This window comes from Rana temporaria, chromosome 8 (genome assembly GCF_905171775.1).
Source record: "Rana temporaria chromosome 8, aRanTem1.1, whole genome shotgun sequence".
Taxonomy (NCBI): domain Eukaryota; kingdom Metazoa; phylum Chordata; class Amphibia; order Anura; family Ranidae; genus Rana; species Rana temporaria.
In genome coordinates, this window is record NC_053496.1 from 70,618,068 (window position 1) to 70,762,246 (window position 144,179).

General features: G+C 42.7%; 1 protein-coding gene and 1 pseudogene across 1 annotated transcript; one reads left to right on the forward strand and one right to left on the reverse strand.

The window, feature by feature from the left end:
- Window positions 1-69,929: 69,929 nt before the first annotated feature.
- Window positions 69,930-120,744, reverse strand: ZNF365 (zinc finger protein 365). Its single transcript, XM_040361994.1, has 5 exons — window positions 120,613-120,744; window positions 109,609-110,352; window positions 89,387-89,567; window positions 77,334-77,371; window positions 69,930-72,357 (listed from the first exon to the last, which is right to left on the reverse strand). The coding sequence occupies exons 1-5, from the start codon at window positions 120,687-120,689 to the stop codon at window positions 72,105-72,107; spliced, it is 1,293 nt and encodes a 430-aa protein (XP_040217928.1). The 5' UTR covers window positions 120,690-120,744; the 3' UTR covers window positions 69,930-72,104.
- On the forward strand, window positions 78,860-79,443 carry LOC120946597 (annotated as a pseudogene).
- Window positions 120,745-144,179: the final 23,435 nt, after the last annotated feature.

Genomic DNA, 144,179 nt, shown 5'->3' on the forward strand with positions numbered 1-144,179 from the left:
ACAATTGGCACAGCGGCGACCATTAAAGGGCACAGTGGCTGCGTTTAATGGCATGGCACAGTGGTGACAATGGATGGCACAGTGGCTGCATTTAATGGCATGGCACAGTGGTGACAATGGATGGCACAGTGGTGACAATGGATGGCACAGTGGCTGCGTTTAATGGTATGGCACAGTGGTGACAATGTATGGCACAGTGGCTGCGTTTAATGGCATGGCACAGTGGTGACAATGTATGGCACAGGGGCTGCGTTTAATGGCATGGCACAGTGGTGACAATGTATGGCACAGTGGCTGCGTTTAATGGCATGGCACAGTGGTGACAATGGATGGCACAGTGGCTGCGTTTAATGGCATGGCACAGTGGTGACAATGTATGGCACAGTGGTGACAATGGATGGCACAGTGGTGACAATGGATGGCACAGTGGCTGCGTTTAATGGCATGGCACAGTGGTGACAATGGATGGCACAGTGACTGCGTTTAATGGCATGGCACAGTGGTGCGAATTGATGGCACAGTGGCTGCATTTGATGGCATGTAACAGTGGCTGCGTTTGGGCACAGTGAGACTGCAATTTTTTTTTCCTTTGCGCCCCCCCAAAAATTTTGAGCACCAGCCGCCACTGGTTGTGCCACTATTATATACAATACCTAGGGAAAGTATATAGCATATTAAAATAACACAGACATTTAATGTTTTGCATTAAAGCATTCTATAGATTGCCTAGGCATTCTATAGAATGAATCATCTCACACATTGCCTGTAACATACATGAGATGATTAACACTTGACTAAGTTTTAAAGAAATGTTCTGTTACATCCATCGTATGCTTTTCAGGCTTTTTCTGGGAAAGAGGGAAAAAAATAGAACAGCAATGGCATGCACATATAATAGTCTGAAGTCATTTTGCTTTTTGGGTGGAACATTTCAGCATCAGTTTTCCAAGCAAAGCTTGATAAGTTTTCTTCGTACTGGAATGTCACCGGGTTTTTTGTATGAATAACTGCAATACTGTAAACAATAAATACAGCTCTTAAAGGAGAACACCAGGCCAACAAATTCTTCCTTTCGTTCACATACAGAATCATAAAAAAAACAAGCTTTGCCCATGCAAATTCAAATGTTGCTGCTGATCCATAACATACATGCACCTGCACAGCTTTTGATTCTGACCAGCAGCCTCACAGCAGCCAATTGGGTGTTTCAGCTGATTTACCCAGCCCTGAGATCAGACAGGGGGTAGATTTACTAAAACTGGTGCACACAGAATCTGGTACAGCTGTGCATGGTAACCAATCAGCTTCTAGGTTTTATTGTCAAAGCTTAAAGTGGTTGTAAAGTCAGAAGTTTTTTTTGTCTTAATGCATATGCATTAGGATAAAAAAACTTCAGTGTGCAGCAGTCACCCTCAGCCCCCTAATACTTATCTGAGGTCCATCTAGATCCAGCGATGTTGCAGGACAGTCTTGGCTGCCCGGGACTCTCCCCCCTCATTGGCTGAGATAGCAGCGTGGCGCCATTGGCTCCCACTGCTGTCAATCAAAGTCAGTGAGCCAATGAGTGGAGAGAGAGGGTGGGGCCGAACAGCAGCCCCACATCTGAATAGACAGACAGAGCAGCAGCTCAGCTCTGATGCCCCACGGCAAGCTGCTTCAGCAAAAAGGAGGGGCCAGGAGCGCCAGTGGGGGACCCCAGAAGTGGAGGATCGGGGCTGTTTTGTCCAAAACTACTGCACTGGCAAGTATGACAAGTTTGGTTTTATAAACAAAAAAAATAGAGACTTTAGTATCAATTTCAATTTTCCCCTACGTTTGTTGGGGAAAAAACATTCCCCTCTGGGTGATCTATGTACATTGCATAGATTTTAATAAAGTTTGTTGCAGAGTCCTACCTTTTGTTATTCTGAAGAAATTGCTGTTTTTTAGACCCCTTTCACAATGAGCTGCCCATAGCGTCGGTGGTAAAACGCCGCTATTTTTACCGCCGACGCTATGGGCGGATTTGCGGCGCATTTCGGCCGCTAGTTGGGCGCTTTTAACCCCTGCTAGCGATCGAGAAAGGGTTAAAACCGCCCGCAATGCGCTGCTAAAGCAGCACATTGCGGGCGGTATACCTGCGGTGTCCCAATGATTTCAATGGGCAGCAGCGGTGGAGGAACGATAAAAACACAGCTCCTTCATCGCTCCAAAGATGCGGCTAGCAGGACTTTTTTACAGTCCTGCTAGCGCACCGCTCGGGCTTTCACACTGGAGACAATGGAGCAACTGTTTGAGGGTGGATTGCAGGCGCTATTTTTAACGCTATAGCTGAATACTCCCTCAGTGTGAAAGGGTTCTTAATGACTCGGTATGGGAGTGGTTTTATAATTATCAGTCAGCTGTTGCACCTTTAGATGTAATTTCCTTTGGGGAGTATCTTACCAAAAATTGCATTTTTGTTGCAGGGGATGCCAAAAATCTGACTTGTATTTTAGTGCAGACTTCTTGGAAAATCAGTAAGCAAATTACACAAGCAGTAAAGCATGGCTACCTAAAAGCATTCTGTACACAGATGGTGTACAAAATGCCACCTAGGGGCATTTTAGGTAGCCACGTTGCATTGCAGTTAGAAGAAAATTACAGCCTGCATAGTAAAAAGGAAAGGAAAATCTTAATAAAATGTAATTACAATATAATTGTATACACTATATTATTTTTTATTTTTTTTGCTCATTTCTTTCCCATGAAAGTGGAGTTACCCTTTAATTGATCAAGCTGAAGTTAAAAGCTGATTGGTTATTATGCACAGCTGAACCAGATTGGGTGTGCGCACCAGATTTAGTAAATCTCCCCCATATTGTCTGTGTGTTGAGAGAGGCTGTGGTAGTGAGAGGATAAGATGAAAATATTAATTTGTGTAGCTAGATCAGTTAACAAACTGTGCTGTCCTCGCACTATGGATCACTCTGTAACTAAAACCAACATTTCTTCCTACATCTCTTAGACATAAAAAATATGTTACTGCCATTATTTGACTAAATCTTAATTTTGACTTTTTATTGCTATTATTATAATCATCCAGTTTTACTACCTTTTGAAATAAACATCCTTTTCTTCTGCCATGGAAGGACTCATTAGATGGATGTCAATTCATCAGGGAAATACACTTTAATGAATGCATTTTGTATCAATGGCTGAAGATGAACATGCATTGTAGGTAGAGTACTTTGGTCTTTTATAACATTGGTGTCTAGTGGCAGATCAGCCCAGATGAACAATTGATCAACAACATGACGTCAATATGTTTAAATAACGGCCTCATTTCTTGAATAATGGAGGTAATAGTGTCCATCTGTGTAACTGAATTCTATTATGCTAAGAAGATAAAAATAGCCAGTTGTACAAAAAGGTAATAGTGTAAAAACAAGCAATTCTAAAACTCTTTTTTTGGAACCTTAAATAAATGTTTTAGGATTTTTAAGCAGAGATTGCAATTAGCAAAACAGCTGTAGGCAAAAAAAAAACATAAAATCAGTCAGTCAACGGCTAATTCAATCCAGCAAATATTGCAACTGGGCTAAAATCATGAAGTCCACTTGGTTGGGTTGATTTACTAAAGGCAAATAGTCTGTTCACCTTGCAAGCGACGTTGCACTATGCAAGGGAATTTCCCCAGAACTCCTGTTTTTTTTTTTCCTGCATGTAAATAGGTATTCTTCTCAAAGTGTAACTTCACACATTTATTGCACTCTTGGGAAAATTCCCATGCAATGGGAACAGTTTACAAGCATCATTTTATGCTTCCAAATATACATTCCAAAACTACCATGCAGCAGCATGTTTCTCTTTATCATATCCTTCACATGCTCTCATAAACTACTTTCCCCTTACATATAAACAGAGGAGCTCAGCGTACACCGTACAGTTCTTGTAGGATCCCCTCAGAGTGCCAATGATGAGATACAGTCTTGATCAAAAGTTTAAGACCACTTGAAAAATGGCAAAAAAATCATATTTTACATTGTTGGATCTTTAAAAGGTTCCAAGTAGAGCTTCAACATGCAACAAGAAGAAATGAGAGTGAGACAAAACAGTTTTTGAGCATTCAATTAATTGAAAATAACGATTGAACTGAAACAGGCTGTTTTTCAGCTGATCCAAATTTTGGGACCACATGCCTTTAACAGGCCAAATCTGTGCAAAGATTGTCATTTTCTGTCAGGTAGTCACACGTTGTGATGGCAAAGGCAAAAAAAACTCTCCCTTTTTGAACATGGTCCGATCGCTGAACTGCATAAGCAGGGTCTCTCACAGCCCGCCATCGCTGCTGAGGTGGGACGCAGTAAGACAGTCATTTGGAATTTCTTAAATGATCCTGAGGGTTATGAAACAAAAAAGTCAAATGGAAAACCCAACAAAAATGTCACCAGCACTGTGCCGGAGGATCCAATTGACTGTCCGTCAAGACACTGGACGATCCTTGACCCAAATTAAGGCCCTTACTGGTGCTGACTGCAGCCCCATAACCATCAGACGGCATCTGAGACTGAAGGGCTTCCAAAACAAAAAACGTCTTTAAAAACCTCGTCTCCATGAATGCCACAGAACTGCTCGTTTGGACTTTGCAAGAGAGCACCAAACATGGGACATTTAAAGGTGGAAGAAAGTTTTATTCTCTGATGAGAAAAAATGTAAGCTTGATGGTCCTGATGGTTTCCAACGTTACTGGCATGACAAGCAGATCCCACCTGAGATGTTTTCTTTTTTTTGTATTTATATCAAGGGAACTGGTCCATAAGGATTACAAACAAAGAAAAAATAACAATAAGAACAGATAATCAGCAATATTGCTCGTGCACCTACATGGATATCATAAACTTAAATTATATTTATTTTCCATTTTCTTAGGGAAGTGAAAATCAAATAAGAAATAGAGGGGCGGCCAAGGCCCCAGAAAGAAACTCAGAAGGTTAAGAAATAAAAAGGCAAAATGGAGGGAGGTGAAGAGTCGAAGGGAAAGGGAGGGGGAAGGGGGCTTGCAGGCATGGAGGTTTAGGTGTTAATCCTTTAATGCGGTATTGTCCTAGTTCACTTCCCAGATGTTCTTATGAAATATGGTTCATATGAACCTGATAATGATGTATATGAAACTATCAGTTATGCGTGTCGGTCTCTCTGAGGCGTTGGCCCTCTATTGAGTACCTGAATATATTCCAGGGTTGCCAAATATCTTTGTAGGTCTCTTGTCGCTTTTGGCCGGTGAGGACCAAATCCTACAAACGACCGATTTCGTCAACCTTCCGGAGCCAGGAGGCTATAGACGGGGGATGAGGTGACTTCCAGTTAAGTGGTATACAATGTTTGGCTGCATCAAGAAGGTGATGGATAATTGACTTTTCATAAACTCGCATCAGAATATCAGTTGCATGCAGAAGGAAAAAAGCTGGGTCTTCCGGAATCGTACAGTCCGTGAATTGTTGTGCAATTTTACGAACCCCCTTCCAGAACCCCCTAATACAAGGGCACGACCAGAATATATGTAAAAGGGTACCCCTACTATTCTGGCACCTCCAACAAAGGTCTGAAGACGTCGGGAATAATTTGTGTAGAAGGGCAGGGGTCCTGTACCAACGTGTAAGAAGTTTCTAGTTGGTTTCCTGGCATTTAGAGCACCTGGAAGACTTATGAGTAAACTGAATTATCCGTTTTTTCTCATTCAAAGTAAAATGACGGTCTAGGTCTCTCTCCCATTTAAATAGAGTCGGAAGTTCGTGGTCTCCCTGAGGTGTTATCAATGCAGCATACATCAAAGATAATGTATGGGCAATCGCCCCAGTCTCTGAGCAGAGCTCTTCTATAGTCGTAAGTGGGTGTTGCAGAGCATCGGGGGGGGGGGGGGGGGAAATGGTCTTAAGAAAGTGACTTAATTGAAAAGCTCTCATGAAGTCTAATCTAAACTGTCCGTTAGGGTCCACCAGCTCAGAACACGTCCTCCATCTACCCAGGGTGCTAAAATGTGATGCTTGGTGAACTCCCGCTTCCCGCAATTTGCGAAAGATCCTATCGTGTAAACCTGGTCCAAATTGGGGGTGACCTATCACGGGTCTCAAAGGGGATTCGCACGTCGAGAAAGGGGGTCCCGATAGCAGGCGTGCACACTCTCTGGCCGTGTTACCTATTAGTGGATGTTGCTTAACTTTGGGTGTCAGTGCTGTGTAACACCATGGGACCCTAATAAGGGGGATTTCACTCTGATCTTGCTCCAGCTGCGTCCACAATTTGCCCTATGCCCATTGCCTCAGATTTGGTAAAATTGATCTTAAAATTGGAAAGCTGGCCATATAATTCGAACTCGCGTAGCAGATTTGGCAGGGAGACCATGGGATTTGTAAGGGTGAACATCAGGTCGTCAGCATAGGCAGAGATTTTATATTGCCTTCCGTTCACTCCTATGCCTGTGATGTTTGAGTTCAATGGAATGTGGCACAAGAAGGGTTCCAGGGAGAGTGCAAACAGGAAGGGCGATAGGGAGCAAACCTGTCTAGTGCCGTTGGTAACTGTGAAGGTCTCTGAAAGCACCCCATTAGCTCTAACACTGGGCGTAGGTTCAGTGTAGGCTGCAGTTATCCAACGAAGCATCTTACTCCCCAGGCCTATATATCCCAGCGTCTCGAACATGAACGCCCAGTTGACCCAGTTGAACGCCTTTTCGGCATCCGTCCCAAGAAAAAGACATGGTGTTTTACTATCTACTGCAACGTGTAACAGGTTTAATACTTTAGTGATATTGTCCCTGGCTTCCCTAGTCTGGACAAACCCCACATGATCTAAATGGATGAGGGATGGTAGGTGCTGTTGGAGTCTATGCGCCACAGTTTCTATGCGCCACAGTGGAGGGGGCGCCATAATGGTCTGGGGTGCTTTTTCCTTCAGTGGAACAATGGAGCTTCAGGAAGTGCAGGGGCGTCAAACGGCCGCTGGCTATGTCAAGATGTTGCAGAGAGCATTCCTCATGACTGGGGGCTCTTGTCTGTGTGGTAACGACTGGGTTTTTCAACAGGACAACACTACAGTACACAATGCCCGCAGGACAAGATACTTCTTCCAGGAGAATAACATCACTCTTTTGGCCCATCCTGCGTGTTCCCCTGATCTAAATCCAATTGAGAACCTTTGGGGATGGATGGATATTAATGTGCATAACGAAGCCAAGGAAAGATGGAAAAATCTCGAAAAGGCATCAAATTACAGATTAGACATTTCTTATAATATGTCAAAACAAGTTAGATTTTATTTCCATCATTTACACTTTCAAAATTACAGAAAACAAAAAAATGGTGTCTGCAAAAGTTTGGGCACAATGCAGAGTTAATATCTTGTACTGCCCCCTTTGGCAGGTATCACAGCTTGTAAATGCTTTTTGTAGCCAGCCAAGAGTCTTTCAATTCTTGTTTGAGGTATCTTTGCCCATTCTTCCTTACAAAAGTCTTCCAGTTCTTTGAGATTTCTGGGCTGTCTGTCACGCACTGCTCTTTTAAGGTCTATCCATAGATTTTCAATTATGTTGAGGTCAGGAGATTGTGAAGGCCATGGCAAAACCTTAAGTTTACGCCTCTTGATGAAATCCCCCGTGGATTTTGAGGTGTGTTTAGGGTCATTATCCATTTGTAGAAGCCATCCTCTCTTTAACTTCAGCTTTTTCACAGATGGCATCAAGTTACCATCCAAATTTTGCTGAAATTCTATTGAATCCATGTTTCCTTCTTCTCGTGAAATGTTCCCTGTGCCACTGGCTGCAATACAACCCCAAAGCATACTTAACAGTTGGACAGAGGTTCTTTTCATTAAATTCTGTGCCCTTTCTTCTCCAAACGTACCTTTGTTCATTCCGGACAACAAGTTCTATTTTAACCTCATAGGCCCACAGAACTTGTTTTCAAAATGCATCAGGCTTGTCTATATGTTCATTTGCAAAGTTCAAACGCTGATTTTTGCGGTGAGGACGTAGAAGAGGTTTTCTTCTGATGACTCTTCCATGAAGACCATATTTGTACAAGTATCTCTTTACAGTGGAATAGTGTACCACAACTCCAGTGTCTGCCAGATCTTTCTGGAGGGATCGTGCAGTCAAACGTGGTTTTTGAATTGCTTTTCTCACAATCCTGCGAGCTGTTCTGTCTGATATTTTTCTTGGTCTTCCAGATCTTGCTTTAACTTCCACTGTTCCTGATGACTGCCATTTCTTAATTACATTCTGAACAGAGGATATTGACATCTGAAAACGCTTTGCTATCTTCTTATAGCCTTCTCCAGCTTTGTGAGCGTCAACTATTTTCAGTTTCAGTTTTCTAGACAACTGCTTAGAAGAACCCATGGTGCTGATTGTTGGGGCAAGGTCAGATGAGTCTGGGCATTTAAAACCTTTGAGATTGACATCACCTGGTCTTCCCAGAAGATGATTGAGAACAATCCATGACACTGGAAGGTATCAGCTTTGCAAAGGGGGCAGTGCATGCTATAAATTTTGCAGGGTGCCCAAACTTTTGCAGACGCCATTTATTTGTTTTCTGTAATTTTGAAAGTTTGAATGATGGAAATAAAATCTAACTTTTTTTGACATATTATAAGAACGTCTATAATTTTTAATTTGATGCCTTTTGGAGATTTTTCCATCTTTCCTTGGCTTCGTTATGCACATTAATACAAATTTTTACCTGGGGTGCCCAAACTTTCGATCCCCACTGTATGTACAGTATATGGCTCACTTGTATCTTCACCATAGCGTGTGCACGGGATGTGCCAGGGTGTTTCACAATGGAAAGCGGGAGAAGGGCTGGTAACTATGTAAATTACCAGTGCCCTTCTTTTCTGAATGAACACAGTGAGTGATCGTTACCAATCGCTCATGTGTTCATTTATAACTTAAGTGCTTCAGTTTGTGCCAAGTCGAAGTCCTGTGTAATAAATGCAGCAAGGCAATTGCTTGGCACAAGACCAAGAACCCAATTGCTTGGCACAAGACCAAGAAGATCACTGGAGTAGCGGTGTCTACTACAGTAATTTCCAGCTTATAGAAAAATCCCACAGGTATGGTCTGAGCTGGACCAATGCAACTATGTAACGAATGTCATACCTGGTGATCTAACTTTTTTTTAAGTATTTTTTTTTGTGTTTATTATTTCTCAATTTTTGTGTGTTTATTGTGTGTTTATTACGGTATTTCTCATTTTTTGTGTGTATTCAATAATTATTTGTATGCTGTCATTTACATTTTTTTTTCCTTTTTTCTATTTTGGCAAAAGAAGTGGTCAAAAACAGTTGAAAGGATCTTTTGTGGCCCACAGGGTCCTAAAAAGTCAGATTTTTAAATACTTTTTTGCCAAGATTTCTGGAAAATTAAAATTCTTAATTTCACTCATTTAGTTATCTCATGAATGGTTTCCTTTAAGGCTGTTTTTGGCAAAACTGAAATAGAACAGAAGGTTTCTTGGCAGTTTTCCGAAACACAAAACATACACAGGTTAATAACTATTAACACTGCATAAATAATTCTGTATGTTGTGTTTGCTTGAAGTTCTCTATCAAGCAACATGAAATAAGTTGACAATTTATCTGCGCATATATTTTAACTCTGCATGCTCTGCGTTAATAGAAATTATTTAGAATTGCATTTTCTGAATGTGCTTCTCCTATTTGCCTTGTTCAGAAAACAATGTAAAATGTTAGGTGAATGCATAATTGTTTGTTTCCAGTCCAAAAATCTGTTCTCTGTTTGTCTGCCAGAAAGTTTGCCCAGCCAGCAAACACCACACTGATCGAGCTACATACTAGTCAACAGATTTGTTCTTGCATATATTTAAATACTTCCAAGCTAATTTTCTTGGCCAGCAAAAACATGTTACATGTCAGCTCTATAATTTCATATATTTATTGTTTTCTCCATGCTCATCAAGAAATGAAATCCTTTTTTAAGATGAATGAACATTTTATTTTCAGATGTGATCCACTTTTTTAGAAATGAGTGGCAATTGAAAGAGCACATTACTATCTACAGCTAAAGAAGTGAAAGTGAAATGATTGTGAACCTTTAATTTTTTTTTTTGTCAATAACAAACATGATGGTTTTGCACAGCGCAGCCCCGATCCTCCTCTTCTTGGGTCCCATGGCAGCGCTCCTGGCTCCTTTCTCCCACTGAGTGACCACAATAACAAGCCACTTGCTATGGCGACACTCGTGTGTGCTCAATCCCGGGCTGGCACTGCTTATCCATGGACACACAGAGCACAGCTCAGCCCTGTCCTTGCTTCTTCCTCACTGGCTGCCAATGGCTACCGCTGCTGTCTCTGAGCCCATGAGGAGGGAGAGAGCCGAGAGAGACGCTACTCTCATACACATCACTGTTTCGGGCTCAGGCAAGTATAAGGGGGGCTGGGGAACCTGAATTCAAATGTTGTTGTTTTTTACCATAATGCAGAGAGTGCAATAAGGTAAACAAACTTCAGCCTTCAGAACCACTTTAATAATTTGTCAGCACAAATAAACTAGAATGAAATATGGTTGAGAAAAGCCATCTAAATGATAAAAAGGCCCATTTCATTTCTTGTCTCTGTTCATCCTTCTAATGCCATGGATAGGCAATTAAAGTTAAGTTGTATCAAAACCCTGCCCGCAGGGAGTGTCAGGTCACAGATGCACACTGCTGGGGTTAGGAACGCACCGCTAAGGCTGTGGACCCTTCAGCTAACTGCTGTGGATGGAACTCTGGGTGGTCCAGGATAGCAGCTCCCCTTGAACACTGACACGGACCAAACAGGAGGCTAGAGCGTAAGATTCCCCAGGGCGTGGAATCTTAAAGCCAGCAGATTTTCACCAGAGCCTCTAGAGGTGAGGATGGATATGGCTGCAGCTGACTCCAGGTCGTGGCCCCGGGGGGGCTCTCAGCTCTGGCTCATGGACTGGCTCTGGTGGACAGAGCAGAAGCATCAGTACAGGGTTAAACACATGGATACTCAGGAGAACAAGCCAAGGTCGGGGCAAATAACAGACATGGATGGTCAGGAAGGTACGCCAAGATCAGGTAATTAGTGGCCTGATGCGCAAATCACTCAATTGAATATATAAAGGACGGTAGCCAACATAAAATAAAGGGTGTCCCCACAGTACTGAATTGGAGTAAATGTATAAGCGGTGCACACTCAATAAAAAAACTACAAGTCCAAATAACATATATAAAGTGCAAATTACATGTGCAATAAGAACGAGTCCAAAAGTGTAACTTCAATAGTCCATAATCCACAGAAATGTGCAGACTGTGCAAAATAGCTTCAAAGTCCAATGACGGACATTCCAAAAAAAGTGCAATATTTCAGAGGCAATAAATGTGAACTTTAATTAATATGTGGTAAACATCTCCTCCAAGCTGATAAGCAAACCAGAGTGTTTAATGGAGGAGATTGGAGGAGTCTAAGGAGATTATATCTACTCAGAAGGAATACCAGTTTATCTTGATCCATTGCCATTTCCGTATACCGCAACTCTATGGGATATTACAAAGAGAGGATTCCTTAATGGTCTGCTGTGACCAGAAGCGTCCTAAGACCCATTGGGGTCTTTCTTTGAGGTGAGAGGCTGGGGCACACCTGTTTGGATCAAGGATGTTGGTGGAGGAGATGTTGAAGTTCACCTTTATTGCCTTTGAAAAATATAACTTTATTTTGGAAAGTCCTGAGGACTGGTGCCCAGAACTGGACAGCATGCTCCAGGTGCAGCCAGACCAGAGTCTTGTAGAGTGGGAGAATGATTGTTTTATCCCTGAAGTTGAGACCCTTTTTAATGCATGACAATATTCTGTTTGCTTTGTTAGCAGCAGCTTGGCATTGCAAACCATTGCTGAGCCTGTCATCTATTAGGACCCCCAGGTCCTTTTCCATCCTAGATTTCCCCAGAGGTTCTCCTCCAGTGAGTAGATTGCATTTATATTTTTTCCACCCAAATGCATTATTTTTTTTTTACATTAAACCTCATTTGCCATGTAGCTGCCCACCACCACATTAATTTGTTCAGATCTTCTTGCAAGGTTTCCACATCCTGCAGATAAGTTATTGCCCTGCTTAGCTTATCCCATCCTCCAGGTCATTTATGAAGAAATTAAATATGATTGGTCCCAGGACAGAACCCTGGGGGACCCCACTTTGCACCCGAACCATTTCCATTGGAATTTCTGACAGGCTTAGATAGAGAAATGGAAAAAATTCCTATCGGAAAATCCATTCGTCTGTATGAATTCCGACAGGAAAAAAAACATGCATGCTCAGAAACAATTCAAAACATACTCAGAAGCATTGAACTTTTCTCGGCTCGTCGTAGTGTTGTACGTCACCACATTCCTAACGGTCGGAATTTGGTGTGACCGTGTTTATGCAACCCAAGCTTGAGCAGAATTCCGTCGGAAAACCCATCCTACTTTTTTTCCGACGGAAATTCTGCTCATGTGTACAGGGCATTACTTTGTACAGTAAAAGTTTATGGGGAACTGTATTAAATGCTTTTGCAAAATCCAGATACACCACGTCTACAGGCCTTCCTTTATCTAGATGGCAGCTCACCTCCTCATAGAAGGTTAATAGATTGGTTTGGCAGGAACGATTCTTCATGAATCCATGCTGATTACTGCTAATGATACCGTTGTCATTACTAAACTCTTGTGTATAGTCCCTTATCATCTTTTCCAAGAGCTTGCATACAATTGATGTTAGGCTAACTTGTCTGTAATTCCCAGGGATGTATCTTGGCCCTTTTTAAAATATTGGTGCTACATTGGCTTTTCTCCAGTCAGCTGGTATCATTTCAGTCTGTAGACTGTTCGTAAAAATTAAGAACAATGATCTGGCAATTACTTGACTGAGTTCCTTAAGGACCCTTGGATGCAAGCCAAGTGACTTATTAATGTTAATTTTTTCAAGTCTATTTCTAATTCTGTCTTCTGTTAGCCATAAAGGTGCTTCCTGTGACGTGTCATGAGAATAAACATTGCAGTATGCTTCTGCTTTATCCCTATGTGCTATGTTTTTTACTGAACCCCAGCTTTCTCACCTCCTGGTGGGGCGATCCTGAGGACCGCAACCTTGTACTAACAAACAGAAAAACCCATCTCAACCATCAGGAGCTTTGGTGAGTACCAGTAAATGCTTAGACCCCCAACCTCAGGTGAGCCTGCATCATCTGCCAGGATGAACTGCTTGTTTACTTATCCTGCTGGTCAGTGGGAGTCTCTCTACTGCTATAGCAACTGGTTTCAAAGTCTAACCCCTGACCATGAGGAGAAATCTACAGAGGTGAAACAGAGCCACACTTGCACAGCAGCATTGTCAACCGGTGGAGAGTGTAGTGTGAGATGCACTGGTAAATGTTCAGTAGATAAACTTCACTAACAAATTAAAGCAAAACTATCACTAATATGCTTTAAACTGTTACAGCAATATGGCCCGGATTCAGAAAGGACTTACGGCGACGTATCTTCTGATACGCCGCGTAAGTCCACGGATGCGCCGTCGTATCTATGCGCCTTATTCAGCAAACAAGATACGCCTGAATTTATGTAAGTCTCCTACGCCGTTGTATCTTGGGCGCATATTTACGCTGGCCGCAAGGGGCGCTTCCATTGATTTACGCGTCAAATATGTAAATAACCTAGATACGCCGATTCACGAACGTACTTACGCCCATCGCTGTAATCTACGCCGTTTACTTAAGGCGTACATCCGACGTAAAGTTATTCCACCTAAAGCAGGGGTAAGTCATGTTAGGGTATGGACGACGGAACAGCCGTCGTATTTTGCGCCGTTTACGTAAGTCGTACGGGGCTGGGCGTAGGTTACGTTCACGTCGTAGGCATTGAGCCGTCGTATCTTAGGAAGTATATGCGACGTGATTCTGAGCATGCGCGCTCATGCGCCGTTCGTTCGGCCCTTCATTTACATGGGGTCACGCTTTATTATAATAGATCACGCCCTCCTTCAACCTACTTTGAATTAGGCGGGCTTCGCCGGCCAATTTACGTTACGCCGGCGCAAGTTTGGGAGCGAGTGCTTTGTGAATACTGCTCTTGCCTCTCAGAGTTACGTCGGCGTAGCGCATATGAGATGCGCTACGCCGGCACAAAGATGCGTTGATCTACGTGAATCTGGGCCTATGTGTTTTTTTTCCTTTTGGGGTTAAAGGTTTTAGATAACTAAACAAATACAATCTAACCATTGTAAGCCCCCCATCAGTGCTAAAGTGTTTCTAACGGAAACATAAAAAAAACTAGGATGTTATACTTACCTGTTCTGTGGTTTTGCACAGAGCAGCTCTGATCCTCTTCTTTTTGGGTCCCTCGCCAACGGTCCTGGCTCCTCCCCCCTGCCGAGTGCCTCCAATAGCAAGCCTCTTTCTATGGGGCACTTAAGCAAGCTCAGTCCCGAGCCACGCTTTGTGCATCCATTCACACAAGGAGTGTGGCTCGACCCCACCTGCTCTGTCCTCATTGGCTCACTGGCTGCTATGACAATTGCTCCTGCTGCTATATTAGCCAATGAGGAGAGAGAGATTCCAGAGAGCTGCTACTTTCATGCACATCACTGGATTGAGATGGGGCTCAGGTAATTATAAGGAGGGGCTGGGGGGAGCTGCAACCAGAAGGTTTTTTACATCCATGCATAGAATGTATGAAGGTAAAAAAAACTTGAGCCTTTAGGACCACTTTAAATGGTTTGTCTCAACCCTCAGGAGAAAGAAGAAAAAGCACCCCTCTAAGGTTACAGTTTTTTTAGGTGCCATAAAATACAAGGGGTAACTCACATAGAGTGATGTATGACAAGCTCATCAGAAAGGGGAGTCTGGGATGTCAGTGCTGGATATTCACTATGTGGACCGTCAGGGTCTGCTGCTGTGTGAAGGAGGCCAGGAGGAAGTTCTCAGGTGGAATTCTGATACATTCGAATTTCCAAAAACAGAAAATTCAACCAAATTTCAATTCAGAACAAAATCAACTGCACATGTCTAGAAAGGAATTACCCACTGTCGGTTTGGAATTGTTTTGGGCATAAATGATATGGTTTTCATGACACAGCTCTAGGTCTAGGAAGGCTAGATTCTGCAGATTTTGGACCAAAGTAAATGAGAGGCCAAAGGTGTTGTTTTTACAGTAGATGACAAAGTAATTTATCAGGGAGCTAGGGCCATCCCAAATGATGAGTATGTCATCTATCTAGCGGCCATACAAAAATTAGATGGGCTAGAAAGGGGTTATTGTTTCAGATGTTAGTAAACTCCCAGTGGCCCATAGTAAGGTTGGCATAGGATGGTGCAAAGTTGGCACCCATCGCCGTGCCTTAAATTTGAAGGTAGCAGTCACCATTGAATTTAAAGAAATGATGGGTTAAACTTAAGGAGGTGGCTTCTAGAATGAAGTGTGTCTGTCGGGGGTTGAGCAATAGATCAGCGAAGAGAAAGTGTTGAAGGGCAGATAGGTCAATGTGATGGGGAATGGATGCATAAAGAGAGTTCACATCCAAGGATACCAAACAATAATTGTCTTCCCAGGTATATAGAGATTTTGAGCAAGTGGTTGTAGAAACTGGCCAGGGAGAAACCACTGGTAAAGCTGTCCATGGCAGCCACTATGGGGCGTCTCGGGGGGTTGTGCAAGTTCTTGTGTCTCAACCCTCTAAATGCCACTTTTACAAAACAGTTTGGTTTAGAAAAAAAAGCCTAAAATAAGTAAACTAATGCAGCCACCTCATCTATGTACTGGTAAGCTGAAATATATTAAACGTTTGCTTTTGTGATTAGATATGCTTTAAAGGTCCACTATAGTATAACATATTGCATTTTGGTAACTGTACTGTATATAGGTAAAATGGAACTTAGCCCACTAAAAGAAGATTTTCTTATTTTGTCCCTCTTACACAAATGCTAAAAATGTTTATTATAGGCAGCACTTCCTTGTTTCCTGTCTGGGCAAGGCCCAGCTGCCTTCTGCTCTTGCTACAAAAGTGGAAATTAAAGCAGCACACCTCTGCTAAGAGGTCCAGGTACAAAATCAGGGGGGAAAAAACAAAAAGCATCAAATGTGTTTGTATCTCAATGTGAAAGAGGCCTAGAACAACAAAAACATTTGAACGTGTGCAATGCCTTTAACTTTCACCAACTGCCACAGATTCACAGTTGAAGGGCTATGATGATCAACTGTTCCTGCAATTCTGTGAAAAATATCTAAAGATGGCTTTCACGAATAAAGGCTTAGGATTATTAAAAATATATATATTGAAACCAACAAGCAAAAAAACATTCATTTAGTTTCTGATGGGAAAAGGCCATTGTTCTTTGTCAACTTTAACTGTGCCCTGTAATGTCAAAAGGCAATAGTTAACATTCATGGTAGAAACACGCAGCAATTCATTTTCCAGGCAGTGAATAATTCATATATCATGTTTTTACCCTGGGCAAAAAACACTGACATCAGGAGTCATTAAAATGCAGTCACACTGAACAAAATGCCCATTCATTCCTTCACTGCGAACATTTAACTGTGGCCAATGGAAGCTAAGAATGAACTGATTTGATTCATTGGACTTTGTGTCAGTTCATGAAAACATTGTTACATAACACTTTTACAGTTTTACACTTATTAATCCATTTCTACAACACCTGCAAACAAATGTGCTAATTGTTTAGAGCAAACAAAGTTTTTACAGAATGGAGAAGGATTTTTACATTGGCAAATATGTAAATCTAAGAATAATAGTAATGGATAGTGAAAGACACCATTGTATAAAATATCAGGAGGGAATTTTTGTTCATATTACTGGGTTTAGTAACACTTTAAAGCATATATAAATTAACATTCTTCATTTATTAATACAGATTGGTGAGTGTATTTTAAACAATTGCAGCAGTTATCGAGCTGCAATTGGGAGATTATGATTGATAGGGTTCATATGTAGGGGTGGGCAAACTTTGGCCCTTCAGCTGTTGCAGAACTGGGAGTCATGCCTGTGGTTATCAGTGTCTTGCAAAGCCTCATGAGCTGGAGAGTTGAAGTTTGCCTATACCTGTACTACAGTTATGCACAAAGCCACCATAGCCCAAGACACTGCCACAAAAAAACTGCAAGGTCCCAGACAATGTGATATAATGTGATATGTACACAAGAGGAGGAATCTTCTAAACTATAACAATGACCCAACAAGAAAAAAAAATGATTATGACTCAAACAACCACTATACCACAACTCATCCAAAACATTTTTTTTACCAAAAATTAAGTCATAATAAACTGTCAACTGCTTATGGCTTGATAATACAAAATGAAAGAAAGGTTGTTTTTTTTTATTTGTTTTCTTTGTCTAAATTTCTCACTTACTGTTCCTCCTCAGTAAGCTGTTCTGGCTGACTAACCACCAGCCAGAACGGCTCGGATGATGGGGGCAAGTTTACTGAGGAGGAACAGGAAGTGAGAAATTCAGACAAAGAAAAAAAACATTTAAAAGGGAAATCGAAGGAAAAGGTAAGTGAACCAACAATGCACTAGCTTAAAGGAACCTATTTAGAAAATAAAAAACAAACCTTTATAACCCCTTTAAGGGCTGGGATTTTTAACAGACCATAAACAGTAGTATGGTAAAACTACAAAATAACAATGGATGCAATGTGAATTGAAAAAGAGTCGATCAATAAAAACAAACATATGGTATATTGAACAGTGTGAAATCAAACCACTGGAGTAACCCAAAATAAACTGTCAAGGAGACAGGAGAAGTCCATCGCATTTCAATAAAAAAAGTTAGTCTTCCTGGAGGACGGCGGGTTAAATAGTTCCAGGTTTGTGAACTTAGGGCCAGATTCACAAAAGAGATATGACAGGCGGCGTATCTCCTGATATGCCGTCGTATCTCTGTGATCCGCCTGTCCTAACTATGCGGCTGATTCATAGAATCCGTTCCGCATAGATAGCCCTAAGATCCGACAGGTGTAATTGACTTACACTGTCGGATCTTAGGATGCAATTCTATGCCGGCCGATAGGTGGCGAGGCCATTGCGGTCGGCTTAGAATATGCAAATGACTAGTTACGGCGATCCACGAACGTCCGCGTTACCCGTCGCTCTAACTTTACATAGTTTCAGTCGAGATACGCGTCGTAAAATTAGGGCTGAGCCCTAGGTGTTCTAAGCAATGTTAAGTATGGCCGTCGTTCCCGCGTCGAAATTTAAAAAATCACGTTGTTTGTGTAAGTCGTCCGTGAATGGCGCTGGACGCCATTTACGTTAACGTCTAAACAAATGACGTCCGTGCGACGTCATTTAGCGCAATGCACGTCGGGTAATTTTCCCGACGGAGCATGCGCAGTATGTTCGGCGCGGGAACGCGCCTAATTAAAATTTGAATTAGGCGGGCTTGCGCTGAGCGAATTTACGTTACACCGCCGCAAGTTTACAGGTAAGAGCTTTGTGAATCAGGCACTTACGCTGTAAACCTGCGGCGGTGTAACGTAAATGGGATACGTTTCGCTGCCGTGGAGCAACGTAAATGTATCTGAATCTGGCCCATAGTCTATAATTGCAAAATACACATAATTATAAACGTGAACAAAATTCAATGGTATTTATACAATAATCATAAGCAAAACATTTATGAATAGAATAAAAAAAAAACACTAAGCATACTGACCCCATGTGCTGATGATTCAACCAAGGGAGATTTTAGCTCAAGAAACGAGAAAGGATGGACTGCTGAAATTGCGGCAAGCAAGCAGGAAGGGATGGAGATGGAGATTGTTATACATGACCCCAGTGTAAAACCGTACACTCTCAAAAGGGGCCAGAGCATTTGAAGGGCCAGTGGGGTATATACTGTGACACCAAAAATCTGGATAGATACAAATAATTGATCAGATATAATTTTGTTTTTTATTACAGGGAAAAGTTTATTAGACAAATCAGCATTACATTACAGGTGTACTAAAGTAGATACAATGATGTACAAATAAAGTATCAGGAGCATACAGTGCTATCCGGCCAAGGGTAGGTCCCAAGGTAACAGTCACAAAAAAGAATTAGGTAAACAGTAAGCATGGCAAACGAATGAGTCTCAGCAAACACTTCACAGCCATCCACCCAATCTCCAACCCAAGGTATACACAGGAGTAGAATAGGAGAGGGGAGGGAGAGGGACTCTGAACAGTGATTGTCATATGGGGCCACCATGAATGCCCCCCTTAGTCAGGAGAAGGGTCAAGGGCAACACGAGTCCCCATCCAGATGGACCAGATCCTGTCAAATTTGTCTATTTTCATAGGTCAGCTAAAACAGGGGTAGAATTTACTGAGCGTTGCCAAGAGGCACAGGTGGGGGATCCTCTGATTTCCACTTCAACAGTATCTCACGTCTGGCATAAAAAAAGGCAAAGGTCAGTCGCAACTTAAAATACCTAACCCCATGACGTCTTCCAGATGGCTGAGTAACAGGATTGTCGGGTCCACCGGAATAACCGTCCCACTCACGTCAGTCAGTCTGGAGGCCACCGCCGTCCAATACGGCTAGAGCTTGGGACACACCCAGACCATGTGCCAGAATAGATCAGATATTTAATGCAGGATATATATAGATTTAGTGATAAAGGAAATTTGTTTACAATGGTTCTAAACATACCTATATCCTATAGAATCTGAGAAGTCACTAGGTAAGGGGATACTGGAAGAAGTGCTTGTGGAAACGACAAAGTCAGTTTAAAGTAATAAGGATGTTATATCCCCATGCAGTAGAATTCCCAAATGGAGATGGAAAGACGCCCATATAACCTTGATGGACTACAGGTCTGTTGTGTTTGGCTGAAATGTCCAGACATATCTATATTGTAACAACAAACACTAGTGTTACATTGGGAAAAGTGGCCCATCAGCGTAACAATTACTCAATACCAGTTAGCATAATAGCAACATAGTAACAGAGTGGTACGTCATACCTTATTCATGCAGGAGAGCAGCAATGCAGCTAATATCTCCCAGGTGAAGCAGAGAGATAAGCTAGGGCTAACATTCATTCCTACTTAGTCCGAGGGCATGGCTATGGTGGCGTCACAGTGTTGTCATCCAATAATGCTCCTGGTGTGGCCCCCTGAGCCGGCAGCGCACTGTGCAGCGTCATTGACAGAGGTGTAACTAGTCTTGATCATCCCGGGAACCCTGAGCACCAGGAGATAAATGGACACTTCTCATTCAATGTAAGTATGATCTCTTGTGCTGATTTAAAAACAATTATATTTACAATCTAAATATATAATCTTAAGCTTTAAAGGGTAACTCCACTTTTGTAGGGAAAAAATAGCAAACAAAGAAAAAATAGTATAGCATTTACAATTGTGACACAAGTCATATTGTAATTAAATGTTATTAAAAACTACCTTTCCTTTTCAATACGCAGCTCTGTAATTTTCTTTAACCACTTGCCGTCGCCGCACCGTCATTATACGTCCACAAGGTGGCTCTCCTAGGCGAGACCACGTAAATGGACGTCCTACCTTTTAGCCGCCCCCGACTCCCGTGCGTGTGCCCGGCGGGCGCGATCGCCGCCGGGCACACGCGATCGCTCGGTACAGAGCGGGGAACGGGAGCTGTGTGTGTAAACACACAGCTCTCGTTCCTGTCAGCGGGGGAAATGCTGATTTTCTGTTCATACAATGTATGAACAGAAAATCAGTGTTTCCCCTAGTGAGGCCACCCCCCCCCCACAGTAAGAACACACCCAGGCATACTTAACCCCTTCCCCGCCCCCTAGTGTTAACCCCTTCACTGCCAGTGGCATTTTTATAGTAATCTAATGCATTTTTATAGCACTGATCGCTATAAAAATGCCAATGGTCCCAAAAATGTGTCAAAAATGTCCGAAGTGTCCGCCATAATGTCGCAATACCGAAAAAAAAATCGCTGATCGCCGCCATTACTAGTAAAAAAAATATTAATAAAAATGCCATAAAAATACCCCCTATTTTGTAAACGCTATAACTTTTGCGCAAACCAATCAATAAACGCTTATTGCGATTTTTTTTTAGAAAAATATGTAGAAGAATACGTATCGGCCTAAACTGAGGAAAAAAAATGTTTTTTTATATATTTTTGGGGGATATTTATTACAGCAAAAAGTAAAAAATATTCATTTTTTTCAAAATTGTCGTTCTATTTTTGTTTATAGCGCAAAAAATAAAAAACGCAGAGGTGATCAAATACCCCAAAAGAAAGCTCTATTTGTGGGAAAAAAAGGACGCCAATTTTGTTTGGGAGCCACGTCGCACGACCGCGCAATTGTCTGTTAAAGCGACGCAGTCCCGAATCGCAAAAAGTACTCTGGTCTTTGGGCAGCAATATGGTCCGGGGGGTAAGTGGTTAAAATGCAATGCCATATATGGCCACCTGGAGGTGTTCTGTACACAGAATGTGTACAGAACACCCACAGAAATATAATTTCCTGCTTGTGTGATTGGCTCTCTTTTTTTCCGAGAAGTCTGCACTAAGATACAAGTCTGAATTTTCGGTTCAAATATTTTTTTAAAGATTGCACAATATAATACATATTGGTTATACAAATTTTTAATTAAGTAGTTGTATATATATAACTTTTATCTTCTCTACAATTGTGTAAAAGGAAATATAAAACAAGTATAAGACAAGAACTTTTTGTCAAAAATAAATATAATATATAAAATAGAATAATAATGAAATAAGATCATTTAAGAAGTACCAATCGTGTACTTATAAATTATAGTATAATTTTTAACATGCAAAGGGTAAGATAAATCAGATTAAATAAACAAACTGTCAGGGGACAGTTGAGATCAGCTTATAGCATAACAGGGGTCAAGATCTGGCTAGGTGGCTTGGCGCGTCCTGAAGTGAAGAGAAAGGTAGATCATCAACTGTCTAGAATGTAGGTATGAAAAGCACACAGAATCCACAAGTGGTAGAATCATAAGAACTTGTATTGTTTGTGGTGTGAGTATATCTAATTAAGTAAATCGTAATGGATTATGTAAATCTGTATGATATTTGCTTAATTCATAGGGGGGGGGATGGGGAATACTCCAGAGGGTGATGACAATAATGTGATTATATTGGAATAGGAGGTGATCTAAGGTTTGTATTTAAGTCAAAATGAATGTAAGGTCAAAGCCTTGCGGTAAATGATTTATCCATGGGCTCCATAATGTTTCGAATTTAGAAATGTTGTCCAGATAAATCGCTTCTGTTTTGGCGTGAATCATTGCCTGGTTAATTCTATGTTTGGCCGCTACAATACATAAAGTGGACGTTTTCCATGCTGCAGCAATTGATTGCTTTGCAGCTGTTGTCACATATAACAGAAGTTTAAATTGTCGAATAGTAATGTTTTGGGGTTTACTGTTCAATAGGGCTACTGTTGGATCTGGTAATAGGGTAGTGCTAAACATGGTGGATAGTAGATCAAAGATTTTTTTTCCAGAAGATGAGAACAATAGGGCAGGTCCACCAAATATGTAGGTGTGTACCTATATCTGTGCAACCTCTAAAGCATTGAGCAGGATATTGTGGGTGAAATTTAGCAATCCTAGCTGGAACTAAGTACCATATTGTTAGAACCTTGTAATTAGTTTCTAGAGAGGCAATGTTGGGTGTAGCAGAGTTTGTTGCTTTCCATATTTGAGGCCAATCCAAGTCTCCAGGTTGGAGATTCAAGTCAGATTCCCATTTTGATGTATATGATGGAGCATTCTCAGAGATGGGAGACAGTAGTTGTTTGTATAAGTCTGAGATTAAGCCTCGTCTGTGTGGGTCAGAAATACAGGTTTGTTCAAAGAGGGTGTAGCTGTCAGTGAATATGTTCTGGGGATTGTTTAGTTGTATAAAGTTCTTTATTTGTAGATATCTGAAGGTTTCTGTATTAGGTATATCATAGGTTTCACTAAGTTTGGGGAAGGGGATAATAGCGCTGGATTCGATAAATTGGTCCATTCGTGTTATCCCTTTGTTAGACCAAGTTGAAAAGGAGGATGGGGAAGTCCAGGCAGGATAAAAATCAGGGTTATGTAGAAAGGAGAGAAGGGGATTGTGTAGGGATTGTAGTCCAAAACAGGATTTAAGTCTGTCTCATATAGCCAAGCTATGTTTGGTGATTGGATTTGAAATTTTTCGGCGAAGGAAAGCAGAAAGCCATAAGATATTTGCCAAAGATAGAGGGTCACACTCAGCCGATTCAATCGACACCCATAGTGGTATTTATTTGGAGGCGTGATATTTAGGGAGTTGGGCCAGTTGAGCAGCGTAGTAATATTTGCTAAACTTAGGCATTCTTAATCCACCATGTGTTCGGGGAGTGAATAGGGTATTTTGTGACAGGCGTAGTTTGATTTTACCCCATACGAATTGATTTACTTTGCATTGCAGAATACAAAAAAAGTATGCTGGGACTCGAACTGGGAGGTTTCTGAAAAGATATAAGATTTTTAGTGACAGTTATCCTACCCAACCAGACTAATGGTAGTGAGGACCAGTTCTTCATTAACAAGGTAAGTTGTTTCAGCAAAGGTGGGTAGTTTGCTTGATATAGATTAGCCGGATCAGCTGTGAGTGAGATACCTAGGTAAGTAATATGTGTATTTGACCAATTAAAGGGAAGAAAGTCTTGTAGTTCTGTCAGTGATTCTGAAGGAAGAGGAATATTCAAAGCTTTGGATTTTTGTGGGTTTATTTTTAGCCCTGAAATCGTACAGAATTTACTAAACATGTCAATTAGGTTTGGTGCTGATATTAAGGGAGATGTGAGAAAGATCAAGATGTCATCAGCGAACATGCATAATTTATATTGATATCCGCCCAATTCGAGACCTTTAATGTTGATGTTTGTACGTATCATTTGTGCAAGGGGTTCGATCGCAAGGGCGAAAAGGAGTGGGGATAAAGGGCAGCCCTGCCTGGTTCCTCTTTCTATTTTTAAGGGTTCAGAGCGGAATCATGAATATAAAACATACGCTTTCGGATTATCATATAGTGATAATATCCATTGTAAAAAATTTGTTCCAAAGCCCCATTTTTTGAGAATAGATTTTAGATAATTCCAAGATAGACTGTCAAATGCTTTTTGTATATCGATATAGAGGAAACAGGCAGGGATGCGGCGGGTACTCTCCATATGTGCAAGGAGGGTTGCTCTCCTTATATTATCTCCTGTGTGTCTAGAAGGAATGAATCCTGTTTGGTCTTTATTTATAAGTTTTCCTATTATTGGATTAAGTCTATTTGACAGAACTTTAGCTAGCCACTGCAGTTTTACGGCGCCAGGTCGGCTCTGCTGGGCGAGATCACGTATATCTACGTCATCTCGCCAAGCAGCCAATAGGGGCGCGCGCACGCCGCCGGAGACACACACGCACACCCCCCACTCGCCCCTGACGCCGACGCGCGTGTCTGGCGGGCGCAATCACCGTCGGGCACCTGCGATCGCTCATTACAGAGCGAGAACCGGGAGCTGTGTGTGTGTAAACACACAAAACGCAAAAAGTGGCCTGGTCTTTGACCAGCAATATGGCCCGGGGCTGAATTGGTTAATGTCTACATTTAGTACAGAAATAGGTCTTTAATTGGACCAGGATGTGTCATCAGAGTTTGGTTTTGGTATCATTGATATAGAAGCTAGCAGAGATTCTGGATGAAAAGAATGCCCTGAGAGGAGAGAATTAAAAGCTTCTGTTAGAAGGGGGGAAAGTAATGTAGAGAATCTTTTGTAATAAGTGGCTGAAAAGCCATCTGGGCCAGGGTGTTTATGTATTCTCAAGGTTTTTATAGCTGATAGTACTTGTAATGGACTTTTCAAGAGAGTCATGTTGATGAGAGTTGAGAGAGGAAAGTTGAAAATTGGATAAAAAGGAGGTTCGTTTAGTTTGATCACATGTATGGGTGTCTTTGTATAAATCAGCAAGTTTTCTACGAAACTCATTTACTATTTTCAGTGGATTGCTAGAATAGTTATTTTTTGTAATTTGTTACCGAATTGGTTTCCTGATGTGATCTGCTTTACGTATAGTCAAGGCTAAAAAGGTTGTAGGTTTGTTCGCTTTCATGTATAGTGTATGTCTAGATTTCCTAAGGATTTTTTCTGCCGAATCCGTTAAAAAGACATCTAATTCCAACTTAGCTTTGTCATATGTCAATTTGTTACTTAGGGAAGGGGATGTTTGAAAGTCCTCCGAGGCTTTGTAGAATGTCTCTTCTAATTGTGTTTGGGTAATTTTGTTTTGTTTTTTGAGATAGGTTAATTGGCTAAGGCAAACTCCTCTTATTGTAGGTTTGTGGGCTTCCCAGAGTGTCAGTTGGTTTATTTCAGGCAGAGAGATGATTGTAGTATAATCTTGAATGGCATTTTCAATAGTTTGTCTATAGGTAGAGGAAGCTAAAAGATTGTCATTTATATTCCAAGTGCGATAATTGGGTTTAGGGACAAGGGAGGAGAAGGTGGTAATAATTGCATCATGGTCTGACCAGGTACATGGGGTGATTAGTGAGTGAAGAATAAGTTGTGCAGAATTAATATTGGTAAATAAATGATCAATTCGAGATGAATTGTTTGTGGGGGTGAGAATAGTGGGTATATTGTGTTTTCCTAGGGTGTTGTTCACGCCAAGTATCTAAAAGTAAATGTTGGTTGAGAAGGTGTTGGTATGTGGGACGAAGGTTTGTAGAAGGTGTAGGGGATTTATCCAAGAAAGGATAAATCACTTGATTTGAGTCACCACACATTATAAGCATCCCTTTTTTATGTGTGTCTACAACAGTAAACAGATGTGAAAGAGGATTCTTGTTTGGTGCATAATAAGTTACAATGGTTGTTTCAGCATCCAGCAGTAAACCTTTAAGTAGCAAGTATCGACCCTCTGGGTCTGCTATCTCAGCATTAAGGGTAAATGGAGTAGTGTGATGGAACGCTATCATGACACCTCTTTGTTTTGTAGAGGCTGAGGCTTTAAATATTTGGGGATATCGACGGTGGCAGAATTTAGGGGAGGAGTGAGTAGTAAAATGGGTCTCTTGTAAGCACACAACATGTGCTGAAATAGAGGAGAAAAATTGAAAGGCTTTCGTTCTTTTGGGGGGGGGGGAGTTGAGACCCTGCACATTAAGTACATTTAGTGAGGTCATGTTCAAAAATCAAGGTGGTACAAGAGAATATACAGTATGTTAGGAGATTATATAAATACTCTGGAGATGAGTATGAAAAAAAAGGGGGAGGGGGAGACGGGGAGTAAGGGTTAAATATAGGTATGATAGAGATTCAAGGGGGTGGTGGTACAAATTAAAATCTAAGTTTTATGAAGGAGGGAAGTTTTAATATAGAAAGTATTACATTTTGCTCTGAAATGGAGCTAGTATCCAATGTGTGATATCAATTACCACACAATGGGTACTGTGACGTTCAAAGGATGTCTGGTATATTATACCAGGCACGTTAGGATCGAGTGGGAGGTGCAGTGGACTGTCTATGAGAACCTAGCAACATATAAAACTTTGTAAAAAACACATAGAACCGAACAAGTTTTAAAGGGATAAAAGTAAATGAAACAATAACGTATTTAAATATTCCTTAACCACTTAGCCACCAGCCGCTGTCTGGAAACGGCGGCAAGGTGGTTGCTTAACTGGGGGTCGCCGTTCTGAAACGGCGCCCCGCAGAAGCAGCAATGCGCGCCGCCTCGGGCGCGCACACAGAAAATTCTGTGCGCTCTGGGTCTATGAGACCCGGCGCTACACAGATCGAGGTAAATGACCAGCATCAACGGTCATTTACCATGTGATCGCGCCGTCCAATGACGGAGCGATCACAATGTAAACAAAGGAGGTCAGGGAAAGTTTACCTCCTCTCCTCTCCTCACACAGTATCAGCGGGAGAGAAGAGGAGATAAACTGTGAGTGAAATAGTGCCCATAGTGTCACATCAGTGCCCATAGTGCCACATCAGTGCCACATCTGTGCCCTAAAGTGCCACATCTGTGCCCTAAAGTGCCACATCTGTGCCCTAAAGTGCCACATCTGTGCCTAAAGTGCCACATCTGTGCCCAACAGTGCCACATCTGTGCCCAACAGTGCCACATCTGTGCCCAGTAGTGCCACATCTGTGCCCAGTAGTGCCACATCTGTGATGCATCAGTGTCACCAGAGCCGCACCAGTGTCACCAGAGCCGCACCAGTCACCAGAGCCGCACCAGTCCTATAATATTGCCACAACAGTGCCGTACCAGTGCCGCCTGTGCCCACCAGTGCCGCCTGTGCCCACCAGTGCCGCCTGCGCCCACCAGTGCCGCCTGCGCCCACCAGTGCCGTCTGCGCCCACTAGTGCCGTCTGCGCCCACCAGTGCCGCCTGTGCCACCAGTGCCGCCTGTGCCACCACGGCCACCTGTGCCCACCAGTGCCGCCTGTGCCCTCCAGTGCTGCCTGTGCCCACCAGTGCTGCCTGTGCCCACCAGTGCTGCTAATCGGTGCACACCAGAGCCCCACCAGAGCCACCTGTGCCCACCAGAGCCACCTGTGCCGCCTGTGCCCACCAGTGCCGCCTGTGCCCACCAGAGCCACACCCGTGCCACTACAGTGCACATAAGTGCCGCCTGTGCCCACCTGTGTCCACCAGTGCCACCACAGTGCTCTGCAGTACAGCCTCACCAGCCACCAGTATGGCAAAAAAATTCTTTACCGGTGAGCAGGCCGTACATCTTCTACTTGCCATGAGCGATGAGAGCAGCGAGGAGTCTCTGTCCGATTCTGATTCGGCCTATGAACCCGTTATAGACAGTGGGTCCGATTCAGAATCTGAAGAAGAACATGTGCCCAGGAAAAAAAGGGGTGCTGGCGTGGAGAAGCGGCCTACTCCCAGACGCGCAGGGCCGTCCACCTCAAGCGCTGTGCCTACCACCTCAAGCGATGTGCCGTCCACCCCAAGCGCTGTGCCGTCCACCCCAAGCGCTGTGCCGTCCACCCCAAGCGCTGTGCCGTCCACCCCAAGGGATGTGCCGTCCACCTCAAGAGCTGTGCAGTCCACCTCAAGAGCTGTGCAGTCCACCTCAAGAGCTGTGCCGTCCACCTCAAGAGCTGTGCCGTCCACCTCAAGCGATGTGCCACTGCAACAAAGCCCAGGCACCAGTAGGGTGTCATCTCAGCCCCAAAGGGATAGGGGCCATGCCAGCCTTCCCTATGGCCTTCAAAACCCCCTGTGGCTTCCCCCTAATTCCGGAGCAGCAAATATCCCCCCCTTCACTGCCCAGCCAGGTGTCCAGGTGAACACAGAAAACTTTTCCATGATTAATTTTTTTAATTTACTTTTCACCGAAGATTTGCTATCCTTCATTGTGGCCCAGTGCAATCTCTACGCACAACAGTACGTAAGAAGTAACCCTGGTTCCAGATATGCCCGCCCCTTTGAGTGGAGAGAACTAACCGTGGACGAATTTAACATTTTCTTAGGCCTAACCTTTACTATGGCACTTTCAAAAAAAAAAAAATTGTACTCCTACTGGTCCACCAAACCCATTCACCACATGCCAATCTTCTCCTCCCTTATGCCAAGATCCCGATATTTAATAATTATGCGGTTCCTCCACTTTAACGACAACGCCCAGTGCCCTCCCCGAAATGACCCTGCTTTTGACAAGCTATATAAAATTCGGCCACTTCTAAATTTTTTCGCTCAACAATTTCCCCAATTATATACCCCTGACCAGAACATATCTGTGGACGAGTCCCTTGTCAAATTCTCAGGCAGGCTGGGCATCAAGCAGTTCATCCCCAGCAAAAGGGCCCGATATGGGGTCAAAATGTACAAGCTTTGCGACAGAGCCACAGGGTACCTCTACTCATTCATGGTGTATGAAGGGAAGGACTCCCAACTGCATCCCCCTGAATGTCCAGAGTATATGGGAGTCAGCGGAAAAGTGGTCTGGGATCTGATGTATCCACTCTTCGGAAAGGGATACCACCTTTATGTGGATAATTTCTACACCAGCTTGCCCCTGTTTCGCTGTCTTTACCTTCGGAATACCCCAGCATGTGGCACAATAAGACCCAACAGGAAAGGCTTCCCGCAAAAACTGGTGGATCAAAAGCTCAGACGAGGGGAGTCTGCAGCATTGAGGAACCAGGAGATATTGGCTGTCAGGTGGAGGGACAAACGGAACGTCCACATGCTCTCATCAATCCACAATGACACCCACGTGGAAGTCCCCAAAAGAACCGGCCCAATCCAAAAACCAAAATGCATCTATGACTATAATTTGTTCATGGGGGGAGTGGACTTCAATGACCAGATGTTAGAACCCTACCTGCCCACAAGAAAATCCCGCCACTGGTATAAGAAAGTGTCCATTTATTTTTTTAGTTTGGCCTTCTACAATTCCTATGTAATTTACAAAAAATCATCCGAGAACCCCGTATCATATCTGGACTATCAAGAAGAAGTCATCACCGCCCTTTTGTACCCTGAAAACCCACCGGAAAATATTCACTCTGATTCTGTGAGCAGACTGCACGAGCGTCACTTTCCTGAGCAAACCCCCTCCCGTGAAACAGGCAACAGAAATCAGAAGAGGTGCCGGGTGTGCTCCAGAAGAGGAATTCGAAAAGACACCACGTATTACTGTCCCGATTGTCCTTCCCAACCAGGCCTCTGTATTGGAACATGTTTCCGCCGTTACCATACGTTTCTTCATTATTAGGGACGTATGGTAAACGCAATTCTAATTTCCTGTAATTTCCCCCCCACACCCCTTATGCCACTGCACTCATACCTCTGCCTTCTCCGGAACCGACCATGGCCTGTTATACGACCACTCTTTTGCCTAACCCTAAACATACCTCTGCCTTCTCTGGAACTGACCCTGGCTTGTTATACGACCACTCTTTTGCCTAACCCTAAACTGTACCTACCTCTGCCTGCTCTGGAACTGACCCTGGACTGTTTGACCACGTTTTTTGCCTGCCCCTTGGATTGATCTTTTACCCTGCTATACTAGTGGGAACACAGGGGTCTCACATATGTGAGGGGCTCCAGAATTGTTTTTCTGGATGAAAAAACTAATTTTTTAGTTTTCTCATTCCCGGATTAGGGTCTGGTTGCCCGGAGGCTTCAAAGAGATTTGGGTGGGAGAAGCCTCTACCCCTGTCCCCATTCCCCTACCCATGGCCCGCTACTTGGACCATGTTCCTACCAGGACAAATATTTTGCCACTGCTGGCACTGTACTGACTATGGACAATATTCCTGCCTGCTGCCTGGACAATTCCATTCACTGTCGCTGACCAGTGACCACGTCCCTGCCTGCTGCCTGGATCGGGGCTCTCCTTCTGTGGACAATTGCACTACTAAAACCACAGGTAATCTTCTTTTTTTTTACCCATTACTCACCAAGAATTACACCCTAAAATACATTCTGCTATGTACATGCTGTGTTAGAAATATGAAGGCCCTTCAAAAATGTGATAGATTGTAAGGAAATTGGATGTGTAATTTATGTCCCTAGAACACCTGATGGTGCTTCTTGGATGTTGGGCCTCTGTATGTGGCCACGCTGTGTAAAAGTCTCACACATGTGGTATCGCCATACTCAGGAGGAGCAGCAGAATATATTTTGGGGTGTAATTTTTTCTATGTACATGCTATGTGTTGGAAATATCCTATAAATGGACAACTTTCTGTAAAAAAAAATGCGTTTTTATTTTTTTCCACATTTTCCAAAAACATCTGGAAAAAAATGAACTGTTCAAAAGACTCATTATGCCTCATAGATTATACGTTGGGGTGTTAGCTTTCCAAAATGGGGTCACTTTGTTGGCGTTTCCATTGTCCTGGTGCTCCAGGGCCTTCAAAAGTGTAATAGGTGGTTGAGAGATTAGATGTGTAATTTATGCTCCTAGAATGCTTGAAGTTGCTACTTCGGTGTTGGGCCTCTGTATTGGCCACGCTGTGTAAAAGTCTCACACGTGTGGTATTGCCATACTCAGGAGGAGCAGCAGAATATATTTTGGGGTGCCATTTGTGGAATATACATGCCATGTGAGAGAAATAACCTGTTATAATGACAATATTGGTATGAAAAAAAAAAATCTTGATTTTGCAAAGAATTGTGGGAACAAATGACAACTTCAAAAAAGTAACTATGACTCTTACTAACTACCTTGGAATGTCTACTTTCCAAAAAGGGGTCATTTGGGGGGTATTTGTACTTTATTGGCTTGTTAGGGTCTCAAGAAATGAGAGAAGCTGTCAGTACTTCAGGTGTGATCAAATTGTTCAATTTTCAGAAATTGGTACCATAGCTTGTAGACCCTATAACTTTCACCCAGACTAAATAATATCCAAATTTTTTTTTTTTTTACCAAAAATATGTAGCAGTATGCATTTTAGGCCAAATGTATGAGGAAAAATTACTTTTTTACAAAATGATATGATAGAAATGAAGAAAAATTCATTTTTTTACAAAATTTTCGTTCTTTTTTCATTAATAGCGGAAAAAAAAAACGCAGAGGTGATCAAATACCACCAAAAGAAAGCTCTATTTGTGGGAAAAAAAGGACAAAAATGTAATTTGGTTACAGTGTTGTATGACTGAGTTATTGTCATTCAAAACGTGAGAGCACCAAAAGCTGAAAATTGGTCTGGTTATTAAGGGTGTTTAAGTGCCCAGTTGTCAAGTGGTTAAGATCAATAGGATATTAGAAAGTTAGTATCCCTCATCTGAGTCAGGGTTATTTAAATAACACGTACAAATCATGTAGAACTAATGGGAGTCTTATAATGAGATTTATCAAAAAAAAAACTCAGACTCTCATGCGTTAGGTCATACATTTGAAGAAAATACAGAGAGAGAGAGAGTCATAAGATCCCTATAGTTGTGTACCACATGGAGCCCAGACTCATCAATCTGTACAGCATAACTATAAGTTATTTTTTATAACAATTTGGGGATTAATCTTGTATAGAACTAGAACTTTTAGGGGAATCTACTAATGAGGAGATCTACTGAGACCGAGAAATATTCTATCTCAGAGGTCCTTATAACAGACATAGAGTCAATTATATATGATTGTACAATTTATATCACCAATCAGATGAGATTCAGTCCATTTGTTCTGCAGTAGCTTGCTGGGGGGCAATTAAGCGGCTCCTCTTATGAATGCTGGGATGAGTTTGAAGAGTTGAAATGGCATGTTGCTCTGAGGGAGGTCCTGAGGCTGCTCTTCGTTTGGAGCCTTCTGATGTATTTTCAGGAACGGAAAGACGAAGTTCATGAATTGTGGAATTAAGGTCTTCAGCAGATTTGCAGGTATATGAGGTACCTTTATATGAAAAACGAAGAGCAAAGGGGAAGCCCCATCGGTAAGAAATGTGGCTGTATTGAAGGATTTGTATTTGTGGTTTCATCATCTTTCTTTTGGTTAGGGTTTGCTGTGATAGGTCTTGGAACACCTGATATCTGTGTCCCTGGAAGATCAAAGCATCTTTATTGCGGGCTGCTTCCAGAAGTTGTTCTTTAGTTTTGAAATAATTAAATTTAATGATAATTTTTCTTTTCTTTTCTGGGAGCTAGTGACCTATGGATCCTAACCATTTCCAAGCGTTCCTCAGGAATTGCAGGAGCTAGTTCATGGAATAGTGTAGTAATGGCGGGAAGGAGATCTGTTATAGATTCTGGTACACCACGGATTTGCAGATTAGACCTTCTAGCTCTGTTTTCATATTCTTCCAAGCAATTAAGGGATATATTGTCTTCCTTAAGTAGTTCCAATTCATCATTATAATGTGCAGTTATTTCATCCATTTCTTCCATTCTTTGTTCCAGTACAGATGTTCGTCTTCCCACCTCACGGATTTCTCGTGTCAGTTTTTCTGTAATGGTATCTGAGGTGTTTTGCAGGGCCCTTTGTAGGACTCTTTCAAATTGGGAGATAAGGTCTGAATTGGGTGTAGTACCCTGTAGAATATTCGTGTTCAAACTGAGGTTAAATTCAGGTTCAGGCTCAATATCATAAGTTTTACTCAGTTTCTGTGAGCGAGGTAATGATGAGCGGGGGAAGATGCTGCAGCCATTTTATTTGCAGCTCTCATCAGTGCTGGTTTAAGTTTTGATTTTTTTACGACGTACATCATATAATTATGTGCCTGAGAGTAATGTCTATCTGTCGGTTACCGTTTCAATGTAGAAAGTGTCTTCAACTTACATTATTTCGGTTGCTAAGTCTCAATAGGTGCGGAGCACTAGGTGGACATTACCTGCCTAGTCAGCCTTGCGTATACGCCTCCACAAGTCTGAATTTTTGGTGAGATACTCACAATAATAATACACATCTAAAGGGATGCAGGCCCAGCAGCTTTTTGAATTTAGAGCCCTGCAGGTGCACAGCTGATTGATAATTATGAAACCACTGCCATTAGATACACTTGCCCACATGGACACAGACAAACACACAGGGATTTCTTCAGAACAACAAAAGGTGTCAATCTGTAACAATGTTTGTTAACCTCCCTGGCGGTATTCCCGAGTCTGGCTCAGGGTGAATTTTACATACCAAAAGCGGTAACCCCGAGCCAGACTCCGGATCGCATTGCAGGATACAGGGAAAGTCACTTTCCTTGTCCCTGGATCCTGTGATGTGTCCCCGCTGTGTGTGCGAGCTGTCATCTCGCTCGATTCACACACTGATGACTGCCAAGTGCTGCCGAGCTCCGTTCCCAAGCGGCGCACAGGGGCGGAGTTCGGCGCCAAATAAAAAAACAAAACACAGTATAGATACAGTATACTGTAATCTTACAGATTACAAGTACTGTATCAAATAATTACACATCCCCTTTGTCCCTAGTGGTCTGTCCAGTGTCCTACATGCACTTTTATATTATAAAAACTGTTCTTTCTGCCTGGATACTAGAGATTGTCCATAGCAACCAAAAAGTGTCCCTTTACATCAAAAGTGGCTTTAGACCAGCTAGAAAACAGCGATAATAAATTAGAATTTGTTGGGAAATTCATCATCAGACACTGAAAGTAATGACAGCAACAATTCTGCAACTGAGCAAATTTCAGTGTTTTTGATTTAATTACATTATTGAATACTGTATTTATTAGCATATAACCAATAGAGGGTAAACAGTGCCTGCATGTTATACGTAGGAGGAGGTGGAAAGTTTTTTTCCTGAAAACTCCCTCTTAAAGTTAGGGTGTAAAGCCTCGTACACACGACCGAGTTTCTCGGCAAAAACCAGAAAGAAACTTGCTGTTTTTTTTTTTTGCCGAGTAAACCGGTCGTGTGTACACTTTTCGACGAGTAAACCGTCGAGGATCTTGTCGGGCCAAAAAGAAAGCATGTCTTCTTTTTCCTCGACGGGAATGGTAAAATTTGGCTCGCCGAGATCCTCGGCGGCTTCACAAGGAACTCGACGAGCAAAACGATGTGTTTCGCCCGTCGAGTTCCTCGGACGTGTGTATGAGGCTTTATACATCTGTGAGTGTTATACGCCGATAAATAAGGTAATTTTTATTATAATTACATTATTATTTGTTATAAATTATTTATAGTTATTTATTATATTATAATTTATGATTTTGTGTTTCAAACTTTATCATATTCGGGATGTCTACTAGACTTTTGTTTGGACAGATTTAAGTGAGTTATTCCTAAGAATTGTAGGCCTACAATATAAAACGCCAAATTTCCATGCAAAATAAGGGTACCGCTTTCAGCACCTAAAATCTGAAAGAATCATACCGCCAGGGAGGTTAAAATCCTTGTAATGTACATAGATCACCCAGAGGGGAATGTTTTTTTTTTCAACAAAGAGTTAAAGAGTAAGAACCGGTTCACACAGGGGCGGCACGACTTCGGGGGAGACTCAGCAAGTCGTCCTGAAGACGACTTCAGAGGCGATTAGCAAAATGACTTCTGTATAGAAGTCAATGCAAATCGCTCCGCGTCTCCCCCGAAGTCGTACAAGAACCTTTTTCTAAGTCCGAGCGACTTGCGTCGCTCCTATTAGAACGGTTCTGGTGAATAGAATGGGACGCGACTTGTCAGGCGGCTGAGTCGTCTGACGAGTCGCCCCAGTGTGAACCGGCTCTTACTCTTTAAGTTGTATCAGAACCCACAGTTGTTCTTCCAAGATTTTTTTTTTTGTCAGTTTGCGGCAGCCTCAAATTATAAAGCAAAATATAATAATTTTGTTTATCATAACAGTAATTTTAGGTAAGCCAGTTAAAAGTGTTAGCAGAAGCTTGAATAATCTATAGATAGTAATCCTGGCCAATTTTTTAAATGATCACTTAGTACTACGCATATAGCCATTATTATGATCTGATGTTTACTGCATGGAAGCTTCCTTAGTCATTAGATATATTAATGGTAAAACGTCCATCCGTAATAAACAAAGAACACTTTGCCTGCTTTTACGCTGACATCAAACAACAGAGCAAGCAATGCATGATGTTCAAGAGTAAAAATACACTGTAATTTAAAGGTTTTATACAAGTCAAGTGGGTTAGTTTTTACATAAAAGGAAGTATAAGGAAAGTTTCCTTGTTAAATGAAAATAGTAAATTACTCTCCTTGAACTCTATTCATTAAGCAAATACTTGACTAGATAATGTCCTGCAAATTTTGGAAATTTGAATCCACTGAACAGTTTTAATAATTCTTTTTACTGAACTAGAGTTTACATTAACAAAATATCTCAATGGCATTGCTAAATCTGGTTTTATGCAACTTATATCAGTAAGCTAAATTGTGTGTCAAGTATGGGATCAGATTTTCTTTTTTTATAGTTTAACCCTTTCACGCCGAGCGTACGCATATATGCGTCCTCGGCTTTCGGGGGTTATACCGGGATGATGCCCGCAGCTGCAGGCATCATCCCGGTACCGTTGTTTAGAGCTGGCGATTGGCTATCCAGACATAACAACCGATGCGGCTAAAAGCCGCTCGGTTGTTATGCCAGAGGAGCGGGAGGGGACATCCCCCCCTCCTGCCGCCTCTCGCCACTCTGACCGGGCCTCCCGTCCCACCGGGAGACCCGATCCTCGATCCGGCGCCTCCAGTGTCCAGGCGCAGACTGAAACTAAGCCGTAAACGGCTTTGATTCAGTCTCAGCAATGTAAACGGTGTTCAAATCACACATGTGAGGTATCGCCGCAATGGTCAGAGCGAGAGCAATAATTTTAGCACTAGACCTCCTCTGTAACTCTAACCTGGTAACCGTAAAAAAAGTTTAAAGCGTCGCCTATGGAGATTTTTAGGTACCATAGTTTGTCGCCATTCCACGAGTGCGTGCAATTATAAAGCGTGACATGCTTGGTATCTATTTACTCGGCGCAACATCATCTTTCACATTATGCAAAAAAATTGGGCAAATTTTACTTTTTCATTTTTTTAAAATTCATGAAAGTAAATTTTTCCTAAAAAGTTGCGTTTAAAACACTGCCGCACAAATATCGTGTGACATAAAATATTGCAACAATCGCCATTTTATTCTCTAGATTCTCTGCTACAAAAATATATATAATGTTTGGGGGTTCTAAGTAATTTTCTAGCAAAAAATACGGATTTTAACTTGTATACACCAAATGTCATAAATAGGCTTAGGCATGAAAGGGATATAATGCAATTCAATCTAATCATTGACTGATTCACCATTGTTTTTTTAGTTTTAGTATGTTAACCCTAACAAAGAACTTTTTTTATCTGTCCTTCTTTATAAAGTTTTTTTATATTTTTATATTTTTTATATATATGCTTGATAAATACCTGTCAATCCTGCCAGAAATCTTGTGAGTTGTTAACATCCTGTGCACTCTGCCTGTGCTGCACTATTATCAGTTGCATAGTTCCAAATTCCAAAGTTTGAGGACTACGGGACTCTTTTTTTGTTTTTTTTACTTCACCAGTCAATGGTAAAAAAAAACATAATAAAGTGTCACTAAACCCACATTATTAAAAAAAAACTATCAACAAATGCTGTATTAAATGCTGTTCATACTCAGTCACTATGTGATTTGTTTTCTGTATTCTGGCAAAAAAATGGTTTATCCTGCTCTTCGCTATTCTCCCTAAGTCCCCAATGCAGCTGGGGATTTTTTTTTGCAGAGCAGTGTTGGCACATTCTGCACATGCTCAGTTTTGAGTGAGTTTCTACATTGAGCATTTACTCCCTATCACATGTTGAGCGTCACACATGTTGACATATATACAGTGGTAGTTCACAGCCCACTAAACACAATAGGGGTGAGGTATTACATCTTCAATGATGGAGGCTTCACCTCCCTGTTATTCTAAGACTTAGTTTGACACAGCCTGACCGGCAGAAATCTGCCCACACCATGTTATTTCCAAAAATAATAAAGATTGTATTTCAAATATTTATTTGTATGACAATTTAAAACAGATTATTGGTATTATTTAGTTATTTTTTACTCTGTATCCCAAAGGTTTTTCTTGTTTTTTTTTTAACATGTGACCGGCAGAAGCTCTGCTTTTGTTTCCCTGCAGACATGCTGGTAAAGATCTGGGTCATGTGGCAGCTGTTTATCGATTAGAAAAACATACACCCACATACAGAAATAGAAGGGAAAATGTAAATTAAACAGTGTGTCACTTTAATTGAACATTCATTGAGTGTTGAACAAGGAGGGCCGATATATCACAAATACATTTTCATCTTATATATGGATAGGCATCAATATGATCCAGTAATTGTCTTTTCACAGGGCTGTTAGAAGTGGTCCAATAAAAGAAATGGAAGGAGGGCTGCTCTTGTGGCATCAGTTGGCTTTTTTTGGTGCACATATGTGGAATATTTTAGTGATGAACATTTACTGTGAACACTTTATATTCACAAGAACTGTAATGCATTTTTGATAAATATTTATTGCACTTTATGTTTGGGGTCTATTCACATTTTTCTTTTTTGATGTAGCAAAACTAAATTGTTTGCATTGTATTAAATTAAAATGCATTTTAAGTAGAAATTGGATCGCTTCCTATGTGGCTAGTTTACATCTATGTGCTACAGTTTAGTGTGATAGGGAAAGGGAAACTATATGGGCCAATTCACACCTACATGTGTGCTTTACTCAATATGGTGCATGCACATGGAAAAATGCAATTCCAGTCTTACACCAGACCTTCACCCCAACTCTGACATTGTGTTCCTCTGCCTCCTACTCCCTCCTTTTCTTACCATCAGCCTTTCCCAACGGCTGGGCCATTGGCAGCGCCTCAGGGGGTGGAGCCACATAAGCAAGTAGACCGAACATCTACTTTAATATTTTTGAAATATGGTGCACAATATTATCTTAGATATTTGCTTATAGCAGTGGTTCTCAACTCCTGTCATCAGAATCCACTAACAGGCCAGGTTTGTAAGCTAACTGAAATGCATCACAGGTGATATAATTTGCTGCTCAGCGATTGCAGTATTCTAGTCTGCATCTACCCAAGGCAATACTTAAGATCTGGCCTGTTAGTGGGTCCTGAGGACAGGCGTTGAGAACCACTGACTGATAGGTTATATAGTTGGATGGACATTTGGGATTTAGGAGGAACAGTGAATAGATCTGAATTGTAAGAGGCGTGTACGGTATATATAGGTATAGTGTTATACTCATATTGGGGTTTGTTTTAAAATCGTTTAAGCTTGAAGATAGGAACTCTGCTTTCCCACACACAATTAAGTAAGCACTTTTAAATAAAGATATCAATTATACAGAAATTGGCATTGTATTCTATCACTCGGTTAACTTCTAAAGGTAATTTACGAGGTTGCAGGAAAAAATTTGCACGATTTCCCCATCAACACAGACAGTGCTGACAGGGAAATCACTCCTGCCGATCAATTGTCTGCTTCTGGAGGGGGTGGGTGTGGAAACCCGTCCCCACCGGGAGAAGACAGTGATTATTGCTTGCTATAGCACCCACTAGCGTTAATCGCAAGTGAATTTGGCAGTCTGGTTGTACCCAAGTTGATCAATCAACTTGGTGCAATCAGCCTGCCCACACATGGTCAGCCGGCCTTCCAAACAAAAGAGAACAAGTATTGACAACTTGGACAGGACTAGCAAATATATATATATATATATATATATATATATATATATATATATATATATATATATATATATATATATATAAATATATAATAAACTGTATATACAGTATATAGAGATATCTATATATTTATATTATGCACTATATGTGTTATATGTGTATTATAATATATATATATGTTACTACAGTGCCTTGAAAAAGTATTCACACCCCTTGAAATTTTCCACATTTTGTCATGTTACAACCAAAAATGTAAATGTATTTTATTGGCATTTTGTGTGATTTTGTCAACACAAAGTGGGACATAATTGTGAAGTGGAAGGAAAATGATAAATGGTTTTCATTTTTTTTTACAAATAAATATGTGAAAAGTGTGGCATGAATTTGTATTCAATACTTTGTAGAACCACCTTTCGCTGCAATTACAGCTGCAAGTCTTTTTGGGTATGTCTCTATACAAGTTTTGCACATCTAGCGAGAGACATTTTTGCCCATTCTTCTTTGCAAAAAAAAACTCAAGCTCTGTCAGATTGCATGGAGTGTGTCTGTGAACAGCAATATATTGCTACAGATTCTCAATTGGATTTAGGTCTAAACTTCGACTGGGCCATTCTAACACATGAATATTGTTTAATCAAAACCATTCCATTGTAGATCTGGCTGTATGTTTAGCGTCCTTGTCCTGCTGGAATGTGAACCTCTGCCTCAGAAGTCGTTTGCAGACTCTTAAAGTGGAGCTCCAACCTAAAGTGGAACTCACGCTGATCGGAACCCTCCCCCCTCTGGTGACACATTTGACACCTTTCAGGGGGAAGGGGGTGCAGATACCTGTCTAAAGACAGGTATTTGCACCCACTTCCGGCCATACAGTTTTGGGGTAAACTGCGGGCAGAACGTCACCTCCCGTCCTCCCCCCGTTGTGCTCTGGGAACACTCGGCTCCCAGAGCACAGCGGGAGCCAATCAGCGATTCACTTCCTGGTTCCCTCACTGAGGGGGGAGCAGCAGAGTGACGAGCGATCGTTCATCCTCTGCTGCGGACGGCGCTGGACTCCAGGACAGGTAAGTGTCCTAATATTAAAAGTCAGCAGCTGCAGTATTTGTAGCTGCTGGCTTTAAATATTTTTTTTCGTGGCACATCCGCTTTAACAGGTTTTCTTCTAAGATTGCCCTGTATTTGGCTCCATCCATCGTTCCATCAACTCTGGCCAGCTTCTCTGTCCCTGCTGAAGATAAGCATTCCCACATCATGATATTGCCACCACCACCATTTTCACAGTGGGGATGGTTTGTTTGGGGTGATGTGCAGTGTTAGTTTTCTGCCACACAAAGCGTTTTGCTTTTAAAGAAAAAAAGTAAAATTTTGGTCTCATCAGAACAGAGGACCTTCTGCCACATGTTTGCTGTGTCCCCCACATGGCTTCAAACTGCAAACGGGACTTCTTATGGCTTTCTTTTAACAATGGCTTTCTTCTTGCCGCTCTTCCAAAAAGGCCAGATTTGTGGAGTGCATGACTAATAGTTTTCCTGTGGACAGATTTGAGCTGTGGATCCTTTCAGCTCCTCCAGAGTTATCATGGGCCTATTGGCTGCCTCTCTAATTAATGTTCTCTTTGCCAGGCCTGTCAGTTTAGGTGGATGCCAATGTATTTGTAGGTTTGCAATTGTGCCATACTCTTTCCATTTCCAGATGATAGATTGAACATTGCTCTGTGAGATGTTCAAAGCTTGGGATATATTTTTATAATCTAACCCTGCTTTAAACTTATCCACAACTTTATCCCTGACCTGTCTGGTGTGTTCCTTGGCCTTCATGATGCTCTTTGTTCACTAAGGTCCTCTAACAAACCTCTGAGGGCTTCACAGAACAGTTGTATTCATACTAAGATTAAATTACACACATGTGGACTCTATTTACTAATTAGATTACTTCTGTAGGCAATCGGTTCTACTAGATTGTAGTTAGGAGTATCAGAGTAAAGGGGGCTGAATACAAATGAACACCACACTTTTCAGATATTTATCTGTAAAAAAAATGAAAATCATTTATAATTTTCCTTCCACTTCACAATTTTGTGCCACTTTGTGTTGGTCTTTCACATAAAATCCCAATAAAATACATTTACGTTTTTGGTTGTAACATGACCAAATGTGGAAAATGTCAAGGGGTATGAATACTTTTTCAAGAAACTGTATAAGGCCTGGTTCACACATATGCAGGTTGCCGGAAGTGCCATGTATATTCCGGGTGCATTTTGCGTTTTTGATCCATTGTAGTCTATTGAACCAAAAACACAACCTGCTGCTCCCTGGCCATTTCCATAAAATGCACACATGTAAACATGACCCATAGGAAACCATGTTAAATGGACTGTAGTGTGTTTCTGCAGAACTGAAAATGCACTAAAAAATGCATAAGTGTAAACCAAGCCTAACACAGGTCTCGTGGTATTGATCCTCCCATGGTTGTATTTGTTTTTTTTTTTTATAAACTCACTGACAGTAGTGTCACCAGAGTTGTCATCTGATGCCCGGGCACACAGGGGGGAATCAGATGTGGGCAGTACAGGGAGGGGGATCAGTGCAGCGGGACGGTAGGTCAATTACAGAACGATGCACAGTGTCTCTCCCTGCAGCAACTGAAAGCTAGCGGGAGGGAGAGCTGGGCGAAACTGGCTTTCTGTTGCTGGAGGGAGAGACACAGAGTGTATAATTTTGTAATTGTCCTCCCGTTCCACCGCACTGATCCCTCTGCTACCCGGGCTCCTAGAGGGGGCCCAGTGGTACCCCCCTATCGGTGGCCCTGGTGTCATCCCTTTGGCAGATGTCACCTGGGTGAAGCAATACACCCCCTGCACCCCCATAGCAACTCCACTGCTCACTGATCAACTATGTGCAAAAAATGTAGCTTTCACTATTGTCATAGTTCCTCGAGGAAGCTTGTTCCAGATCTGTGGGAAAAATGGATGCTAACGTGTATTTTAACAAATACATGTACAAACTGATGATTCAAAAGTTCGAAAGGTCAAAAACTTCTCACCATCTATCTGTTATGGGAATGACCGTTAACCACTGAATACTTTTTGAGGAATGTGCTGGTTTTGTGTTTTTTTCACAGCTTTATTGGATTACAATTAGCACTTTCCCGGAGTTATCAGTTCATGTTCCTTTCCTGGTACAATCTCCAAAAGCCAAATAAGGTGACGCTTAAAGGGTCACTATACATAAATTACAAAATTCTCAAAAATTGGTTAATGCAACATAATCATTTTTTTAAGGTAACATCAAATAGCAACATATTCATTTGTTCAAAATATATGGTAATAGCAGAACTTTATGTAGCTTATACAAGAACAAATGAAACAATGGTACAGTTAGCTAAAACAGAAATATCTGTAAGGAATTAGGCAGAACATTAAAAGTTACTGTTAGGGCTCTTGTTTTCTTTAACCAGTTCCAGTCCAGGCCAATTCTGACATTTAAAGTGCTAGATAAAAAATGAATATCGCTGATCTACATCTAGACTGAGCTAACAAATTATCCAAAGTGCTAGTGCTAAACAATGAAATTATTTCATCACTTATAATACAAAAAACACATACGGTACGCATATAAAAAGTACTGTGCTGTGTAAACTTCTTAAAGGTATATTCATTCTGCCACTGTGTATATCACCCCTGGTTGTGCATCCACCACCGATCACACTAAAATCACTCACCAGAGACAATGGCTGGTCAAATTATAAACCAGCTAATATGCAAAATGCTGATCTCCTCAATAAATGGCTCCACATACCCTGCTTGATACACAATTGCTCACAGAGAACTCAAATGCATAATGTGATCATGCGTGAAAGGAGGATAGAAGAAATGAAGCTTCCATAGTCCAAGTCTAAAAATCAGGCTTTATTTTAAAAAAAACTCCAAGAAACTCACATTTTCAAAGTGTCATTCCCGACACTAGGGTGACAGTGTTGGTCATGATCCTATCGACTCCGGCCAGTGTTCTGGGTCGCAAGTGCAATACCAAAATGCGTGATGACAGCGACCTTAACCCGCCCTACACGTTTCGTCATGTGACATCATGTATATGCATCTTTTTTTGACATGTGTTTTTTTGTATTATATGTGATGAAATAATTTGTTTGTTTAGCACTAGCACTTCGGATAATTTGTTAGCTCACAGATAGATATAGACCAATGCTATCCATTTTTTATCTAGCACTTAATTTGACTTATCAAAGTTGGGTTGGCATAAGGGATAGCCCCCCTTTTCTTTGGCGCTGTTTTTATCTAACTACAATTCTGACATTTCTCTCATACACTGAAAAATTTGCTTTTTTTGCTAAAAAATTACGTAGAACCCCCAAACATTATACATATTTTTTAAGCAGATCCCAGAGAATAAAATGGTTGTTGTTGCAATTTTTTTTAATGCAGGATATTTGCACAGTGGTTTACCAAATGCAAATTTTCAGGAAATAATACACTTTAATGAGTTTTAGTGAACACAATCACAATATAATACCCAATTGTTTTGGTAAAACCTAAAAAATATGTTGCGGAAAGTAAATAGATACCTAACATGTCACGATTTAAAATTGCGTACCCTGGTGGAATGGCACCAGGCTGAGGTACATAAAAATCTCCATGGTGCTTTCAAAAGCCTTTACAGGTTACTGGTTTAGAGTTTCGCAGGAGGTCTGGCACTAAAATTTTTGCTCCTGCTCTGACGTTTGTGGTGCAAACACTGTTTACATATGCGTACGGGACTGACGTGTATGCTTTAAAAAAAAGCATATTCACTTTAAAAACTTGTTTTTTAACAGTGTACCTTAAAAAAAAAAAATGTAATCAAAGTTATTGCTATCACAATGAATGAACAAAATCCCTTGTGATAGAATGGGTCATGACAGGTCCTGTACAGTATATGGAGAGATCAGGGATCTGTTAGACCCCAGAACTTTCTGCTGGCCTCAAAAGCATCTGATTAAACTGAGATTGGTTTGATCAGACGCTTTCAAAAGCCGATAACACCTTGTTTGCATGAAAGCAAAATCAGAAGTTGCAAAAGTGGAAGGAACAACATCATGAATTGAAACATGGCACACTGTGGCAAAAGATTGTGGGGTTAGGACCCGGTTCTACATATTGCTTTTACTATTTTAAAACATTTCAATAAAAATGATTGAAACAGACATTTTGGCTAATTATGTATCTAATTTATATTTTTTGAATCTATCTAGAACCAGGTCCTGACCCAACAATCTTTTGCCACAGTGTGCCGTGTTTCAATCTTTAAAGAGGAAGTAAACCCTCTTTCTTTTTCTTTTTTTAAAACACCCTGCAAGGTAAAGGCATAATGAGCTAGTATGCATAGCATACTAGCTCATTATGAAGTACTTAACCGAGATCGAAGCCCCCGCAGCGATGCTCGTTGCCCTCCTCCGTCAGCGCATGTGCCGTGGACATGTGCCGGTTCCTTTCTTTTGCAAATATCTCCTAAACCGTGTAGGTTTAGGAGATATTTGTTGCACCTACAGGTATGCCTTAATCAAGGCTAACCTGAGCCCAGTGGTGTATTTAGGTTTTGTGCTGCCCTAGGCCTGACTAAATTTGTGCAACCCCTAACTTAAATATGATCCACCCCTTCCTGTCAAAGTCACACACCTGCACTGAAATTTTCCAGTGGGGACACTAGTTCTGAGGGCCTTGGGGGGGGGGGGTGTTTCCCTTTAATCTGCAGAGATTTCCTCTCACTTACGGTTTTGCTATGGGGCAGGAAATGATGGGAAATGAACAGATGCAAAAAAAAAAAAAAAATTAACAGGGGCTATAACCATCCCTTAAGATTTGTACACACAATCAGTCCATCCGATGAGAATGGACCGATGGACCGTTTTCATCGGTTAACCGATGAAGCTGACTGATGGTCCGTCGCGCCTACACAACATCATTAAAAAAACGATCGTGTCAGAACGCGGTGACGTAAAACACAACGACGTACATGAATCCGTGCTGCCCCCCTGCAAAGTGCTGCTCTAGGCCTGGGCCTTGTTGGCCTAGGCCAATATACAGCGTTGCCTGTAGGTTAAAGTGGTCTGTAAGGATTTACAACAACTTTATTGTACTTATTTTAACATATGTACTTATCAATATACAGTATATAAACTGTTGATGAAATTTGAATTCAATCTGAGACCATTTGTGTGTACATATTTATGATATGTTCATTTGCCCATCTAGTCGCCAACTGTTATGCACGGGCCTCATTCAAGTCCAAACCCCTTTTTTTACTTTAAATATTTACAGGGATAAATACACATGGCCATACGTGCTACGGCCTCATTCAAAGTCCCCATACCCCCCATTTCTGATTTATTTCCAACTGGTGATCCTGCCAGTAACACACTTTCTGCATTAGGGTGTCTGCACTGAAGGAGCAATGGAGGACAATGGAGACACATTTGGACAGCAGCATTGTCAGTCTGTGGTGAAGGGTTGTTTTAGACTTTATTTAGAGGGACTTGACTAACAAATTAAAGTCAAATGAAAGCTAACAGTTTTTTTCAGTTATAGCTAGCAGTTTTTTTTCCTTTAGGTTAAAGGTTTTACACGAGGGGAAGCCACCTAAAGGAAGTTTGGAAACAGACTTACTGCTGAATCAACAGATGAAAATAGAAGAAAAGTAAAAAAGATTAAAACTAATGCAGCAGCCAAGTCTAATGCCACGTACACATGACCGTTTTTCATGATGTGAAAAATGCAATTTTTTAAAATGGTCAATAAAAACGATCATGTGTAGGCCCCAGAGCATTTTTCTTGACGTGAAAAATGGGCATTAAAAGTTTAGAACATGCTCACGTCGTGAAAAACGGTCGTGTGTAGGCTTTAACGATGGAAAAAAACGTGCATGCTCAGAATCAAGTTATGAGACGGGATTACTCGTTCTGGTAAAAATAGCGTTTGTAATGGAGATAGCACATTCGTCACGCTGTAACAGACTGAAAAGCACGAAGACAAAAAAAAAGCGAATCGTCTCTTGCCAAACTTTTACTAACACAAAATCAGCAAAAGCAGCCCAAAGGGTGGCGCCATCTAAATGGAACTTCCCCTTTATAGTGCCGTCGTACACGTTGTAGGTCACTGCGCTTTGCTCAAGCATTTTTTTTTCACAATCGTGTGTAGGCAAGGCAGGCTTGACAAGAATCACATAGAAAAAAACTTTGTTTTTTCTAGGACATTAAAAATGGTCCGTGTGTATGCGGCTTTAGGTTTGGTAAGCTCTGTGCTAGATCACGTATCTAGTATGTAATATGACACTTCTGGGACTGGGGCACGCACACATGCCGCTGGCGAACCACTTCCACGGCGAGAGCCCAGTGGCGGGTACCGCAGACTTGATGTCCACCGGCACCCACCAATTACACAGTACACAGTATGTATGTAAACAAGGCAGATTGTTGTTCTGTCAGAAGGGAAGGCATCGATCTTGTGTTTCTGCAAAGCAGGAACACAGATCTTTGCATTCCCCTAGTCAAAGCACCTCCCACACAGTGAATAAACATAGCCTTTGCATACCCTTTGATTGCCCCTGATGTTAACCCATTCCCTGCCAGTGTCAATAGTACAGTGACAGTGCATATTTTTAGCACTGATCACTGTGTTAGTGTCACTGGTCCCCAAAAAGTGTGAAAAGTGTCAGTTAGGTGTCCGATTTGTCTACCACAATATCGCAGTTGCTGATCGCTGACATTACTAGTAAAAAAAAAAAATATCACCTGACATTGTAGACGCTATAACTTTTGCACAAATCAATCAATATACGCTTAATGGGGTTTTTCTATTGTACCAAAAATATGTAGCAGAATACATATTGGCCTAAATTTATGAAGAAATTAGATTTTTTACATTTTTTTACTGGGTATGTTTTATAGCAGAATGTAAAAAATATTGTTTGTTTTTTTCAAAATTGTCACTCTTTTTGAACAATCTATTTGCCTTTTTGTAAATCAATCCCAATGGAAGTATAACATATCTATTTAGTGAACTGCTATACATTCAAACTCTCCTTTCATGGTGAAAAATGTCCTTTAAATACCTTCTTTAATGTAATGTTGGAATTTCTTAGTGTATCTTAAAAATAATTAATAATAATAATGAGAGAAGCCATACCATGGTTGTCCATGTTAGTTTTACTTTAGAATGTATTTTTAAAATTACTCATAACAGACTGCGCTCCCTAACGTTATCTATGGTAATACATTGCCATCTAGTGTTAATAAATGTTGACGCCTAGAGAGAATCCAGAATCCGGTTTGTTTCATAGATAATCATTCTTTTGTTATTTTTTAACAGACAGTTACATTGTCATTTGCTGTAATATCTAAAACTCAAAAAAACATGACAAGATCATTGCCTTTTTTGGCTGATTTATCTATAGGAAGTAGTAGATACCTTAGATAATTGTTTTTACAGGAATATTGTCTGTGCTCCATAAAGACCGGAAACAGGGTTGTATAACAATTCTCCTTCTTCATCAAGTATTATAATGTACCCCTGGTCAACCCCAATGTCTTTAAATTGATGATCAATCGTTAAGGATTATTTTGTGGTCAGTTCAGATCCATATGTTCAATCCCTGTCGAAAAATATAATTAGTTTATCAATAGCCTTTTGGTAATCAGCCTGTTTAGTCCAGAGGATGCTAAGTTAACTTTGTGAAGAAATATCCACCTACCAACAATAACATTTTTATCTAGTTTAGCTTGAAAACAATTTTGTATTGAGATTACATTCCCTTTGAAGTTTTTTTTATAGGAACATTTTTACTTATTTTACTGTATGCCAGGGACAGTTTTTCAAGTGAGAGACTTATGCCTCGTACACACGACCGGTTTTCCTGTCAGGAAAAATCTGTCCTCTCCAGCCTGCTTTGCATACAGACGTTCATGCCAAATCCCGCCCAACCAAAGAGCGGTGACGTAAAACACGTACAACGGGACTATAAAGGGGAAGTTCCATTCAAATGGAGCCACCCTTTGGGCTGCTTTTGCTGATCCTCCTGTTAGTAAGTATGGTGAGAGACGATTCGCGCTTTTCAGTCTTCGTGCTTTTCAGTCCGTTACAGCGTGACGAATGTGCTATCTCCATTACGAACGCTAGTTTTACGAGAACGAGCACTCCCATCTCATTCTTGATTCTGAGCATGCACATTTTTTTTTCTCTGAAAATCATACACGCGAGCGGTTTTCGCGACGGGAAAAAGACCACCGGGAATCACGACGGGAAAAAAGAGAGCTGGTTATAATTTTTTGGTGGGCAGTTTTCTCATCAGGAAAACTGCTATGGAGCATACACACGCCCGGTTTTCCCCAAAAAAGCAAACATGGTAGTTTTCCCTTCGGGAAAACCGGTCGTGTGTACGAGGCATTAGAGGTCAATTCCTAAGAATAACATGGCTAAGGAGTTGCCTACTACTGGAGATCACTTTGTCACCACAGGGCCACTTATGAAAGAGGTCAAGGTCTGTAACCTTCCAGATGGATTGTATAGTTGGGGGGAAGGACAAGGGGGCACAGAAGGGGAACATGCCCCAGGCACAGTGTTGACGTATGGAGAGGGCACACTGGCAGCTTCAACTGCTCTGTTCTCTGGCTCCCCTACTGAAAGAAGTGACACCAGTCACTCCTGTCATTGGGAGCAGGGTCCTCAACAGGTGCTGGAGGAAGGATTTTCCTCCAATAGAAAGTGGCAGAAGAGAGTGGACGCTAATTCTAAAAACACACCTTAGCAGAGGAACAAAACAGCAGACAGAAATGACACCTAGTGCTCTTAATTAGGACAAGTACACACTATAGAGGGATATGCTTTGTTCATATTTATTGGCTGAGTTTTACAACCACTTTAAACAAACAAGCTGAAGATGGAAGCTTGTTAGTTTCTATGCACTATGCTCCAGTTTGATAACTCCGCCAACCGCCTCCCCCCCCATTGTTTTTTTTATCTGATTTAGGAAAATAACTAAATAAATATTGTGGTGTTAAGTTGTTTGCATTAGAAGCAGCTAAAACCTGCGGGCATCAACTTTTAATCAAATTGTAATCACATTTTTTTTTCTTGTTCCAGCTTTTATTCAAATTTAGTTTTTTATTAATTGCTTTAGTAGTTGGTGCCTGACAACTACCTTTGCTGGTCCATCAATGGCCAACAAGCCCCTGTCAATGCCAGCATTATTGGGTCTTACAGTGGGTGAGACCCAATAATGCTTTTATCCAGCCATTGTAACTTTGAATAAATTGTGCTGCTTTTGATCAATTTAAGTGTAATCTCACCTTATCTCACCTCACCCTATTTTTTTTATAATTACTAATGTTATTCCTTTTCCTGATTGTTAATACTTTTATGTGATGACCCACACTGGAATAAATTCACTTGTTACTAATTGCTGCTTGCTTTATTTTACTACAGATACCATTCAATCAAAAAAAAAATGAACATTGATCTAACCTATAACCCATAATCAGAGTTGTATTATCTCTTCAGTGTTTGTAACACTTTTCAGCATACTTAAAGCTAAATTATTTTTAAATCAGTCACATGGATTACTTGGCTCACAGCTGCTGTAACCTTAGAAATATTATAATGTAATTATTAATACAATGGTTCATATTTGTATTGACCTTTACTGCTGTCAAGTTACATTTGCAAATAAGTTTATTCAAATCAAACATAAAAAAGTGTAGAGTGAATCAGACGTTACCTTTGAAATGATATCCCTCTACCATTTAAATTAAACCATCTTCAACAGATCCCCTGGAGAACAAGAATTGGATCCCTTCCTAGGTGATGATATGCTTGGCAGACGGAAGCCCATGCTTACAAAAACAATTGTTCTTGAGTTAAAGTGCATTTTTCCAGTCCTTAGATGAGGTGGCTGCATGTTTTCTCCTTTTAGGCTTTTTCCATTAATGAATCTGGTAATCCTCCAAATAACACACTTCCTGTCCCTGGGTGGCTACGCTCCCTCCACAGTATTTATGGAGGAGCTATGGTTGTCACACTCCACAATCAAATATGTCTGCCTTTGTCTCAATTACAAGGAGGTGAGGAAATCAGTAGTTTGGACCACATCTAAGGACTGGTAAACTGCAGTATATAAAATGTAGGTTCTTGGGTTTAGTTATTCTTTAAACGAGGGGTCTCAAACTGGTGGCCCTCCAGCTGGTGCAAAACTACAAGTCCCATGAGGCATTGCAAGGCTGACAGTTACAAGCATGACTCCCATAGGCAGAGACATGATGGGATTTGTAGTTTTACAACAGCTGGGGGGCCACCCGTTTGAGACCCCTGCTTTAAACACTGTTCTTGTTTAGTTGCAATACCAAATATCACCACCGGGTGATGATGTAAGTGACATCTATATTTCCAGATCTCATTTCTAATTACCTGCGAGAGAGGAAATCTGGTTGCATATTTCAGCAGCTTTGTTGTTATAGAGAAACCTTGGAAAAGGTAGAAGATGAGGACAGAGAAATTAACCCTTTCTTAAACTGATACAATTTTTTGTCTTTTTTTTTATTGTAGTATTCTTCTTATAAACTATGATTATTATCATAAAATATCATTTTGGAATGACTAACATTTGTAGACAGAATTGCGGGCTACTTGACTTAAAATCTGCGAGTGTCTTGACACAGTCTATAGGCTCAAAAAAAAAAACAATTACCGTATATACTCGAGTATAAGCCAACCTGAGTATAAGCCGAGGACCTAATTTTACCACAAAAAAACTGGGAAAACGTATTGACTCGAGTATAAGCTGAGGGTGAGAATGCATGACCTCACTGTGCCAATTGCAGCCTGACCTCACTGTGCCCATTGCAGCCTGACCTCACCGTGCCCATTGCAGCCTGACCTCACTGTGCCCATTGCAGCCTGACCTCACTGTGCCCATTGCAGCCTGACCTCACTGTGCCCATTGCAGCCTGACCTCACTGTGCCCATTGCAGCCTGACCTCACCGTGCCCATTGCAGCCTGACCTCACTGTGCCCATTGCAGCCTGAACTCACCGTGCCCATTGCAGAATCTGATCTGTGTACCCGAGTCTGTGACATAGACGGCGGCCGTGCAGTTTTAAAAAATCACGCTCATTCTTGTGCTGTTCTGTGATAGGCGGAACACTCGGTTTCCCAGCAAACACTGTTCAGAGTTCCGCCTATCACGATCGGCCTCTCATCCTCTCGCCTATCACAAACGACAGGGCGATCGTGATAGGCGGAACACTGAACAAAGGTGGAACACTCGGTTTCTCAGCAAACACTGTGTTCAGTGTTCCGCCTATCACGATCGCCCTGTCATTCGTGATAGACGAGAGGACGAGAGGCCAATCGTGATAGGCGGAACACTGAACACAGAGTTTGCTGGGAAACCAAGTGTTCTGCCTATCATAGAACGGCACAAGGAGGAGCACGATTTTTTAAAACTGCACGGCCTCCGTCTATGTCACAGACTCGGGTTCCGCAGATCGGATTCTGCAATGGGCAACTTGAGGTCAGGCGGCAATGGACTGGCAGGTACTGACTTGAGTATATGCAGAGGGGGTAATTCTCAGCCCAAAAAAAAGGGCTGAAAAACTTGGCTTATACTCGAGTATATACGGTATACACACACAAGATAACCAAGCTTAGCTATATACAACAATCGCAATGTAAAGATAGTAAAATCTGTGCTCAAAGCTTAAGATCACATACAGAATGTGGCCCATGCGGCCTCCATTACATAGGGGAGAGGTAAAAAAAAACAATATGCATAAGGTAACTTATATGTAATATAAAGGAGGATTTGTAGACCTACTGTAGTTAATCAGAGAACATTATAATATATCAGGGTAAAAACTAGGCACATTCGTAACATCTGCAATAGTAATGGAAAAAAATTGTTAATAAAGAAAATCTAGACACATGTGAAAGGCCAGACCTGTTTCTAGATGGGAATTCTGGAGCTTGCACCAGCACTACCATCAGGCAGAAGATGTACCCCCCACATTTTTGTTCTCATGGGTTAATAAAGTTATGCAACACTAATTTGTGGGTTCTGTTTAATGGCTAGCAACTGAAGGATGTATCTAGTATTATTCTGTTTTTTTAGTGCTCTTCATTCACAAATCACTAAAACAGTGTACTTCAAGCACTCCATACAGGATGTACGGATATAATTAGCATTAGACTGACGCAAGAGCAAAACAGCAGCTAACAGTTCATGAGCAGAAGGGGGACAGAGCCGAAAGACCAAACTCAAGTACCGGTAGTTTCAAGGACCCGACAGCAGAGTCAGAAGGGGAAAAAACAAGCATCGTTATCTGTACTCAATGTTTGTTATAGTCCATCACAACTTAGAAAATTGTCTCATTTTATTATTAGAAGGGGTTACAAACCTTTTAGAGTAATCGAAAGAGGAGAACAAAAACAATTTAAAGTTCTTTTTTTTTTTACTTTTAGAAAGTATTTGATTGTACATTTTTCATAATCTGTTGACAGTGCCGATGACCCCCAAGGGCAGAATAGGGGCAGATCAGTAGGCAGTGCAACTGCACTGATATCAGAAGATGATAAGAAAAACGGTCTATCATTCAAATCTCAACTCAGGTCAAAAGGCTAAATACAGCATTGAAATAATTATATGAGAGCTGTTTTACCTGCCAAAGGATTTTTTTCCTGCCCACCCAGTCCTGAGATTTACCTGACTTTTTTCCTAAGGGGGCATACTTTTAGGAGTCTTGCACACTGGATGTCTTTTTCTGCTGCTCCTAGGGGAGTTTTGTGTGTTCTTTTTTTCCTGCCTCTAAACGCCCATGCATGTTAGGCTATGTGTCCATGCACACATAGGCGCTTAGAGGAGTTTGGAGGCAGGGGCGTTTAGAGGCAGAACAAAAACCCTACAGCCAGTGGGTCCAGGAGCAGTAGAGTTTTGGCAGGAAAAAAAATGCTTAACTGACAATTGCGCAGTCGTGCGACGTGGCTCCCAAACAAAATTGACATCCTTTTTTTCACACAAATAGAGCTTTCTTTTGGTGGTATTTGATCGCATTTGCGTTTTTTATTTTTTAGGCTATAAACAAAAAAAGAGCGTAAATTTTGAAAAAAAAAAAAAAACACAATATTTTTTACTTTTTGCTACAAAAAATATCCCATTCTTTTTTTATCTCAGTTTAGGCCGATACGTATTCTTCTACATATTTTTGGTAAAAAAAAAAAAAAAATAACCGTATAGCGACTGGTTTGTGCAAAAGTTATATTGCCTACAAAATAGGGGACATAATTATGATTTATTTGTTTATTTATTTTACTAGGGATGGTGGCAATCTGCGATTTTTTTGGGGACTGCGACGTTATAGCGGACACATCGGACACTTTTGACACATTTTTGGGACCATTCACATTTATACAGTGAACAGTGCTATAAATATGCATTGATTACTGTATAAATGTGACTGGCAGGGAAGGGGTTAACCACTAGGGGGCGGGGAAGGGGTTAAATGTGTAGCCTAGTCAGTGTTCTAACTGTATGGGGGAGGGGGGTGACTGGGGGAGGTGACCGATCTGTGTCCCTATGTACAAGGGAAACACCATCGGTCTCCTCTCCCTGACAGGACGTGGATCTCTGTGCCATCACGGCCGACGGGCACGCGCACTGTGTTCCCAGTGACGCGACACGGCTTTAAATGGCAGGACGTCATATGACGTCCTGTCAGAACAATAGAGTCTTCTGCCCGCCGTCATTCGACGGCGTGCGGTTGACAAGCGGTTAAATATTCACTGTGTTAGTTTTCAATAGGAGTTCTGTAATTTCTCAGGCTACCAGTAAAAAATGGGCTCCGCCAGTAAATTTTCCAGGTTATATCAGTAAAAAAAGCTGCGGGAGGTTGGCAACTCTGTACACAATCCCCCAAAATCAAAATAGATAATAAATATCAGAATAGTGCAATTCTCCCTTAATTAAAATAAATAATGCATATAGTAATTTTTTCTTTTGCACTAATGAAAAATATAAGCGATCAATAAAATATAGTGCATACATATGCTGAAATTGTGTGTTATAAAAAAACATTTGGTGCTCATATCAATTTAATATATCTGAATATGACATATATCCACATCCAAGCATTAATTCATTTTTTAGTCCACTGTGTAAAAGTGTCCATGATATTCAACACAAAGACAGTAAAGTGCTCCAATGTGTCATTCAATAACCAGCCGTCCACCAATGCGTGCAGTGCTCGCTTACCTTAAGAATTGACCTATATAGGTCAAAATACGCTTTGGGTATATCATTTTTCGGATCCATCATCAAGCTAATGACACCAATTTCACATGTATGGTCCATTAAGGCTGCATTCACACCTGAGCGACAAAACGCCCGACGCCGGACGCTTCTGCCGCTAGAGGGGAGAATTCCCATTGCTGTCTATGGAGATGGTTCACATCTCATACACGCCGAACGCCTGTCGCCTTAAAAAAAATCCCGGACCCTTTTTTTCAGGCGACAGTGGCGTTTTCCCATTGACAGCAATGGGAAGACTTTTGAAAAAAAAAAAAAAAATTGAAAGTTTCACACCCGCGGCAAAATACGCCGCTACCGCCGAACGCGGCTGTCGCTCAGGTGTGAATGGGGTCTTAGGATGCCGACTGTTGCTGCCTCCACTTTGGATGTCACTCAGAGAATTGGAATATACTCATGGCGCAACACATACATTCTGATAAAACCTACTTATTGAGCTCATAATATACAATCACATGAATTAAAATTGATTGCACAGTGTATAACAAGTGGCCAGTTGTACTTCTCTCTGAACTTCCCATTCTATGTCCTAACCGGATTTGACGTTAAAAAGTGTTTTTTTAATTAAACTTTAGCTTTAAACATTCATTGCATGTTTCTTGCTGCCTTTCACATCCACGTCTGAATTTAGGAATGGCAGTTTAAAGGTGCATGCATAGCCAGTGGCATACTAAGGGGAGTGCAATCCACATCGGGTGACAACTTTCTGGGGTGCTGATGATTTTTTTCTGTTTTCACAGGGCTGCACAACAGCACTGTGAAACACCAAAAACAAATATCCGGCGGCCACAGGACCTCCAGTCAGCAACTGGTTCTCCCCTGACAGTGACAAGACAGAACCAACGGTAGGACTTCCCCTCACCCTGAACGGTCACAGTATCTGGGCTACAGATGGAGGTCTGTACTAGAAGGGGGGGGGGGGCGGCAGTGGTGTTAGTGCTGAGAGGTCTGTGCTGTACTTGGGGGAAGGCTGTACTGAGGGGTCTGTACTGGGTGGGTGTCTGTACTGGGGGGATGTCTGTACTGAGTGATCTGTTCTTGGGGGCTGTATCTACTGAGGGGTTTGTATTGGGGGAGGGTCTCTGTACTGAGGGGTTTTTCCTTGGGGAATATGGGGGGGTATCTCTACTGAGGAGCCTGTACTAAGGGGAAGGGGGTCTCTGTTCTGAAGGGTCTGTGCTGGTGTTATGTGTGGGGCAGGTTGGTATGCACTGAGGGTTCTGTGTTGGGGAAGATTTCTGTGCTGAGGGGTCTGTACTGGGGAGAGGGATGTATGTACTGAGGGTCTGTGCTGGGGAGAGGGGTGTATGTACTAAGGGGGATGGGCTGGGGAGAGGGGTGTCTATACTGAGAGTCTGTGCCGGGTAGAGGGGTGTCTGTCCTTAAGGTCTGTGCAGGGAGACACTGATGGTCTGTGCTGGAAAGAGGGGGGTCTGTACTGAGGGTCTGTGCTGGGGAGAGGGGTGTCTGTACTGAGGGTCTGTGCTGGGTAGAGGGGTGTCTGTACTGAAGGTATGTGCAGGGAGACACTGATGGTCTGTGCTGGAAAGAGGGGGGTCTGTACTGAGGGTCTGTGCTGGGGAGAGGGGTGTCTGTACTGAGGGTCTGTGCTGGGTAGAGGGGTGTCTGTACTGAAGGTATGTGCAGGGAGACACTGATGGTCTGTGCTGGGGAGAGGGGTGTCTGTACTGAGGGTCTGTGCTGGGGAGAGGGCTGTCTGTACTGAGGGTCTGTGCTGGGGAGAGGGGGGTCTGTACTGAAGGTCTGTGCAGGGAGACACTGATGGTCTGTGCTGGAAAGAAGGGGGTCTGTACTGAGGGTCTGTGCTGGGGAGAGTGGGGTCTGTACTGAGGATCTATGCTGGGGAGAGGGGTGTCTGTACTGAGGATCTGTGCTGGGGAGAAAGGTGTCTGTACTGAGGATCTATGCTGGGGAGAGGGGTGTCTGTACTGAGGATCTGTGCTGGGGAGAAAGGTGTCTGTACTGAGGGTCTGTGCTGGGTAGAGGGGTGTCTGTACTGAGGGTCTTTGCTGGGGAACACTGATGATCTATGCTGGGGAGAGGGGTGTCTGTACTGAGGATCTGTGCTGGGGAGAAAGGTGTCTGTACTGAGGGTCTGTGCTGGGTAGAGGGGTGTTTGTACTGAGGGTCTTTGCTGGGGAACACTGAGGGTCTGTGCTGGCGAGAGGGGTGTCTGTTCTGAGGGTCTGTGCAGGGTATGTCAATCTGTACAGGGGAAAGGGTTTTTTATACTTAGGGTTCTGTGCTGGGAAGTATGGGGAGGGGTTTATTCTGTACTAAGGGGTCTTTGCTGAGGAGAGAAATCTGTACTGAGGGACCTGTGCTGGGGGGGTCGCCTGTATCGATATGGCAACAACTGTAAAATTAGGGATTTCCCATCGGGGCTATGCAGACAACAATAACAATTCAAAGCGGTTCTAAATAAAAAAAAAATTGCCTATTCATACACTCAACCAGGAGGAAGTTGCACAGCAGAGACTTGAAGAATGACACACCTACTGCCATCCAGCTAGCACCTATAGTACAGTCTTGTATCCAACGTTTTTTTTGTACTGAATGGTTTGAAATGACCCCTCAGGATGTCAGACATTCAGGCTCTCAACAGAGTGGCCAGGTTGTGTATAGTAGTTTTCTTCCTGGTTTCCTTTTTATTAAACCCCAAAACAAGTATTAAAGCGGAGCTCCACCCTAAAGTGGAACTCACGCTGATCGGAACCCGCCCCCCCCCTCCAGTGTCACATTTGACACCTTTCAGGGGGAGGGGGGTGCAGATACCTGTCTAAAGACAGGTATTTGCACCCACTTCCGGCCACACGTCTCGGGCAAAAGACGGGTTTTTCCAGACTTCCCGTCTGTCCCCCGTTGTGTGCTGGGAACACTCGGCTCCCAGCACACAGCGTGTAAGCCAATCGGCGGGCGCAGCGCGACTCGCGCATGTGCCGTAGGGAAACGGGTAGTGAAGCCGGAGCGCTTCACTTCCTGGTTCCCTCACTGAGGATGGCGGGGGGAGCAGCAGAGAGACGAGCGATCGCTCGTCCTCTGCTGCGGACGGCGCTGGACTCCAGGACAGGTAAGTGTCCTAATATTAAATGTCAGCAGCTGCAGTATTTGTAGCTGCTGGCTTTTAATATTCTTTTTTACTGGCACATCCGCTTTAACAAATAATATATTGCAGATTACTAATTCATAAATGTGGTGACTACATTTGTTTTCTTTCTTTAGACTTTTTCCTTTATTTTCACCTGGTGATCTAGCCTATTAATCTGATATTTTTCAACTTCCTTTAATAGAGAGACATCATCGTGGTTCGGCCACTCGAATGGCCAGAGCCCGCGGACCCGTAAGGAAGACAGGGTGAAGATGGAAGCGGCGACAGCGCTCTACTAGAGAGCTTTATTTTTAGGTATGTTTTTCATAATGTGCCAGTATGCGGTACATACTAGCACATTATGACATTACATTGCAGGGGGCCCGATTTTTCTTTTAATATTCTTCCGCATTTACTCCTGCTTTAGTTTGTTAATCAAGTAAATCTAATTATGCTAATGCATCGAACATTACCTTCTCCCCAGACTGACAACACTGCTGTGGTAAGGTGTCTCTGTTGCCCCCCCATCCAGAGCGGAGTTACCCTAAGGCAAGAAGTGCTTTATGGTTGGATCACCAAGTAAAAAAAGTGGTAAACTGCAATATATTAAACCTTTGGTTTTAGATTTAATATCACTTATATGTATTTATGTAAATTACATTTTGTAATATCCGACTTGTGTTTCTCCCGTGTAGTATCTGTGGATTTGACTGTTACACTGAATCAGAGACCATATTTACTGGAGGTTTAGTCCCTGTTGCATATTTGAAACTTGATGATCAATTAAAGGTAAAAGTTAAAATTGAAATTGGTGATATTATCACTATTCATTAATATTATGCATGTTAGTAATATCCCAAGTCTTTACACCAGGTGGCAGCACTTGTACTCATATACAAGGTGCACTATTAATAAGTACTTAGATGCAAGTTACTCATTAAAACAAATATCTCTTGTATGTACCATCCATAGAATATACAAAATAACTTTAGCTGCCATTTTGTGTGTATAAACCAAATAAGTGTCACAGATCCACTTACACATAATCTGGCACCACATCCCAAAATTATGCAGAAAAATAAATGACTGTCAATAAAGGCAATCACAACAGAGCGAAGGGGCTTTTTAGGTGCCAAAATTGTAGCTGCTGACTTTTAATGTTTTTGGTCCAGACTCCTCTTTAATGTATCACTGGGATAAACATTTGGTACACAGAAGAGAGAATGCCAACAGTCACATGAGGCAATGCTTTACCCACTTCACCCCCAGAAGGATTTACCCCCTTAATGACCAGGCTATTTTTTACGATATGGCACTGCGTTGCTTTAATTGACAATTGCACGGTAATGCGACGCTGTCCACAAACAAATTTGTGTCCTTTTTCCCCACAAATAGAGCTTTCTTTTGGTGGTATTTGATCACCTCTGCAGTTTCTATTTTTTGCGTTATAAACAAAAAAAGACTGACAATTTTGAAAAAAATTACTTTTTGTACTTTTTGCTATAATAAACATCCCCAAAAACTTAAAAAATTTCTTCATCGGTTTAGGCCAATATGTATTCTTATAGATATTTTTGGTAAAAAAGAAAATCACAAAAAAGCGTATATTGATTGGTTTGCGCAAAAGTTATAGAGTCTACAAAATAAGGAATATATTTATGGCATTTTTATTATTCATTTTTTTTTACTAGTAATGGTGGTGATCAGTAATTGTTAGTAGGACTGCGACATTGCAGCGCAAAGATCGGACACTTTGTGGGACCATTGACTTTTATACAGCGATCGGTGCTAAAAATAGCCACTAATTACTGTATAAAGGACACTGGCAGGGAAGGGGTTAACACTAGGGGCCGATCAAGGAGTTAAATGTGTTCCCTAGAGAGGTTTTTCTAACTGTGGGGGGAGGGGACTGAATGGGAGAACAGAGAGATCCCTGTTCCTAAAACTAGGAACAGGTGATCTCTCTTTACTCCCCTGTCAGAATGGGGATCTGTTTGTTTACATTGACAGATCCCCGTTCTGGCCCTCTGTGGAGCGATCGAAGATGGCCGGTGGACATTGCAGGCGCCTGCTATTGCCGACGTACACCTACGGTGATTCGTGCAGCCGAGCCACCCTGTCACAGTATAATGACGGCGGCTGGTCGGCAAGCAGTTAAAAACATGTAAGAGTCCAAAATATGTATAGATACAAATGTAAGAGTCTATGTAAGAGACTCTAGATCTTAATGATGTCAATACTTGAAAGCAGCGAGTTCCAGAACGAGATAGAAGGTACTCTGTGAACAACAAGGATGAAGGGAACAACAATTTAATGCCACGTACACACGGTTGGAAATTCAGACAACAAATGTTCGATGTGAGCTTGTTGTCAAAAAATCCAACCGTGTGTATGTTCCATCGGACATTTGTTGTCAGAATTTCCGACAACAAAAATTTGAGAACTGGTTCTCAAATTTTCAGACAACAAAAGTTCTTGTCGGAAATTCCAACCGTGTGTACATAATTCAACGCACAAAAATCCTTGGTTATCCTTGGTCTTGTTTATATCCTTCATTAGATGGCCTGATGAAGGAGCAAACATGCACATATCAGGAATATAAATTGCTGGCGTAACAAACACTTTAATAATGTTGTCTTTGTGCAACTATCTGGACGCACACATGTTTATATGTAGAGTTATACGTATCTGTATTTTGTTTTAAAACCTAATAAAGACCATCGAAACAGGATAACCTTTGTGTCAAAGAATAAAAAAAAAGAAGAAAAAACAACTATTATGTGTCAAAATTTAAATCAGTATTGTCTTTAATGATAGAATTTATATTTCCGTACAAGTCACTACATATGCAACAAATTCTGTGCCAAGAAAAAAAATAAAAATCCAATGAACCACTTAATACGTACATGAGTCATATAATTTAGTAAATGTGATAAAGAAATCCACGGTAGTATTAAGATAGCTTACCGTACATTGTTTATTTTTTTTTAAATACGGTATACAATGATCTTTACAAAAATATCTGTACAGAGCTGATTAGGCTATAAATCACAAGCGTGACATGACAAATAGTTAAAAAACAAACAAAAAAAAAACACAATATTAGAGGGGATCCTCATATAAAACTGGATTTTCTTTTAATATTACATAAAATACATTTACTTAAATAAATAAAACATGGAACTCACATTTGTTTTTGTGACACCGTTTCAGCTATGCTTGTCAATAGACAGACACTCATGAGAGTCTCAGAGCTACTGGGAATATTAAAAAAGACGAAAAAAAAAAAGAAACTGCGCTTGGTGCTTCTAAACCAATAAATCAATAAAACACAAAATTAAAAATTTTCTTTCTACTGTGAATATTGCCATATACTGTGTCGGGTCAGATTCAGAGATCGATGTCACAGAGATTAAACTAAATCTGTCAGAAACCTTGGCAATTCAAACTGAGCATATGATGAAAGCAGAGCCAGCCTTTAGTGAAAACCACGTCATTATGTTAAATAACTTTGGAGATATCAGCAGGCTAAATTATATGTAAATATATGCATATAGTATATGTAAATTATATGTAAATATTGACTTTTTCCATAAACGCGGAGCTTGGCCCCACCTCTACCTGCCTCACAGTACTCTCAATTGACCATCCTATTTAGGAATTAATAGGAAGGCTCATCGCAGTAGGGACTTTTACAAAGGAAGGATCTCTGGATATCCCTGGATTCACTGGTTGTTTTGATATGCAGTTTTATCTAAAGGTAACCTATCCTTATTCATTTTTAATGATATGCTTTGTTTGAAATTCACGATTTTGTGACATTTTTACTTTAAAAAGTTTGCCCAGGAAAACTTTTCTTCTAAAAAGTTATCCATATTCAGGAGTACAGAGATCAGCTAATAAGGGCTGTGCAATACCTAAATTTTTTTTTTTAAAATCAGCCATACTTAGGCCTAGTACACACGAGAGGATTTATCCGCGGATACGGTCCACCGGACCGTTTCCGCGGATAAATCCTCTCGAGGATTTGCGAGGATTTGGATCCGATGGAGTGTACTCACCATCGGATCGATATCCGCGCCGAAATCCCCTCACGATGACGTGTCGCGCCGTCGCCGCGATGATGACGCGGCGACGTGCGCGACGCTGTCATATAAGGAATTCCACGCATGCGTCGAATCATTACGACGCATGCGGGGGATTCATTCGGACGGATTGATCCGGGGAGTCTGTACAGACCAGCGGATCAATCCGTTGGGATGGATTCCAGCGGATAGATTTTAAAGCATGTCTTCAAATTTTTATCCACTGGAAATCCATCCCAGGGGATAAAAATCCGCGGAAACAGATCCGCTGGATTGTACACACCAGGGGATCTATCCGCTGGAGCCGGTCCACGGATCAATTCCAGCGGATGGATCCTCTCGTGTGTACGGGGCCTAAGATGAATGGGTTGCTGGGATAAAACTGCTGCCATAGACACTCTAAGGCCCCGTACACGCGGTCGGACAAAACCGATGAGAATGGTCCGACGGACCGTTTTCATCGGTTCACCTCTGAAGTGGCCGTACGGCCTGATATGTGTACACACCGTCAGTCCAAAATCCGATCGGGTCAGAACGCGGTGACGTCAAACACACGACGTGCTGAATAAAACAAAGTTCAATGCTTCCAAGCATGCGTCGACTTGATTCTGAGCATGCGCGTGTTTTGAACCGATGCTTTTCTGTACTAACCATCGTTTTGGTCCGATGGGGCAGCGGTCCATCGGTTCGGTTTTGAAGCATGTTTTAAAATTTTGGACCGAAGGAAAACAGACCGATAGCCTATACACACGGTCGGTTTGGTCCGATGAAAATTAACTTCGGTTCAGTCTCATCGGACCAAACCGACCGTGTGTACGGGGCCTCAGAACTGAATACGCACAGTATGCATGGTAGCATTCTATGCAGAAGTCCCCAACGAGGATGGGAAGTGAGGACGATGGAAAAGACTTAGGGCTCTACTGTTAAAATATTTGTTAAAAAGAATGTTACATATATTTGTGCAGACTGAACATATTTTGGCCGAAATATCTGTAATAGATTAATTTCTATGATTTTCAGCTCCATCTAGTGGCCAAAATATGGTATTGTTTTTTGAAATACTTCAATGAGAAAATATACTGCATTTTGACCACTAGATGGAGTTGACGATCATAGAAATTTAGACTTTAATAAACAACGTAGTGTATTTTTTTTCTGTGATGGCATTTGATAAAGAATTGTAAAGTGATGGTATTTGGTAAAGGATTGTCTCAACTCAAAAAAAAAAAAAAAAAAAAAAAAAAAAAAAAAAGGCAAGGAGAGAGGCGCCTCTGGGTGTAGTAGCTTAAAAACAATTTAATGGTTAAAAAACAAATACATGTGGTTGTTGCACTCACATTTGAGCAGTATGGAACAGGCACGTAAAGGTTTCTTTTAGGCTGGGTGAGCAGTCATCCGAGGAGGTAAATTCCCCTTTCCAGTCAGAGGGAGCGCTGTGCGGGGAGGTCACTATTTCATCCGATGCTTGAGAAAGGAGTGTAAGCAGCAAAATCCATCAGCTGTTTTTGAGACTCTGAAACGCGTCGCATACCAGTGACGTCATCCGCCCTCGCCAGCCTTCCACGTGCGCTCCAGACCTCGGGTTGAGAACCATCTACATCCCCATGGATGCCATCCTTCGGATGAAATAGTGACCTCCCCGCACAGCGCTCCCTCTGACTGGAAAAGGAACTTACCTCCTCGGATGACTGCTCACCCAGCCTAAAAGAAACCTTTACGTGCCTGTTCCATACTGCTCAAATGTGAGTGCAACAACCACATGTATTTGTTTTTTAACCATTAAATTGTTTTTAAGCTACTACACCCAGAGGCGCCTCTCTCCTTGCCTTTTTTCTAGAAATTGGAACATGGTCTCTGTTCCCCTCTGATGGCAGCCCTGGAAGTATTTTACCCATCTCAATTTTTAACACAGACTTCTTGATAAGTTTATCCAAAACTGTCACATTCTGACTTTTATTACCATGCTGTGTTTATGCTGTATCTGACACCCAAGGTTTATGTGTACCTATGCGCATTATTTACTTGTCTCTGGATTGTCTCAACTCACCTTTGGAGGATTGGCAAGATACCCAAAGAAATCTGCAATCTTGTAGCTTGCTTGTGAAGAATATGTATGTCTTCATGTATACCTTGAAGAGTATCCAAGTGCTCTTAGTGGTTTTGGAGGTAGTCCAGGATCTAATCACTTTTAGTGCTGAAGCATTCTAGTGAGGGCAGTGGCGGTAAGTGCTTATTATATTGGGGGGGGGGGTAAACTAACACCAAACCCCACGCCTGTGGGAGACAGATGGTATGGCAGCAATCAGGGCATTACCTTTGGAGTTAGAGAGAATGAAATTATTAATAATTTTTAAATATTGCGTGTTTAGTTTTTTGTGTGTAATATAGACCCTACTGCTTGGCTATGATCCTACAGATGCTAACAAAGTTTCATTACCCCTCATGCTTGGGTGCGGCTGTAAAGTTGCAAACCAAAAGTTGCATCAACATGCTGGTACATCAGCACAAACCCAGATAGGACTGCTCAGGGGAGATATGAATTTCCCTAAATCCTATCCAAGCAGCACTCAGAGAGAGAGCAAGTGTATAAACAAACCCTTGGACGGTCTGACTTGTTTCTTAAAGCTTTGCTATAGATTTTTTTTTTTGTCTGAGTGAAGAAAAATCTCCCAAACTGCAAAACATTAACAGCTGCTGACTTTTAAAATAAGGACACTTACCTGTCCAGGGCACCCGGCTCTCGGGTGCTGCCGCCACCATCTTCGGTAAGGGAATCAGGAAGTGAAGCCTTGCTGCTTCACTTCCTGGTTCCCTAATGCTTTTCTTTTCTAGGGAAAACGATGCTCAAGGTTCATCCAGTGCTGGTCACTGAAAGCTTGAGAATCTGTTTATGTGATCTCCACTGAAGAGAAGCATCAGCCAAAATGAGATATCTGGTCCTTCAGAGTTCACGTGACACATCGCCATGAGTTTGGTCAAATGGTCATAACTGGAGGGAGTTTAGAGCAGCATTTTCCCCAATATAAGTTAATACTTCAGCAATTCTATTAAAGAGACTCTGCTATCAGACCATTAATTTTAACAAAAATATTCTCATAAGATTATATGTGCCTTTAATTTATTTTAAGCATGTTATTTACCTGTAAAGGCCTCCCTTGTGTGGACTTCCCAAAGCCCTGGGACTGCTGCTGGCACTGTCGTCTTATGTTGGATGGGATGTCAGCAGCCCCAGCAGACTCACAGCTGTCACTCAAGCTCCCTCCTGAGCAGCTACAAATATTGTAAGGTTATTTAGGGAGGTGAAAAAACAGGGAGGTGCTGGACCAGCACAGACAGTTATTAGATTTTCCCAGAAGAAGAGAGGGCTATGGTGTGCAAGTGTAGTAGTCTAATTTTCTAGCGAGTTCAAAGGCACATTGCAAATGATTAAAAAGAATTAATAGAAAGGGGAAAAAAACACATCAAGCAAGCATTTAAAATACTTAATTTGTATGTGCTTTTACCAGAAATATTTTAGGATGTTGACAGGGTCTCTTTAAAATGTATTTACCCACTCAGTAAGACATTTAACATAGGGTGAAGTTAAGGTAGTAAATCAACCACTATTTTCTTGTTAAAATGTTAAATTTAATGAATGAATTTTGAATGTGACCCGAGTCCTGTGCTAGCTCTAAACATTTTTAGTATAATTGGATTATTTCAGCCAATTAATGGGCACAATGCCGATGCTGTGACAGCTTACTATGGGGTGTCTGTTGCCAGCTGTCCCTCCTCTACACTGAAGTTGTCGCTGGGATTCGATAATGTGATGGGATTGGAGCACCCAGAGAATAGGTAAATATAGCCACCTTTACAGGGTGGTTAGGATAGGGCTTAGAATGGGGGTAGAAACAGGTTTAAGCTTAGATAGTATTTGACTGGACTTTTACTTTAAAGCTTTGTCTCTTTGAACAGGTAAATATTCTTCAAATGGAAAATATATTATAACAAAATCAACATGACTAATTACATAAGATATTGTGATCTCCCAGACAGGTAAGTGTAAAAATAAAAACAGCGACAAACAAAGCCACTTGTATTCTAACGCTGCATAAGCTATGAAAAGTCCCTAAGGTTCCTTAAGCCATTGCTAGGGGTTCCTTGAGATTTGGTTGACTGACCACCTGTTCGATGGTGCCTGCATAGTTCCAGTGCCAATGCCACATGGCAAAGCCAGCAGCATGACACCAGTGACCTTTTTAGGTGTCTGTAAAGCCCTGTACACACGATCGGTCAATCCGATGAGAGCGGTCTGATGGATTTTTCCATCGGTTAACCCATGAAGCTGACTGATGGTCAGTCGCGCCTACACACCATCGGTTAAAAAAACGATCGTGTCAGAACGCGGCCACGTAAACCACATACGACGGTACTATAAAGGGGAAGGTCAAATCCAATGGCGCCACCCTTGGGGCTGCTTTTGCTGATTCCGTGTTACCGCATGCTAGTAAAAGTTTGGTTAGAGCCGATTCGCGCTTTTCTATATGTTACAGCGTGATGAATGTGCTAGCTCCATAACGAACGCTAGTTTTACCAGAACGAGCGCTCCCATCCCCTAATTTAGTCTGAGCATGCGTGGATTTTTAACCGATGGCTGTGCCTACTAATGATCGTTTTTTTTTCTATTGGTTAGGAATCCATCATTTAAAACAAGTTGGCTTTTTTTAACCGATGGATAAATAACCGATGACGCCCACACACAATCGGTTTGGACCGATGAAAACGGTCCATCAGACCATTCTCATCGGTTTAACCGATCATGTGTACGCGGCCTTAGGGTTGCATTCTTCCTACTATCCACCAACATAAGGAGCATTTTTCCTACTGACTACCAATAAGTTGGTTTTAGTAAGGGTTTTCTAAAACCTGAAAATTATTATTTTAGGGGTAAAAGGTTGAGAAATGTTGCTTGAGATGAGATGTTCATCAAGCAGACACATGAGTTTTCGTGCTATCACTAAATCAACTTTTACCTTTGTGAAATATGTTTACTATATATGAGTTTCTTGTCATGACCGGCAGAAAATAGTATTTGAAAATATTTTAATATTGTAATAAAAATTATATAAACAATAAACTGTGAAAAGTGCAAAATACTAGCATATCCATGTCTAGTCCTTAGACTTATTAGATCAAAATGTAACTTCTATCGAAAGATAATGGTGAGAGGGGTTGGGGTTATAGGGGTGTAATGTAGGATACTCTTCTAATCAGGCACAAGTGTCACTAGACACTTTGATAAGCAGCACACACACACACACACACACACACGTATATATATATGTATATATATATATATATATATATATATACACACACAGTATATATATATACACACACACACACACACACATGAAATTCTTCTAATAAGCGTAGCCATGGAAACATATTTTCTACAAAAGTGCCAAACTCTAGACAACTATATATACAGTATGTTCTATAGCAGACTTTCTGTAAAATCACAAACAAAACATGCTCAATAAGCATTTTGCCTATTATGTGTGGTGCAAGTACTATACGTAAGGTATAAGAATGGAGTCAGAATCAATATGCTTTCAGGTGTTTTGGAATTGATTTGACTTGCTTCCTGTTTGCTTTTGATCTGCTGAAGGAGTTGATTTGAGGTGCTTTGTGCTTAATCAAGTTGCTTTTGCATTCACATATGAGGAAGAAATAAAATGCAAACAAAATTGTATGAACCCTAACTGAGAAATAAGATTACTATTGTAAAAAAGCAAAGATAAATGTCCTTTGTCAAACAATTTTAATAGAATTTCAGCCTAAAACAAAGTGTTACCTCTTCACCTTCTGCATACACCAATGACATCTGATGTTCGAACCTAGACATAATGGTGATCAGATAATAGCATTTAATCTAAATGCTTGGGCTTGGTCCATTGATCCACAGGAAGTTAAACAATAATAAATCCCCTGTGTTGGGATCCACTGCCTGTAACTACAAGGAAAGGTGAGAAACAAGGGTTCATATTTGGTAAACGTTGGAAACTCTTTATGAAAGCTCTTAGTTCTAAGCACTCTAATGCCTCATACACACGGCCAGACTTTGAGAAAAAAAGTCAGACAGGCTTTTTTTTCTCGGAAAGTCCGGCCTTGTGTAGCCTCTACCAACCTTTTTTCGTCAATAGTCCAACAGATCTTAGATAGAGAACCTGTTCTCTTTCTTTCCGTCGGACTTCCGACGGACTCACGGGGGACTTTTGCACAGTCAAAAGTCTGATCGTGTGTACGAGGCATTAGGCCTCATGTACACTGCTGCTGGTAAAGGGATGTTTAGGAGCAGTTGGGCATTTTTTTCAGCTGCTCCTAAACTCTCTTCCATGTTATCTTATCAGTACATGTACACAGGGTCGTCTATAGTCGTTTCTAGGCAGTTGAGTTTAGAAGTATTTTTTGGAAAGCAATAAAATGCATTCAGGACAGGTGTTCAGAGGCATTTGAAACGCCAAATGCCTGTAACAGCTTGTGCACACATGTAAACGCGGTTACTCACGTTTAGCCACGTTTCTTTTACAGGCATTTTTCATTTCATTTTTCATGCCCATGCCTTCTACTTCCCGCTTTATATGCTTAAATGTATTTATAGATAAATATTATATTCTTCTTCAAAGTACTTTATTTCCAGTATGCTTTTCACAGCTTTTCACAACATAGGAATACAGGATATTACAATTTAAATGTCAAATTTCCAGGTAGTACATTTGTTTTTTCTCCCTGTTTTTCAAGATTAAGGTCATAGTGAAATAAAGTTCAACATTCGTCTGATGCACTTTGGAACCTTCTCCCTCTTTTGGTCCTTAATATGTAGCTGTACCTATGGTCCCCATTCATAAATTAGGGGTTAGAGTGGGAGAAAGTGAGTCTATTAATAGAAGACCCCTTTTGATCCTGCAAATTTTTATAAATCTACTAATCGATACCCAAACATTTTCAGCTTTGGCAGGACAATAGCATCTTTTATAACCCATGTAGGGGGCTTGGCTCAACTGGAATGGTTTTCCAGCAAAGAGTGAAGTTTAATATTGCACTGAGTGGTTCCAAAAATATATGTATAAAACATGGTTCACTCTTACACAAACTATTTAAACAATAATCTTCATATATATATATATATATATATATATATATATATATATAAATAAATAAATAAATAAATAAATAAAGGCATACACCTGACCCATCCTACACCAATCAAGTCTTTGGGATGGCTGGATAACAATGTAGCTTATTCTATAATAATTATACAGCTGAATATTCAGCCAGTGTAAATACCCTGGATAAAGTGTACCATCTCCAAGACCATAATCCCATCACAAGTGTATGGATTTAATAAATATTTGCAAATATATGTCAAAAAACTAATGTTTGTACACATCTGAAAATTATTAATGATACTTCATAGTATGTAACATTTTAAAAGATACTTATTTTGTTTTTTTCACTTTATGTTATTAACGTCTAATATTCTTTAATTTTAATAAGCAGGGGGAAAAACATGTAGCAGGTCTTGGTGGTATGGGATCTAGAGAATTATGGCCACATCTTCTATGGATTTACATACTCTAGGGCCCAGATTCACAAAGGACTTACGATGGCGTATCTCCAGATACGCCGTCGTAAGTCTGAATGTGAGACGTCGTATCTATGCGCCTGATTCAAAGAATCAGATACGCCAGAATTTGTCTAAGATACGACTGACGTAAGTCTCTTACGCCGTCGTATCTTAGGTGCATATTTCCGCTGGCCGCTAGGAGCGCTTCCGTATATTTCCGCGTTGAATATGCAAACGTGGTAGATACGCCGATTCAGAAACGTACTTGCGCCCGTCAGATTTAGCTACGCCGTTTATGTAAGGCGTCGGTCCGGCGTAACTTTACCCCTCATAAAGCAGGGGTAAGTCATGTTAGGTATGGACGTCGGAAACCGCGTCGTATTTTACGTCGTTTGCGTAAGTCGTCCCTGAATGGGGATGGGCGTAGGTTACGTTCACGTCGACTAAACATTGAGCCGGCGTAACTTTGGGAGAAAATTTGACATGATACTGAGCATGCGCGCGCATGCACCGTTCGTTAAGCGCGTCTTTTACGTGGGGTCACGATTCATTTCCATACAACACGCCCACTGCCTGGATCATTTGAATTAGGCGGGCTTACGCCGGCCCATATACGCTACGCCGCCGTAACTTCGGGTGCAAGTTCTTTCTGAATACGCTACTCACCTGACTAAGTTACGGCGGCGTAGCGCATATGAGATGCGCTACGCCCGCCTAAAGATACGCGATTCTTTCTGAATCCGGGCCTAGGTCTGCTGGTCTACTAGTAGCCTAAAAAGCCAGTGGTTGATTCACCCTACCACAGTCCACACAAAACTGATATTTACTTGAGCACATACAAGACAGTATATGGGCACATCCAAAACTGGCAACACTAGACAAATCAGCCATGTGACTCTAGAGCAAGCAAATTAATTATCAGACATAAAAAGCAGGTCCACACTGACCTTTTTTGCTTCAGGCACAGTAGCGCAATCGAGTCTCAAAGTTCACAACAGAATCATTGAAGCTCCTCAAGCCTCTAAGCCAGCTCTGCTCCCTCTGCTACCCCACACAAAGCTGTGATTTCTACAGCCTTTCAATCTATAATGTAAACACAAAGCATGAGCTCTAGGAAGAAGAGGTAACAGAGTGAGCTGAGCAGCCTGCAAAAATGATCTGAACAACTTTAGTTCCTCTGCTGTGATCTTTGAGGATTAATTTCTCCACAGTGTCTGCACATTCAGAGGACTTGTTTACAAACTAATTTTGTTTGTTAAAAATATGTAAATACTATAACCTGGCCACAGTTTTACTTTAAGATCTCTAAGATACTGGTGTCACAAAGGGTCATGCACAGTAAGTCCCTGGCTATATATACCCCATATTGGTGAATATGTAGCAGGCCATATACACCCTTATAAAATATTTTGGAGCCCTGTATAACACAGCATTCAATACCAAATATTTCTAAAACAGCTTTGCAAACGTCTATTCTTACTAGTGAAAGGCAACCTCTAAAAGTGCAGATTTACAAAATTACTCACTGTACAATGGTCTGTTATACAGTGTGAGTATAAGTGCTATATAAAAGGTCAGCAGCAGTTGTACAAGCCATAGCTGACCTTTGACATACAGTGTAATGTCAGTCACCCTGTAAATAATAACAATTATAACTGGAGGCATTTTTTAACTATAGCTAGTTGCAAAAGCCTAGCTACCTGCAGCAACCAATTAGATTTCATATAATTTTTTTCTTACTGCTGTAATCATTTGTAAGCTGAAATGTTATAGGTTTCTTCAGCCCAAAGCACACCATTTATCTTTAATATAGGCCAGACAGTGTGATAGCTTACTAAAGAATAAACATAATTTTCATTAAAGTTTCATTAAAGTTTAAATTCTCAGTCTTTCATTATATATGTTTATATATAAATATCTAAAATATCATTTTATCTTTTACAGCACTGTACAGTACTGACTATTTCTGTGCAAATCATAGAGTGTAAGCAATAATAAATTGTACAAACATACAGTAGCAATATTCTTTCTCCAGTTTAAAAGTGAGCTCTACCTAAACTGACATTCCAGTTACAGGTTAATGCTTATGAATAGAATCATCCTCTAATATATCTTGAGAACTCCAGAGGAGAAAAATACCCACCAGGGTTCCCAACTCTATCTCCTCCATGAAGTAGTGTAATCATTCAACTGGCTGTATTCTCTAATAAGTAAAATAAATACAAAATCTAGAGTAAGTAGAAAGTCAAAAGTTAGCCATACATGTATAGATTTCTTTTGTTCAACCCACTGGCCAAACGAGAGAAAGCTGATAGATACTTGCATCCACACTATACAGTGTGGATGGAGGAACCTTCCCTGCTGACTATGGTATTCGGACAGCCAGCTCCCGTGGCTGTCTAAATAACTGAACAGTAACTGCATCTGATTTGATGTAGTCATTGTTTGTAAATTTTCCACCTGACTTCGTTGATTGAAAGATGTACTTTTGTCGAGCCAGGTGGTGCCAACAGGGCTACCCCTGGCCTAAATTTTGACCAATTCAGCAGGAATCAGCCTAAATTTAAACCATCTATCTTTAGCATTGTCACAGGTGGGTAAACCTGGGAACTTAGGTGAAGAGAACTCACCATGAAGAACTCAGGGATAGATCAATATGTGATTTAATTTGTCTCAAAAAAAAGCATCCAACCAAAAACTGAGAAACCAGTTTTGAGGTGACTCACCAGTTAATGGACAAAGATATGTATTGCAGTTCCCCGTATATATTTACAACTCTTTCAAGAAAAAGATACCCCCATGAATTGTGAAAAGACATTTGTTTCTGTACAAAATGTAAACAAAGTTGTTTAGTACTGTTTATGAACATTATTACACATGCATATCTTTTTCCCAACTTTTGATTTGTTGTGAACTTTCCTGGCAGTGCCTGAAGAGTCCACTTTCTTCTGTGGCTTCCATATTTCTCGGCAACCTTCAGAGGTCTCGTGCAATAACTTCATTGGTTGGATGCCAACACGGTTCATATAACTGCGACCTTTCTGTGCAGACTGAGGCTTGACATCGTACATGTTATTTGCCAAATTAAAACTTCCTCGGTTCCTGAAAAATTGAACATATTGTTATATTTTTCTAAACACATTCTTTATGTACAACGCTACATTACAATAGATCTAAACCCCAAACTGTATTTGATTCAATTAGGCATAGAGTAAGGAATGCTTAAAACCTCTGTATTTTTTTTATTTGTTTGCCATGTTTGTTCCATTGGGGAGATTTCTCTTCACTGAAGTGAATATAGATTTCTATAAAGTTGTCAGTCATTTCCTTTCAATTCCTGTTCTAATCTGAACTTGAAATTTTGGATTTTCTCTCAATTTTAAGTAACAGTGAGCCCTATACAAATAGAAAGGGTAAAGCCCCTTACACACGGTCTTGACTTTTGTCCGACCAAAATCACAAATTCCATTGGAGTAAAAGAGAACATGTTCTCTATCTAAACTCCGACGGAATTCCTCGGAATTTCTGATGGGAAAAATCAGATTGGGGCATACACATGGTTGGAATTTCCGATGGAAAAAGCCCATCTGACTTTCTCCATCGGAAATTCCGACCGTGTGAACAAGGCTTAAATCTCCCAAGTGGCCACACAGATGGCAACATCAGTTCGCCAGTAGTGTGATCCAAAACAGAAAAAAAGTTTGGCTTCAGATACACGTTAATTACTATAAATTTACTCATATGCAGGATTATCTTCATAAATCCACTCACATTAATAGTTTCACCTGCAAGTTACAGTAGAACTTTACTCACCTCCCCCCAAGCAACCCTCCGCAGTTTTCAGGTGTTCACAGTCTCCCTTCATCAGGGCTGGAGAACAAAAGAACCCACAATAGCATGTGTAAGATCCAAAGGTATAAATGCTTATCTAGAGAGTTGCCATCTTTCTAGACACCAATTAATACCTTTGATTCTTACATATACTTTCCCTATTTTTTTAGTCTACAACACTAAAAAAAATGGGATTGTGAGCCCCTGAAACACATTGGCTTTTATGTTTGCATCAGACTTGATGAATAAATTCATACTGAACTTTATTTATCAGTGGAGTTCTCACTCTTTCAATATGTTTTCCAAGAATTCCTAAAAATTGGAAAAAAAAACATATTTCTTTTACCCAGCAAAGGGGACCATAGTGAGCTAGTGGACTCCACTATATCCAGTTTTAGCATTTCAGCTAACTGTTTTCTAACAGCCTGCATAAACCAGTAATGTAAGGGCCTGTGTTGACAGGCTTTGGGCTTATGTTGATAGGCAAATGAAGTTTGTTTTTTACATCAATTTGAAACGCTTCTAAGAACATTCAGAATTATTTGATGATCCAACTGGCTTCAAGTGCAACTGTGTGCACAACCACAACTACAAACCTATGTAAATAGCCAGCCAGCACTCAGCTAGTGTTCCACACCCTCAACATAATAAAAATCTGAAAAAAGTGTGGCACTGTCTCAAAAAAAATATACACCTCTAATATCTCTAACATGCTATTTGAGGTCAAAACTCATGCATAATAAATGAGCAAAATATCTTTAAGACATGTGAATCATCAAGACAATGGGGGTTATTTACGAAAGGCAAATCCACTTTGCACTACAAGTGCACTTGGAAGTGCAGTCGCTGTAAATCTGAGGGGTAGATCTGAAATGAGGGGAAGTTCTGCTGATTTTATCATCCAATATTGTGCAAGCTAAAATGCTGTTTTTTATGTTCCTTGCATGTCCCCCTCGGATCTACAGCGACTGCACTTCCAAGAGCACTTTCAGTGCACTTGGAAGTGTTTTTGAAGTGCACTTGTAGTGCAAAGTGGATTTTCCTTTAGTAAATCACCCCCGATATCTTTCAATAGCGTGTACAACATATTATGCTTAAAACAGTTATCCTTCTATCAAAACAAAGCGAATGTGTAAAAGAAACTGTGTACCTTAGTATCTCCAAATATATTAAATAGTCTGCAAAGTGAACTTCAACAAAATGTGGCCTGTGCCACCACAAAGTGTCCCCTTCTTCAACTCATGCCAATCAAACTGCTCATTCTAAATTTAGTCTTCCTAAATGTAGGAGGGCCACATTTCCTAAAAGGTATGAGGCACTGGATCAAATTAAACTGTAAGGACGGAGACGTCGTTGGCGCGCACATGCGCATTCACGCGCACTTAGACCGCAACGAACATTGATCATTGATCAATGGCGCGCATGCTACTGCGCATGCGCGAACGCAACGGAAGGCGTGCACACGCAATAGACGTTCCTAATCCCTCCTAATGCCTATTTAAAGAGAGCTCTGACAACCAGGCGGTGCTGACTGGTCTTCAGCAGTTCCCTGATTTCCTGACGCCTGTATGTTCTGCCAAGATTCCTTTTACTGACCCGGCTTGCCTTGACTCTCCCTCTGGACTCTGATCCCACCTGCAATCCTGGCTTCTGATCCCGGCTATCCATCTGACCTTGCTCATGCTGATCCCTGTGTACCTCGCTGCCTGTCTGTTATCAACCCGGCTATCCTCTGACCACCGCATCCCGGACGTTCCTGCTACTTGCTCACCCTGACTCTGCAAGAGGGTTGGAGTTCCCTTTTATCTCCAGCTGTTCTCTCCACACCATCTAGCCGGTGCCTGCTGCCCTTCAAGTATCTTCTGTCTTCTCCTCCACCTGACAGCACTCCAAGAAACACTCACAGGCACTCGTGTTCCTCCTAACCTGAACCACCATCTGTCTCACCCTCAGAGGGGTTCTGGGCTGGAGATACAAGGGAGGCCGACCTCATCATATCAGACTCCTACTAGGTACGTGACAGAAACTGATTCACTCAGTAAAATAATATTTAATAATTGATAGTTTTCTCTTTAATTGGTGTCTTAGCGGTATTAGGGGTGTATATTTAAAACAACACGCCACTTTTTTTTTTTATGCAACTGACGTCCTTTTGACCTGTATTTGACCAGCTTCAAATGGCTATTATAAAATACTATAGATTTGAATAGGAACATATCACACCTAAATATTATTGAGATCCTCATTGGATGGGCCACTTTCATGGACCAGAGGTCTGATAAAACCTGATAAAATGGGCCCACCAGGTAGCAGACACCATATTTTATCTTTTAAGTCAGCGACAGAGCTGAGGAGCCATTTGGAAAAAGCAACGCTTTCCAGGTATAAGGCAAGTGAGAGGGTTGTCCCTTTTCCTACCTCATACATGATAAGCTTGGTGTCTGGGCAACCTGCCCCAGCCCCGAAAACTGCCACATAGGAGACAATATACACTCACCAGCCACTTTATTAGGTACACCTGTTCAATTTCTTGGTAACACAAATTGCTAATCAACCATTCACATGGTAGCATCAATGCATTTAGGCATATAGACGTGGTAAAGACGACTTGCTGAATTTTAAACTGAGCATCAGAATGGGGAAGAAAGGGGATTTAAGTGATTTTGAACGTGACATGGTTGTTGGTGCCAAATGGGCTGGTCTGAGTATTTCAAAAACTGCTGATCTACTGGGATTTTCATGTACAACCATCTCTAGGGTATACAGAGAATAGTCTGAAAAAGAGAAAATATCCAGTGAGCTGCGGATGTGTGGGTGAAAATGCTGTGTTGATGTCAGAGGAGAATGGGCAGACTGGTTCGAGATATAGAAAAGCAACAGAAACTTAAATAACCACTCATTACAATCAGGGTATGCAGAATACCATCTCTGAAAGCACAACACGTCGAACCATGATGGGCTACAGCAGCAGAAGACCACATCAGGAAACAGTCTACAATTCACACAGGCTCACCAAAATTGGACAATAGAAGACTGGAAAAACGTTGTCTGGTCTGATGAGTCTCAATTTTAGCTGCGACATTCAGATGGTAGGATCAGAGTTTGGCATAAACCTCATGAAAGCATGGATTCCTTCTGCCTTGTATCAAGGATTCAGGCTAATGGTGGTGGTGTAATGGTGTGGGGGATATTTTCTTGGCACACTTTGGGCCCCTTAGTACCAATTGAGCATTGTTTAAATGCCACGGTCTACCTGAGTATTTTTGCCGACCATGTCCATCCCTTTATAACTACAGTGTACCCATCTCCTGATGACGACTTCCAGCAGAATAATGCACCATGTGTTCACTGTACTCCAATGGCCTCCACAGTCACCAGATTTCAATCCAATAGACCACCTTTGGGATGTGGTGGAATGGGAGATTCGCATCATGGATGTGCAGCCGACAAATCTGCAACAACTGTGTGATGCTATTAAGTCAATATGGACCAAAATCTCTGAGGAATGTTTCCAACACCTTAATGAATTTACGCCACAAAGAATTAAGGCAGTTCTGAAGGCAACAATGGGGGGGTCCAACCCGGTCCTAGCAAGGTGTACCTGATAAAGTGGCCGGTGAGTGTATATGCCTAAGCTTTGGGCTTTCAGAAAGTCCATATTCGCACAGGAATTTTAGCATAAAGGTCCCACCTGACATTATATACTGGATACTTTTCGTGGCAAAGAGGATTTTAGGTTAATAGATAGTATCAGACTAAAGGATTACTTTACAGAAATCTATCTTAAAGTATAACCCCTGTCAGTTTTTATTGCTGTCTGTGTTAAGGAGATTTACCCTCTTGTCCTGTTTACCCTTATTATTGAAGTGATAGAAAATCCCAAGATTTGGGTTGTCCCCAGAAAAGTAATTGAGGGGAAATCTTCCAATGGGGACAGTAGTTCTGGTGACCTGGGGGTCCCCAAGAAATTCCCTTAATTTGCAGGGATTTCCGCTCACTTCCTGTTTAGCTATGGGACAGGAAAGGAAGAGAAGGGAAATCTCCGAAGTGGGACACAGATGACAAAATAAAATTAAACAGGGGTTATAACCCTCACTCGCTCTATTCAAAATGAAAAAAAAAAAGGTTTTGCCTATAGTTCTACTTTAAGCACAATGATAAAACAAATTCTATGAATCATATTAAAAAAAACAATATAAACATTATGGTATTAAAATATTGCAACTGTAAAAACAAAATATACGTACAAGCACTTGTTTTTCCTGGTTGCCTGAAAATGTACAACCTGTGGGAACAAATGAAGAGTTTTCACATGCATAAAACATTTATGTAACCTTAGTAAATGCTTATACATTCCATATCGACCCATGGGGAAGATTTACTTAAACGTGCAAAATCTGGTGCAGCTCCGAATTTAAATCAGCTTCCATGTTTTACTATTAAAGTTTCATTGAAAAAGCTGACGTTACAGTAAAAGAAAAAAGTATTTGATCCCCTGCTGATTTTGTATGTTTTCCCACTGACAAGGAAATGACCAGTCTATAATTTTAAACAGTAGATTTATTTTAACAGTGAGAGACAGGAAAACAACAAAAATATCCAGAAAAACACATTTCAAAAAAGTTATAAATTAATTTTCATTTTAAAGAGTGAAATAAGTATTTGATCCCCTATCAATCGGCAAGATTTCTGGCTCCCAGGTGCCTTCTCTACAGGTAACGATCTGAGATTAGGAGCGTGCTCCTAATCAAGAAAGCACATGTACAGACCTGTCTGAAGTTTGCTAATGAACATCTAATGACGCATACACACAATCGGAATTTCCAACAAGAAAAGTTTGATGTGAGCTTTTGGTCAAAATTCTGACCGTGTGAAGGCCCCATCTGACTTTTTCTGGTTCTCAAGTTTTCCCACTGGAAAAGTTCTTGTTGGAAATTCCGATCGTCTGTATGCAATTCCGACCCACGTACAGCTGGACCAGAGTCTAAGTGCTCCAGTTTTAGTAAATTTCCCCCCATAATAATTGTTGTAGTATTATCACAAAAGAAAAATAGGTCAAGTGTAAAATGAATTTCCACTTCAGATAGGACTTACAAATTCTGTAAAACAAATTGTTTTGTCTTTAGATTCACATGAAATCGTAATTCTTTATACATTTAGTGCAGCTTGTTGGCAGGGATAACTGCTGACACTTAAAAAAGTAGCTTGAATAGATTTAATTAATAAAATAAGCCAATACAGCAGCTTATTAAAAGGGGTGCAAGAGGGAGAGTCATAATAGCGGTTTAATATTTTTAAAACAAGTAACCCCAAATAATTATTCTAGCTAATACCAGTCCTATTAGACATTTCCTAGTTGTTAGTGACTGTTTGTTGTTTGTTTTTTTATATAAACAATAAAGTGAGTAAACCTGGCTTAAAGTGATTGTAAAGTCTTTTTCTCTTTTTTCTTTAAAAATAACAAACATGTTATACTTACCTGCTCTGTGCAGTGGATTTGCACAAAGCAGCCCGGATCCTCCTTTTCTCAGGGCCCCCTTCTGTGCTCCTGGCCCCTCTCTCCTGTTATGTGCCCCCACAACAAGCAGCTTGCTATGGGGGCACCCGAGTCGAGTCACAGCTCCATGTGTCTATTCAGACAATGTGCTGCGGCCTGGCCCTGCCCCCTCTCACTCCTGATTGGCAAGCTGACCTTGAATGACAGCAGTGGGAGCCAATGGCGTCGCTGCTGTGTCTCAGCCAATCAGAAGGGAGAGTCCCTTCTGATTGATGCCTAGCGGAAGACAAGAAGCGGCCCCCAGTTCCAACAAGAGCAGAGCAGCCAATCCTGGGCGTGCAAACCAACAAAAGTTTCATCCAAACCAATGTAGCTGAAGCTGTCATGGCTGTACCTAAAAAGCCACAGCCCATCTATGTGGACACCAAAAAAGGGGACAAGCATCTCCTCGAAGCCTCAGGACTTGTTCCTAAATATATTAAAAGAAAGGATTTTGGTTCTACCCCCGAATACTTGGTGAGGAGGAACGAGGAAGTGAGAAGAGCCCAGGAAGAATAGGATGCTTATGTGAAAGAACGTCTTAAGATGGGCGCCATGAAACAACTGTCAGAAGAGAGACAGAATGTGCTAGAGGGATTGAAGAAAAACTGGGATGAGCTTCACCACCAGTACCAAGGCCTCTCCGTTGTGATTGACACACCGGCCAAAAAGGCCTACAAATAGAAACTGGAAGCAGAAATGAGACTGCTGGAGCGAGATCTTGATGCAATCGACAGACACAAGATGATCTACATAGCCAATAACTAGACATCACTTTTCTCACAAAATGCGAGAGAGCATTTTATTAAAGCTGAAATTTAGGTGTGAAAAAAAAAAAAAAAAGAAGGGAGAGTCTCGGACAGCCGAGACACTCGTGGACATCGCTGGACAGAGATGGGGCTCAGGTAAGTATTAGGGGGGCCGAGGGGGGCTGCTACACACAGAAGGCCTTTTATTTTAATGCATAGAATACATTAAGATAAAAAACCTTCTGACTTACAAACCCTTTAAAAAACATTAGATTCTAAGCTCCACAAGCAGGACCCTCCTATTCCTTCTGTATTGAACTGTAATTTAATTGTACTGTCTCTCTTTATATTATAAAGCGCTGTGCAAACTGCAGGCGCTATATAAAGTAGATCCTGTATTATAATAATAATAATAATAATGCATTTCACAGATCTAATCACAATTGGAAAGAATGGCTAACCTATATACAAGCTTTGAAGTGTTTTAAAATGCATGCATTAATACAAATAAGTGGGAAACACTTCAAAATGTCGGCGTGTGTTTTAAAGACAAGCTCTGGAAAATGTACAAATTACCACTAGCAGTAGGGCACTGCAAGGGTTAAATGCTCATTTAGATCTGGGGGACATAATAAAAAAAAGAAGGATCTACTTACCAAATCCTCCACACTGCTAGACCAGTATCTGCAATGTCTTTTCCCCTTGCTTCAGTGGTCTAATGTCCTGACATCATCAAGCCCAATGCAAGGTTCATACACTGGACGTGATGATACAGAGGGACAGTCTCCCGCCAGAGGGCGGGGAGCTCTATCTGCTAGGAAAGTGGATGATCAGGTAAGTATTTTGATAGCGCATTTCAATGTGTGTTACATTTTTTTTATTATTATTCTAGTGTAAAATACATAAGGCAAAAAAACAAAGTGTGTTTCAAGCCTAAAAAGTTATCGGTGTGTATTGAGACTTCATATACAGTATATTCAAGCTATATAAATCCTGTACTTCCAGAACATATACAGTAGATTATTATGCAATCTTTCTACATCAATAAAAGTCTTTGAACAGCTCTGTTAATAGAGATTTAGTGAAAAAGAGTGTGTTCAGCGCTGGAAACACAAGAGCTGGACTAAAATGCATTCTCAGCTGGTCAGCAAGTTTTCTGTCTGATATACAGTATAAGCTATTCAACTGTGTGCCTAGATATATAAAATGTGACTCGGTTAGCATTGGAACATTTAAAAGAGCATAAACAAAATATACAGTGAATCTGTGGCTACAAAATAGTAAAAAAAAAATTGGCACTTGAGGTGCCTGCACATCACCCTGCTAGACTACACTATTGGCCAATTAACTTATTATGAAACTCTGGTTAAAGATAGTACACGCACCCCTTTACCTTCTCAACCCCCCACTGTGCACAGGAAAAAATATTAATATAAATACAGTATATATACACAGTGTATATATGCCTAAAGCTGCTACTTAAATGGTATGATATACTGTATATGCTAAATTTTAAATACATTTTTTTTTTCATTTAAAATTTTACAATTAGTTTATTAAATTAATAATCATCATCATCATCATCATCATCATCATCATCATCATCATCAATAATGAGGTCGGGAGTTCACAGCCAACAGCCAACACTACCATCACAGCCAACTACTACCATAGAGCTCCAAAAGAAGGAGAAGTGTTGTGTAGCAATGTAAGGCTAATGCCGCGTACACGCGATCATTTTTCGGCATGTGGGAGCAAAGTGGGAGTAAAAACAGGTGGTTTTCTTAACAGAATGCCTATAATGTGGGGATAGCTTTTTATGCATATACAGTATTTATTTGCATATTGTTAAATATTTGTAATGTGATTATCCCCTTGGGCCATTTACAATGGTTTCCTGGTGAGTCTGACTGTTCACATTCTTGCCGGTCTTTGGGATCATGGCGGCGGCTGTGTAATGTGACTTCTATGGTAACCAGACTGCAGTCTATTTAGAGAGCGCAATGCCGTTAACGTGCCTCAGCCTTTGAGAAAGCCGATTGAGCACAACGCGTCAGTCAGGCTGTGACGTCATCACGTTGGATGGAGCTTGGATTCCATATGCAATAGGGTTACAAGATATGCTTTATATTTTCTTTGGACATGTGAGTGTTATTTTCATGTTGCAATAAAACTGGATGAGCATTCTACGCTATTGGGTCTTCTTCTTGCTTCCTATACGTATATTATGGCCCTGAGGATTTGCCGCTACTAAGGGAATCCGGCAGTGAAGCCATTCCCTACTGCACATGTGTAAAGTGCGCTGCACTCTCCAATTTTTGCCAGCTGTGGGGGAAGGAGGAGGGGGGGTACCTGTCAAAACCAGGTACCTGCTCCCCCAAGGGTTGAAAATGTGGCGGGTGGGAGCGGGAGGCAGATAAGCACCTAACACCTGCAAACTGCTGTACAACCTCTGAAAAACAGAGAAGCAGGAAAGTTCACTGGTGGTGTGAATGGGACCGAAGTGCCTTAGGAAGCAAGGGGAAATTAGAAATACAGACATCACTAAAAATCTCACATAGGTTCTAACACTACTGGATCCATTACTAGAGGAAAAACATTTTTATTGGGAGCTTTACTTTTTCACTAGTCCTCTATGAAGAACAAAAAGCTAATACTAATGCATTTTGATTTTAGTGGAAATAGTAAAATAAAAATCACCAAAAACCCACCAGTAGTGTTTACAGAAATCAGCACAGAAAAGTCTATTATAGACTAAGTAAATTACATTTGTCCCCCGGAAATTATCAAAATTATAGTAAGTAAGTATATCGGAGAAACATAATTCAAACAGGTCAAGTCAACCAACAATTCAATTCACCTTTTTATTTTTATATGTGATGGTACTTCAGCCCAGTGCTATGTTAGTTTCCGTTCCAGTTTATATAGAAGCAGAACTTTTTCATAGAAAAATTAGGGAATGTTATTTTTCTGTAAGTAGCCATATGCTTCAAATATTATCTAACCCTGACATTTATCATCAACCCCCCATAACCCTATTTCCTTTCATAACCTTAAAGTGTTACTAAACCCACAACAGTAAAATATGTCTGTATATGCAGAATAGCATGCTTGTTATACTTACTGTGAAACCTAAAGGGGATAATACTATGTATTGTGTAAAAAAGCTTTTGTATCCTGTATAGACAGATCCCCCACTTCCTGCAGAGTCTCTCCAGGCATAGCCAGATAAGACAGAGTGGTCCCCCTGCACATGCTCAGTTTGGTCTCTATTGCTGGAGAGAATATTTCCTTGTTGAGCTGAGCTTTTCAGGTCACATGATACTGACCTCACACATGTGGGGGTGTATACAAATGCTAAATGACAGCCCAGTCCCTCTCTCTACCTCCATACCCAGTTCTTTTTTTGAACGCTTCTGAACGCAAACGTGGCTAAACGGGGGATGTAAATGCAGCAAAACTGATGTTTTAAACATTGGTTACTATCTGTCAAGTTAAATCGTTCAGGAGAAGTTGTAAAAAGGTCCCGTTTATATGAAACCTGAGGCCCTGTACGCACGATCAGCCCATCCGATGAAAACGGACTGAAGGCTGAAGTCTGATGGTCTGATGGTCTGATGTGCCTACACACCATCAGTTCAAAATGCGATCGAGTCCAACACGGTGATGTAAAACACAACGACGTGCTGAAAAAACCGAAGTTCAATGCTTCCAAGCATGCGTCGACTTGATTCTGAGCATGCGCGGGTTTTGAACTGATGCTTTTGTGTACTAACCATCGGTTTTGACCGACGGTCAGGCGTCCATCAGTCCGATTATAAAGCAAGTTTTAAAACTTTGGTCTGAAGGACAAAAGTCCGATGGGGCATACACACGGTAGGTTTGGACTGATGAAACTGGACTTCAGTCCGTTTTCATCAGTTTGGACTGATCGTGTGTACAAGGCCTTAGGGTTGCCAAATTTTCAAACAGGCGTACAGGGAAACCCTACTGACTTGCCCCTATTTGTAGCCACATCCACAAAACCAGGCTCCCTCATTTGTATTCACACGCACAACAAATCTCTCCTGATTTAACAACTTCCACAGAATCATGCCCCCATTTTTAATGTGCCCTGAAACTATTGGCCACATACTTTTGGAATAAGAAGTAGACATTTAAGATATAAATACAAAATGTTTTGGGCACCAGGGGTAGAGAAATTATGCTTTATGTGCTAGTGCAAATTGTGGGTGTAGCCAAATGTCAATCACAGCCAGTGAGACAATGAGGAGAGAGCGGGGGCCGTGCTGCACTCAGTGTATGAATGGACACACAGAGCAGTGGCTCTGGAGCAAGCCTGCTCGGGTGCCCCCACAGTCAGCTGCTGGCTGTGGGGGCACTCAGCAGGAGGGAGGAGCCAGGAGAGCCAGCAGGGGGACCCAAGAAAAGGAGGATCGGGGCTGCTCTGTGCAAAACCAATGCACATAGCAGGTAAGTATAACATGTTTGTTATTATTTTTGTTTTAAAACAAGCCTTTAAAATCACTTTAATTAAAAAACTTGAGCCTACTTTGCTCTGGGTCAAGAGTGTATAACACATAAAGTGCAGAAATCAAAAGTTTGTAACAGGAGTGCAGGGGTCCAGTAATTGTTAGGGGTCAGGACTGGAGTAAGTATGCACAATGTGCTATAGTTTGGTGTAAGTGATGTCCATAGTGCTAGGGTCAGGAGTAAGTAACACGGAGTGCACAGGGCAAGGGCAAGTAATGCATAGAGTACCGAGGTCAGGAGCATATAATGTACATGAAGAGCAGGAGTCAAGAGTAAGTAATGCATACAGTGTAGAGGTCAAAGTTAAGTGATGCATTTGCAGAGATAAGGAAAAAATATTGGAGAGTGCAGGGGTCAAGAGTAAGTAATGCACATAACGAGGGAGTCAGCAGTCAGTAATGCACAGTGCAGGAGTCAGGAGAAAAAAGTAATGCACACAGTGAAGAGGTCAGGGCAAAGTGCAGGAGTTTAGGATACATGCACAGACCTCAGGAGTAATGTGCAGAGGTCAGGAATAAGTAATACACAGTTGAAGAGTCAAGAGTAGGTAACTCACAGGGTTCCAGGGTCAGGAGTAATGCACAGAACACCGAAGTCAAGAGAAAGTATTGCACAAAAGGCAGGAGTACGTAATGTACAGAGTGCAGACCTCAGAAATAAGCAAAGCCCACGTCATGGATATGCAATAATGTCTGGCAGCTTACCTGTCTCTCCATGTGTTCATTAGAGGCCAGACTCTCTTATCTGGCTGCCTTTATCATCTCTCCTCCCTGTATGGCTCCACCCCAGGCCATCCCAGGAACTCTAAATTAACCACTGCACTGCTGGTCTGCTTTGCTGATCAACGTTGTTTGTTAGTATTGTGTTCCTGCTTGCCGTGTGCAACATTATCTCTGTGTACCGACTTTGGCTTGTCTCCAACTACTCCTGTTTGCTTGTGACCCTGACCCTTGGCCTGTCCCTTGGTTACTCTCGTCTGCTTGTTGCCCCGACCTCGGCTTGCCCTTCACTATCCCTTGTGTCCTGAGTGGCTGCTTCCCCTCTCTCCCTACGGAGCGTGACCTAGGGGACTCCGGAGGCCTCGACCTGGATCCAGTTGCAGCAAAGGCCATCCTCACCACTAGAGGCTCTGGTGAATACTAACTGGATCTTAGATTCCGCACCCTGGGAAATCTTAGGCTCAAGCTTCCTCTAGGGTCCCTGTTTGTGCCCCAGTGAATCTCACCTCCATATCCACTCTGTGGTCCATCCGCAGCAGTCTGCTATAGGGTTCACTACCTTGTGGGGCACCCCCGGCTCCAACGGGGTGCACTTGTCACCTGGCCACAGGTGACCTGACAACACAGTTCAGGGGTAAGACGTATGTAACGCACAGCATGCAGGGGGTCAGGACTAATTAACGTACAGTGTACAGAGGTCAGGAGTAAGAAAAGCACAGATTGTAGGGGTTAGAAGTTAGTAACACACAGAGTACCTAGATCAGGAGCAAGTAATGCACACAATGCAGGGGTCAGGAGTAAACAAAGTAGTGTATTTGGTATTTATATGCAGCAACTTGACACCTATTTCTGCATACTTGTTCTAGGCCAATTGGGCTAGAATTACAGCCAGGCCACAAGCTCCACACTGGTCTCATGCCAGGTTTACTTTAACAGCATCCTCAGGAGAAATTAACACAAACTTTCTGTGGCTTTGCTTCTCTAATTAAGTAAAGTGGGAGAGAACTCAGAAAGAGAGTGTTATTACTGAAAACAGAGCTGGGCTAACGCAGGGCTGGTTCCACACATTGAATTAAACTCCAAAGAGGAGCCCTTGTAGAAGGTTTAATTTACATAATTGGGTATATCGAAAACTGTGAACACTGCACAACTGGCAGAATATTAGTACAACAAAAAGTGAATGTTTATCCTTGCTGCAAGATACCTACAGTTTCCAAAAGGCTGACTGGTAATGTGTGCCAATAGCAGTAATAAGGTAGAAATGGCTGCTATTTCTGTGACAGGTTATTGTTTTAAAATAAAAAAAATGCCAAATTACTGGATTTGGTGCAATAACACTTCAAAGTGCTTTCTTTGTTTCATAAGCAACCCAGTGTCTAATACCCTGGCAAAGTCAGGTTGATTCACTAAACCATTAGAAAATTCCCCAGCTTCAATGCGAGTAAACAATGCTTTGTTGTTGGTGTCAGCGGAGGGAATAGTGCCCCATTGTTGGTGCCAGTGGCAGTAATAATGCCCCATTGTTGGTGTCAGTATGAGAAATAGTCCCCCATATCATTGGGAAAAATAGTCCCCCCCAAGGGCTAGATAAAGGCAAGCAAAGGGTTGCAGTTTGGAGACCACTGCACTAAACCAAAGCTGCTAGATATTTCAGAAATAATACCACATTATGGCCACTAGATGGATCTGACGATCATCCGAAATTAACTTATAAAGGATAATATGGTCGGAATGCATCACGATTGGGTGAATATTTATGACGTTTCTCCCAATATATTGAAAAATATTTATTAAAATGCATGTCTGGACACAATAATAAAAGAATCATAATCATGTCTCTAGTACATGAACATTTTACAATGTTTTATTCTTATTCTTTAAATAAAAAGAAAAAATGCAAAGATAAAAACCTACCTGTTGTGCTCCTAACTTTCTGTTTGGGCTGACAACAGTGCTTTTCCTGCCCTGAAATCCCAAGCCTCTTTGTTGACCCTGCCTGAACTACAGAAACTCTACCTATCCTCTACTCCTCTCTGTCCTACTCCAAGTGCATACATCGATATCTTCCCCAGCAAAACAATGCTGCCGTCTTACTCTACAAGCCCTGTACACACGGCCCGGATTCTCATCAGGAAAAAAACATTGTTTTTCCTGACGAGATTCCTGGCAAGATTATCTTGCTGGCAGAGTGTACACACACACCATTCAAAATTACCACCGTTCTTTTGAATGGCACGAACGCGGTGACATCATCGACTATGACGAGCATGCGCTCGTCACATTCGATGCCGTCGCCGCCATCTTGCTACACCCTACCTATTCCTTGGAAGCTACCGCGCATGCGTCAAAGTAATTTCGAGCATGCGCGGGTTTCCATGGAGAGGCAAGTATACACACACTTGGGTCTCTCGGCAGAGAATCTCACGACGAGAAAATAGAGAGCAGGTTCTCTACTTTTCTCGTCTAGATTCTGGGCAGTTTTCTTGATGAGAAACCTCAAAGCCTCGTACACACGCTCGGTTTACTCGGCAAGAAAGCTCTGCCAGCAGTTTTCTTGCTGGTTCTCAAAGAGAGAACCGTGCGTGTGTACGAGGCTTAAGAGATCATTCATATACTGTACTTACTGTACTTAGGAGAAGGGCTCTTGGGGGAAGTAATACTGGGGGTGTGCTCAAGTCAAAAGGACCTAAGCTCCCAACAGTTGCCCCTGCAACAATTTTACAATCTTCTTGACATCACAGGGAGTAATAAAAGTTGATTCTCTATACAGAAACAACATAAAAGTTAAAATAGATGTTGAGACATTCTCTAAATGGATAAAAGGATGTCTGGGGATAAATTTGGTAATGGTTGGACACTTTAAGCACACTAATACAAAATTACCCAGAACACTAATGCTGCGTACACACGCTCGGAATTTCCGACAACAAATGTTTCATGGGAGCTTGTTGTCAGAAATAGCGACCGTGTGTAGGCTCTATCGGACATTTGCTGTCGGAATTTCCGACAACAAAAATTTAAGAGCTGGATCTCAAATTTTCCGACAACAAAATGCGTTCTCGTAAATTCCGGTTGTGTGTAGACAATTCCGATGCACAAAATTCCACGCATGCTCTGAATCAAGTACGAGAGGGAAGCGTTCGGTCTGGTAAAACTAGTGTTCGTAATGGAGATAGCACATTCGTCACGCTGCAGATTTTTTAATCTTTTATGCAGCGCATTCTCTTCTTATTTATAATGTTAGAATTATGAAGTTGTTTTGCTGCTGATATTCACACAAACTAATTTCTTCATTATTTGTCGCGATCTCCTGAATACTCTTTTTAAGTCAGATCTCCATAATAATGTTTAGAATTTATTTTTAACCACTTAAGGGCCGAGCCTGTTTTTCAGTCACGGTGTTTATAAGTTAAAAACATTTTTTTTTGCTAGAAAATTACTTAGAACCCCCAAACATTATACATTTTTTTTCTAACACCCCAGAGAATAAAGTGGCGGTCGTTGCAATACTTTGTTACACCATATTTGCACAGCGGTCTTACAAGCACACTTTTTTGGGAAAAAAATTCACTTTTTTAATTAAAAAATAAGACAACAGTAAAGTTAGCCCAATTTTTTTTATATTGTGACAGATAATGTTACGCCGAGTAAATTGATACCCAACATGTTACACTTCAAAATTGCGCCACATGGTGTTAGTATTATACATATATATGTATTTGACTTTAGCGCTAATAATTTTTTCTATGTATATTTGGTTTTAATGTTCGGTGAATGTTATTAGATTCAGCAGCTTTGGTTATTTATTGTATCCTTACACATTTTTCCACATACTCACAGTAGCGCGAGAGATTATCTTTATTCACTTTTAATTTCACCAATTGGCATCCTCTTATCCACTGAGACTGCCTTTTATAGCCACTAACAGACTAGTCAAATGTCAGTTGGTAGGGCCTAGCGATAAAGGTAAAGTGGATGTAATCTCCATTCATGAAATATGACCTAGACACATATCTGTAGTGTTTTCTTATCTCTCTCCAAAGCCCTAAGTCCTGTGTCTTTCTGCTGCTCGGTTCTTCTGTTATCAGCATGATAACTTCGGACAAGTTGTCCGACATAGGAGATAAAAGCAGCTGGAAATTTTTTTCGGGAAGGGAACTGACAGATTAGCAGAGAGCTGCTCTATTCACAGCACAGCTCTGCAAGTATCGTTGTTCCACTGCCTATGTGGAGGCGGTTGTTTGCCTTTCCTCCAAACAGCTGTCGCACAGTGTATGTCCAGACTCTCCTCCCACTGCTCAAACAAGAAGAAAAAAATCTAACACATTGTGCACTTTCTAAACAGAATATAAAGCTGAAGACAGCAGATATACAAATAAGACTTATGTAGGGAGATTTGTTTAATCTCTGTGTATCATCTGAGGCTGTTCACGCCACTGGGTATACGTGAGGGTTTTCATCCACTTTAAGTAAAATACTGCCTTTGCAACAAATTTGAAACCAACTTGGAGAAGGGCACCGATGAAGCATTTCTGGCTAATAAAGGTAACATAAGGAATCGCATAGTGCAAGCAGTATGCAGGACTGCTCCTTAAAGTTTAAAGTGTGTATTCGCTCTGTCACATCAGTTTTAGGTTCCAAAGTAAAGTAGAAGCAGCGGAACCACTGACTTTTCTAAGCAGTAGAAAGAAGCCGTTTGTGCCCACAGTATGTCTATTTGTTACACATACATCTCATAAGACAATCTATACACAATGTCTTACCACAGCATCTCTTGCGCCGGCTTGATTGTTTTTGATCTGACGATTCTGATAAAATTCCAGCTGCTTTTCTGCAAGTTCCACTCGTTGTAGCAAGTTCTCAATAAACTGCTGGAGTCTCCTTTTCCCTCGTAATTCCTTCTCAGCAGCTGCCTCCAGAAAGTGATTGATAGACACAACTTCTCTAAAGTGAAGAAGACATAATAATGTTCTACTACAACTGCTGCATTAAACAGACAGAATTAACAAACATCTAATATACTGTATACACAGAGGGGCCCCAGAAAAATTATACACACTTCAATATGAAGAATATATGCAGAAAAATGTTATTACTAGATTTATATAAACATCAAAGGGTAGCTGTAGGTCATGTTAGAATTATATAAAAAAAAAAACATAATGTGTAGCGCCACTTAGTAGAATTGTGTAAAGTCCATAAAGAGTAATAAATGCAAATAAACACTGTTCAAAGTGATCAAGAAAAGTGAAAGTTGAAACCACCATCCATCGCCATTCCAACATGTGTTCATTCTTCCAAAGTGCTCAAAAGAACCAGCCACCAACTCCTTGTGAAATCATCACTCACCAGATTAAAGGGCTGCCATTACAACAGCAGAAACACCTGTGACACATCTCTGGAGTGCGTGCAATGATCTCCAATAATATGTTATCGATGGCACCTTCAGAAGGACTCCAACTAGGACAAATAAAGCTCACCACGAGCCAGAAATAATTCCCAATAGTGCAGTATTTTATTAAAATGTTGTTAAAAACACAAACGTACATAATCAGATTAAAAGCAGTGGCATGACGTCAGCACCAGAAACTCCACCTCGATGATAAATGGTTAAAAAAAATGTAAATGAGGCCGGGTTCACACTTGTCCGACAAACGTTCCGACATTGGGAGCTCATGACGCATGTTAATGCATGTCGCATGTCAATGTTTCCCTATGAGAGCCGTCTTAACTGGTCCGACACAAGTCGGTCCGACTTTGAAAATGCTCCCTGTACTACTTTGGTCCGACTTTGATCCTACTTCAGCCCATTGAATATCATTGAAGTCGGATCAAAGTAGGAGCCTTGTCCTTACCATCCGACTTTTGACATCCGACATTGTGATTACAGCAGCAGTAAAAGGAATTTATCTCACACTGGGATTGTTTTGATTGGTCAAAGAACAAGTCAGACTATCACAAAGTCGGATCAAAGTAGTATCCTGTTCATGAAAGTCGCATGGATGTAGGACCAATGTCGCAGAGAAAAGTAGGATGAAAGTCGTACTACTGTCGTGTAGTATAGTGTGAACCCAGCCTGAGTGTGCCGTATTTGTATTCAGCACCCCCCCCCCCCCCAGTTAAAACTTTGTAGAACCACCTTTCACTGCAATTACAGCTGCATGTCGTTTTGGGGATGTCTCTACCAGCTTTGCACATCTAGAGAGTGACATTTTTGCCCATTCTTCTGTGCACAATGGCTCAAACTCTGCCAGATTGGACAAAGAGCATCTGTGAACAGCAATTTTCAGGTCTTGCCACAGATTCCCAATTGGGTTTAGGTCTGGACTTTGACTGGGCCATTCCATTCTAACACATGAATATGCTTTGATCTAAACAATTCCATTGTAGCTCTGGCTATATATTTAGGGTCATTCTCCTGCTGGAAGTTGAACCTCCACCCCAGTCTCAAGTCTTTTGCCGACTCAAACAGTTTTTTTTTTAAGATTGCCCTCCTGTATTTGGCTCCATCCATCTTCCCATCAAGTCCGACCAGCTTCCCTGTCGCCACTGAAGAAAAGCACCCCCACAAAATGAAGCTGCCGCCACTATGTTTCACAATGGGGATGGTGTGTTCAGGGTGATGTGTAGTGTTAATTTTCCAAAACACAGAGGGCTAGATTCATAAAGGACATACGACAGCGTATCTTCAGATACGCCGTCGTATGTCCGAATGAGCGCGGTCGTATCTATGCGCCTGATTCATAGAATCAGTTACGCATAGATTTGGCCTAGATACAAGCGGCGTAAGTCTCCTACGCCGTCGTATCTTAGCATATTTACGCTGGCCGCTAGGGGCGCTTCCGTAGATTTACGTGTAGAATATGCAAATTAGCTAGATATGCCGATTCAGAAACGTACTTCCGCCCGGCGCATTGATTTAGGTCGTTTACGTAAGGCTTTTTTCTGCGTAAAGTTACCCCTGCTATATGAGGCGTAGCCAATGTTAAGTATGGACGTCGGGACAGCGTATATTTTTCCTTTGTTTACGTCTTTTGCGTAAGTCGTACGCGAATAGGGCTGTGCATAAGTTACGTTCACGTCGAAAGCATTGACTATTTGCGACGTGATTTCGAGAATGCGCACTGGGATACGTTCACGGACGGCGCATGTGCCATTCGTTAGGAGTGTCAATTACGTGGGGTCAAGGCTCATTATAATACAACACACCCACTGCCTGGACAATTTGAATTAGGCGGGCTTACGCCGGCCCATTTACACTACGCCGCCGTAACTTAGGACGCAAGTTTGTTGTGAATACGGTACCTGCCTCACTAAGTTACGGCGGTGTAGTGTATCCGAGATATGCTACGCCTGCCTAAAGATAGGTAATTCTATCTGAATCTAGCCCATAGTGTTTTGCTTTTAGGCCAAATAATTTAATTTTGGTCTCAACTGGCCAGAGCACCTTCTTTCACATGTTTTGCTGTGTTTGCCACATGCCAAATAACTATACATATTACACTATCTCGATATTCACTGGACGTTTAAAGGAGTTGTAAAGAAACATTTTTTTCACCTTAATGCAATCTATGCATTAAGGTGAAAAAACATCGGATGCTGCCGCCCCCCGCCCCCCCCCGAGCCCCCGTTATACCTACCTGACCCCTCGAAAGTCCCACGCGGTCCCGAGATCCTCTTCACCGCTCAGCCTGGCCGCTGATTGGCTAGAGCGGATGGATTGAGAGCAGCGCAGCCATTGGCTGGCGCTGCTGTCAATCACATCCAGTGATGCGGCGCGCTGAGGGGCGGGGTCGAGTGATACAGTGAGCCGCTATGGCCGCTCGCTGTATCACAGGATCGCGATAGCAATTACTCAACACCATGCGTGCTCTCGCATGACTGTGGTGAGTAATTACGGGGAGGACCAGAGACAGCTGTAGAGGGACCCCAGAAGACGTAGATCGGGGCCACTCTGTGCAAAACGAACTGCACAGTGGAGGTAAGTATAACATGTTTGTTATTTTAAAGAAAAAAAATCCTTTAGTAACACTTAAGGAACTAATAACAAAAAATATAATTTGCGTAAAAGTTTATGTTTTATTTATACAACAATTCTAAAGCTTTAGAATACAAAAGCAATGGCTGGTACATCGTTGCATACAATCACTAAATGCATGTCTGTTCTCCATATTCCTGCCTCAAATATCAATTTATCCAACTGTATTGTATTAATTGCAAATGTGTGGGAAGCTCAACGTGTTTTAAAGAATCTTCATCAGGGTCTGGATTTAAATACTGTAAATAGATGGTGAAACAGCTATTTATCAGCCAAATGTAAAAACAGCCCCAGTAATAGACCAGAAGGTGTCCAGGTGATCACACGGAGTGCACACAAGGAACATAGAAGAACCAAGGAGGATGGTAAGTGAAATGTGTTCATGTAAGTTGTATAATCCAAGATCCAATTCGACCTGGTGGGTCATGGTGGGAATGGAGGCGTATGAGTACCCATGCCTATTTTTAATTTAGTTGACTGATCTTGTAACCTGCTGAGGAAATACTTATGCTTCCATCCCTGTAAGGCAGAGGTCTCCAAACTTTCTAAACAAATGGCCAATTTACAGTCCTTCAGACTTTAGGGGGGCTGGACTGTGGCTATTGAGAATAGGAAAGATCCGATGTCAGTGGGAAAAAACAATACCCCATCTTTGGTATCAGTGAAAAGAATTGTGCCTCATCGTTGGTCCCATTGGGCCCCATTGTTGGGTGTCATTTGGAGGAATTGTATCCCATCATTGGTAAGAATTGTGCCCCTTCATTGGTGTCAGTGGGGGAAGTATGCCCCATTGTTGGTATCAGCAGATGAAATAGTGCCCTAAGGGCCAGATAGAAGCAAGCAAATGGGAATCTGGCCCCTGGCCGCAGTTTGGAGACCACTGCTGTACGGAGACGTCCAAGAGGGTTGGGTACTTTTGAGGACATGTGAGAACATGTAATGCTAAATGTTCATAAAGTATATTTGAACATGTTACAAAGGTTGTTACAGTTGTATATTATGGGTGCGCATTATACACCAAAATGACTATTTGACTTTGGAAAGTGAGTAGATCCTATGTGCACTAGACGTGAGAGATGGGCAGCACAGTGATGTAGTGGTTAGCACTTTCACCTAGCAGCAAAAGGGTCACTGGTTCGAATCTTAACCCATGACACTACCTGCCTGGAGTTTTTATGTTCTCCCTGTGCCTGCATGGTTTTCCTCAGGGTACTACGGCTTCCTCCCACTCTCCAAAAGACATACTGGTAGGTTAATTGACCCCTGTCTAAATTGGCCCTAGTATGTGTATATATGAATGGGAGTTAGGGACCCTAGATTGTAAGCTCCTTGAGGAGAGGGACTGATGTGAATGTACAATGTATATGTAAAGCACTGTATAAATTGATGGTGTTATATAGGTACCTGAAATAATTAAGAGATAATGCAGATCACCCTCAAGTGTTCTGGAAATGTCCAAAGTTTGTGTGGTATTGGGACGCAGTTGTCAGCATGCTTAATAATGTGTTCCAAATGGAAATCCCCACAATGAATTACATGTGCAGCTGTTTGAATCCACACAGGACCTCTTGTCAGACATGTGATGTATTAAAATCACATGCCTTACAAAGAGGTCCTGCATGGCCTTGTACATTGAACTTGCACTTACTGTGATGTGATCACATCAATAAATGTTTGGAGTACAGATTATGGATATGTAGTATGCCCCCTGGAACTCCAACCAGAACACTAACCTAGCCCTTTTTATGCATGCTCACCTGCCTGCCCCAAAAATGTAGGGCACCAAGATCTATTGTTTCACTAAAGAGTTATAAAGGTTATTCCATCACGTTTTTAGAGAATGGAAACTCCCTTTAAAATACCGTATATACTCGAGTATAAGCCAAGTTTTTCAGCATATTTTTGGTGTGCTGAAATTGCCCCACTCGGCTTATACTCGAGTCACCTTTTTGCACCTGATCTCCCGGAATTTGGGGACCCAGGACCGGCTGGGCACACATGTAGACACCACTCTTCCTCTACAAGTGTGCAAAGTTTGTTGTCTGGGGGACCTATGGCCGGGGAGCACCAACTTTTCAAAGCCGGGCACCCCTTCCATAGACTCCCATGTTAAACGGTAATTTCTCCGGTGATTTCGGGGACCCGGTACCGGCTGGTCGTAGGTCCCCTGGACCCGGAACTTGGCACACATTTCTCCTCTATAAGTGTGCAAAGTTTGTTGTCTGAGGGACCTACGGCTGGGGAGCACTGATTTTTCAAAGCCGGGCACCCCATTAATAGACTCCCATGTCAAACGTCAGTCTAGTTATGGACACAGTGAGGCATGGGCACAGTGAGGCATGGGCACAGTGAGGCATGCACATGGACACCCTAGGCTTATACTCGAGTCAATAAATTTTTCCATTTTTTTTGTGGTAAAATTAGGTGCCTCGGCTTATATTCGGGTCAGCTTATACTCGATTATATACGGTATGTGCTGTCATCCATCCATATTTTCCTAAAACATCAGCAAAGCAATGATGTTATCCTATATGTGATTTATATGTAAAGTGTCAGTTCTCTATAGAATTCTATTTCTGCAGATTCCTCTGTTCCCCAATAAATAGTGTTAAAGGAACACTAAAGGTTTGTTTTTTATAAGATCAATTGATTGCTGTAAGCAAGAGCATTTAAATATCACTTACCTCGTTTTTCCTTTTGACCTCCAAAATACAGTAATCCAGGTTTGAAAATGCCATTTCCTGTCTCTCCTCTTCTTGCTTTCCACCAGCATCTGAGCCGTTTTGCATGGTGGAAAGCAGAATGTGCTCACCCCCTCCCTATGACTACAGCCCTGCATGAAGATGCTCTCTTATCCCTCACAGGCATGGAGGCTAAGCCTAATGGGAACTGTAGTTCCCATTAGGCCGTGATGTAGCAAGAATGAATGCGCACCGCAAACCAGGAAGTCAGTGAGAATAATGATTCAGGAGTGACGGAGGTGAATAAAATTGCTCGATTTCAACAGGTATCAAACTAGTTATAATGCAAAACATTACTTTTTACTTTATCAGCTACTGTCAGACTTTAATTTAAGAGGAAAATATTTTTGTCTTTACAACCCCTTTAACTCTAACCAAAGTATGCTTTAAGAGCTTTAAAAGATTTCCAGTGACTCATATCACAGAAATTGCAATATTAATGTTATGTAAGTGAAATATAATAGACATCTCAGAAAGAACACAGTGAATTGCAGTATTTATTTTATTCTTCATCTTCTGCATGCCATAGCGCTTACAGTGGAAAACATTTGTCTTGGCAGATGAAATTCTCATACATTCTATTTTCTCTAGATTCGGTGTTCTTTTCCAGGAAAGTATAAAATCATGATTATAACAGCAGATCTGTTGCTTTAGGTTTTTAATACATGACCAAGCCAGGTGTACTATGTCAGCATGTGCTTTTATTCCCATAACCCGATTCATCTAGCAATGAGATGTGATATTACAATGGAAAATTAATATATAAAATTGTATTCTAATCTGTGATATTTGGTTTGATTCATCAACAAGCAGATACATAGGTAGATTCAGAGAGATTGGAATATCTTTAGGGAGGCGTAGCCTAGCCTGTTTAGGCTACACCTCCGTAAATTAACTAGGCTAGTAGTGATTTTCAATCTACTTACCTGCTAATCTACGGCGGCGTAGCCTCAAACGAGCGGGCGTAAGGGCGCCCAATTCAAATGACTTGGAGGGGGGCGTGTATCATGGTAATGAGGCTTGACCTTTTTACACTGCGCATGCGCCGGCCGACTACATTTCCCAGTGCGCATTGCGGCTAAGTATGCCGTACGGGCCTATTGATTTCGACGTGGACGTAAACAACGTAAATCCCGATTCACGGACGCCTTACGCAAACGACGTAAACATTTTGAATTTCGCGGCGGGAACGGCGGCCATACTTAACATTACTATTCCACTAGAGCATAGCTCTAACTTTAGGCGGCCTATCTCTTACGGAAACGACGTAATTCGACTGCATCGGCCTGGCGTTCGTTCGTGAATCAGCGTATCCCCTCATTTACATAATCTATGCCGGCCGCAATGGAAGCGCCATCTAGCAGCCATCAACAACATTGCAATCTAAAATAGGACGGCGCAAGCCGTCGTATCTTAGATATGTTTAAGTGTATCTCTGTTAGAGAATACACTTAAAGCGGGAGTTCACCCAATTCGTTATTTTTTTCTATTTTCCCCTTAGCTTCATGCTCGTTTTGTCTAGGGGAATCGGCTATTTGTTTTAAAATATGAGCAGTACTTACCCGTTTTCGAGATGCATCTTCTCCGTCGCTTCCGGGTATGGGTCTTCTGGAGCGGGCGTTCCTTCTTGATTGACAGTCTTCCGAGAGGCTTCCGACGGTCGCATCCATCGCGTCACTCGTAGCCGAAAGAAGCCGAACGTCGGTGCGGCTCTATACTGTGCCTGCGCACCGACGTTCGGCTTCTTTCGGAAAATCGTGACGCGATGGATGCGACCGTCGGAAGCCTCTCGGAAGACTGTCAATCAAGAAGGAACGCCCAGTCCCGCAGCCCATACCCGGAAGCGGCGGAGAAGATGCATCTCGTAAAGGGGTAAGTACGGATCATATTTTAAAACAAATAGCCGATTCCCCTAGACAAAACGAGCATGAAGCTAAGGGGAAAATGTGTTCGCTATGGGTGAACCTCCGCTTTAAACATAGGTCGGTGCAGATTCAGAGTTAGGTCGGCTTATCTGTAGATACGCCGGCCTAACTCTTTCTGAATCTACCTAATAGTGTTTTAATGGCTTGCATTTTGCACTTGAAAATGTAATACTTTATACTAAGACTCTGGTTAAAAACATAAAATGTAGGCAATTAAATCTGATCTATACCCAAGAACAAACATTATTATATTAGCTTACCTGTGTTTGTTTTATTTTGTCCAGCTTCTCCCATTATTGGCACCATTGAAATCTGCCAATAACAGACTTCCTATCCTAAGGTGCTAATGTTTTCTCACCACACTGTATCTACGGAGGGGCAGTGTTTTCACTTTTGCACAAGACTACAGAACACCCCCACACACTTCTCCATTCTTTACCCCCTTTGGGGGGGGGGGGGGTATTGTAATCCACATAGTTAGGGAACACTATAAAAGATAAGAGTGCATCAGAGGCAAATTGCACAGGAAGTAATCAGCTCACAAGATTCCTGTAGGGTCATCAGGTATTTTTTGACATATACTGAACAGCAATAACAAAGCAATTTCAGTATTTAACTGACAATAAGAGCAAATAAGAAAAATTCATTGTGAGTGTTTGCATTCTCTTCCAAGAAGACCTAAAGTAACACAAATTGACCCAATGTCCACCACTCCTTATGCTACTCCCTTAAAGAGTTTGTAAAGTCTACTTTAAAAAAAATAAAACATTTTATACCTACCTGCACTGTGCAATGATATTGAACAGAGCAGCCCCGAAACTCCTCTTTGGGATCCCCTGACGGTGATCTTGGCTCCTCCTCTTCTCCGTCTGCCCTCTCAGCAAACCACCAACTATGCAATCACTCCCAAACCAGGATCCATAGATACACACAGAGTAGCGCAGGCCCCCACTTTCTGATCACTGGATTTGACTGACAGCAGCCAATAGCTCTTGCTGTTCTCAACAAAGCCTGTGAGATCAGGAAATGGTAAGTGTTGGGGGGACAGTGGAAGATTTTAACCTTAATGCAGGTAAAAAACTTTTATGCCGCGTACACATAATCGGTTCGTCTGATGAAAACGGTCCGATAGACCGTTTTCATCGGACGAACCGATCGTGTGTGGGCCCCATCGTTTTTTTTTCCCATTGGTGAAAAAACTTAGAACCTGTTTTAAAATTATCTGATGGTTAAAAAACCGATAGAAAAAAACAATCGTCTGTGGACAAGTCCATCGGTTTAAAAATTCACACATGCTCAGAATCAAGTCGACGCATGCTCGGAAGCATTGAACATCATTTTTCTCAGCATGTCGTAGTGTTTTACGTCACCGCGTTCTGACACAAACGGATTTTTAACTGATGGTGTGTAGACAAGACTGATGAAAGTCAGCTTCATCGAATATCTGATGAAAAAAGTCCGTTTTCATCAGATGAACCGATCGTGTGTACATGGCATTAAGCTTCTTTCACACTGGCGGAGTACGCCAGCAGATTCGCCTGCTCAGCAGAAGTTCTCTCCGCTAATTCCAGCTGCCCAGGTGGAAGACAGGTCTGATGTTGAGCGGACACAGACACAACCCGCTGTTCTCTATGAGGCGTTCAGATGGAAACGTAGCACCTGTCTATTTCCATCCAACTGTTATCTGATCTGATCCCCATTCCATCTGTTTTTCCTGGACAGGTTCAGATTGGATGTCGGCGGGTGTCAGTGGGACATCCACACTCCATAGAGAGCAATGGATGGTCTGACAGGCGGACTCCATCAGTCGGAGCCCTTTCACACTAGGGATGTACGTGTGTTCGCGGTAAGGTGACGCTCATTTTATCGCCACTTTACCGCTATTTAAAAAGGGGTTAAAATTTCCCGTTACGGCACTTCCGATTCATTGCAATGGGCAGAGGCGTTTTGGGAGCTTTGTATACAGCGCTTTCAAACTGCCCTAAAGATTCTGCTTGCAGGAATTTTTCTAACGTCCTGCAAGCGCCCAGGTGTGAAAGCACCCATTGCAATTTATGCAAGGCTGTTTTCAGGGGCTTTACAGGTGCTATTTCTAGCACTAAAATGCCATAAAACTGCCTCAGTGTGAAAGGGGTCTCAGTCAGTGTGAAAGGGGCCTTAGACTTTAAAACCACTTAAACTCTGGGAACCTAAAAAATGTCCTTGCAAGGGTAAATGATAATTTTTGCCTAAGGTACCAGTAAAACACACTCACATTATTGCTTGCTCCTAATGGTTCTTTCACCCATGCAACCACTCCGGACGGTGGTTGCAGTGCCGGCCCAAGACATTGTGCTGCCTGGGACCAAGAATGAAATGCTGCCCCCCCCCCCCCCAGAAAAAAAATCACGCCAATCAAAAGGCCCCCACATTCATTATTTTATATCATGATAACTAAAGGGGACCCGTCATGGCTCTATACATGTATAAAGGAGTATAAAGAGGACCTGTCATTACTCTTTACATGTAAAGAGGACCTGTCATGGCTCTATAAATGTATATAGGACTATAAAGTGTACTTGACATGGCTCTATACATGTATAAAGGAGTATAACGAGGACCTGTCATGGCTCTATAGATGTATAAAGAGAACCTGTCATGGCTCTATACATGTATAAAGAGGACCTGTCATGGCTCTATACATGTATATAGAGGACCTGTCGACTCTTTACATGCAAAGGAATATAAAGAGGACCTGCCATGGCTCTATAAATGTATATAGGAGTATAAAAAGGACCTGTCATGGCACTATACATGTATAAAGGAGTATAACGAGGGCCTGTCATGGCTCTATAGATTTATAAAGAGGGCCTGTCATGGCTCTGTACATGCATATAGGCATATAAAAGGACCTGCCATGGCTCTATACATGTATCCAGGAGTATAAAGGGACCTGTGAATTGCGGGTGGCCACAATGTCTTTTGCGCAAACTAATCAATGTACGCTAATTGTGTTGTTTTTTTTTGGTACCAAAAATATGTAGAAGAATACATATTGGCCTAAACTAAAGAAAATTGTTTATTTTTCAAAATTTTGGGGATATTTATTATAGCAAAAAGTTAAAAAATATATATATTAGCACAAAAAATATGCTGCCCCCCTAAAAGTGCTGCCTGGTACCCATGGTACCACCTGGTCCCATCATAGGGCCGGCCCTGGGTGGTTGCAGTTGTGACTTTATCACACACGATGCAGGAAGAGGCGAGTGCCAACTGCTAGGAAGCAAGGAAAATTACTTTTAAGGCTAGGTTCACACTTATGCTTTGCAGGCAATGTCACGATCCATGCGCGTTTCCCGCGCCGCATTGCAATCGCACTGCCCTTGCGATCTGTTGTATGTGTCAATACAAACTTAATGAGACCCCAAACGCAGATCACAAACATAGTGGCCCAGATTCAGGTAGATCCGTGCAATATTTGCGTGGGCACAGGGCAACGAGTTTTGCTCTGCGCCCACGCAAATATTTTGAAATGCCTGCGATTCACGGAGCAGTAGCTCCGTAAATTGCGCGGGCGATATGCTAAACAGCCGGGCGTAAGGCTGCCTAATGTAAATGATCCCGCCGGGGGCGGGAATCATTTAAATTAGGCACGCTCCCGCGCCGAGCGAACAGCGCATGCTCCGTCTGGAAACTTTCCCGACGTGCATTGCGGCAAATGACGTCGCAAGGACGTCATTTGCTTCTAAGTGAACGTGAATGGCGTCCAGCGCCATTCACGAATCACTTACGTAAACGACGTGAAATTTAAATTTCACGAGCGGGAAGCGCAGCTATACTTTAGCATAGGTTGCCCCTGCTATAGCAGGAGCAACCTTGCGCTAAAGTCGCCGTACGGAAACTCCGTACCTTGCGTGCGCAGGGCCCGCACAACTTTTGTGAATCGGTGGTAGTATGCAATTTGCATACTATACGCCGATCACAATGGCCGCGCCCCCTAGCGGCCAATGCAAGAATGCAGCCTGGGATATGAAGGCATAAGGAGGCTTATGTCTGTCATATCCTAGGCTGCAGTCGGTGTAACGAGGTTCCTGAATCAGGAGCACTCGTTACACCGGAGCAAGTAAGCACTTGCGCCGCGCAACCTATGGTTGCGCGGGCACAAGTGCTTCTTGAATCTGGGCCAGTGTGTTTGCCAGCTCTGGATCACATCGTACAAAACTACCTTGTAATCAGGTTCAGTGTGGCTCCAAAAAAGGGACATGCACTTTTTTGGTGCGATGCAGTGCAATTTAAGCCCATTCAAAATTAATGGGCTCAAATTGCACCCCACCAAATTGTATAGGTATGCGGTGCGGTTCCTGTAAGATTCACATGCGATGTACAGTGTAAACCGATCATTACTGGTACACTAGACAAAAACGACCATTTAACTCTTGCAGTGCTGTGGATGCCCCAGTGCAAGGGTAGCTTTTTCATATTCCCCATAGTCCAGCTTTAAAAAAAAATAAACAACTCAAACAGCTCTGAAATACCATTAAGATGAAACTTGCCACTACTTCTGTGACATTTCAGTTTTTTCTAAACACAGCTGAGGGATGATGGCTCTACCAGAGCATCCAATCAGCTTCACGCCTATGCATTGCGTTTTAAGGCATGCTGCAACAATGTACATAAATGCAGGACACTTTATGAGGTGTATTTAGTGTCATACACTTAGAATAGCAGCCACAATCACAAGTGCAATAACTGCAAACCAACCCCCATAAGTCCATTAAGTTGCTTTGGCAGCCATTCATTATAATTTACTGCTTTTATACAGAGCAAATTAACACACAAAAGAACACATGTGGGGTACCGCAACATAATGGAGTGGAAAATTGTAAAAGAGCCCTCACACTAAAATCACTCTTGACTGCTTTTAAAGAAAATATAATGGTTTTGGTTTAGCTGGTAATCATAACATAATGTTTAAAATGATCACATGACTACAATAAAAAAAATAAAAAAAATGGACACAGTAGTGATGTAGCATCGGACTTATGAAACTATAGCCTAGTGAGGGGGACACAATATCTAACACACCTGGCAGTCTCTAATAGCGATGGCACCTCTAGATTTTGTAGAAAGGAAAGGTTTTACTCACCGTCTGCCAAGGTGGTGAGCCTTAAAGCGGTAATAAACCCAAAAGAAAAACTGTAATATATTGCAGCTTACCAATCAATACGTGTGGTGGCTGCATTAATTATTTTTATTGAAAAACAACAGACTTACTGGACAGATCATTAGATGAAAACAGAGGGCCAGATTCTCAAAAGAGATACGACGGCGTATCTCCAGATACGCCGTCGTATCTCAGCGTCTGGCCGGTCGTATCTATGCGCCTGATTCTTAGAATCAGTTACGCATAGATTTCTTTTAGATCCGACCGGCGTAAGTCTCTTACGCCGTCGGATCGTAACTGCATATTTACGCTGTCCGCTAGGGGCGTGTACGCTGATTTACGCGTCGAAATATGTAAATCAGCTAGATACGCAAAATCACGAACGTACGCCCGGCCGACGCAGTACAGATACGCCGTTTACGTTAGGCTTTTCCCGGCGTAAAGTTACCCCTGCTATATGGTGGCGTAAGTGCGGCGTACCAATGTTAAGTATGGCCGTCGTTCCCGCGACGAAATTTGAAAATTTTACGTCGTTTGCATAACTCGTCCGTGAATGGGGCTGGACGTAATTTACGTTCACGTCAAAACCAATACGTCCTTGTGGCGTATTAGGAGCAATGCACACTGGGATATGTCCACGGACGGCGCAAATGCGCCGTTCGTGGAAAACATCAATCACGTCGGGTCACAGAACATTTACATAAAACACGCCCCCCTGTTCCAAATTTGAATTAGGCGGGCTTACGCCGGCCTATTTACGCTACGCCGCGGCAACTTACGGAGCAAGTGCTTTGAAAATACAGCACTTGCCCGTCTAAGTTGCGGAGATACGCCGCTGTAAGAGAATCTGGCCCAGAAAGCCTAAAAAAGAAAATGGATGCAGCCATCACATCTATGAATTGATAAGCTGCAATATAAAAGATTTTTGCTATTAGGTTTAATACTGCTTTAAAGCCTAACTCTAGCTTTGCTAATACATTTTACTTTAAATCGTTCATCTGGACATTTGTCTGCTGTCTCAGTGCTTTATAAACTGTATTGCCCCATACACACGATCGGATTTTCCGTCGTGAAAACTGCTATGAGAGCTTTTCGTCGGGAATCCCGGCCGTGTGTATGCTTTATGGCAGTTTTTTCCGACGGGAAAACTGCCGGACAAAAAAAGAGCAAGATCTCTTTTTACCCGGTCAGGAAAAAATCCTGGCAGGAAATCCACTCGTCTGTATGGTTTTCCGACGGGCAAAAAACGTGCATGCTCAGAATAAAGTACGAGACGGGAGCGCTCTTTCTGGTAAAACTAGTGTTCGAAATGGAGATAGCACATTTGTCGCGCTGTAACGGACTGAAAAGCGCAAAACGTCGCTCACCAAACTTTTACTAACACGAGGATCAGCAAAAGCAGCTCAAAGGGTGGCGCCGTTGGAATGGAACTTCCCCTTTATAGTGCCGTCGTACGTGTTGTACATCACCGCGCCTTGGACTTTTGTCTGAGCGTGTGTATGTAAGGCAGGCTGAGAGGAATTCTGTCAAGAAAACCGGCGTTTTTTTATCTGACGGAAAAAACGGTCGTGTGTACTAGGCATTTGTAGTATCATCAGGGCAGTCTTTAACAGTGGGGTGTGGACAGGATAGTGCCTTGCTGGTCATCTCCACACGGCAAGTGGGTGTGCATGGGGAAGGCAAGCAGTGCAGCGAGAGTAGCTCGGAACGAGTGCCCAGGAGAGAGAAGACCTCCACTGCCTCCCTGACACCCAAAGAGGCGAGTATCAGCGCCTCCCAGAGCCTGCACTCCTCCTACCTCCTCTCTGCTCCCGACTCCAACATCAACAGCCCAGAGGATGAGGGCTGGCAGGAGGCACAGGCAGGTAGGGGTCTGCTGGAAGGAGCAGAGCGCCCTCATCATCACCCAGAAGGAGAAGGAGTCCTGTCCGCTGCTGGCCAGCATGAACGTCCTACTGCTGGCATGGAAGGTACTGGACCTCACACACACTACCCGCAGACAGGCACTGGGAAAGGGGGGCACAGGAGTGACTGCAGACAAGGCTAGGGGGTCTCTCTCTCATGCCCCTCTCCCTCCCACCCCCATCTCTCTCTCTGCCCTCTCTCTCACCCCTCCTCTCTCTCACCCCAAATCTTTCTCTCTCCCCCTCTCTCGCTCTCTCTATATATTTCTATTTCTCGCCACGCCCCAACCCCCTCCCCCAATGGAGAACATGGGACGGCACTGGAGGGGGAGCTGGAAGAGGACATGGGGTGGAGGAGGACATGAGATAGGAGGGATGGGACTGGAGGAGGAGGACATGGTATGGAGGACATGGGACTGAAGGATGATGAGGACATGGGATGGGAGAGATGGGACTGGAGGAGGAGGAGGAGAAGGCATAGAGAAGGAGGAGGACATGGGATGGCAGAAATAAGACTGGAAGAGGACATGGGATGGATAAGGAGGAAGATATGGGATGGAGAAGAACATGGGATGGAGAAGATGGGACTGGAGGAGAAGGAGATAAGAATATCAGCTACATACAGTTGTCCTGTGTTCCAGCAGTGGTATGGGGACTTCCTGTCCTGCTCAGCCAATCACAGGAAGCCTTATATTTTATAAATGAATACAAGGCTGAGGTAAAGATCATGACAGAATTCACCTGCCACTCCACCTCAGATAATCAGAGCAAGCCTTGGGATGTTTCCATACTGCTGGCAGAACACACAGCTGGTTGTTGAACGTGCTACATACAGCAGTGATAGAAGACACATTATTTCAAGTGGTAGCAAAGCTGGAGTGAGGTTTTAGGCTTCTTCTTTTAGAGACTGCTACTGATTTAACTATTTTTTTCATAGCAAAAGGGTCACTTCAAAGCCAAAATCCAACTGAAAATTTTAATCTCAATTTGCAGGAAGAAAAAAAGTGCATTCCTAGAACTGTAAGGAAGGGTTATGCCTAGTACACACGATCGGTTTTTCCGGCGGTCAAAAGACCGCCGGGAAAACCGAGAATCGGCTCAGTCCCTTTTCCCCTGTACACACGGCCGGTTTTCCCCACAGGAAAACTGCCAGGAGAACTTTGGTCGGGAAAACTGGCCGTGTGTATGCTCCATGGCAGTGTTTCCCATAGAAAAACTGTGGGGAAAAAAACGCTGCGATTCGCGGCAAGAAAAAAGGGAATGTGTTCATTTTTTAAACCACAGTTTTCATGTCGGGAAAACTGCTAAGGAGCATGCACACGGATGGTTTTCCCGGCCAAAGGAAAACACGTCAGTTTTCCCGACGGGAAAAACGCTTGTGTGTACTGGGCATTAGAATGTTTTTTACTGCTGCCCATGCCTTTCTGTCCCAGTGACATCAGCTGCCCACTTTTCTTACAGTCACTGCAATTTAAAGTAGAGCTGGAAGGAAAAAAAATCAAAATCTTTTAATACAGTAATGTATTTATTAAGAGTTATTGCCCAAATGTAGCTTTCTGCAAAGCTAAAAGCTGAACTTCAAGCAGATAAAAAAATACACAAACGTGAGAAAAACCTTGCAAGAAAGGTAGAAGAAACCCCAATTTAAAATCCTGCAAACAGAAGTGGCTATATTGTGTCAGGAGAAGAGGAATACAGGCTCGGACACACCAATTGTTGTCATTGATGAGAATTTGGTAGATCCATCTGCAACCGGACAGACAGTCCCATAGACAGTGACCATCAAGAAATGACAGAAGGTATCTCTCAGCTCCAGAAAGGTATCCACATTGAAGCGTAGACACTAATATTCCTTTGAGCGGCGAGGAGGGGATGACCTCCCGTGAAGAAGCTGAACATCGCCAGCCAAGGTCACAATCTTTGTACCAGGGCCATCAAGTTGGGCCATCTCCAAAAAGATAGCCCAAACCATAAACAGGGGAACCGTTAATCTAGAATGCCCCAATGTCAAGCAGTGTGGCACTAAAGTGGAACAACCCCCCATCCAAGATCTGAGGATGTGGCAGTCGACTGTCCTGTTGTGCGTGGATGTTTTATTACATTATGTTTTACAGAAAGCAACAACTGGTGTTTAAAGTGGAGGTTCACCCAAAAAAATAAATTTTTAACATTAGATTGGGCCTAATTACGGGAAGCAGAATCGGGTGTTTTGTTTAAAATCAATGCAGTACTTACCGTTTTAGAGATAGATGTTCTCCGTAGCTTCCGGGTATGGGCTGTGGGACTGGGCGTTCCTATTTGATTGACAGCCTTCCGACCGTCGCATACAGCGCGTCACGAGTTGCCGAAAGTAGCCAAACGTCGGTGCGCAGGCGCCGTATAGAGCCGCACCGACGTCCGGCAACTCGTGAAGCGCTGTATGCGACCGTCGGAAGGCTGTCAATCAAATAGGAACGCCCAGTCCCGAAGACCATACCCGGAAGCGGCGGAGAACATCTATCACTAAAACGGTAAGTACTGCATTGATTTTAAAATAAACACCCGAAAATTTCGGGTGAACCCCCGCTTTAAATATATTTTTAAATAAAGCTTGAATAAATTCCTAAATATGTTTTATATTAGTTTTTGTATTGCCTTGTACTGATGCACTGATGAAAAAAGAAGAGTCAGTACTCTGAGGCTCCATGCACACTGGAATAAAAAACGTTGCTTCTACAGGAGTTTTGTGTTCTACCTGTAGAAGCAACTCAACGTTATCCTATGTGTCCATGCACATTAGGACGTTTACAGGCATATTTTTTAGAACAACAGTTAGAGGCAGGAAAAACAAACCTTCTCATTCACGTTTCTGATTGGAGCTCACTGGCAGAAAAAACGCAAAACTCTCCTAAACTCGTCTAAACTTTGTACAAAAAATGCTCTATATGGAAGTTTTTTACTCCAAAAAGAACAGACGTTTTTTTAAGCCCAGTGTGCATGGAGCCTGAGACAGTTAGGTCCCTATTACTCTGCACAGTGCTGTCAGTCTAACACCATGAGCATGCTTACAGAAGGGGAAACCACAAGAATGACTTAAAAGTTGTAGCAAACGTTAAAAAAAAAAAAAAAAAAAACTTTCTGCAAGGTAAAGAAATAATGTGCTAGTATGCATCACATTTAAGCACAATATGAAAAACTTTTTTTGAAACAAAGCCACCCAGTGGCTCGCTGTCACCGCTGCAGAGGCGTCCATCTTCACCCAGTCTTCAGTACAGTTTGGGGGATGCAGCCGCTTGAATGGGTGAGTCGTTATGATGTCATTTATTCTAAACTTACCTGTAGGTTTAAATAAACATCCAGTTGGATCCAGTCCAGTTTACTATCACTTTAAAGCAGAGTTCCAGCCACAATTTCACTTTTTAAATATAAATACCCCTGTAATACACAAGCTTAATGTATTCTAGTAAAGTTAGTCTGTAAACTAAGGTCCGTTTTGTTAGGTTGTTACAGCATTTAGACACTTTATAAAATAGAAATTGACTGGGGCCATCTTAAGTGTGGGCATCATGAAGCCAGACTGTATGACTTCCTGGATTTCAGCCTTGCAGACCTCGCACATGCTCAGGGCTGCACAAGCAGTGTCAGATCAGGTTTCAGCACCTGTGCTGTCCAAGTCACATGATTCTTTGAGACTGGGGAGTGCACAGACTCCTGGAAAGTTACACCCACTACATTCCCAGGAGTCTGTGCGGTGTAGGTTAGGAAGCATTAAGCACCTAGGTGCAGGAAGTGGGAAGATTAACTATTCTTCCTAGCAACAACACTTTGAAGGCATCTAAAAAAAAAAAAAAAAAATTCGTAAAGGACTAATAACATTTTTTTAAAACTACTGATGTAATGTTATATTTATGGGTGGAACTCCACTTTAATGTGATGTTGTTCAACATCCAATCAGAAGGGGGAGGAAAAATTACACAGGAAGCAGAAATTAAATAACCATTTTCTCCTAATGTCACCCCTCCAATCGGCGAGTATCATTATCATGGTTTCAATGGGGCTAGCTAGAGTGTTATACACACGATCAGAATTTCTGATGGGATAAAATCCGATGGAATTTTCTGTTTGAATTCCGTTCAAGCTGTCTTGCATACACACTGTCAGACCAAATTCCGACCGCCCAAAATACGGTGACGTAAAACACTACGACAAGCCGAGAAAAATGAAGTTCAATGCTTCCGAGCATGCGTTGACTTGATTCTGAGCATGCATGTTTTTTTCTCCGTCAGAGTTCCACACAGACGATCGGAATCGGGAAAAAAATAAAACATGTTCTATTTCTAAACTCTGACGGAAAAAAGTCAGATGGGGCCCACACACGGAAATTCCGTCTGACTTTTTTCATCAATTCCGATCATGTGTACAAGGCATTAAACTCCGCAGATGGCTAACGTCTTAATTTACAAAAGTGAGGTAGAACACATATAGCTAGATTCAGGTAGGCAGGCGTATCGTTGCGGCGGCGTAGTGTATCGTGTTTACACTACGCCGCCGTAAGTTAGCGAGGCAAGTACATGATTCACAAAGTACTTGCCTGCTAAATTACGGCGGCGTATCGTAAATCAGGCGGGCGTAATGGCGCCTAATTTAAATTCGGCTGAGGGGGCGTGTTTTATGGTAATAGGGGGTAACCTGACGTGATTGACGTATTTTACGAACGGCCGTCCGTGTACATATCCCAGTGTGCATTGCGGCAAAGTACGCCGCACGGTCCTATTGGTTTCGACGTGGACGTAAATGACGTAAATCCCTATTCACGGACGACTTGCGCAAACGACGTAAAATGTTCAAATTTCAACGCGGGAACGATGGCCATACTTAACATTACTATTCCAGCTATTTGATAGAATAACTTTAGGCCTGAAAGTGCGTTACGTAAACGGCATATCTTTACTGCGTCGGGCAAGCGTACGTTCGTGAATCGGCGTATCTACTCATTTACATATTCTAGGCCGACCGCAATGGAAGCGCCACCTAGCAGTCAGCCTAAAAATTACACTTTAGGATACGACGGTGTAAGACACTTACGCCGCTCGTATCTGAGCCTAATTTAAGCGTATCTGGTTTCCAGAATACGCTTAAATTTGCGTCGGCGTAGATTTCGAGTTAGGTCGGCGTATCTACTGATACGCCGGCCTAACTCTCTGTGAATCACCCCTATATAATGGAAATTCTTATTCTCTCTCACAGGTACTTACTCTTCCTTCCTTTGGAGTTCTTGCTCAGATTCTGTTAGTCGCTGGCGAAGAATTGCAATCAGCTCAACAGCCACATCTACCTGACGACTGAGGGCTCTTTCTCTGCATTGAACCTCCTGCTTCTTCTGAGACAGTTGTAAAAAGGCAGCTCGGACTTCCAGCAATTCTGATGTTTTTTGGCAAAGTTCCTCATTGAGTTTATCAATTTTCTTTCCTATGGTCTTATCAACATTTTCAGCAAGCTGATTTAGTACAGACTTCTCTTGTGGATCTAACTGAAACTTAGTACTCATAACAGGATAACCAATAATATAATTGTGTCTTTTAGTTGAATTGTCTGAGAAGGAGCTTTTAACAAGAGGTAAAGGTCGTTCTGATAGTATTTCTATAGGACTGCGGGACTTTTTGCTCTCGTTCTTCAGGTCACAGAACGTGGGTGAAGTGCTCTTTTGATTTAGTGCATTGTCAATAGATTCCACGTGGCTTTCATTTAGTGGATGTGTGGAGTTTTTAAATTCCGTATCTTTCAAGGAACAAATAATTCCTGATTGTCCCCAAAAATATCTTTCTTCGTAGCTATGCATATAGTCCATATGAGCTCTCAAAGAGGAGAGGCTTTTAAAACGAGAACTTTCTCCACACTGGGGGCAACGAAAAGGCTTATATAGGTTACCATTTCTTACAGAGTCCTGCCACGAGGACTTATTTCCTTCAGATGTTTTCTGTTGCATCACCCCAGCCAACCTGCAAAAAAAATCAAAAAATACATAACACTTTATAACAGTACATTGTATATTGTAAATAGTACCATGGGTTAACCATTACTATATCCCCTCTGTGTTACCAAATCACATTGAAGAGTAGGCCAAAGTTTAGCACCATGAACCCCTTTACTGCATCAAGATTCCAGATAACTCTGGGGGTGTTCTTATTATAGAAAGTACCACCAAAAGCAATCATTATTAGACACCCAACATAAATATTAGTATCCCGGCTTCAGCAATTACAAGAGTTAGGCTGCTTTCACATTGGGCAGCGGAGGTGCGGTGACGGTAACGCTGCACTATTTTTAGCGCCGCTATACCGTCATATTTACCGCGATATTCGGGCACTAGCGGTGAGGTTTTAACCCCCGCTAGCGGACGAAAAAGGGTTAATACCGCCCGCATTGCGGGCGGTATTACCGCGGTTTCCCATTGATTTCAATGGGAAGGCGCGGTATAGGAGCGGTAAACACCCCGCTCCTATACCGCTCCAAATATGCAGCTAGCAGGACTTTTGGAGCGGTCCTGCTACCGCACCGCTTCAGTGTGAAAGCCTTCGGGCTTTCACATTGAAGCCTGCAGGGCATGATTTTTTCATGCGGTACAGCAGCGCTATTTTTAGCGCTGTACTGCATGAAAAACGCCTCAATGTGAAAGGGGTCTAACTCATCTTCCCCACCTCTCCCTTCACTCTGTTTGAAGGAACAGGGACATCTGACAGAGAATAACACTCTTGTTTATTGACTTGCTGTTCATCTTCATTCCTAGAACCATAAGTCATAGGTCTTAAAATGGCCTCACTCACAGGAGATGGGAGATCCATTCATTCTTTCTTGAAGCATGAACCCTCTGTAATCCTAGTCCCCAATCCCCCAGCTATACAAATATATAGATGTGTGCACATGGTGAAAAATGTTTTGACCCAGAGAATTTTCAATCTGTGGTTCTGAGGTTAACTCCAACATGGCACTCTTGTTGTAGCCATGGCTCAAATCGAAACGCAACTCATTAATTTCTATATTGTCACTTGGTACTAGGGCTGCACGATTCTGGTCAAAATGAGAATCACGATTCTTTTGCTTAGACAAAAGATCACGATTCTCTCACGATTCTCAAAAATTTAATGCCAGAACCCCCCCCCCCCCAAAAAAATGTAAATAATAAACCTGTGATTTATCTGAAAATATGAATATATAAAAAAAGAGACCAGTGATATGTCTATAATGTTAAAGATCATATAACTCCTATGAAAAAAGCAGAATAAAACTTTGATTCTGATTTTTTCATAGGAGTTATATGGTCTTTAACATTATAGACATATGACTGGTCTCTTTTTTTTATAGATCAGAAGCAGTACTGCCAGCAACCATTGGGTGGCGCATGGATACACACAGTTGTACAGAACTGTGAGAAGGTTTAATACATCAGGAGCAGTACCGCCGGCAACCACTGGGTGGCGCATGGATACAAACTACTGTTGTGAGAGAAGCTCAGACATCTATCCAGCGGCGCAGGCTGCTGACGTCGGTTTCAAAATCGGCGGCATTTGCGTTCCACGCTGGTTACGTGGAACCAGCGGTGAACACGGAAGAATCGCGGGTCATCCCACAGGGAGATCGCGGGCGGGGAGAATCGAGATCGCGATTCTCTCCGCGATTAATCGTCCAGCTCTACGTGGTACCTATTAGGTGGTTGATCTCTTTACCCATAACTGTGTTCTCCTAGAAGTCAAGTAGAAAATGTTCTTAAAAAGAACTGATAATGCCCAAAAGATGGTTTTGATTTTGATCACAAGTAGAAGAAGTCATCTGGACCAACTATGAATTTGTGATTAATTAAAAGAAGTATTATCGTGTCACGGAGCGGCAGAATGGGGAGATGCCTTTGGAAACAAGGCATTTCCCTGTTCTGCCTAGTGACAGGACAGGATCATTGTCGTGTCACTGGTAGCCCAGCCTCCACACAGTTAGAATCACTCCTTAGGACACATATAACTACTTCCTTGCCCCCTACTGGTTAACCCCTTCCCTGCCAGTGTCATTTACACAGTAATCAGTGCATTTTTATAGCACTGATCGCTGTATAAATGACAATGGTCCCAAAATATTGTCAAAAGTGTCCGATGTGTCCGCCATAATGTCGCAGTCACGATAAAAGCCACAGATCGGCGCCATTACTAATAAAAAAAAATTATAATAAAAATGCCATAAAACTATCTCCTATTTTGTAGATGCTATAACCTTTGCGCAAACCAATCAATATACGCTTATTGTGATTTTTTTACCAAAAATATGTGGAAGAATACATATCGCCTAAACTGAGGAAAAATTTATTTTTTTATATATGCTTTTTGGGAATATTTATTATAGCAAAAACTAAAAAATATAGCTTTTTCTCCAAAATTGTCGCCCTTTTTTTGTTTATAGCGCAAAAAAAAAAAAAACGCAGAGGTGATCAAATACCACCAAAAGAAAGCTCTATTTGTGGGAAAAAAAGGACGTAAATTTTGTTTGGGTACCATGTCGCATAATTGTCAGTTAAAGCGACACAGTGCTGAATCGCAAAAAGTGCTCTGGTCAGGAAGGGGGTAAATTCTTCTGGGGCTGAAGTGGTTAAGCCACCTGCTTGATTACAGTTTTTTCAAATATAGTAAATTACCTTAAAAATGATATATAATAATTATTTTTATATTACTTGCTTATGGTAATTAACCCCTTGCCACTCTTCTCTCCTACATGTAAATAACATAATTTTTCTTTTTGCTAGAAAATTACTGAGAACCCCAAACATTATATATATTGTTTTAGCAGACACCCTAGGGAATAAAAGGGTGGTCATTGCAACTTTTTTTATTCCACTGTATTTGCGCAGCAAGTTTTCAAACACATTTTTTTTTGGAAAAAAAATGTTTCATGAATAAAAAAATTTAAATAAAACACTAAAGTTAGTCTGATTTTTTTTGTATACTATGAAAGATGATGCTACGCCAAGCAAAAAGATACCCAACATGTCACGCTTTAAAATTGCGCACACTTGTGGAATGGGCCAAACTTCAGTACTTAAAAATCTCCATAGGCGACGCTTTAACATTCTTTACAGGTTACATGTTTAGAGTTACAAAGGAGGTCTATTGCTAGAATCATTGTTCTCGCTCTAACGTTCGTGGCGTATGTAACCTGTGTGTATCTGGCTCTGATACCAACCAGTGCCTCACCAGCCACTGACCTCACCGCATGTCCCTGCAGTGGACCAACACCAGCAGAAAACATGGCTCCCCAAATCATCACTGACTGTGGAAAGTTCACACTGGACCTCATGCAACTTGGATTATGTGCCTCTCCACTCTTCCTCCAGACCCTGGCACCTTGATTTCCAAATGAAATGCAACATTTTTCACAGTCCGTGCATAGCTGCCAACAGTCCTGATTTTCTCTGGACATTCATGGAATTCAGACTCTTGTCCCAGACTGTCCGTGTCCTCAGAAAAATCACGGGAAATTGGCTTTGTCCTGGTGTTCTTTAGGCAACCTGTCACTGGCCGACCACCGGCTGCAACTTCCGGCTGTGAAAACATCTCCCTCCGGCTAGCAGGTCTTTCCCCCCTGTACAGTGGAGAAGGGGATGGGTCCTCTGACCCGGGCAGCTAATCGGTTTCTCTCTCCAGTGTACAAGCAGAGCAATTTACTTGTACATTGAAGCCGATTAGCTGCCCTTGTCGGGGGCCCTTCCCCTCTCCACTGTACACAGGGAAAAGACCTGCTAGCCGGAGGGGGATCGCGCAGGCACCACAGAGCTGCCATCCGCCCCCCTCCTCAATTCTTAGTGAGCTGACACAGCCGGAGGTGCAGGGGGAGATGCTGCAGGCACCACAGTTGCAGGTGAGTGGCCATGGGGTGATCTGCTGGACGTTCTGTGTGTTGGAGGTTAAAGGTGCACTGCAAGTCCTGTAGCCTGTCTTCACCCTCTCTGACCATCACCTGTAGCATGTCCGCACCATCTCTGATAATCACCTGTAGCATGTCTGCACCCTCTCTGACCATCACCTGTAGCATGTCCGCACCATCTCTGACCATCACCTGTAGCATGTCTGCACCCTCTCTGACCTTCACCTGTAGCATGTCCGCACCATCTCTGACCATCACCTGTAGCATGTCTGCACCCTCTCTGACTCTCTGACCATCACCTGTAGCATGTTTTCACTCTCTCTGACCATCACCTGTAGCATGTCTGCACCCTCTCTGACCATCACCTGTTGCATGTCCGCACCATCTCTGACCATCACCTGTAGCATGTCTGCACCCTCTCTGACCGTCGCCTGTAGCACGTCCGCACACTCTTAAATCATGTAAAATAGGAGCATTACATGCATTTTTACATGTTTTTTCATGCACTCCCACAGACTTCAATTGACAAGTAAATGCATATAATACGGTATTGGACATGCCTCATGTTTTACAACACAGAGCAGAGATGTGAATGGCTTCATTGGAATCAAAGTATTTTCTTGAGCTATTTACATCTCTGCGCTGTTATAAAAAATGAGGCAAAACCAGTAACTGTAAAACTGCATAACAATGCACATAAACACGAGTGTTAACCAGACATAAGCCCTCGTTCACAGTGGTGTGACTTGTCATGGGATTTGGCAGGTCCAAATCCCATGACAAGTCGCATGCTTTTGTCAGCAATGGAACTGTTCAAATCGGTGTTCCGCTGACTTTGCGGTACCGCACCAATTGAAAAAAAAGTTTGTGAACTATTTTTTTGTGTTTTCAGGTGCGACTTGCATAGACATCTGTGCATGAAGTCAGCCAAGTCGCACCTGAAGTCGCACTGACATGCGGCTTTGAAATCTTAAAATTTCAAGTGAAGTCACGCGATTCTAAAGTTGGATTCAGTGTGAATGGGGCAGTATAAGTTTCGTAGACTGAAACATTTTAGTTAACTAACTTAATACTATTTTAGTAAACCAAAATAGGACTAAAACTAAAACAATTGAGATGACTAAAATGTGACTAAAACTAAAATGGCATTTTAGTCAAAAGACTAAAGCCGCGTACACACAACCGTTTTTCATGTAGTTTTTCTCTACGCGATTCCCCTCAAGCCTGCCTTGCATACACACAATCGTGATAAAAAATGCTCGAGCAAAGCGCAGTGACGTACAACAAGTACGACGGCACAATAAAGGGGAAGTTCCATTCGAATGGTGCCACCCTGTGGGCTGATTATGCAAATTTTCAAATTTCCCTTCTCATAACTTGCTTCTGAGAATGCAGGTTTTTTCCCAGTCGTTAAAGTGTACACACGACGACGTGAAAAACGACGACATGAAAAACGACGAGAAAAAATAGAGCAGGTTCTAAATTTTTAATCGAGAAAAATGTTCTGGAGCCTACACACGATCGTTTTTAACAACCAATTTAAAAAATTGCATTTTTCTCGTCATGTAAACGATCGTGTGTACGCCCCCCCCCCCCCCCTCCTGTAGTAAAAAAAAACAAAAAACGGGCCCTTTAAGACTTTTTATTTTGCCTAAAATGTAATTTTACTTATACTGCAGAGATGGCGGTCCATCTATAGAGGGCGCTGCAGCGCCGCCCCCTCTGGCTCTCGCAAATAACATACACTCATGTATTGCATGAATGTATGTTATTGTTGCCAGCTGCCGCTGGTTTATTCAGATGGCCGGAACTTGGGCGCCAGTTACCTTAATAACGGTACAGCCCTCGTCTCCCCGTATGTCTATCCTCGGAACGCACCGGGGTGCGTTCCGAGGATAAGACTGACTCAGTGTAATGCTATCTGCTCCCTCCAGCCTGCAGGGGAAGATAGACAGCTGGCAGACTTTCCTTCCTCTCTCCACTTAATCACTTGTTACTTATCACATGATTACTGGATAGAGGAACGAGTTGCTGCCTTCAGAAGCCTCATTAATGGGTACAGTGGTGACAATGGGCACAGTGGCAACAATTAAAAGGCACAGTGACATGCACAGTGGCAACAATGGGCACAGTGGCGACAATTAAAGGGCACAGTGGCGACAACTGAGGGACACAGTGGCTGCGTTTGATGGCATGGCACAGTGGTGACAATTGATGGCGCAGTGGCTGGGTTTGATGGCATGGCACAGTGGCTGCGTTTGATGGCATGGCACAGTGGTGCAAATTGATGGCATAGTGGCTGTGTTTGATGGCATGGCACAGTGGTGACAATTGATGGCACAGTGGCTGCGTTTGATGGCATGGCACAGTGGTGACAATTGATGGCACAGTGGCTGCGTTTGATGGCATGGCACAGTGGTAACAATTGATGGCACAGTGGCTGTGTTTGATGGCATGGCTCAGTGGTGACAATTGATGGCATAGTGGATGCGTTGGATGGCATGGCACAGTGGAGACAATTGATGGCACAGTGGCTGCGTTTGATGGCATGGCACAGTGACTGCATTTGGCATGGCACAGTGGTGACAATTGATGGCACATTGGCTACGTTTGATGGCATGGCACAGTGGTGTCAATTGATGGCACAGTGGCTGCATTTGACAGGCACAGTGAGGCTGCAATTTTTTTTTTCCGTTTGCGCCCCCCCAAAAATGTTGAGCACCAGCCGCCATTGCTGATGGTCCGTCGCGCCTACACACCATCGGTTAAAAAAAACAATCGTGTCAGAACGCGGTGACGTAAAACACAACGACGTGCTGAAAGTTCAAAGCTTCCAAGCATGCGTCGACTTGATTCTGAGCATGCGTGGATTTTTAACCAATGGTTGTGCCTACTAACGATCGTTTTTTTCCCCATCGGTTAGGAATCCATCGGTTAAATTTAAAGCAAGTTGGCTTTTTTTTAACCGATGGTTAAAAAACCTATGGGGCCCACACATTATTACAATTTAACTACACCCATTAGATTTTAGATGAATAAAATGATTTTAGTCAAATAAAATGTACTGGAGATTTAGTTGACTAAATACGACTAAAACTAAAACAATTGCAATGGGACTAAAGCTGAATCAAATATTTCTGCCAAAATTAACACTGGAATGGGGGCTAAATATCCTACTTTTGCTACATTTTAATAAGTATTCACAAAAATAATAAAACATAAACAACTAAACGTTTACAAATGCTAAAACAAAGGCAAATGTTTCAAAACAAACTGGAGGAAAAAAAAGTGGCTTTTAATATGGATTGAAGAGCAGTTCTGCCACAGAAGCACTAAATATTATCTGACAAATGTTTTATTCAGCCGGTGTACATATGTAAACATCCACAAGGATAATATACGATGTGTGATATATGTAATTCAGTTGTATATCGATCATGCAGTATTGCAGTCATTGGCCTACAAGCGCATACAATTGATCTGTGTAGAAGGGTTAGTATTATTTACGATGCGTCCTCTGCTGGACATTTAACCTGAACTCTGGGTAAAGCAAATATTATCTAGACACGGTACATGTGTATCCTTACTAGATTCTTGGTGTGCTTTGTTTATTCCTTTCAGGTGTGGGCAGCAACTCAGAGTGAAGGATTGTCCTTGTGCAGGCGCTTCCTATAATAAAGACCGCTCACTGCTGCTCTCTTTCCTTGTACAGGGCGACCGGTCTTGTCTCCGCCCCCTCCTGTAGTTTTCTGCAGGTCCTGTAGTGGGTGGAGCCTGCTGGGTCCCTCCCACAGCTCTACTCTCTGCACCAACTATGCATAGCACAGTGATGATGTATCTGCTATTTTTACAAGGTAATATCTACTAAGGATGAGCTCAGGCATGTTTGCAAACCCGCACGTGCAGAGCCCGCCAGGAAGTTGGCACTGCACAGCGCTAATCATAAGCAGTGAGACATTTTCCTGATCCGTGGTTAAAGAAATAGGCCCAGATTCATGTAGATCGGCGCAAAATTGTGCGGGCGTAACGTATCTCATTTACATTACGCCTCCGCAACTTACACGGGCAAGTGCTGTATTCTCAAAGCACTTGCTCCGTAAGTTGCGGCGGCGTAGTGTAAATCACCCGGCGGAATTCCAATTGGGCGGGTAGGGGGCGTGTATCATTTAAATGAAGCGCGTCCCCGCGCCGAACGAACTGCGCATGTGCCGTCCTTAAATATCCCAGTGTGCATTGCTCCGAATGACGTCGCAAGTACGTCATTGGTTTCGACGTGAACTTAAATGACGTCCAGCCCCATTCACGGACGACTTACGCAAACGACGTAACTTTTTAAAATTTCGACGCGGGAACGACGGCCATACTTAACATTGGCTGCGCCTCATATAGCAGGGGCAACTATACGCCGGGAAAAGCCTAACGTAAACGTCGTAACTTTGGGCGCGCGTACGTTCGGGAATTCGCGTATCTAGCTAATTTGCATACTCAACGCGGATTTCGACGGAAGCGCCACCTAGCGGGCCAAAAAAAATTGCACTTAAGATCCGACGGCGTAAGAGACTTACGCCTGTCAGATCTAATGGATATCTATGCGTAACTGGTTCTAAGAATCAGTCGCATAGATACGACGGCTCAACGCAGAGATACGACGGCGTATCTGGAGATATGTCGTCGTATCTCGGTTGAGAATCTGGGCCATAGGGAAATGTCTCACTGCCTGTGATTGGCGCTGTGCAGTGCTGACTTCCTGGTGGGCTCTGCACATGCAGATTGCGAACACGCATGAGCTCATCCTTAATGTTTCCATGTGTTTTTTGTCAGTTTTTTTTTTTTTTTTTAACTGTGTTTTTGGTGCATTCATGTACAAAGAAATATGTTGCATTTAAAAAAAAAATACATGTGAAATCACTGTTATGGTGTAAACTAGGCTCGTTGAAATACACTCACTTTTCTTGCGTATGCGTTTATACTCCGTTTGGAAATGCATTTAACAGATATGGTGTAAAGGAGCCCTAAAAGATGATTTCTGATTGGTTGTCCTGGGTTCCTATACATATGGGTCCCTGTGTTGCCCTGTGACCCCAGCCTGGTATATCTAGAAGGGGGTCAGTCCGATCTAGGGGTGCAGGATTTTACTTTTAAGGGGACCCCAGCCTGGTATATTTAGAAGGGGGTTAGTCTGATCTAGGGGGTGCAGGATTTTACTTTTAGGGGGACCCCAGCCTGGTATAATTAGAAAGGGGACAGTCCGATCTAGGGGGTGCAGGATTTTACTTTTAGGGGGACCACAACCTGGTATATTTAGAAGGGGGTCAGTCCGATCTAGGGGGTGCAGGATTTTACTTTTAGGGGGACCCCAGCCTGATATATTTAGAAGGGGGTCAGTCCGATCTAGGGGGTGCAGGATTTTACTTTTAGGGGGACCCCCAGCCTGGTATATTTAAAAGGGGGTAGGTCTGATCTAGGGGGTGCAGGATTTTACTTTTAGGGGGACCCCCAGCCTGGTATATTTAGAAGGGGGACAGTCCAATCTAGGGGGTGCAGGATTTTACTTTTAGGGGGACCCCCAGCCTGGTATATTTAGAAGGGGATCAGTCCGATCTAGGGGGTGCAGGATTTTACTTTTAGGGGGACCCCCAGCCTGGTATATTTAGAAGGGGGTCAGTCCGATCTAGGGGGCGCAGGATTTTACTTTTAGGGGGACCCCCAGCCTGATATATTTAGAAGGGAGTCAGTCCGATCTAGGGGGCGCAGGATTTTACTTTTAGGGGGACCCCCAGCCTGATATATTTAGAAGGGGGTCAGTCCGATCTAGGGGGTGAAGGATTTTACTTTTAGGGGGACCCCCAGCCTGGTATATTTAGAAAGGGGTCAGTCCGATCTAGGGGGTGCAGGATTCTACTTTTAGGGGGATGCATGCTTTTATGAACATTTCAATCGGTCAAAATAAAACGTAGGCAGCCTTTTGCGATTTTCTGTTTCCAGAGGATCCATCCACGCACAGACGTAACGGAAACAAATTGCCAACCACCAGAGAGCACATCACCTTCTCCCTGGAGATCTTGTACTAGGGAAACACAGCTACACCAATATGGAGGGCATAAGACAGGGAACCACAATGTATGATCTGATTCCACTCCTTCATATGAAGGGAAGATGTCAGTCCATACACAGGATGCCCATCAATCGTCCAGCCTGCAAAGAGAACTGTCATGGCTGTCCTTTCCTCTGGACCAGGCTGGAAGGGGTTAATCTAGGCTCCTTCTCTGTTATTGAATGTTTGTAAACATGGTGGGGGAGGGGAGGAGGATCACCCCCTCTGCATCTCTAATCACAGAAGGAGACTGATCACTTACCCGACTTGTTGCTGATGCTGCTGGAAAAGCCCTTCACGGCAGAGCCGTAAATCAGAGCATCGCTGAGAGTGTTCCATCCAGAGCTGGAGGGATGCTGATCACCCATGTGCTGGAGTTCACATGTAAGCTGGCCTCTCATTGGTCACTGAGCCAGCCTCTCTGATTGGCTGATGGAGTCTCCCAGGCTGGGTAGCTCTCCTCTTCTGGAGGATTATGTCACCTTTCCCATAGAGCTGTGTGTGTTATAAGGGAAGGATAATAAAAGGATGGATGCAGATCTCCCTCCTGAGAGATGACAGCCTGCTAGCAGCATATACAGTACATGTCTGAGGGGAGAAGGTTCACAAACAATGGCTGCTTAAAGTCACACTAAACTTTGCTTGAATTTTTTTTAAATAAAAGCCAATACTATAGTTGCTGACTTTTGAAGTGGAACTAAACACCATAAATAACTCCACCTTCCAGTTACATCTTAACCACTTAAGCCCCGGACCTTTAGGCAGCTAAATGCCCAGGCCAGGTTTTGCGATTCGGCACTGCGTCGCTTTAACAGACAATTGCGCGGTCGTGCGACATGGCTCCCAAACAAAATTGGCGTTCTTTTTTCCCCACAAATAGAGCTTTCTTTTGGTGGTATTTGATCACCTCTGCGGTTTTTATTTTTTGCGCTATAAACAAAAATAGAGCGACAATTTTGAAAAAAATTCAATATTTTTTACTTTTTGCTATAATAAATATCCCCCAAAAACATATATAATAAAAAAAATGTCCTCAGTTTAGTCCGATACGTATTCTTCTACCTATTTTTGGTAAAAAAAAATCGCAATAGGCGTTTATCGATTGGTTTACGCAAAATTTATAGCGTTTACAAAATAGGGAATAGTTTTATTGCATTTTTTTTTTTTTTTTTTACTACTAATGGCGGCGATCAGCGATTTTTTTCGTTACTGCGACATTATGGCGGACACTTCGGACAATTTTGACACATTTTTGGGACATTGTCAATTTCACAGCAAAAAATGCATTTAAATTGCATTGTTTATTGCGAAAATGACAGCTGCAGTTTGGGAGTTAACCACAGGGGGCGCTGAACGTGTTAGGCTTCACCTAGTGTGTGTTTACAACTGTAGGGGGGTGTGGCTGTAGGACTGACGTCATCGATCGAGTCTCCCTATATAAGGGATCACTCGGTCGATGCAACGCCATAGTGAAGCACGGGGAAGCCGTGTTTACATACGGCTCTCCCCGTTCTTCAGCTCCGGGGAGCGATCGTGACGGAGCGGCTATAAACGAATAGCCGCGCCGTCGTCCCGGATCACTCCCCGCGGGAATCCGACCGCCGCATGTAGCGGGGGGTCCCGATCGGACCCCCCACCCGCTAGAAGGCAAGGACGTACATGTACGCCCATTTGCCTGTACGTGCCATTCTGTGGACGTACATATACATGCAGCGGTCGGGAAGTGGTTAACATATACATTTCAGTTACATCCCTCACTGGCCGCTGTCATCTTCTCCCCGGAAACTTCCAGATGCCGGTGTAGCACACCCCGCTAGCATCGACGTGCGGTGAGGTCAGAGGCTGGTGAGGTACTGGCTAGTATCAGAGCCAGATACACACAGGTTACATACGCCACAATCCTAAGAGCGAGAGAAATAATTCTAGTACTAGACTTCCTCTGTAATTCTAAACACGTAACCTGTAAAAAAAAAAAAATTATAGCGTCTCTATGGAGATTTATAAGTGCTAAAGTTTGGCGCCATTCCACAAGTGTGTGCAATTTTACATGTTAGGTATCTATAATCTATACAAAAAAAATCGGGCTAACTTTAGTGTTTGTTTGTGTTTTTATTCATGAAACTGTCCCCCCCAACCCCCCAAAAAAAATACTGTGTGACATAAAAAGTTGCAACAGCCACCATTTTATTCCATAGGGTGCCTGCTAAAATAATATATATAATGTTTGGGGGTTCTGAGTAATTTTCTAGCAAAAAAAATAATGGGCCATATTCTCAAAGAATCTCCGCCTGCTTCGCTTAGGGCACTTACACTCCGCTGTCCCAACTTACTGGAGCAGGTGTTGTATTCCCCAACCACTTGCTCCATAAGTTGGGACAGCGGAGTGTAAGTGTCCCGGCGTAGCCTGGCGGATCTCCAAGGGGGCGGCTTCTATTCAAATGAAGCGCGCCCCCGATGCAAAAGAACTGGGCATGCGCCGGGCTGCAAAAAGCCCAGTGCGCATGCTCCAGTTCTCGGCGGAAAACGTCAATATATGGCCCAATGACTTTTACATGTAGGAGAGAAGTGTCAGAATTGGCCTGGGTGGCAAGGGGTTAATTACCATAAGTAATATACAAATACTTATTATATATTGTTTTTAAGGTAATTTACTATAGTTTGAAAATCTATACTCAAGCAGGTGGCGCCACTGCAGTCAGCGGTTCATTGCAAGGGGAATATCTCCTAAACTGTAAAGGTTCAGGAGATATTTTTTTACCTACAGGTAAGCCTTATTAGAGGATTACCTCTAGGTAAAAGTTCCAAAAATCACTATACAACTGCTTTAAGGCCCCGTACACACAAGAGGATTTATCTGCGGATACGGTCCAACGGACCGTTTCCGCGGATAAATCCTCTCGAGGATTTCCGCGGATTTGGATCCGATGGAGTGTACTCACCATAGGATCGAAATCCGCGCCAAAATCCCATCGCGATGACGTGTCGCGCCGTCGTGGTCATATAATGAATTCCACGCATGCGTCGAATCATTACGACGCATGCGGGGGATCCATTCGGACGGATTGATCCGGTGAGTCTGTACAGACCAGCGGATCAATCCGTTGGGATGGATTCAAGCGGATAGATTTGAAAGCATGTCTTCAAATTTTTATCCGCTTGAAATCCATCCCAGGGGATAAAAATCCGCGGAAACAGATCCGCTGGGTTGTACACACCAGCGGATCCGCAGATCAATTCCAGTGGATAGATCCTCTCGTGTGTACGGGGCCTAACTGTGTGAGAAAAACATGGGATTGTGGGTAAATCTTATACACATAAACCAATGTATTTCCTTGTAGTTAACCCCTTCCATACAGGGCATTTTCACCCCCTTCCTGCCCAGACCAATTTTTAGTTTTCAGCGCTGTCACACTTTGAATGACAATTGCATGGTCATGCAACATTGTACCCAAACAAAATCTTTATGTTTTTTTTCCCCCCACAAATAGAGCTTTCGTTTGGTGGTATTTGATCATCTCTGCGGTTTTTCTTTTTTGCGCTATAAACAAAAGATGAGCGACAATTTTTTTAAAAAACACAATATTTTTTACTTTTTTATTTAATAAATATCACAATTTAAAAAAAAAAAACTTTTTTTTTCCTCAGTTTAGGCCGATACGTATTCTTCTACATATTTTTGGTAACAAAAATCGCAATAATCGTATATTGATTGGTTTGCGCAAAAGTTATAGCGTCTACAAAATAGGTGATAGATTTATGCCATTTTTATTTTATTAATTTTTTTTACTAGTATTGGCGGCGATTTGCGATTTTTTACTGTGACCGTGATATTGCGGCGAACACATCGGACACACACTTTTGACAAGTTTTTAGGACCATTCACATTTATACAGGGATTAATGCTATAAATATGCATTGATTACTGTGTAAATGTGACTGGCAGGGAAGGGGTTAACCACTAGGGGGCGTTGAAGGGGTTAATATGTTCCCTAAGGTGTGTTCTAACTGTAGGGGGGAGGGGACTCTCAAGGGGAGGAGACCGATGTGTGTTCCTCTTTACTGGGAACACACATTGGTCTCCTCACCGCTGACAGGAGGTGGACCTGTGTGTTTACACACACAGATCCACACTCCTGCCGTGATTACCGACAATCGCGGGCACCCGGCAGCAATCGCGGCCGCCGGGCACCTGCGCCGGGTCACAAGCGTTGCCGTGGGCGCGCGCGCCCTAGATCGCCGGGAACACAGGACGTCATACGACGTCCACCCGGATCGGCGAGGGGTTCCTGCCGCCGTCATTTCCCAATGGCGCGGTATGGAAGTGGTTAAAGCAGAGGTTCCACGAAAAAAAAAATATTAAAAGCCAGCAGCTACAAATACTGCAGCTGCTGACTTTTAAAAAATAGACACTTACCTGTCCAGGGTGCCCGCGATGTCGGCAGCCGAAGCTGAGCATTCGCTCGTTGCTCGGCGGCCCCGCCGCCATCCTCAGTGAGGGAATCAGGAAGTGAAGCGTTCACTGCCCGGTTCCCCACTGCGCATGCATGAGTCGCGCAGCACGTCCTCACTGGTCCCCGCTGAGTGAACCTCCGCTTTAAGAAGGTTGGGAGGGAGAATTTGTCTTTTATACACATGCCCCTTTTATGACACTGCAGTGAGAGGCGTGTCTCCACAGCAGCATTTTTATTGGACAGCTGGAACCAATGGTAGTTTTCCATCCTGGTAGGTGCTGCCTTTTTTGCGGTTGGCGCTATGTAGTCCATAAAATGACGACCAGTCAGGCGTTCTGGGTTGACAACGTCAACAGCACATCGTCTGGGTCTGTTCACAGTTACTGATGGCATCTGGTGGTTGACAAAAATCTGCTCAGCCACCTTCCAGATAAAGTCAGAATGAACAAGAGGCATGTCACTCTTTGCTCTGTACAGGAAAATCGTATTATTATTTTTTTTTGCTGTTTGCACATAACCGGGTAAAATGTCATTGCCTGATCGGCTCTGTCGACACCTCCCATTGTGTTATTATAGTCGATCACGACTTGCGGCTTCAGCACATCTTTCCCACCTTTTGTGTGGACCATGGCAGTGGAGGTATTGTGCACCGTACTCATGAGACACACGTACTTCTTATCTCGCCATCACATTGCCATCATCTTACCCTTCTGAAAGGCAACCATTTCTCCGGTTTTGAGTTTTTTCTTGGCAAACATAGATGGCATGTCACGTCGGTTAGGCCTAACGGTACCATACGCATCAGTCTTGTTTTGTAGCATACAGTTCCGGAGACATGTAGAAATTGTCCTTGGTCACACATTATCCTTGTTTCAGCAATGGCTCCAGCAGTGTAAGGACAGATGATGTGGCCATCCCAAAGCCGATGTACCTGGGGTTGAACTTCGTGCCTTTACCGGTGTAAATGACCAAATTCCAGATGTATCCGGTGGATGACTCGCAGAGCACGTAGAATTAGATGCCAAACCGCGCTCTTTTGGATGCAATAAACTACAGTGGGGCAAATTATGGTGGAAAATAAGTATTTGGTCACCTACAGACAAGCAAGATTTCTGTCTCTCACAGACCTGTATCTTCTTCGTTAAGAGGCTCCTCTGTCCTCCACTCATTACCTGTATTAATGGCACCTGTTTGAACTTGTTATCAGTATAAACGACACCTGTCCACAACCTCAAACAGTCACACTCCAAACTCCACTATGGTGAAGGCCAAAGAGATATCGAAGGACACCAGAAACAAAATTGTAGACCTGCACCAGGCTGGGAAGGCTGAATCTGCAATAGGCAAGCAGCTTGGTGTGAAGAAATCAACTGGGAGAAATAATTAGAAAATGGAAGACATACAAGGTCACTGATAATCTCCCTCGATCTTGGGCTCCATGCAAGATCTCACCCCGTGGGGACAAAATGATCACAAGAACAGTGAGCAAAAACCCCAGAACCACACGGGGGGACCTAGTGAATGACCTGCAGAGAGCTGGGACCAATGTAACAAAGGATACCATTAGTAACATACTACACCGCCAGGGACTCAGATCCTGCAGTGCCAGACGCAGGGATGGACTGGCCATTGGGACTACAGGGAGTTTCCCGGTGGGCCGATGGCTCAGTGGGCCGGCTTCAGTGACAGCGAACCGCCGCCCCCCTCCGCTCCTCTGTCTCTCCCTCCCCGCAGCACTCACCTGGGGGACAAAGAAGCAGGGGGAGGACCAGAGGATAAGGGGGACCGACAGAGGAGCATGGGGGAGGGGACAGACAGCTGACTCAATAGCTATGGCCTGGGAGTTTCTCACTTCTGCCTAATCTTGTCCCATAAGGGGGGGGCACCAAACTGATTCTTTGCCCCGGGTGAAATAATGTCTAGCTTCTCCACTGGTACTGCCTATAAGAGTACCAGTACCAGCTATTCTACTCTAATAAAGTAGAATGGCTAGTGGCTAGTGAAGAGGGAGAGGGGGCTTGGGTGGCTGGGGGGGGGGGTGCGAGAGTTGTCCGGCCGCCATGGGAGAGACCTGTGAAAGTGGGCCAGTCTGGATGAAGTCCAGGGCCAAATTTTTGTCCCAGTCCAGCCCTGGCCAGACGTGTCCCCCTGCTTAAGCCAGTACATGTCCGGGCCCGTCTGAGGTTTGCTACAGAGCAAATGGATGATCCAGAAGAGGATTGGGAGAATGCCATATGTTCAGACTCTCCGGTGCCTGCGAATTCCGCAACTAACACAAATTTCTCGGGGGTGGCAATTTCCCCGTTGCCCCCCCTGGATCCTCCCCTGCTGTAGAGTGATAAAGTGTCAGATCTGAGATGATACAGTGTAATCCTCTCAGATTACAATGTATCACCTCCTTTTATGTGTGTGTGTCACTTTTTGAATTTTTAATTACCCGCCCAGTTCCGCTCCCATGCACCGCTGCTGCTCGCAGGGAACGGAACCAGAAAGTCAGATGACGGTCGGGAATCTCGCTGGCGATCACAGCAGGAGGACATTATCACTGGATCACCAGGAGAAGGTAAGGGGACTCCGCTGCAGGCTCTGCAATGTTACCCCGAGCGTGATTCAGGGTTGCTGCTCCTAGCAGAAAAAATAAACCACGCTCAGAAATACCGCCAAGGAGGTTAAGGTTTGACCTCATATTATATGGTTTTGGTAAATCTGAGGGAAAAAATCCACAGAAAATTGTATAGTGTGTATGCAGCTTTGAGCACACCGCTGTCCTCAGGGAGACTGGCTACTTGTGGCAGTCTCTCCCCCTTGTTAGTCCCCAGCAGTGCTGATCTACTTACACTGTTCTCTCTTGCTCCTGTGCCTCCAGAAATGTCTTCCTCCCGTGTATTATGGCAGGATCCTTCCAGCACCCAAGCCCTGGCCCAAGGCAGGACACCCCCCCCCTCCCAGACTAGGACCTGAGGGCCACCTACAGCATCCTCAGCACTGTATCTCCATTTTCCACCTATTTATGAGGTAAGATCTGCCCCCTGCCAACCCATTACTGGAGATTTGCTGAGGCCTCATACAGCATGTCTCTTCTGCAATAAAGAGCAGCTTGCTCGTGCATTTTTACAAGTTATTTTGAATATAAACCTTCTTTTTTCTTTTTAAATGCATAAATAAACAAGTCATATTTACCTGAACTGTTTTAGGTTTTGCACAGAGCAGCCATGATCCTCCTCTGGAGGCTCCCTGCCAGTACTTCTGACTCCACCTCTTTGGAAAGTGTCGCCATAGAAAACCGCTCAATCTCATAGGAAGCCGCTCAATCCCGAACCGCACTGCCTGTGTCGATAGACGCAGACAACGCAGCTTGGCCTTGCCCCCCACTCGCTTATCACAAGATTTGATTAAAAGCTATTGGCCCCTGCTGCTTAAAAATCTGACCTGTGAGGAGGAAGAGAGCGAAAAGAGACGCTGGTCTTGTGCACATCGCTGGATCGGGATCAGGCTTGGGTAAGTATTGGGGGGGCCGGGAGAGATCCTGTGGCACAGAATGTTTTTATGGCGACATTATGGCGGACACTTCGAACACTTTTGACACATTTTTGGGACCATTGGCATTTTTATAGCGATCAGTGGTATAAAAATGCATTGGATTACTATAAAAATGCCACTGGCATGGAAGGGGTTAACACTAGGGGGCGGGGAAGGGGTTAAGTATGTTCCCTGGGTGTGTTCTAACTGTAGGGGGGGTGGACTGACATGGGGAAATTACTGATCTTCTGTTCATACATTGTATGAACAGAAGATCAGCATTTCTCTCCATGACAGGACCAGGAGCTGCTGTGTGTTTACACACACAGCTCCTCACTCTGTAACGAGCGATCGCGTGTGCCCGGCGGCAATCGCGCACGCCGGGCCACGCGCACGGGAGTCGGGGGCGAGCGGGGGGCGCCCCTAGTGGCCTGTGCGACAGCCGACGTTATACTACGGGGAACCAATCTCCCCGGTCTTGAGGTCCCTCTGGCTGCCCGTACAGGACCGGGTGACATTCAAGACACTCTGCCTCATGCACAAATGTACACAGGGTAACGCTCCTCAATACTTAAGCGAGAAAATAAAACCCTACGTCACCAAGCGCGTGCTCCGGTCAACCAACCAAAACCTTCTCCAAATCCCTAAATCCCGCTACAAATCTAAGGGAGAACGTAGATTTGCAATCCAAGGACCACGGCTCTGGAATGCTCTACCCACTACCATCCGCTTGGAAGAAAACCATTGGGCTTTTAGAAAAAAACTAAAGACCCACCTCTTCTGAAGGACCAGGACGACACTGGATGCAAAGCGCCTTGAGGCGATTAAGTTCGCATTTGTTGCGCTATACAAGTTACTCACTCACTACATGCTCTCGTGCAGGGTAAAACGACGGCGGCTGGTCGGCAACCAGTTAAAGTGTAGGTGAACCCCCCCTATCGTTTTTATCCAAGGAAGCTGCCATCTTTGCCTCTGTTTAATCTACAACTGCTATGATGCTGATCAGTTGTGAAACTAATAGCAGACAAAAAATTCTCCTGCGCTCTGGTATTTCCTGCTATAGGGTAACGTGGTCCAATTACAGGGTATATTCAACGGTCTTGCAGCCCTCCTCAGAATCATGGGAATTCATAAGGCTAACTGCAGACCACCAAGGCTCTGAGGAAAGGGGTACGCCCCTGAAACGCGTCAGTCATATCGCTGGTTTGATACCACCTAATCCGTGTTTTCACCGTGTTCTTCTGGCGTTGCTGTGTACCAGTTGTATTGTCTGTCAAGCGCTGTTTACAACTCTTTTTATGAGTATAACCATTGTTCTAATATATGTAATAAAACCCATTTATACGGTAATACACTAGGTCGGTACGCCCTCCTTTCTTTTCCCAGTTATGAAACCAGCCATTGGATGGTTTGACAGTTTGGCTGAGAGCACAACCAATGGAAGTGTTACATTTACGGCACATGCTGTAAATGAAACTGTTTTGATGGATGGGTTTATATCTGCTTTAAAGAGCAGTTCCCGCCCCCCCACCCAAAAGATTAAAAGTCAACAGCTACAAATACTGTAGCTGCTAACTTTTACTATTAGGGCACTTACCTGACCAGGCATCCAGCAGCGTCCTCACCCCAGCTGATTATTGAATCAGCTCTTGGGCGCTGGCGCCGCCATCTTGGCTAAGGGAAACTGGCAGTGAAGCCTTGCGGCTTCACAACCGATTTCCTGCTATGCATGCGCAAATCGCACTGCGCTTTGTCAATGAGCCGGCTGCAGAGAGAAGGCTGAACTTCTGTCTCACTTTGCCGTGGCGAACTGAGCCGAAAGTGGGAGAGGATAACTGTCAAAATCAGGTTCCCACTCCCCCTCCTCCCCAAAAGGTGCCAAATGTGGCAGCAGATGGGGGGGGGGGGGCATACAAGTAAAGCTTCCCCTTTTGGGTGAAGCTCTGCTTTATGCAGAACTAAACCCTTGTATTGTTCTCAGCCAAGGAAGCTACCTTCTGGGCCTCTGTTGGATCTTCAACTGCCATGATGCTGCACATATGATCAGTTATGACACCAGCCGATTGATGGTTTGAAAGTGACAGTTAGGGTCCTTTCACACGGAGCGGAGGACCGTTTTTGTGTCCGCTCCGTGTGTCCGCAAAAGCTCAGCGGGGAACATCCGTCATCCCCGCTGAGCTGTCGGCGGATAGGGCGGTCCCCGCACACAGTGCAGAGACCGCCCTGTCTCTGCTCCACTCTCCCCTATGGGGAATCGGATGCAGACGGACCGTCTATCTGTCTGCATCCGATCCGTTCCGCCGGACGGAAGAAAAATAGGGTTTTCTTCCATCCGCAAAACCGGATCCCGACGGACGCGGATGGTCGCGGACGTTAGCGGATGCTGCATCCGCTAAAGGACGCGATCCCATAGGGATGTATTACAAGTCCGTAAACGGACTTGTAATAAACGGACGAGCGGAGCGGACATGTGAAAGGGGCCTTAGCCCCCATTCACATCTAGGCGTTTTAACGCCTGTAGTGCTACGCCGCTGCCGCCAGAGGGATGAAAACACATGTCCCTCTATGGAGATGGTTCACATCTCCACGCCGGACGCCTGACGCCTGAAAAAAGGTCCCGGACCTTTTTTTCAGGCGGCTTTCGGCGTTCGGCTAGGAGGATGGAAGCATCTCCATAGAGGGGGTCAATCTGGGGCACATCTAAGCAGACAATACCGGCGTTTTGTCGCCGCAAATCGCGGTACAAAACGCCGCTATTTGTACAGCGATTTGCGGCGACAAAACGCCACGAATTTGTCTGCCTAGGTGTGAATGGAGCCTTAGACATTGTACGTGCCGAGAATGTAACCGTTTTTTGAAACGCATGCCATCAATAACTGTCACGGTTGCTTATACTCTCATCTAAACTGTCATGCAATGAAAATGGCTGATGTCATAACTGATCACATGTGCAGCAGTTTGGCAATTACAGAGTGGGTGTCTCCATTGGACCACGCAAGGCAAAAGGGAGACCCAGAGAATGGCACCCAGGAAAGCAATCTTGTGACCAATGCAAATGGAAAGGAAGAGAAGCTGGAGAAAGTTTTCTACCTGGAAAGTTTATTACCCAGAAGTAAACAAAGCTGCAATCGTAGCTGAAAGCATGAGATCGGTGATTTTTTTTTCCCGATGTCATGCTTTCCAGCCTGGAGGAGAGATGTGGGGTCTTCTTGACCCCACATCTCTCCATAAAGAGGACCTGTCACACACTATTCCTATTACAAGGCATGTTTACATGCCTTGTAATAGGAATCAAAGTGATCAAAAAAATAATAAAAAAAAGTGTAAAAAAAAAAAGTAAAACGTCCCTGTCCCCAGTAGCTTGCGCTCAGAAGTGAACGTGCACGTAAGTCCCGTCCATATATGTAAATACTGTTTAAACTACACATGTGAGGTATTGCCGCGTGCGTTAGAGCGAGAGCAATAATTTTAGCACTAGACCTCTTCTGTAACTCTAAATTGGTAACCTGTAAAAACATTTCAAGCGTTGCCTATGGAGATGTTTAAGTACTGAACTTTGGTACCATTCCATGAGTGTGCGCAATTTTAAAGTGTGACAAGTTAGGTATCTATTTACTCTGCGTAACATCATGTTTCACATTATACAAACAAATTGGGCTAACTTTACTGTTTTGTTATTTTTTTAATTCATGAAACTGTTTTTATTAAAAAAAAAAAAAAAAGTATTGTATAAAATGATTAAGCAAATATCGTGCGAGATAAAAAGTTGCAATGACAATTTATTCCCTAGGGTGTCTGCTAAAAAATATATATATAATGTTTGGGGGTTCTGAGTCATTTTCTAGCAAAAAATAAATAAATTTCTACACGAAGGAGAGAAGTGAAAGAATAGGCACGTTATGGAAGTGGTTAAGAATACATATTTGAATATATATATATATGTGTGTGTGTGTGTGTGCGTTTTTAGAGCCACTGTAAGCTGTTTTCAGCTGCAGATGAACTACAAGCCCCAGCATACACTTCCGCTGCAAGAACATACGAAAATTCTTAAAACAGACACAAAGCAACAAGACTTGTAAACGTTATTTATAATCACATAATTTCAGCTATAGTTCCTCATTTTCAGCTAATGATGTGTTTGACTTTCCATCTGAATATCATGCAGCTATTTCATCACCCAGAAGGCTTTGTTTATTTGTAATTACCATGTGAACTCCGAGTAGAAGGCAAGATCCTGTCTCATCCAATTGATGTTAATACTTTGATATTTCATTGCAATTCTGAACATGTTACACTGTGAACACTTACATATTTATAGTTACAAAGAAATAATCTGCAAACTAGAAAAATAATATGTATCCCTATATACTGTATACTGTTTTTTAAAAGGCATCAGTAGCAAAGATGCGATCGTTCATTTTCTGAAACAGTGTCTGGCACAAGAAAAGTGTCTCCAGTTTAGGGCCCAATCACACCTGAGCGTTTTCAGCTCATAAAACGCTTGTCTCAAAAGTTCCAAAATGCCCAACAAGCAAAATCCCATTCATTTAAGGGGCCTCTGTTCACATCTGAGCTTTCTGTCGCCCTGAAGCAAAAATGCCTGAGGCTCCGTTCACATTTTCGCCGCAATTCCGCCCGCGGTTCACAATAGCGACAAATCGCAGGACGACTGTGCATTCCCGGTGCGTTGCCCATCGATTTCATTAGCACCCCAAATGCGGTCGGGTGACAATCGCGGTAAAAACGTGTAAACAGAATCGTGGGACACCTGTTGCCCAAAAAATTTACATTGGCTTACCTCGATTCGCTTCAGGTGACAGAACGCTCAGATATAAACAGGGGCCATTTAAATTAATGGGATTTTGCTTGTTGGTCATTTTGGAACTTTTGAGATAAGCGTTTTCCGAGCCAAAAACGCTCAGATGTGAATAGGCTCTTAGGCTCCGTTCACATCTTCGCTCTCTCCGAATCGCGGATTCTGCCCGGGATTCGCAATAGCGGGAAATTGCGGGACGCCCATGGGTTCCCGGTGCATTGCCCATTGATTTTGATAGCGCCACAAATGCAGCGTGATTTTCCATACAGGAGCTTCTTCTGGGCGACGGGCTTCCCGCGTTTCTATTTACGCGTTTTTACCCCGATTGTCGCCCCATACACAAATATGTGAACAGAGCCTAAAAATTAAACTGTGGGCAAAACTTTTAATTTTGGATAGAGCAACGGAGGGTTATGTACATGTACACAATTTAACCAGGGCTCTAGGTGGGTCCTTTGCTGATAATGCCTGTTTGCACATTGAATGTATGTACTATTGTTAATCTTTATAAGGCCTCGTACAGACGACCGGATCTATCCGCTGGGATTGATCCGCGGATCAGTTCCAGCGGACAAATCCGGTCGTCTGTACGGCCTAGCGGATATTTATCTGCGGAGATTTCTCGGCCAGATCGATTTCAAGCGGTTATAAATTTCTTAGCATGCTAAGAAATTTATCCGCTTGAATCGGGTCCAGCGGATTGATCCGGTGGTCTGTACAGACTCACTGGATCAATCCGTCCGCTCCCCTCCCTCGCATGCATCGTAATGATTCGACGCATGCGTGGAAGTACTTACATTCCAGCGTCGCGCACGTCGCCGCGTCATCATCGCGGCGACGGTGCGACACGTCACCGCGGATGAATTCCGTGCAGATTTTGATCCGATGGTGAGTACAAGCCATAGGATACAAATCCGGAGGAGGAATCTCCGCTGGAAACGGTCCGGCGGATCGTTTCCAGCGGAGATCCCCTCGTGTGTACGGGGCCTTAGGGCCAGTTCACACCAGATGCAGTTTTGTGCGATTTTTTCTGCACAATGGTATAATGATACCCCAAAGTAAGTGACAGAGAGGACATCTACATAGAAGGTATCTAAAGACAAACATTCAGTGTTGGGCAAATTTGGCCCATAAGTACATTCTACAGTTGGGACCAGCACAAAGATTTGCCGGTTGAAGGTTCCAGTTCTCCAGTTGTGCTGCCGTTACTTACCCAGGAATAGACAAAACAAGAGAATTCAAAGGACCTAAATATGAAATATTACAGAAAACATCTGACAAAGTCCCAAAACAACATAATTTCTTTGGACGTAAACCCAGTTACAAAAATCTCATAATCTTTAACAAGTTAAAACAACTTTTAAAGTAATTTAAAGTGATTCTAAATGCAGACAGTTTTCTATCTTAATGGGGACTGCCAGCCCCCCACCAAAAATAGCGTAGCTGCTGACTTTTATTTTAGGACACTTACCTGTCCAGGCATCCTGCAATTTCGGCACCCAGCCGATTTTCCAATCGGCTCTTGGGTGCTGCCATGGCCATTTCTTGTAAGAAAACTGACAGTGAAGCCAGTTTCCTACTGCGCATGTGCGAAGCGCTCTATGCTTTCTGAGTGGCCTGGCACGGGCATCGGTGGAAGGATGAGGTCTCCCGAAAGTGGGGACGGGTAGCTGTTTTTTAACTCCCTCCCCCCCGAAAGGTGCCAGATGTGGCAGCGGAGGGGTGGGAAGCCAAAAGCAGAGCTTCCTCTTGTGGGTGGAGAGCTCCACTTTAATGCATTCTATGCATTAAGATAAAAAACCTTTGGTATGCAGCAGCCCTCTCAGCCCTCCTAATACTTACCTGAGCCCCCTCTCAACCCAGCGATGTCCCGGACAGCACGAGTGCCTCGACTGTCCGGGACTCTCCCTCCTTATTGGCTGAGACGACACAGCAGCGGCGCTATTGGGTTCCCACTGCTGTCAATCAAAGTCAGTTGGCCATTAGGGAGAGAGAAGGGATGGGGCCAAACCGCAGCTCTGTGTCTGAATGGACACACAGAGCTATGGCTTAGTTTGGGTGCCCCCATAGCAAGCTTCTTGCTGTGGGGGCAATCAACGGGAGGGAGGGGCCAGAAGATCTGGGCTGCTCTGTTGAAAACCACTGCACAGAGCACATAAGTATAACATGTTTGTTATTTTTAAAGAAAAAAAAGGAGACTTTAGTATCACTTTATTCTTCAACATAAGGACCCTTTCACACTAGGCGGACTCCATCTATCTCCCGCCAGCTTAGCGGGAGATCTCTCTGCAGGACGAATGTGCCAACACCCCCCCCCCCCCTCAAGATGTATGAGCATTATGTGTCAGTACAAACCCCCCCACAAAAAAAATCCCCTCCTAAAATAATACTTATTGGGATTATGTAATCCGTCTGATTTTAGCGGATAGGATCGGGTCGGATGTCAGCGGACATGTCTCCGCTGACATCCGACGCTCCATAGAGAAGTATAGAGCGGCCGTTCTGGCCCGCCGACAAATATGACAGGCGGACCTGAACGGTCTGACCGTGTGAAAGAAGCCTTAATAAAACAGTTTATTATTACAATTTTATAGTTACTTTGGTCCAGCTTGGACTTATGTAATTATCATGTATGTGCCATACCTGTTGGATCCCCAGAATCAATGGAAGCCTAGGCTTTGTGCAAAGCGGCTGCCCTGCTGCATTTTGAACACAGGAAATTCCTTGCTCTGCATGTTCTTTGATTGGACAAAGTAGAGTGGTGGGGTGATTATGTCACAAGCTCTACCTTGTCCAATCGGAGAACTTTTTGCATTCACTAACAAAATGCAAAGTGCTCTCTTAAAGCGGGATTCCACCCGCGATTTTTTTTTTTTAAAGTTAGCAGCTACTAACACTGTAGCTGCTGACTTTTAATAAGGACACTTACCTGTCCTAGTCGCCCGCGATATCGGTCTCCCGACGGGGATCGCTCTGTCCTGGCACCTCCATTCTTACTAAGGGAAACAGGCAGTGAAGCCTTACGGCTTCATTGCCCGTTTCCTACTGCGCATGCGCGACTCGTGCATCGCTTTGTGAATGGGCGGCTGCCTCCTGGGATATCCACAGTTCCCAGAAGGCAGCCGGCTCATTCACAGAAGATACCGCGACGGAGGACGAGCCAGAAGATCCACCACAGTGGAAGAAGAGGCAGAAGACCTACTTCCACATAGCATCAACCCTTTCAGGTGAGTATATATAAAAAAAAAAATTACATTTTTATTTTTATTTATTTTAAGATTTTTTAGGGGGGGGGGGGAAATGGGTGGAACTCCACTTTAATGGCATTCATGTCCTGTGCTCAATAAGCAGCAGGTTAGTCGCTCAGCATGGTAGAAGAAGTTAGTGGTGATCACTGTAGTAATGCTGTAGTAATGCTGCCTACTACAGTGATTTCCAGCATCAACTGGAATCTCACACATATGGTACATGCATACTTACATTGTTCTAAAAATTGTAAAACATTTAAAAACTGCCATACCTAAACCTCATCTTTAATATTATTCCTGGTAATCTGGCCATAAAGAACCTTGTTTTGGTACTTCCTGGTTTAGGGTGACAATGCTGTCTCTCATAGAGACTGTAAGCAGCCATGGTGACAGCATGTTCTGCCATTGTCACTATCGGTAAGGCTGGCCATACATTATTTTTGTGTAGTTTTAGATTAGGTTTACCAAAAATAAATATTATGAGGTCAAATCTAAACACTTTTAATTTGTGTGCAATCAGGAAAGCCCTTGTACTGCATAGTTGAAGGTTGTATTATGTATGGCCAGCTTAAGCACAGTGAAAATATAAGAGCATCACAAGTTCTTATGCAAAAAAAACATGGTTTTCCCGACGGAATTCCTCTCAAGCCTGCCTTGCATACACACGGTCACACAAAAGTTTGGTGAAATTTTGACTGCCAAGAACGAGGTGATGTAAAAGACTACGATGAGCCAAAAAAATGATGTTCAATGCTTCTGAGCATGCGTCGACTTGATTCTGAGCATGCACGCTTTTTTGCGCATTGAAATTGCATACAGACAAATGGTTTTCCCGCTAGGATTTTTTCCCAAAGGGAAAAAACAGATACTGCTCTCTTTTTTTCCCCCGGCAGTTTTCCTATGGGAAGAAGTCAGATGGAGCATACACACGGTCGGGTTTCCCAACAAAAAGCTCTCATCAGAGTTTTTCCGACGGGAAAACCAGACAGGTGTACGGAGCATTAGTAAGTCTAATAGGTCTTTATTAGTCACAGCAAAAATTACAAAAGGTATCCAATGTTTTCTGAGTCTAATCAGTCCCCTTCCGTCAGAGCTTAGTAGGGTGAAGGCTTTGTACAAGATGCTGGACCAGGGCAGACTGATTGGCGAACTATGAAAGTGTGTGGAAAGCGTGTTTCAGTCACAGTGTAGCAGCTTCAGCACTATAGGCCCTGATGAGTGTCTGAAATGCGTTGGTTACCTTTTGTGATTTTTGGGGTAATGTCATGTTTACGCCAAATGCAGGTCAGACACTATAGCTGGCTACTGTGTTCTGTACCTATAGCACCCACCTTTCCCATAAGGAAAGCAGACTACCGGTACTCAGTTGCCCCCAGGACTTGTACACACTGTTATAGTGCCTGGCCACTATACCAGGACAAAGCAAACATGTACTTGTGGTTGGCCTACAGGCAGAGTGGTTCAATGACAATCCATGTAAAAAGCAGGCAGATTTAATTGAATAGCCATTATCCGATCCAAACTCATACACAGGGAAATCCAATCTAGCAAAGCAGGAAAGACAGACAGGGATCCTGATCAGGTGCCTGGCCACTATACCAGGGCATGCATTAACTGAGTAAAGCAAACAGGTACTTGTGGTTGGTGGACAGGCAGAGTGGTTCAATGACAATCCATGTAAAAAGCAGACACATTTCACTGAATAGTCATTATCCGATCCAAACTCATACACAGGGAAATCCAATCTAGCAAAGCAGGGCAGACAGATAGGGAGCCTGATCAGGTAATACACACGTTATCACAAGCATGAGACTGTAGGTTTGGCTGACTTAAATCAGGCCTGGTCTTCACCCAGAGACTGACCACATCAATCACATTGCAGGTAGAGACAGACAAGAAGAAAACATAGCCAAAACCAGAATGCTAGAATGAGGAGCAGGAGCACTAGACGCTCCTGACAGGTGATAAACAAAGATCTACTTGTCTGGAACCTGTGCTGCTCTTGTCTTTTCACTGTACTCAACATTGGCATCCTGCAGACCCCTGAGGTTTAGAGGCATCAAGAGATGCCCTTCCTTTTAAACTGATTATATCTCTGTTGTTCATATGCTTCTGAAGCCCATCGAAAAAGAGGATGTGCAGCTGTCGCCAACCCAAAATGTAGACAGGAAGTGATTGTAAAGAGGATGGAGGAGATCCCCAACACTAAGGTGTATAAAAGTATAAAAAAAAAGTAAAAACACTATTTCTAAAAAATAAATAGGTAAACATGCTGATTGTTAATGATTAATGATGCTTTAGCAGATTTAGTTAGGGTTGACATTTACTTTAATGTAGCAGCCCACAGGGAAATAGGTTTTAAAATCATTGACAGTTTCAATAGCATTGCTTACTATGTATGTACTGTACTGTATTTCCTACATTAAATCTAATAAACATACATTCATGGCAATGCATTCGATTTAGTCTGCCAGTATTTAGCTAAGTATACAAAACAAGTACCACGCATTTAAAATGTATTTATAGTAGGCTTCTTAAAAGCTTTGCTGCAATTATCATAAAAAGGTATTTCAACCTTGAAAACGACGTGGATGGTAAGATCAAAGCGTATAGAAAACATAGGCACAGAGTAGCATGACAGGAAAAACAAGCTGTAATTTAGGCAGGAAACCACAGAACTCGGTAATCAAATGACATTTCTCATACAATAGCAAGTAGGATAACAAATACAGTTGTAGTAAGCTTAGATTACTTAGTAGATGGTAAAGGATGTAGTTCATTTTGGTTCTATATTTCCCAAGCTTTGGTTAAAAGCCAGCTCTGAGCTAAACTTTTTGTTTTTATAAAGATCCTCAAGGTGGTGTAAAATAAATAAATAAATAAATAAAATAAAACTAAAACAGCCCTAGCTGCCATACTTCACTATAATCTCAAGCTTTTCTCTGCAGTACCTATTCATAGCCACTAGTGTGCCGTTCTTTTGGGGTGTACTGGCGCAGCTCTCTACATTAGTCATGTGAGCAGCCTGAAAAGAAATGATAAGTATAATTTAAAAAAAAGCAAATTATTAGCCTATGGGGGCCAACTCAGGGGGGCGAGAAGGGGAGCACAGAGTACTGTATGTATAATGCTATCATTGGTGCATTTATAGAAGAAAAAGGTATTATTTCTGGAGGGGGGTTGGTTATAATGGTGCTGTGCTGCATGCTTGCACTGTTCACTGTTCACCGAAATTTTGAAACAAAATCTAGTAAAAGTACAGTGGAACCTTGGATTACGAGCAAAATTTGTTCCAGGAGAATGCTTGTAATCCAAAGTACTCACATATCAAACCATTTTTTTCCCCATAGAAGTCTATGGAAACGAAAATAATTTGTTCCACGTTGACTTCTATGAAATGCAAAACCGCATGTGGCCAGAGGTGAGGGGTGCTGGAGAGACTCGGAAATACTCGGAGGCTGTTCGGCTGCATTCAGAAACCTTCGGATAGGCTTGGAAACTGAGTATTTCCGAGTGTTTCAGAGTATTTTTGAACGGCTTACAATCGGCTCTGGCGCCCCCACACATCTGGCCAAATGCAGTACTGCATACTGCACTCGCTTGAATCCTACTCGTTTTGTGAGACAACACTCACAAACCGAGTCAGGATTTAAAAAAAAAATGCTTGTATTGCGAAACGCTCGTTAACCGCGTTACTCGCAATCTGAGGTTCCACTGTATCTCTGTCATATGAAATTATAAATAAACTGTGCTTATGATGAACAAAAACAAAAATTACAGCTGTAACAGTCAAGTGAGATATCACAAAAATGTAAATAGATGAACAAGTATGTTAAATGAAATACACAGTAAATAAATAATTTAAACAAGTGAGTCCAAGAGTCACAAACATGACACAATAGTGAAAATTTGAATGTTGTGTCACCAACTTCCTCCACCTTGTGCGACCACCACCAAAAAATAGGATGTGCCCTTACCAAAGAGCGTTGACCACCTATTACAGGGGGTCAACATAAGCTTGTTTGTCTGGAAAAACTCCACGGGCCAGATTCAGAAAGAATGGCGTAATTTTCGGCGGGCGTAGCACATCTCATATACGCTACGCTGCCGTAACTTAGAGAGGCGAGTACTGTATTCAGAAAGAACTTGCGCCCTAAGTTACGGCAGCTTAGCGTAAATGGGCCGGCGTAAGCCCGCCTAATTCAAATTATCAAGGCAGTGGGCATGTTGTATTACAATGAGCTGTGACCCATGTAAATAAGGGGCCGAACGAACGGCGCATGCGCCATCCGTGGACTTATCCCAGTGCGCATGCTCAAAATCACGTCGGCTAGAATGCCCAAGATACGTCGAACACTGCCTACGACGTAAACGTAACTTACACACAGCCCTATTCACGTACGACTTACGTAAACGACTTGAATTTCGACGGGTCGTTCCGACGTCCATACCTTAACATGACTTACCCCTGCTTTATGAGGGGTAAAGTTACGCCGGTCGTACACCTTACGTATACAGCGTATATTAATACGCCGGGCGCAAGTACGTTCGTGAATCGGCATATCTAGGTAATTTGCATATTTATAATGGGAACGCCGAATGCGTCCAGCGCAACTATGCGCCCACGATACGCCAGCATAGGCAAGTTACGTCGGACGGCTGAAGCCATGTTTTTGGACGTATCTCGCTTTGTGAATCGGCGCAAAGATGCGACGGCGCACATTTGAAATTACGGCGGCGTATCTGGAGATACGCCAACGTAAATGCTTTCTGAATCTGGCTCCACGTCTGTAAAGAGGTCCGCTCAACAGAAACTTCACGCCACCACCAGGGAAAACATCAGGTTTCTTTTACTCCAACCATGACCCCAAATGAGAGACAAATGCCACAATAGTGTAAAACCTTTTTTACCAGGATTTAATGATGGTAATGCACTTACATGAAAAGACGATTTAAACAGTATGTACTGGACAGTGGTTTTAGAGGTAGATTCTCCAAACGCGATGACAAGAAATGGCGCTATCACTCGACCGGTTTCGTTGCTTATCTGACTTCTTCCGGAGCATGTCATATGACTGAAATTAAAACTTTCACCAAATTCTTGTTTCATTAATCTAAAAAAACATGCAATGCAACATTAGGCCCCATACACACAGTCGGACAAAACCGACGAGAATGGTCCGACCGACCGTTTTCATCGGTTCACCGCTGAATTGGCCTAATGGTCTGATGTGTGTACACACCATCAGTTCAAAATCTGATTGGGTCAGAACGCGGTGACGTAAAACACACGACGTGCTGAAAAAAAGCAAAGTTCAATGCTTCCAAGCATGCTTCGACTTGATTCTGAGCATGCGCGGGTTTTGAACCGATGCTTTTCTGTACTAACCTTTGGTTTGGTCCGATGGGGCAGCGGTCCATCGGTTCGGTTTTGAAGCATGTTTTACAATTTTGGACCGAAGGAAAACAGACCGATAGCCTATACACACGGTCGGTTTGGTCCGATGAAAATTAACTTCGGTTCATTCTCATCGGACCAAACCGACCTAGTGTATGGGGCCTAAGAGTTTTTAAAGGTGCAATTGGCTATTCTTGTGGGAAAAAATTAGGGCTGTGGAAATTAAAGATTAATTCCTAGATTAATCGTTAATTTTTTTGATCGTAAATGATCCGTAATCCGAACGGGTCACCATATGTGGATCGGCACACCACGTGATCCGCGGAGCTCCACTGCGGCTTTGGCCTAGCTCCCGGAGCGGTGCCCATCTTGGTCCACCCAGCGGTGGCCTAGATGAGCCTAGAGCGGCGCGCTGACACTGGTAAGACTAAGAAAGCACTAATCTTCCTGAGATGTGGACCATATTACAGTGGGGAGATGTCTGTGGATTACAATTGGGAGATGTCTGTGGATATTACAGTGGGGGAGATGTCTGTGTATATTACTGTGGGGGAGATGTCTGTGTATATTACTGTGGGGGAGATGTCTGTGGATATTACTGTGGGGGAGATGTCTGTGGATATTACTGTGGGGGAGATTGTGGATATTACAGTGCGGGAGATGTCTGTGGATATTACAGTGGGGGAGATTGTGGATATTACAGTGGGGGAGATTGTGGATATTACAGTGGGGGAGATTGTGGATATTACAGTGGGGAGATGTCTGTGGATATTACAGTGGGGAGATGTCTGTGGATATTACAGTGGGGGAGATTGTGGATATTACAGTGGGGAGATGTCTGTGGATATTACAGTGGGAAGATGTCTGTGGATATTACAGTGGGGAGATGTCTGTGGATATTACAGTGGGGGAGATGTCTGTGGATATTTCAGTGGGGAGATGTCTGTGGATATTAGAGTGGGGGGGGGTGTCTGTGGATATTACAGTGGGGGGGATGTCTGTGGATATTACAGTGGGGGAGATGTCTGTGGATATTACAGTGGGGAGATGTCTGTGGATATTACTGTGGGGGAGATGTCTGTGGATATTACAGTGCGGGAGATGTCTGTGGATATTACAGTGCGGGAGATGTCTGTGGATATTACAGTGGGGGAGATGTCTGTGGATATTACAGTGGGGGAGATTGTGGATATTACAGTGGGGGAGATTGTGGATATTACAGTGGGGAGATGTCTGTGGATATTACAGTGGGGAGATGTCTGTGGATATTACAGTGGGGGAGATTGTGGATATTACAGTGGGGAGATGTCTGTGGATATTACAGTGGGAAGATGTCTGTGGATATTACAGTGGGGAGATGTCTGTGGATATTACAGTGGGGGAGATGTCTGTGGATATTTCAGTGGGGAGATGTCTGTGGATATTAGAGTGGGGGGGGGGGTGTCTGTGGATATTACAGTGGGGGGATGTCTGTGGATATTACAGTGGGGGAGATGTCTGTGGATATTACAGTGGGGAGATGTCTGTGGATATTACTGTGGGGGAGATGTCTGTGGATATTACAGTGCGGGAGATGTCTGTGGATATTACAGTGCGGGAGATGTCTGTGGATATTACAGTGGGGGAGATGTCTGTGGATATTACAGTGGGGGAGATTGTGGATATTACAGTGGGGGAGATTGTGGATATTACAGTGGGGAGATGTCTGTGGATATTACAGTGGGGAGATGTCTGTGGATATTTCAGTGGGGAGATGTCTGTGGATATTACAGTGGGGGAGATGTCTGTGGATATTACAGTGGGGGAGATGTCTGTGGATATTACAGTGGGGGAGATGTCTGTGGATATTACAGTGGGGGAGATTGTGGATATTACAGTGGGGAGATGTCTGTGGATATTACAGTGGGGAGATGTCTGTGGATATTACAGTGGGGGAGATGTCGGTGGATATTACAGTGGGGAGATGTCTGTGGATATTTCAGTGGGGAGATGTCTGTGGATATTACAGTGGGGGGGATGTCTGTGGATATTACAGTGGGGGAGATGTCTGTGGATATTACAGTGGGGGAGATGTCTGTGGATATTACAGTGGGGGAGATGTCTGTGGATATTACAGTGGGGGGATGTCTGTGGATATTACAGTGGGGGAGATGTCTGTGGATATTACAGTGGGGACTATATATGGTGGTGATCCAAAAAATATATGTGCGTTATAATTAATCGAAATTAGTTTATTAATCGAATAAAAAAAATCGATTAATCGAACAAGAAAATTTTAATCAGTAACAGCCCTAGAAAAAATGGCTATGAAATTTCTGGAAAATTGATGTTTGATATTGAGGGATACCAAGGCTGGCTTCACACCTATTTGTTGTGGTTATGTGCGCCTTGCAACAC

Coding starts and splice junctions, on each gene's coding strand:
- ZNF365 (XM_040361994.1), bottom strand. CDS start 120,689: ATGGAACACTCTCAGCGATGCTCTGATTTACGGCTCTGCCGTGAAGGG. Junction 110,353..120,612: donor CAGCATCAGCAACAAGTCGG/GTAAGTGATCAG, acceptor TTTTTTTTGCAG/GTTGGCTGGGGTGATGCAAC. Junction 89,568..109,608: donor GAACTCCAAAGGAAGGAAGA/GTAAGTACCTGT, acceptor TCTTCACTTTAG/AGAAGTTGTGTCTATCAATC.